This window comes from Schistocerca nitens, chromosome 4 (genome assembly GCF_023898315.1).
Source record: "Schistocerca nitens isolate TAMUIC-IGC-003100 chromosome 4, iqSchNite1.1, whole genome shotgun sequence".
Lineage (NCBI taxonomy): Eukaryota > Metazoa > Arthropoda > Insecta > Orthoptera > Acrididae > Schistocerca > Schistocerca nitens.
Genome location: NC_064617.1, coordinates 19,786,871 through 19,931,049, shown reverse-complemented (window position 1 = coordinate 19,931,049; position 144,179 = coordinate 19,786,871). Strand labels below are relative to the sequence as shown.

General features: G+C 42.8%; 1 protein-coding gene across 2 annotated transcripts; it reads left to right on the top strand.

Moving 5' to 3' along the window:
- Positions 1–41,306: 41,306 nt before the first annotated feature.
- LOC126252913 (RNA-binding protein 34-like) lies at positions 41,307–137,375 on the top strand. Of its 2 annotated transcripts, none has more exons than XM_049953898.1 (6): positions 41,307–41,435; positions 73,527–73,713; positions 98,264–98,772; positions 98,864–98,982; positions 132,272–132,604; positions 137,204–137,375. In XM_049953898.1, exons 2-6 carry the CDS (start codon positions 73,532–73,534, stop codon positions 137,312–137,314), a joined length of 1,254 nt encoding a protein of 417 aa, XP_049809855.1. In that variant the 5' UTR covers positions 41,307–41,435; positions 73,527–73,531; the 3' UTR covers positions 137,315–137,375. The 2 variants fall into 2 exon arrangements, with proteins under 2 accessions (XP_049809855.1, XP_049809856.1); XM_049953899.1 differs by lacking the exon at positions 41,307–41,435 and adding an exon at positions 41,686–41,823.
- The last annotated feature ends 6,804 nt before the right edge of the window (positions 137,376–144,179 follow it).

Here is a 144,179-nt window from a genome sequence, read left to right as displayed (position 1 = left end):
GTATGATTTTATCTGTGATGAATGACAAATAGGAATGAACTGAGTAAATGAAGTAATCAATGTTGACAAGGACATCGTTGGAAATCGCTGAAGTGTCACATACACACACACACACACACACACACACACACATATATATATATATATATATATATATATATATATATATATATAATATGTGTGTGTGTGTGTGTTGTTTACAATAATATTGTTTATTCTTGGGCCTGAGGTGATACCCAGCCATTGACAAAATATATGCACTTCTTTACGTTTCACATTCTCCATACTGAGTTGTGATAAACAACTGTTCGTGTACCATCCTGAGACTGTCGCCGCCCAAACAACCCAATCGGGTGAGAAGCTGTGTCCACGACAATATTAACATATCATTGTAGTCAGTCACATTGCATAAGCTCTGCAGTCATCTGGCTGCCACTACTTTAGGCGAGCGCTGCAGACACACCCTGGCTGAGCATAATGGGCTGCAGTCGACATTGCCTCAACTGACGGAGCCAAACACCAGCTGGCAGATCATCACAAGACCCAGCTGCCAGATTTACAAAGATGGTGAATGGATACAAGAGGTGCAGGGGTCTGGACAACATTTTATCTGCAGCACGACGAGAAAACTTGCGTTTTGAACTTATGAACAAATGCATGGAGATGACAAGCAATAATGTGATGTCATTTCCGAATGATGGTACACCGCAAGCCAAAAGAAGAGGTAGGTACAATAATGGGCAACTATCACGCCAAAGCTAACGTCACCAACAAACAACTGAAGCATAGACTCAACAAGAATACCAGGATTCATTGAGTCGAATCGCTAGTTATTGAACAGGTGGCGCAAAAAACTTCAAATTTGGATAGTCGCTGTTCGGCGGGTTTGTAGATTCGCTGTTCGGCGGGATTGGAGATCTGCTGCACATCAATGAAGACAACAATGAAGAAGGTTGCGAAATATTTTATGAAATAACCTGATGAAAGTCTGTACTTTAGAAGTAATGAAATCTTATTTATGATAGGCAGACTTAATCTGCATTAGCATAGCTATGAAATATTTAAGGAATTCTAAAGTGTAAAGCGAAATATTGAAGGACTTTAAAATATGATGTGTTGTAGCATAAAAAATGACTGAAGTTTGTAAAGATCGATGTACCATTTTCCACACTTCATCCAAATTAACTCTGCACTTCAGTGCATGAAAAACATAAGAGGTAGCCCACCTCACAGCACCCACGAAAAATCCAAAATGAAAAATGTAAGAGGTAGTCCCACCTCACAGTGCCCATTAGAAAAATCCAAAATAAAAAGCCTAAGAGCATTTCCCTTGAAAAATCCAAAAAAGGAAACATCACAGTTCCCTCAGTACAAAACCTAAAGAAAGATAGTCATTGCCCTATAATCCAAGAAGAAAGCTAAAGTCTTTTCAAAAAGAGATAAATTGCTGTTAAGGGGTAGAATGATAACAGGTGTCATAAGAAAGTAACTTGTTATCATTCTGGGAGGCTGTGTAGCCGCTCTTTAGTGAGTGGGTATTCAGAAACGAATATTAGATTAAAGTCTGTAATACGATATGACCCAAGAGCCAAAAACGGTAGTTGTATTTCGAAGTAATAGTTAGTTAAAATTTTACAAATAGTAGATATTTGATATAGAGAAACGCAAAGTAGTACAAAGGGAATCCAAGGAAGACATAACAGAGCTGCATTTTGTTTTGAATATAATATGTAAACCAATGCACAGCATTATTAGATGTCTTGAGTCTTTGTTTTTAATGGTGCATGTTCGCAGTCTTCCATGGTAGTCGGAAGTTAGGGATTATAAGCCTAATTAAATATCATTCTGATAACTGGATTAGACATTGGAGTGGTGGATTTGCGATATTGGGACAGGAAATAATTGGACTTTATCATACTAAAATCTTTGGCGATTGTTGTTAAGGCGATTCTGCTATTAAACGAGACATGAGATACAGTGCCCATGAAAAGACTAAATTTGTGCTGAACAGACACTGAAAGAACTTATGATTAATATTGTGTCGTGAAAATTAAGAAGCTTAGACATTGTAAAGCCAGAGACATATTTATGATTTATCAGATATTAATGGTAAATGACAGTTTCATGGAAAATCATATCTTTGGTGATAGGAATGTGAAGGAATGTGGTATGGACTGACTGTTATTATACTGAAACGATACACACTAGGATCAACTCCTTCTTAATTGATTCCCCAGTGCCATCTCTCATTAATTTAAGAAATGAATTGTGTCAATAAAACAGAATCTATACGAAACTGTCACCATGTTTTCTAAACTGAAAAATCAGCTCGTACATCAACAAGTACATCTGTGAATATTCAAGGGTTATTCAGAAAAGCTGATCAACGTGTTGCAAACAGATAATAGGATTTAACGAAGGAATATAGATTACGAAGGTAACTAAATCAAATTATTTGGGGAACAAAAATTAGAAAAAATAGACTAGAACCCAACTGCTATGTTATTCCCGAGTAATAAATAAAATCACTGCCATTGGATCCATCGTGGTTGAAAGTGTATGAAATATCTCTGGAAATAGAAAACGAGGTCAATTTTCAACTGATAGTTCAGACAATTAGATTCACAACGTGATTCAGAGATGTTTTATGCCCGACCCACATGGCAGGGAATGGTTCTCTACTAGCTGGGACAATATATACACAAACGTTTGAGATCAGCTCCGCTGCCGGTAGGAAACGGTGAAGTGATATCTGTGCAGTTGCAACGACGGTGGGTGTGCAGGCATATAACCCACAACCAAAATCGGACCTTTTACAGTTAAGAAGGAAAAAAAGTACTACATTGACACACTGAAACACAGTTTTAATCGTTTCAAAATCGAGGAGTGAGAATATGTGACTGTGGTATGTTGAATACATGACACTTATTTGTTGTAATTGTAGTTTTCGAAACCACAAGGGATAACTGCACAGTAAAATTTCATTCTTACAGTTCTGTAAAAAAGATAACGTCTTCAAATTCAGTACTGAGAGATGGGATCTTTTTGATCATGGGAAATCGCAAAAAGCGCAATACTGCTTATTATGAAAGAAATGCTGCAGGTGGTTTTATTTCTACTTTTCCTCCACATCTCAGGTAAAATTTTAATTTAACCAGAAGCTCACATGTGAACCAACTGCATACAGTCTCTAACTGACTTTTTCACAGTAAAGAAGCAGCAGTTATTTTTACATCATTATGTGCTTCTCGCATTCTTAGTCAATGTAACTTATTTGTCTCATAACACACAATTATTAATTATCCAATTATACTATATGAACACATAAAACTTTAGTAATATAATTCTCTAACATAAAATAATAGCTAGTGAATGGAGCAGTATTCCAAAGTTAATAATTTCTTTTTCCAGAGACTGAACTGAAATGTTTCTGAATTTTACGGGATGGTCACATTTTGGATCAAGATCAGAGCAATTTACTTTTTTTTGGTAATTTGATCTCGCTGCAATTGTGAAAAAGAACACATTCAACCCCTCTTATTTTTCTGCAGGATGTGCTATGGTGTTATTTCAAAAAAAAAAAATGAAATGTCAATATTAAAAGTTTGACTGAAGTTACTTTTGGTGCAGTTTTTAAAACGTGATTACTCAGCTTGTTTCTGGAAGTTCAATAAACAATGTTGCTTGGTGAGTAATTCCTACATACAACCAAAATTTTTATGTAGGTATCTGAAAACGCATAGTTTATTATTCTTTTCAGACCCGATTTTTTATTTACTTATTAAAACAATATCAGACATCATTTTTACATTCAGGTGAGTTTCCTGACAACATTTTTCTAAGAACAAACATCATACAATCTCTAGTTTTCTAGATATTTAATGTACACAATTGTGTTCATCAGGTCTCGAGTTTCATGCCATACATTACGAAGGTTAACTCTATGGATCAGGTACGCCACTCTTTATTTCACTTTAAAACAGAAGAATTAATAAAAATAATGCCAAATTACAATTCTTATTTAAACAACAATGGTCAAAACATTGATTTTAAGGTTTCGTATGAAACTGCAAAAAAAATTGCTGTCCTTTTGGAGACATAAATGTACTTTACATTTTCTGCACTGAATTCTAGAACGCCCTGTACATTTTGCAAATTTGCAGTGACTTGGAGCTTCTACATCATGCAAAGGCAAATGGTCAATGGAATCAAACTGTATCTCTGTAGTTGGTCATAATTCTCATCTTTTTCTTGGTATGACTCTCGTGTCTGAAGCCAGTCCTTCATCAGACAGATGCTCCCTCTTCTTTTCAGCCACTTTCTTCTAGCACAGCATCAATCCATCTGCTACCCTGATATGAAAAGAAAGAAGGTCCATTTGCTTCTGCTTTGGGACAGACAGGTTGTCCGCATCTCATCTGTATGCCAACCAACTTAGCACCATGGCAAAGTCAACAGCATGAAAAATCATAGGGAAAGGCCATTTTCGAGATCTGATGAAAACCCTGTAGTAGCTTATCAATTGATCAAATTGTTCCACACCATAAATTGCATGATTATATCTTCTCACTATTTCAGGTCGTTCTACTTTCACGTATTTATAGTGTTTTTTGTCCCAACACTCAACTTCATCCACTGAGCCTTTACCAACAAAGTTTGAACACAATACAACTGGCCTATAGTCTAACCATTTACACATGGTAATGTCATCAGCACTAGTGATTTCTCTACAGTAACCTCTGGTTTGTTTCATTATTGTTTTATCATCTGAAAAAGGCAAGTTCTTTCCAAATCTGTTTTGACGGACAGTACCTGCTGCATTGATGCCTTGAGATTTCAGAACTTGAAACAGATGATAAGGTGAAAAGAAGTTGTTTAAGTATAATTTATGACCTTTACCTTTTGAGAGTGGAACAGAAAATTCTAAACCAACAGCAGGACCTAATCAAATTTTTTTACACTATGCGCTATTTAGTTCAGTTGTAGCACCTTGATACAAAAGGAAATCATGCACTATTCCACTCTTTTCACTGAAGACTTTGATTCCCCTCGACATACTACTTTGCAGAAAACTTCCCAGTGAAAGGAATAATTCTTTCACTGACACAAACATTCTCTTCTATAAAAAGTTCACTGCAGCGTTTCGAATGGCTGAGTAAATTGGCCTGACGTAAAATTTACCTTTATTTTCAGGTGGCTTTTCCAGATCGTTCACCAAGTGTAAATTTGTTAGTAATTCTAAAAATCTGTCTCGTGACATGTTTTCCCAAAACACATTTACCTTCAGGCTTGTATTCCAATACATTCATAATCTGGGAAATTTCAAGGTGCCAGTCAACATATGCAAACTAAATAGCTTCTCTAGTGCTTGAGGAGTTGACTGCTTGAATGAGGATTTGCCTCGTTGTAATGCATAAATATGAGTATGTGCTTCCATGTTACTGAACAAATCATCTGGTATACATCTTTTGAAGTGTTGCATTGGAGAACACGAGAGATTCTTCAAAATTTGGAGCTTTGTATGTTTCTGCAATGGTACGTAGAGGCTTGTGCTTCCTTTTTATGGTTTCTTTAGGTGTCACCATTATGTTGTCACACAGGTTATTCAATTCTGAGTTGTTTTCATTGCATAAAAAGTTCATTTCAGCATCCACCGCCTCTCCATCATCTTCATCTTCAGATATGGTGTCTCTACACACGTCACTCACACCCACTTTATTTCCTCCAACACGTTTTACTATTTGTGGAGCTTGCCTTTCAATAAGTGGTACACTGTCATACTCATCTGCACCCAAACTAATGTCAGAAACGCCACCATTTTCAATTATGTCCATAATCAAGTCCCAATCTTTCTCCACAGAAAGATATTCCTTATCCATATTTGTAAGTCAAAAGCCAGAAATATAAAATAAAATCATATGTACAGGTCAGTTATTCTCCTCCTTGCTGCTGGTACTGAAATTAATGGAAAAATTACCACACATAACTACCATAGCCATGCAAATATAGCTGAGACACATTTTAGGTTATTTTTCCTATTTTACACTGTTAAGGACCTGTTGTACACAAATGTGTACATTAATCTTACCTGATACATAACACAAATAAGAACTTAATGAAATTGCTGAAAATTCCACTGAAAGAATGTCTAATGTTTCCAAAAGAAGGAAACCACACAAAACATTCATAAACAAAACCCACAATGTGACTATTATAGCAATAAAGTCAACGAGTAATGGCTTCCCACAGAGAGACAACACCAGAGAGTACATTTTACTAAGTGGTTTGCAGACTGCTCACAAGAGAGCAGCAGCTGCTGGAGCATGGCTAAAAGAAACATACACAAATGTGCACAGTGGGTTTGGATGCACCTGACATTTCTTGTCAGCGAAATATTAGTGAACAAACTTTACGTACACAATTGTGACCACCAGGTCTGAAAGGGTTAACATATCAGTGCAGATTGATGAGTGAGCATTTTCTGCAGTAGAATCTGAGAAATTTACCCTGAAGGTTCGTTTTTTACTAAATCAGTCTCTCAATTTGTGACACTGATGTTGCAGTCAGCAAGCCTTGGAATATTTATCTTTTCTCTTTATTTCACAGAAACTATAACATAAAAGTTATTTCATCTGGCCTGTATCTTTCAGACTTCTACGGCTCCTTTTCAACAATACATTTTTGGTGGAGAATTCAACCAACATTCCTAAACATAAAATGCATAAAGGAAATTTCCTGTTACGCCTTTTCCTGATTTTCTGTGAACAGAAATTAAAATGGCATTAGGTTCACTAGCTCTACATCTACATCTACATACATACTCCGCAATCCACCGTACGGTGCGTGGCGGAGGGTACCTCATACCAGAACTAGCGTCTTCTCTCCCTGTTTCAGTCCCAAACAGAATGAGGGAAAAATGACTGCCTATATGCCTCTGTGTGAGCCCTAATCTCTCTTATCTTATCTTTGTGGTCTTTCCGCGAAATGTAAGTTGGCGGCAGAAAATTGTACTGCAGTCAGCCTCAAATGCTGGGTCTCTAAATTTCCTCAGTAGCGATTCACGAAAAGAACGCCTCCTTTCCTCTAGAGACTCACACCCGAGTTCCTGAAGCATTTCCGTTACACTCGTGTGATGATCAAACCTACCAGTAACAAATCTAGCAGCCCGCCTCTGAATTGCTTCTATGTCCTCCCTCAATCCGACCTGATAGGGATACCAAACGCTCGAGCAGTACTCAAGAATAGGTCATATTAGTCTTTTATAAGCGGTCTCGTTTACAGATGAACCACATCTTCCCAAAATTCTACCAATGAACCGAAGACGACTATCCGCCTTCCCCATAACTGCCATTACATGCTTGTTCCACTTCATATCGCTCTGCAATGTTACACCCAAATCTTTAATCAACGTGACTGTGTCAAGCGCTACACTACTAATGGAGTATTCAAATATTACAGGATTCTTTTTCCTATTCATCTGTATTAATTTACATTTATCTATATTTACAGATAACTGCCATTCTTTACACCAATCACAAATCCTGTCCAAGTCATCTTGTATCCTCCTACAGTCACTCAACGACGACAGCTTCCCGTACACCACAGCATCATCAGCAAACAGCCGCACATTGCTATCGACAATATCCAAAAGATCATTTATGTAGATAGAAAACAACAGCGGACTTATCACACTTCCCTGGGGCACTCCAGATGATACCCTCACCTCCGATGAACACTCACCATCGAGGATAACATACTGGGTTCTATTACTTAGGAAGTCTTCGAGCCACTCACATACTTGGGAACCAATCCCATATGCTCGTACCTTAGTTTGGAGTCTGCAGTGGGGCACCGAGTCAAACGCTTTCCGGAAGTCAAGGAATATGGCATCCATCTGATACCCTTCATCCATGGTTTGCACAGCAAACTTGAAAATTACATTCTTCATTAAAAAGTCAAAATCGTTTCTGACTTCATAATTTATAAAGGAATTAGCAAGTACACAAGAGCCCCCACGTGATTTACTTTTCCTATAATAGTCAGTTGCTACCCTGAAATACTCAGCTATATTTGCTATTTTTAAAGTATTGTTTTTCAACCAAAGTTGATTGAGGCAAATGACTATGCTTTTAGTTCTTCTCATAATCGTTTACTACCACTACTAGGGTAAGCCACAGTCCTGCATCAAATACATTCTTTTTGAGGCTCCATTTTAGTATCTCCCATTTGAGAACTGTCACTAAATATTCATCAAAGAAGTGCTAAATTTTTGCATTCAAATAAAAAAGAGCAGTTTATAAGTTTTATAGCTTCTGTTATCTGAGCAATCAGTATTATATATTATTTACACCCCAGCACAATAAGAACATATGAGTTTATGGTTTATCGTTTATGGTAGAAGGTCCATGAAATATAAGAAATTATGTATTTATACGTTTAATGAACACTAAAAAATTGTAGATGTGAACAGGATGAGAGATGATAACAGTTTCTAAACAATAACGATCTAAACAAAATTCAGAGATATAATTTACAAATTATTTTATGTAGCATATGGCTAATACAGACATATCATCAAATTAAATTACATATACATATGTACATATTGAAACACAAGAAACTTAAGTTTATCTTTACAACTGTTTGGACTCTGCTATTCACTCCAACTGACATCTAGTGGTAGCTTCAAACTGGGCAGCTGAGACTGTCCAGTATAGTCTGCTCCCTGTCGGAAGAATTTGCAACCTACGTGCAAAAGTGGATCTCCCAGGTCCTTTGTGCACGCAGGTAGGATTACCCGTTGTAACGGATGGGCGTGTATGTCTTCCAGCTAAGCCAGGAGCGGCAGTTGGCGCACTGCCTGTGCAAGTTGTAAGGTTTAATGTAATAAACACTTATACCAGACAACTTGTTACATCTAGTTATTGTGAGTGGGAATAAGGGGAGGACAGTAAGTCCTCTCGCACTATACATTCACACTCCAATGTGCCACCATGGGAGGAAGAGCCCTTGCGCACAACAACTGAATATCCAGTCCTTCAATCCAGCTCACTGCATCTGAAGTTGCTAGCAGGAAGTCCTCTTTGGCGCCATGATAGGCTCGAATCCTGCATTCACTGACAATGTGGTGAAGGGGCAGTACATAAGGGCAGTACATCTGCGTAGATAAGTTAACAGTGGAAGCCAATAAACTGGAGTAGATCTGATTGCGCCAGATATTATGTGCATTGTAGTATTCAGCTGTGTACCAACAAGCCTTGTATGATGACTGTTCGTCCAGACAGGTGCACAATACTCAGCACTTGAGTACACCAAGACCAGAGCTGAAGATTGCAGGGTGGTTGCTGAAGATCCCCGGGTAGTTCCACATAGCTTATGGAGGATGTTGTTTCAAGTCCTCAACTTTTGAGCTAAGTTAAGAAGGTGTCGTCTGAAGCATAGTGTACGATCTAGGATGACACCAAGATATTTTCGGTTCCAATTAGGATGAAGAATTCTGCCTCTGAAACTTACTTCCAGTTTTACGTTTGCCAACCGATTATTTAGATGGAAGCAACACAATTCTGTTTTACTCACACTGGGTTGGAGTCTCCAGATTTTGAAGGAATTATCTAATGCAGACAGGTCGTTGGTTAGAATCTCTTCTGTTGTCTTCATTTCCTGGTGTTTTACGCCTAGAGCCAGGTCATCGGCATAGCAGTATTTTCTGGACGAAGTGTCAGTTAGATCAGATAGATATAGGTTGAACAGTAATGGTGAGAGAACTGATCCTTGAGGCAATCTGTTGTTCAGCTTCCTCTCCTTACTTATGTTCCTTACAGTGATTGCCTGGAACTTCTGATCGCTTACCGTGCTGTTAATCAGTCAAGCAATTGTTCTGCATGGTATGATGAACAGAAATTTGTAGATAAAGCTTTCCCTCCACTCAGTGTCAAAGGCGTCAGTTAGATCAACAAGCACCACAGATGTTTTCTGCTTCATTTGGTATCCTGACTTTATGAAGGATGTGAGAGACAATACTTGGTCGCAGCAGCTACGCCCTGGTCTTAAGCCTGCCTGATCAACTGGAACGTTCTCTAGGATATTGCTACTTATTCTGTTATATACTAGCCTTTCAAAAACTTGTAGCAGCAGCTAATTAGGGCAATGGGGCGATAGCTTTCTACCATGTTGCTGGGTTTGCCAGGTTTCAGAATAGATATTATCTTCGCCTTTTTAAACTCCAATGGAAGTTGACCAGTCAGCAGGATGTCAGTGAAGAATTCTGCCAGCCATTTCTTAGCTTTTCCTCCCATATGGATCAGGAATTCTGGATAGTAATTTACAAATATTAACACTCGAGTCCGCCACACACTCCCTTTGCGGTGACAGCGTCCATGTATTTTCGAGAGAAGCTAACTTGTCTACCTGATCTGGTGATCCGTGGTGAAGGTGCACTGGCCTGATTGCTGTCTGTTGTCTTCTGAAGGTTGACAGTCTTTGGAATGTAATGTGATGGAATATCTGAAGTGGTGTATCCTGCTTTGTCTCCCATGTTGTCTGATGAATAGTCCGTCGTAAGGAAGGCCGGTTTGAATCGGTCAGTGCTAATAGTTTGTTTTCCTATTGGCATCTCCACCTTGAAGTGCCTGTCATCGCGAGACAGGACTAGATATGGCCTGTCACATGTTGGCTGAAGTGGTGTTCTGACAGCATCACGTCAAAAGAAGACGAACTTGCTTGTCATCAGCTGTGGGTGAATGAAGATCTTCTTGTGGTTGTGATGTTCTGTTGGAATCGGTCTTAGGCTTCTCATTTGTTCCTTAAATTTGAAGACAAGAGGTTGGGGTGTCAGATACTAATTTCTGTTCATTCAGAAATGCTCCTGGTAAGCTAATTGCTGAACCATAAGTCATTTCCACTGGCGAGGCATTGACTTACGGGATGATGTAGGAGCGAAGTTCTAACAGGACCAGAGGATGCATTTTAACCTAATCATCACACATCTGTGATTTTAAAGCAGATTTTAACTGACGATGCTATCGTTCAATTTTTCCATTGGCTGCAGGATATTATGCTGTAGTTTTAATGCGGACGATGCTTAGTGTGCTTGTGAGACATTTGAAAAGTAGACATTCAACTGCCTTCCGCAATCAGTAGTTATGATATGAGGCACGCCAAAACGAGATATCCATGTTGAGACTACGGCAAATGAAACTGCTTCTGCTGTGTTTTCAGCTGATGGAGCTGCTTCTGGCCATTGGGAAAAACGATCAATAATTGTTAGTAAATAGCGATATCCTTGTGAAGGAGACTGAATCTTGTTGTCGTTTGAGGATAATGTCCCACTGCATTGTTGGTGTGTCTTTAGACTTTACTTTGTTGGCAAGGAATACATGCTGAAGTCGAGGCCTCCACATCTTTTTTTAGTAATGGCCAAATGTGGTTTCTCACCCAATTAATGATTGCTTGAATAACAGGGTGAGCTAGATTGTGTAGCGAGTTGAAAATTGCTTGTCCTAGTTGTTGAGGTACATATTGGCGGATCATATCTCCAGGTATGCCACAAACAAGTTGTTTATCATTTGGCAACGTTATTGTTTGAACTGCAAGGGCCGTTGTATTCTTGATACGTGCATGCCCTTCATCACATCGTTGGCTTGCCGCAATTTGTTCCATGGTAACAGCTGGAGGTATAGTTATTGAAGGAATTCGTGAACAAGTGTCGGCTGCGAAGTTCTCCTTCCCTGTAGTGCAACGTATGTCTGTGGTGAACTGTCTGATGAAACTAATGTGTCGGATCTGACGTGGAGAAGCTTTGTCCGAACGTTGCTTGAACATGAAGGTGAGTGGCCTGTGGTCGGTGTAAATTGGAGAATCACGTACTTCAAGCATGTACTGAAAGTGCTTCACTGCTGAGTGGGCAGCGAGGGATTCTCTGTCGTGGTTTGAGTAATTCCTCTCTGCATTTGTCAGTTTCTCTGAAAAGAATGCTAATGGTTACACATTACTATCTTTGAGTTGCTGTAAGGCGTCAACCATTAAAATTAGAGGAAAATTTGAAGATGGATGAGCCAGAAGTGCTGAACTGGCCAAACTATTTTTTAGGTCATTAAAGGCTTGTCGAAAATTTTCTGCCCAATTAATTTCCCTGTTATCATTTTTCTTAGTCCCATGGAGTAGGTCCAAAAGCTCTGCTTGTTTAGTGGCTGAATTTGGTAGTGATCTTCGGTAAAAATTAATGAGACCAAGAAATCTGCGCAGTTCTTTTATTGTTGTAGGTAGCGGATAGTCAACATTGGTTTGTACTCGATCTGGTAGTGGTCTAATTCCCTCTGCAGTTACCACATATCCCAGGAAAGGTACTTCTATTGAACAGTAAATGCATTTGTTCAGATTGATTCTGATGTTGAATTTACTGAGGCATTCGAAAAGGAATTGAAGATGCTTCTTGTGCTCTTCTTCGTCTTGTGATGCCTCTACAATGTCATCTATATAACAGTACACGAAATCGAGGTCTCTCAGGATATTGTCGATATACTTTTGAAAAGTTTATGCTGCGTTTTGGAGTCCAAACGGAAGTCGCAAAAACTTAAACAAACCAAATGTAGTTATCACTGCGGTCTTAGGTACATCGTCTGGACGTACAGGGATGTGATGATAAGCTCTGACCAGATCTATTTTTGAAAATACACTCCTGGAAATTGAAATAAGAACACCGTGAATTCATTGTCCCAGGAAGGGGAAACTTTATTGACACATTCCTGGGGTCAGATACATCACATGATCACACTGACAGAACCACAGGCACATAGACACAGGCAACAGAGCATGCACAATGTCGGCACTAGTACAGTGTATATCCACCTTTCGCAGCAATGCAGGCTGCTATTCTCCCATGGAGACGATCGTAGAGATGCTGGATGTAGTCCTGTGGAACGGCTTGCCATGCCATTTCCACCTGGCGCCTCAGTTGGACCAGCGTTCGTGCTGGACGTGCAGACCGCGTGAGACGACGCTTCATCCAGTCCCAAACATGCTCAATGGGGGACAGATCTGGAGATCTTGCTGGCCAGGGTAGTTGACTTACACCTTCTAGAGCACGTTGGGTGGCACGGGATACATGCGGACGTGCATTGTCCTGTTGGAACAGCAAGTTCCCTTGCCGGTCTAGGAATGGTATTACGATGGGTTCGATGACGGTTTGGATGTACCGTGCACTATTCAGTGTCCCCTCGACGATCACCAGTGGTGTACGGCCAGTGTAGGAGATCGCTCCCCACACCATGATGCCGGGTGTTGGCCCTGTGTGTCTCGGTCGTATGCAGTCCTGATTGTGGCGCTCACCTGCACGGCGCCAAACACGCATACGACCATCATTGGCACCAAGGCAGAAGCGACTCTCATCGCTGAAGACGACACGTCTCCATTCGTCCCTCCATTCACGCCTGTCGCGACACCACTGGAGGCGGGCTGCACGATGTTGGGGCGTGGGCGGAAGACAGCCTAACGGTGTGCGGGACCGTAGCCCAGCCTCATGGAGACGGTTGCGAATGGTCCTCGCCGATACCCCAGGAGCAACAGTGTCCCTAATTTGCTGGGAAGTGGCGGTGCGGTCCCCTACGGCACTGCGTAGGATCCTACGGTCTTGGCGTGCATCCGTGCGTCGCTGCGGTCCGGTCCCAGGTCGACGGGCACGTGCACCTTCCGCCGACCACTGGCGACAACATCGATGTACTGTGGAGACCTCACGCCCCACGTGTTGAGCAATTCGGCGGTACGTCCACCCGGCCTCCCGCATGCCCACTATACGCACTCGCTCAAAGTCCGTCAACTGCACATACGGTTCACGTCCACGCTGTCGCGGCATGCTACCAGTGTTAAAGACTGCGATGGAGCTCCGTATGCCACGGCAAACTGGCTGACACTGACGGCGTCGGTGCACAAATGCTGCGCAGCTAGCGCCATTCGACGGCCAACACCGCGGTTCCTGGTGTGTCCGCTGTGCCGTGCGTGTGATCATTGCTTGTACAGCCCTCTCGCAGTGTCCGGAGCAAGTATGGTGGGTCTGACACACCGGTGTCAATGTGTTCTTTTTTCCATTTCCAGGAGTGTATTTGTTTTCCGTGCAGTTGGCAGTTAAAATCTTAAAGGTTAGGAATAGGATACTTGCCAGGCTTGGTGATTTTGTTGAGAGCACGGTATTCTCCGCAAGGCCTCCAGAATCCGTCTTTCTTGGGAACTAAGTGGAGGGAGCATACCCAGGCAATCTTTGATGGCTGGCAGATTTTCATATTAATCATCTGTTGGAACTCTGCTTTAGCTACTTTAAGCTTATCTGGCGGTAGTCGTCATGCCTTTGCTGCTACAGGATGTCCTTCTGTGACAATCGTATGAAACACAGTGGTATGTGGGATGTCAAAATGGATGTTATCTTGGAGCGAGTTGGAAAATTTCTTTAGAATGGCAGCATATTTATGATCTCCTATTATTACATGAACTGTTTCTATGCCCGAGACCTTAATCAATGTGCCAGATGTTGCTGCTGACGTTACTGGGTCGATTAGTCGTCTGTTCTTGAGGTCTACTAAAAGATTATAATGGCCGGCTCCGACAATCGTCGACAGCACATCTGCAGTTACGAAATTCCTTGTGAAGTTGCGCCATAAACTCAAACTCAGTAATAACAGACGCTCTCCGTAACTATTAATACCAGTGCAATTTGCAGCATAAAGTTTACGATCTGTTTTCTTTCGGCGATCACTATTCGAAGGCGGAATCACAGAAATGTCAGTTCTGGTGTCAATTAGGTAACGACTTCCGCTACTTTTGCCTGTGAGAAATAGACGGCGTGAAAGATGACTCCAATCGCCTGCTACCGCTAGTGTGGAGCGTTTTAGTTTGACTGTTGCAATCTTGGATGGGAGATGGTCGAAACGAGCACTGGCTCTGACGTTTCTTTGCCATGTGGCGATATTTAAAGTGATACGAACATAATGCTCCATTAGGATGAAAACGCTGGCCTTCCCGTGACCTGTCTCGTGATCTACTTGGTTAGGAGCGAGATGAACGTGAACTGCCTCTTGAACGTGACAATGTTTTCAATTCACTGATTGTCAGCTTTAATTCAGCAATCTGCGTTTCTAGTTTCGAGATTCTATTGTTACTGGTATCATTTACTTTACTGACTGCAACAGTGGATGATGGTTTGAGCACATATATTCGACCGTGTATGTGTAAATTCGACAATTTTGTCAGCCATTGTGGCTATGATGTCAAGATCATCTTTACTTGCAGTTAGTATAGAACGTGCAGTGACAGGAAGCCGCCGCATAAATATGGTTTTCAAAAAATTGTCATTGACTTGCATACCAGCTAAAGTTTCGATATCACGATAAAGCTGAGTTGACTTATTATCACCTAATTCCACTTCTGTTAATAATTTAGTTACTTTTCTATTTTCTGACTCATCAAATTCCTGAATTAGTCTTGTTTTAAGCTCCGTGAATGGAGTGGTAGATAATGGTCGAGTCAAAAAGTCAGAAATCAATTCTACAACATCCGATTCCAGTGATACCCAACGTGGTAAACTGTGCTTCAACTTGAAGGTGCCATACCTTTACGTTTTTCTTCCAGGCGGGCGGAATCTTCGGGATTTGCGGCGTTGCTGTCGCCGATCATTTTTACACTTCACTAACCACAAATGCATTCCGCTTCTAATTAATCATGTCGGCGTCAGCAATATGGTTTATCGTTTATGGTAGAATGTCAAAAACGGCAAGAAATGATCTATTTGTACGTTTAATGAACACTCAAAACATTGTAGATGTTACTTTTTCAAACCAACAGCTCAATTCATGGAATCAATACTAGAAATAAGAATAATCTTCACAAGGATTTAAAGTCACTTAGTCTTGTACAAAAAGGTGTGCATTATTCAGGAACACACATTTTCAATAACTTGCCAGCAGCCATAAAAAGCTTAACAACCAGTGAAATTCAGTTTAAGAGAAGCCTAAAGGATTTATTGGTGGCCAACTCCTTCTACTCCATTGATGAATTTCTTAGTAAAACCAACTGATTTGTATATAAGTACAACATAACTTCTGCACAATTTCAGTGCACTAATGTGTTCATTGAAAATTTGTGTGTGTGTGTGTGTGTGTGTGTGTGTGTGTGTGTGTGTGTGTGTGTGTGTGTAAGTATAATCTAACTTCTGCACCGTTTCAGTGCAGTAATGTGTTCATTGTAAATAAGTATTACAGAAGTTGTATTACATGTTTATTACCTTATAAATAAATAAAAAACTTTTTTATTTTAAATTCAGTGCATTATTATTTGTAAAATGACTCTTAGTGTTCATTAAAAAATGACGATCATTCCACTTGGGACCTGTGGAATGGTACTTTAGCTTACTTGTTTTAGTTGTAAATATTTGTCTTGTATTGTTGTTTTTCTGACGTGTTCCACATCCTGGAGGACCTCCTCACTACGGATCAATTGGAACGAAAGTAAATCTAATCTAATCTAATCTAAAACAAGATCAGAGATGTGTGCCATGATAATAAGAATGTAAACAAAGTTCAGAGATATAATTTACAAATGTTAACTCTCGAGTCGGCCACAAGTTTTTTTTTATAATTTTAAGTACACATTTGCTTGGGAAACATTTTGCGCCTACGTTTTTTGTAGTTTCGCGCAATTTATCATTCTTATTATTGCTTATTGGTTTCCTTTACCTTTATTAGGTCTACAAAGTGTCAGCTAACATATTAATAAACGTCTTGGAACCAAGCCTAGATTCAAGAATCAAGATTTTTAAACTATTGAACATTTTGCAACGAGATTGACTTCATGATTGATACAGTTCACAAAAATGTATGTAAGTACAGTTTAACATCACATAGCAAGCTTAATTCATTCTAGAATCTTACTGGTGGTGCGAAACACTCTTGAAGCGAAACAATTTATCCCCCCCCCCCACACACACACATATGCACATGGACACACACACACACACACACACACACACACACATACATATGCACATGGACACACACACACACACACACACACACAAAACACACACACACACACACACACACACACACACACACACACACATACACACACACACACACACTACCAATGAGTCAGAAAATTCCAGAAGCTTATAAATTGTACCAGCAGACCATTGCTTTCACATTTTCAGAAATAAATGAAAACACACTGATATCGAATGGAGTACAGGAGCAATTACTCCATGATAACTGTGGCAGAATGCTCATGCTTCAAAATACTGCCATCAGGGAGCGGTAGTGTCAGGAAAGTGGCACAACAAACTATAACCAAGTTCAACTTTGTGTGCCATGACAAAAGTTGCATTTTTAAGTTGTGCCACGAAAAGTTGGGAATTCACACATGCAACTGCACTGCAACTACAGTAGGCCACTAGCTGTGGCAAAACTTTGTAGTGCGTGTGAACCCAGTTTTACTCCCAAAAGTTAGTAATGCTTGACTAACAATTTCTAAAATAATTGCTGCTGGGTGTCTACCATTTTGAAAAGCAAACATTCTAACCTAGGCCATATTATTCAAAGTAGTTACATAACTGGCTGTACATTAAACCGAGTTCACACACATAAAAAAAGTGTCTCCACAAATTGTGGGATACTTCAGTTGCAATACAGTCGATTGTGTGAACTACCACTTTTCAGTGGTGAAACGTGAGAGAGGTGAGTGCTGCTGTGCCACAAAAAGTTCATATTTGTTGTACTTGGTTACTCCACTTTCCTTCCACCAATGCTCCACAGTGGCTGTATTTCAAAACATGACATTCTGTCACAATTAGTATTGAGTAATTGCTGATATACTCCATTCGATTGCAGTATGTTTTCATTTTATTACTGAAAAAGTGAAAACACTGGTCGGGAACTACAAGAAAGAACAAGAACCTTTGTTTCATTTTGTATAGCAGTGTGTGTGTGTGTGTGTGTGTGTGTGTGTGTGTGTGTGTGGAGCACAATATTTGCAAACCAAAGATGTAGGACAATTCCACAATCTTCAAACATTTTTGGATGGATAAATAAAAAAATATATGTTTCCAAAAAAGCTTGTCATATAAACTTCTTGATTTTTAAGACCAAGCACCGGATTAATAAGCGGAATTAATCTCTTAAGTGCTATGTGGCAGCTTTTAAACCAAAAATTAGTTGTTTCGAAATGCTTTTATTAATGAATGCAATAAGATTATTAGAAGAGTGGCATGTCTGCAGATGATATTTATGTGCCAGTTATTATTTAATTTCCCATATCAGACAGCATTTTCGTCTTTGGGTGTTATTTCTTTTATAATTTGTTTGTGTCCCCTGATTTATCCCTGCATGAAATCTATTTTTGTGTCCAAAATTTAGGTTTCGCCAACCTTGTATTTAATTCATGTCACAGTTCTAGTTCCACTACAACGTTAATACCCATCCATATGTTTTCAGTTGTTGTCACGTCGAAAACTGTGCAACTAAATAGAATTTGTGGCGCTCTGTGTGAATAGTAGCTCATGGTACCAGTATAAAAAGCCACAGGCTGTTGTGTAACATTAGTTGCTTGTGTGCACCCAGCTTTAACGATTCCAGCATCCTCGAAAGCTATGGCATAATTGAGACGAAATTGTAGCTTTGGGGAGTTGTTTTCACAATTTTTTAAGAACTGGGACAAGTTCTAAGATTTTGAGCTGATGAGGAAAGGCACCAGACTCTAAATCCGGATTCAAGCACACAAATAAAGTGGTTTCACAGTTAGTGGCATACTGCAGTGCCACTGTGGTTGCATGCCTGAACACTCAGTTTTTCAGTGGTGTCGCTCAAGTGAGGAAACTTCAGTCATGGCACAAAAAGGTCAACTTTATTGTAATTTGTGATGTCACTAGTCTTCACCAGCCATTGTAGAGTATCATTTGACTGCTCCTTGGTGGTTGTGTTTAGTAATACTATTATTTAGGTATAGTTATCGTAATAACTGCCGCTGTACTCCATTTGATTTCAGAGTGTTTCCAAAAAAGTAAAAAAAAAATAGTCAGCATACAGTCTTCCACTACTTCTGGAACTACAAGAAGAACAACACGATATTACTGTAAAATTTTCTTTAGTCCTAGGTGTGTGTGTGAGTGTGTGAGTGTTTCTGATAGATTTTTGGATGAATAAATAGATAAACTTAAAATGGACCCATAAAAGGAAGTTGTATAAACGTTTTGGGTTGGAAGATCCAGCCATTGTAGAAACTGTGGATTGTATGTGGTAAATGACTCCTGTCACTGTGAAACTATTAAATTAGAGGAATTTGAAATGCTCGCATTAACAGATTCAATAAAACTCTAAAGAGTAATGTGTCTGCAGACGATACTGACAGCTGCTTGTTGGTTTGCTACAGCAAGCAGCGTTTTCGGCTTCCAGTGTTATTTATTTTATAAATGTGTTAGTGAACGCAGCAATGCTTCATAGATGCTAAATATGCATGGGAATTGGATATACATTATAATCTAGGGTGGTGGTGGTGGGCAATAATTTTGACTTAGGTGCCATTTAGTGGAAGCAGAGATCAGCAGACAGCCGCACCATTTAAAATGACTGCATGCATTAATTAACTCTGCATTTCATGAAAGGTATAAATTGTTACACAACAATGCTGATTGCATTGGCAGGCCACACATAACCATTAGCAAGCCATATGCAGCCCACATGCCACTATTTGTCCGCATTTTGTCTAGGGTAGCTTTAACACTTGTGTCAGGATGTAAATTTCGGCTCCTCCTTGTGACTTCGTCCACGTTGGCGGTTGAGAACTCAAAATGATAGTAAACCATATAGAATATAAGTACTCCTTTGTTTTCATTTTTAGTTTTCATTGTATTGAAGTATTTTAAATTTTTTGTGCACAATGCATTTAACCAGAATATACAACAGTTTTCGAGTTTTGTATACTGTGTGGTAAAAGTATGAACTTACCAGCCCAGCAGTGAGCAAAGAACAACTGACCATTTAAAAATCTGGTAATTGTTTAAGCCATCTGCTACCGTATTTAAAACCGAGTGCAAGGAAGAAAACAAAGCAATACATTTTCACAGCACACCTATACTATTACAGGATGTTTCATAAATTCTTGTATAAACTTTGGAAATAGGTTCCTTATATGAAAACAAGAAAAAAAAGGCTGGTAAATGTGGGCTGCGTTTTTTTTAAAAACGGAGCGCCTTTTTTATTACATATTCGTGTAGTACATAAAGAAATATGAATGTTTTAGTTGGAGCACTTTTTTCGCTTTGTGATAGATTGCGCTGTAATAGTCACAAACATATGGCTCACAATTTTAGATGAACAGTTGGTAACAGGTAAGTTTTTTTAAATTAAAATACAGAAAGAAAGTACGTTTGAACATTTTATTGCAGTTGTTCAAATGTGATACATGTACTTTTGTGAACTTATCATTTCTGAGAACGCATGCAGTTACAGTGTGATTACCTGTAAATACCACCTTAATGCAATAAATGCTCAAAGTGATGTCTGTCAACCTCAATGCATTTGGTAATACGAAATAACGACATTCCTCTCAACAGCAAGTAGTTTACCTTACGTCATGTTCGCTCATGCACTGACAATGCGCTGTTGTCAGGCGTTGTCGGTGGATCACGATAGCAACTTCAACTTTCCCCACAGAAAGAAATTCGGGGACGTCAGATCCGATGAACGTGCCGGCCATGGTATGGTGCTTCGACGACCAATCCACCTGTCATGAAATATGCTATTCAATACTGCTTCAACCACATGCGAGCTATGTGCCGGACATCCATCTTGTTGGAAGTACATCGCCATTCTGTCATGCAGTGAAACATCTTGTAGTAATATCGGTAGAACATTACGTAGGAAATCAGCATACATTGCACCAATAAGATTGTCATCGATAAAATAGGGCCAATTATCCTTCCTTCCATAATGCCGCACCATACATTAACCCGCCAAAGTCACTGATGTTCCACTTGTCCCAGCCATCGTGGATTTTCCGTTGCCCAATAGTGCATATTATGCCAGTTTACGTTACCGCTGTTGGTGAATGACGCTTCGTCGCTAAATTGAACGCGTGCAAAAAATCTGCCATCGTCCCGTAATTTCTCTTGTGCCCAGTGGGAGAACTGTACACGACGTTCAAAGTCGTAGCCATGCAATTCCTGGTGCATAGAAACATGGTACAGGGGCAATCGACGTTGACGCAGCATTCTCAACACCGACGTTTTTGAGATTCCCGATTCTCGCACAATTTTGTCTGCTACTGATGTGCGGATTAGCCGTGACAGCAGCTGAAACAACTACTTGGACATCATCATTTTTGCAGGTCGTGGTTGACGTTTCACATGTGGCTGAACACTTCCTGTTTCCTTAAATAACGTAACTATCCGGCGAACGGTCCGGACACTTGGATGATGTCGTCCAGGATACCGAGCACCATACATAGCACACGCCCGTTGGGCATATTGATCATAATAGCCATACATCAACACGATAACGACCTATTCCGCAATTGGTAAACAGTCCATTTTAACATTGGTAATGTATCACGAAACAAATACCGTCCGCACTGGCGGAATGTTACGTGATACCACGCACTTATACGTTTGTGACTATTACAGCGCCATCCATCACAAAGCGAAGAAAGTGGTCCAGCTAAACCATTCATATTTCTTTACGTACTACACGAAAATGTAATAAAAAATGGGGGTCCCTATTTAAAAAAAACGCACTTGATATCCGTTTGACCTACGGCAGCGCCATCTAGCGGGCCAACCATAGCGCCATCTCGTTTCACTCATCAAGCTAGACGAGTTTCGGTCCTTGTAGTTTTTTCGTTTGATGGTTATTTCGTGAGATATTTGGCCCAGTCACTATCAATGGACCACCCTCTATATATACAGGGTGTCTCTCCTAAGGGCCATCAGATGCACTTTCTCTGGAATTTTGGTAGATATTTCCAATTTTGTTTTTGCAGATGTATAGCTGGATTCATCTCAAACAAAATATTACAGATCATGTTTCCACGCGACGCTCAGTGTCGATGGAAAACGTCGTTTTCTTTCCCATTACAAACAAAACGGTTTTTAAAGCGGATTTTAGATGCCCATTACACAAAGTGATCCGAAATTAGTCTAGCACGATATGTGTTTTACCGATGTGTAGTAATAGGAACAGTAAAACACGAGGAATAACCAGTACTCCAGCACCGCCCTGGACCCCGTTGACTGCTACTGCCCTGGTGAATCGTGCTGTTCTGTCACTACTAGAGTACTATTATTCTCCGTGTTTTACTGTTCCTGCCAATATGTATCGATAAATCAAATGGGTAAATAAAATTCCGATTTAACAATCATCTTGTTTGAAATGTAAACAAACCAAGGCATTCCATAGGCACTAAACGTCTTATGAAAGACTTGATGAGGAGAATTTGTTTGGGATTAAAACAGATACACATTGCAAAAATTAAACTGCAAATATTTGCAAAACACCTGAGAAAATGCATTGCACCTGACGACCCATAGAAGAAAACTATATCAGCAATGCCTTGCAATTTCTACAAATGTGTGGGAACTGGATAAACATCACGATGTCCTACTCCCCCCTCTCTATGTCTCTCCCTTGCTCTCCACTCTCCTTGTTTATCTCCTCCTCTACATGCTCCTCCTCCTCCTTGTCCTCCTCCTTGTCCTCCTCCTTATCTGTGTCTATCACCTCCCCACCCCAGCCTTGATCCATCTCCTCCTGCCCCCTATCTGTCTCCATCTCCTCCCTCCTTTCCCTGCTCATCTTTTCCTTCCCTATAGCTGTGTTCATTTGCCCCCCCCCCCGCCCTCCGCCCCTCTCTGTCGATTTCCTATTTCCCTTTCTCACTGACCTTGAACCTTTGTTTATTGTTGTAGCCAAAGAAGCCTTGATTGGGAACTGATGTTGCTTAAAATTAATGGGGGTACGAGAGAAACCTTTCCAGATGCTGTATCTGTGAGAATAGTGGCTTCAGTGACGTTAGTTCGCACCGTGCTAATCTGAAAATTGGTTGGATTCCAAAATTGTGGATGATTCGGGTTCCACAGTAGTATTCTGGTCACAATTCCATAAGCCATAAATACAGCTTCCCTGTTAAAATTGACTGCCAGGAAAAAAAAAACAGAACGAAGGACGTAGCTGTACATATAATTTTTGTTTGAAATTGCATTCGGGGGAAGGAATATATATGGAAGAAAAAGTCTGTCTAATGATTTAAATGCCTGATACCATAGCTAAAACTGATAGTGAGAAGAAAATGAAACTGCGCGTTTTCGTAGTAGCGCATAGCATTTTCTCCCTCATAGTCGGTTTTAACAGAAAACTTGTACAGTAGTTTAAAAAATATAGCCTATGTCAACAAAATTCTTCTGGGTTTGTGACCATATTGTGAACTATACTATTCCGAGGTTTCGACGACTATTGCGAGGCGTCTCCCTCAGGGTGGAAGGCGTCTTGCAATAGTCGCCGAAACGTCAGAATATTGTGGATCGAGACCCAAACACCACTGAAACCATACCATCTATAATACACAGCAAGGTTAGAACAACTACCACTGAACTGAAAAATGGAAAGTCACCTGGAGAAGACGTTGTGAACCAAGGTGCGAAGTACTCCTTCACACTGACCTGGATGGTGACAACTATCAGCTCGCAGATACAAGACAGTGTGAGTAGCCTTCCTATAAACAGAATGTCCCAACGTACCATCAGTCTTCCTTCTGACCAACACATCAAGGAAGGGAAGACATCCATTCTTTTCCACCTCCATAGTGAACTGAATATTCCGGTGGATTGAACTCAGATGTTCCAAAAACCGGTTTAAATTCTCACTACCATAAGGCCAAGCAACAAAAGTATCATCTACATATCTGAAAAAACATGCAGGTTTCAATGTCGATGACTCCAGTGCCCGTTCCTCAAAGTCCTCCATAAACAAATTGGCCACAATAGGTGACAACAGGCTTCCCATAGCAATTCCATCAGTCTGTTTGTAGTACTGACCATACCAAGATACATTACTATAACATCAATTCGTTTCAGTGGTTCACGTGTCCTAAAGGCGACGAAACCAAGCATTCCGCAAATTGTGCAAACACACACTGCAAGCACATAAAAAAGATTTGTCTAACCATGCAAATTGTAAGAAGTATTTACAGGCGCTCAGATTTTCACAATTCGGTTGCAGCAACTCAAGATTAACAAAATTTTGTGGTGCAAATATACCTAGAGAAAGAAAAGTTCCTGAGCTGGAAGTGGCGGGATTCATTGCAGAACATTGTTTGGTATCAGCAGTTTACCATCTGGCACCTCTATTGCTAGCTTTCTAGCTTTGGACAAGTCATCTACTGTTCGCAGTGGAATGAAGTTGTATCACGCTAAATGTGCAGTGCTGGTTATTAATTTGATTTCACCATGTTTGCTTGAGGATCTCGTTGAAGACATTGGCAAAGTCCTTATTCGCTGATTAGAGATGAGAGGAAGTCCATTGACACCAAGAAAATATTGTGCATCATTGTGCATAATTTTAGTGAAAACACGAAATGTATAATAGTAAGAAAAGTATAATAGTAATATAATGTAAGAGAAGGTGGTGATGCTGACTCTTTAGCTAATGTGTTTAGAAAGCAAGTAACTTAAAAAAGTTAATAACTACAGCTTTGGACAGAGCTATTGCAATGGCGGATGATCATCATTGATTCTCTTCAGTTCGAAAGTAAGCTCTGGCCCAACTTACTACTGTCAAATGTGTGTCACACTCACTGCATCGTTCTGCAGGAAATGTTTCCAAAATGTTGCTTTCACATTTACAATACATTGGTAGAGAAGTTCACAAATGGTTTTCATGCAGTACTAAGTGGCAAAATGTATAATCTCTGATGCATGAAAGACTGGTCAAAAGGAAACTGCCCAAAATAAAGAACTTGTCAGAGACAACTGAGCCATTTCTAAAATTTTAGACCAATGGGATGCTTTAGAGTTTCTCCTTAAATTGGCCAAGGATTAAGAAAAATGCTACACTATTGGTGAATTACATGTTGTACTATTATCAAAATCCAATGAATTATATCCTATAACTTTGAAACACTCACTGAAAGCAGCCACCTATTGTAATTACATGTTTCAGACTGATAATGGTGAACTTCTTAAGCTGTTATCGGAACTACGTACTCTTCTGCTGAACTATCTGTCAGCTTTAGTTCTCCAGAACGATTAAGCAATGTAAAGAGACAAGTTTTGTCTGGCTTCAGTTTCAGAAATTATGTAATGCATGTTGAGTGCATCAATTTAGGATTTACTAACAATGAAGCGACAAGTGGTATTGAACAAAAAGATTTCTTTGTCAATTATGCCAAGACATTATGAGGAGAATTCCAAAAAATGGAAAGCTTCTAGAAAAATTGCCTTTTTTACACCTGATTTGACTACTAAACATGTTCAGCGTGATGTGGGGTATATAATGGCAAATTTTAAGGAATTGCTTGGAGCTGACAAAGTTGACAGTACTTTGGATCAATGACGAGTTATCCCTTTCCAACAATGGATTAGATTAGATTAGATTAGATTAGTTTTTTATTCCATAGATCCGTGTTGAGGAGATCCTCGTGGATGTGGATATTTTTAATTTTTATTATTTTTTATTTTTTCAAAAAAGCTGAAATAACAATACTAATAGTGTGAATATATACAATACATCATTTGTTTCTATTAAAAAATTCGTCAATGGAATAGAAGGAGTTGGCCACTAGTAAGCCTTTCAAGCTCCTTTTAAACTGATCTGTATTTGTACTAAATTTCTTATGTTTGCTGGCAAATTATTGAAGATGAGTCTTCCTGAGTAGTGGACCCCTTTTTGAACTAAAGTAAGTGCTTTTAAGTCCTTGTGCAGTCATTTTTGTTCCTGGTATTGTATGTATGAACTGAGCTGTTTGTTGGAGTAGTTAGTATATCCAGTTCTTTGAAGAGGTTTCTACAAGACGTCCGTGAATTTACTCCACAAATAATGCGTATTACACGCTTTTGGACTCTAAAAACTTTTGTTTGACTTGCAGAGTTACCCCAAAATATTATACCATATAACATTACGGAATGAAAGTAGGCAAAGTATGCAAGCTTTTTCATTTTTATGTAGCCTATGTCTGCTAACACTCGAATTGCAAAAGCAGATTTGTTAAGGTGTTTCTGCAGTTCTGTGGTGTGCTCCTCCCAACTGAATTTATTATCGAGTTATAATCCCAGGAATTTAAGACTGTCAACCTCTTCTATCTGCTCTTCTTCATACTTTATACATATGCTGGGTGGAAACCTCTTACAGGTTCTGAATTGCATGTAGTGAGTCTTTTCGAAGTTCAATGTCAGTGAGTTGGCTTTAAAGCATTTATTAATATCCATGAAAATGTCATTAGCAGATCTCTCTAGAACTACACTCGACATACTACTTGTGTCAACTGCAAACAAAACGAACTCTGCTTCTGGCAGTGTAACTTATGAGAGATCATTAATGTACACAAGAAAAAGCAATGGCCCTAAGATGGATCCTTGTGGGACACCACATGTAATTTCTTCCCATTCTGATGATGACTGATGACTTAACTCACTAGTCCCTTGCACTGACACCCTTTGTTTCCTGTTAGCGAGGTATGACTTGAACCATTTTGCAGCACTTCACGTGGCACCATAGAATTATAATTTATTTAAAAGGATGTTGTGGTTCACACAATCGAATGCCTTTGACAAATCTCAGAAAATATCTGCTGCTTGTAACTTGTTATTTAATGAATTAAGTGCATTTTCACTGTAGGTGTAAATAGCCTTTGCGATATCAGAACCCTTCAGAAATCCAAACTGTGTTCTTGATAATATGTTATTTGTGGTCAAATGGTTGAAAAGCTGCCTGTACATTACTTTTCCTAAAATGTTTGAGAATGCTGGCAAAAGTGAAATGGGTCTGTAGTTTGATGGTATCTCTTTATCCCCTTCCTTGAACAGAGACTTAAGATCTGCATATTTTAACCAGTCAGGAAATGTCCCAGTTATATTTGACTGGTTACACGAGTAATTTAGAATTGTACTAAACTCACAAGAACATGCCTTAATTAACTTTGTTGATATTTCATCGTAACCACTAGAATGCTTTGTTTTTAAAGATATTATTATGGAATTTATTTCTTTTGGTGAAGTGAGTGACATATTCATGTACCTGAAGCTATTTGTAACAGCTAGTTTCAGATATTCAAGGGCATTATTTACTGATCCTGACAATCCCATTCTATCAGTAATGGATATAAAGTACTTGTTAAATAGATTTGCCACTCTATGCCCATCGGTTACTAATGTGTCATCTAGCCTCAGAGCTATTTGCTCCGGTTCCTTTCTGATTCTACCAGTCTCCTCTTTCACCATATCCCACATTACTTTTATTTTATTCCCTGACATTGCTATCTTCTTCTCGTAGTGCATTTGTTTAGATGTCTGAATTACTTTTTTTAATATTTTACAATATTCCTTGTATTTAGCTAAATAATCAGTATTGCAGCTATTCTTAGTTGAAAGATACATTTTCCTTTTTGTCTTACAGGAAATCTTTATTCCTTGTGTGATCCACGGTTTTATTATAGACTTCTGTTTAATTTGAGTAACTTTTAGAGGAAAACAGTTTTCAAACATGGTACTGACATTGTTCATGAATGTGTTATATTTTTCATTCATGTCATGAGCACTATAAACATCTTTCCAGTCATATCTTTGAGCAGTTTTCTAAAACACTCAATTTTTCGTTGATTGACTACTCTCCTGCACTCAGATTTAGCAGTCTTGATAATCTGCTTAGAATTTACATCTAAAACAAGGAGCTGCATGTCATGATCTGATAGTATATTTATTACAGGTTTTATGATATGATTTTGTTCCTTTGATTTGTCTATAAAAATGTTATCAATGGCTGTCCTTGAGGATTTAGTGATCCTAGTTGGAAAGTTTACAGTGTGAGTTAGATTTAAAGACAACATTACTAACTGCAGTAAATGTTTACTGGAAGATTGCATTAGAAAATCTGTACTAAAGTCACCAGCAATCAAAATTTGTTTGTTTCTTTCTGTTAAATAACCCAAACAGCAGAGTCGTTTTGTGATTAAATGTCAGCCTCTGAAGATGCTGCTGAAGAGTGTAAATTCTCGACTATACGCAAATAGGTGATAAGAGTTTTGAAGCTGTCATTCTACACTACTAGTGCGGAGAGACCATTCTCCATAATATATGTGGTAAAAGACAAATAGAGAAACAGAATGCACAGAAGCAAAGCAGATCGCATAATTAGAGTGTGGTACAGTTTGAAGAATGAAGGGTATATTAAATCCGAGCTAAGCACTAAAATTCTTACCAGATTAAAGGCAGAGAATGTACCGGGTGATCAAAAAGTCAGTATATATTTGAAAACTGAATAAATCACAGAATAATGTAGATAAAGAGGTACAAATTGACATACATTCTTGGAATGACATGGGGTGTTATTAGAACCAAAAAAATACAAAAGTTCAAAAAGTGTCCGAGAGATGGCGCTTCATCTGATCAGAATAGCAATAATTAGCATAACAAAGTAAGACAAAGCAAAGATGATGTTCTTTACAGGAAATACTCAATATATCCACCATCATTCCTCAACAATAGCTGTAGTTGAGGAATAATGTTGTGAACAGCACTGTAAAGCATGTCCGGAGTTATGGTGAGGATTTGTGGTCGGACATTGTCTTTCAGCATCCCTAAAGATGTCGGTCGATCACGATACACTTGCGACTTCAGGCAACCCCAAAGCCAATAGTCGCACGGACTGAGGTCTGGGGACCTGGGAGGCCAAGCGTGACGAAAGTGGTGGCTGAGCACATGATCATCACCAAACGATGCGCGGAAGAGATCTTCCACGCATCTAGCAATATGGGGTGGAGCGCCATCCCGCATAAACATCGTACATTCCAGCAGGTGTTTATCAGCCAGGCTGGGGATGATGCGATTCTGTAACGTATCGGCATACCTCTCACCCGTCACGGTAGCAGTTACAAAACCAGAATCACGCATTTCCTCGAAGAAAAAAGACCCGATAACGGTAGATGTGGTAAACCCAACCCATACTGTGGCTTTCTCGTCGTGCAATGGAGTTTACACAACAGTTCTAGGATATTCAGTAGCCCAAATTATGAAGTTGTGGGCGTTGACAGACCCTCAGAGCGTGAAATGAGCTTCGTCGGTCCACAACACGTTACTCAACCAATCGTCATCTTCTGCCACACTGGAAATGCCCTCTGCTTCACTAAATCGCCAAGTAACAGTTCATGATGCCAATGGATTTTGTATGGATAGCATCGGAGGGTATGCCTCAGAGCCAAACAAACAGTAGTGTATGGAATGCCAGTGCGACGTGCGACTGCTCGAGCGCTGACTTCCCCGTGCATAGTCGAACCCGCTACAGTCTCCATTTTTTCCTGAACTGTCTCAGCAGCATTACGCCTTGTGCTCGGTCGGTCACTACGCGGTCTATCGTCTAAACAACCCGTGGCTTCGAACTTCGAAATCATTCTCGCCACAGCTGCATTTGTTAACGGACCTTTACCCATTCGAATCCCCTTCCCATGGCGACAGGATTGTAACGCTGAACTAGCACATTCCCCATTATCATAATACAGCTTCACTAAAAGTGCCTTTTCAGGTAACATCAACATGCTGCGACTGGTGGCGCATCAGATTCTCTCTGTCATTACAGCTCCTTTTATATACAATTGTCATGCACAGTCACTGACGTTTTGCTGTCCAGCGCCATCTGTCGGACATTTTGTTTACTTTGTTTTTCTTTTTGGTTCTAATAAAACCCCGTGTCATTCCAAGCATGTGTGTCAATTTTTACCTCTCTGTCTACATTATTCCATGGTTTATTAAGTTTTTAAATTTATACTGACTTTTTGATCACCCGGTATATAATACTGAATATGATGTTGATGTCATTGCACCTCTGACTTAAAAGGATTGATCTTACTGATTTTATTCTTGTTTTATTCCAATATAAATAATAATAAACAGCATTTGCATTAGTGAAATAATTATAGTAGGTCTTCATATCACATAATTTCATTCTTTGTACCATGTAACTTACCTATATGACAATACATTAATGTTCTATAATTTTTATAGCAGAGAAAATTTATATTATGTATGGGTATATGCTTAAAATTTTAAAAAATTAAATTACACCGCCATAATTGTACTTTTGTCACTCACTAAGCCACAAAATAGCTTTTCTATCTGCTTCTAAAGTTTCTGTAGCATCTAATGGTAAATCAACAGCACAATGAAAAATTTGAAGAAAACAAATTTGGTGCCTATAGACTAAGCTTTATATTTTTATGGTCAAGCTATCTGTTTTTATTTACAAAACAAATATTTTAGTTTGTGGAGTATATTTTTTGATATGTACTATAATTTTACGGTCCTGGACACACAATTCCGGCTCTTCACACTGCCAATATTGATGATAAACATACTTATTCATTTTATTTAACGTGTTTGAGGAGCAATTGCCAAAAAGGTACCATTGTAGGTCGTTTTAGGAGATTTTTTTATCCGCTGTGGGAAAATTTACAAAAAATCTGGAAATGCTGGTGTGTGTGTGTCTGTGTGTGTGTGTGTGTGTGTGTGTGTGTGTGTGTGTGTGTGTGTGTGTGTGCAAGAGAGGAACAACACAAATACAAACAGTACACAGAATTCCCTAGAACGATTCAGGCAAATTGCAGGATGGTTTCTTTGAAAAGGCGCAGCATATTTCTTTCCCCACCATCCCTAATCCGATGGGACCAATGACCTCGCTGTTTGGTCCCCTCCCCCAAATCAACCAACCAACTAACTTTTGTAATTACTTTCTCTTGACAATGAGAATAAATTCACGAAACGCACAGTGATAAACATGAAAAAGATATGTACCAGGTGCCACAGAACGACAAGAAAAGAGAAGTGGAACTCCCAAGTTGATAGATTGAAACATAGACCGATTGCAGCGCCTCTAGTGGCATGGAGATGAACTAAAAAAGGATAAACATTGCAGGTAGTATCCCTCCTAGCTTATGTATGTTGTAGGTATTTTTTTCCTTTTAATTTTCTTATCTCAGTTTTCTGTAATTATTTTGGTTAGCATCATAATAAAATAATTTAAGTACAGCTATAGCACATGTCAATACAGCAGTGACAAACCTATTGTTCAGGAATATTTGCAGTCCAATCTGGCTGCAACAATTTTATTTAGTCGCAGTTATTTAAAGGACAAGCTTGTTTCGAGTGTTGTGTCGAGTTCTGATGATGCACAATACATCCTGGAGCTTTTAGATATTGATAAAAGTGTGTCAGTTTATGAGTCTATTTTTGACATTTTCATCTGACAGTCACTGCTCCTATATGTTTTCGAAACGTCTTACAAGCTGTGGGGTCAATGGAGGGAAAAAACTATTATTAAGACAATAATCGGCAGTTAAAGAGGCTGAATTAAGAAATCTTTATCACAGTGTTAATTCTGAAGAATTCTAAAATTTGTTGCAACTATATTTTAGGACTGTAATTTCTGACTAATTGCCCAGGAAAATTGCTCTACTGACCATTAATTTCTTAAAAAATGTTCCAACATTTTACGTTTGTAAATGCTTCAACACAAAAAGACATCAATATTAAGTACCGAAGACACAAAACGTGCATAAAAAGAGTGAAATAAAAACAAAACTTACTTTTTATTTCTCAAGCACACAATAAAAATTTCACAATTAGAAACTGTTTTACCTGATTCGCTAATGATATTAGCAATTTCACAAGGAACGCCTGCCACATGTTTTGGAAAAACGCCTATGTTTAGCCTATGCCTAGTATTATTCATAAAAACTTTTTCGAAAAAATGATCTTCACATAGAAAAGAAGTGGCACAGTTCACATCAGGTTACAGTTTACAAATATTTTTCCACTTCAGAAGCAATTCTTGAGGTTGTTTTGGAAACCTGTAGAAATGCTTGTTGCTGATTTTCTCTGTTCAACCCACATAACATCCAGATGAACAGCTGCGGAATTTACAGGAGTATTTCAACATCGATTTGTTGTGTTGAACATTCTGAAAAAACATAAAATTCTTCATTAAATTAATTTACTAGTGACATATCAAAGTTATTTAAATAAATAAACAGAAACCACACAGGTTAATTCATGATAGAATAATTTCACTTATAGACTATGAGATTATTTATTGAAAATTAAATGTCTTACTTTAAGGTTAATTGTGAACATCTTTTCAGCTGGAAAGTTCTTCAATTCTATCGTGAACTTTACGAAATTTAAAGTAAAAAAGTCTTTATTATGAAGATCAGTAGTATGTAAATATGAAACAAATACAAAGACAACTGCAACCGTAGATTTCAGTACAGGGCAAGACAGTAGACTATCAACAACCGGCATTGGACAGTTCTCATCGATCAGTTCCAGCTTCGTTTGACCCCTAGCATCTCTAGTGGTCAGGAAGGAACTATGTGGCTTGTTGCCTCTTCTTCCCTACAGCTTTCACCCACGTGCCTGATGCACTGTTTCATTATTTAAGTCAGAAACATTTGAGCAACACGCGGAGAGCAGATATGTCAACTAGCACTACAGGTGGCTAGACAACGAAACACGCGAAGTATGCCTTCGATTAAATGGGTTCTAAGCAGTGCCTCCTAGGAACAAGGCCGCTACACTGTCTTTGGAGTCGCTCATGACGTAAGCACTACGGGTCATAACAAACACAAATCCACATATGCTGTCTTGGTTGTTTCGCCTGTGTAGCCGTTATATGATTGTGAATTGAAATGTTAGTGTAATAGTGTTCATACTACATCAACATATAAATATGACATGTAGATGCTGTATGCCTGCTTGTAGAGGCAATTATACTGCTCAGGAAAGAGTCAGTACATTCCATTTCCCTCGTGATGAAGATGCAAGGAGAGAATGGATAAGAGCAGTTCACCGTGATAATTTTACCCCTTCAGATCTATCTGTGGTATGTAGCAGATTTCGTAAATAAACCTATGAAATGGTTCTGTTTAGTCTGAGCGTTGACTGTAATTTATAAACATAACCTGTATACATAGGCCAAACTTTACTCATACTAATGTAACGTAATCCATTATTTTTAACAGGTTTGTGAGCTGCATTTCCAAGCACACGCTATAGAAAGAACTACATCAGCATATGATGTTAAGACTGGAAGATTAATTACAGCATCTATGTCTAAGGAAAGGTAAGTTGGCTGTCTATGGACTTCGAGTTAGGTTATATAATTATTGGATGAATCTCTTATGCTTTTGGTTTATATGGTAAGGTACTAAGAATTAATATTTTTCATAGGTGCAATACCAGCACTATTGCCAGTATGTCCTGAATATTTATCTACACCATCAGCATTAAGAGAACATCCTGAAGATCAAAGACACTGTTTTTTAAGAAGCAGTGGTATAATAACTATGCCTAGCCCTGCTACTCTGACTAGAATATGTGATGTATTTGATAGTAATCCTGCTCTTGAACAAGTTCCAGCACATTTTCTTGGATACATAACATAGAAAGTGAGATTTTTAACTGAAGAAGACCGGACAGTTCTCCTCTGGATGGATGAAATCCATTTAAAGTCACAGATGGACTACAAAGGGGGAAACATAGTTGGCCAGGCCTATAATAGTCGTGAATGTGCATCTTCAGCCTACGTATTCATGGTGCATAGTTTGGATACACAGTACACTGATGTAGCTCATATTCTGCTGGCCAAAGTCATGCAGGCCTCTGCTCTTTTTACCTTCCTTAAAGATATTGTATTGAAGTTAGAAATCATAGTATTTGAAGTTGTTGGTATTGTATCTAATAATAATGCCATCAATAAGAAAGCTGTATCTTTCTTCAGTGATCCAGCCGAACTTAAAATTAAATACCGACACCCTTCTCCAGGTCCTGGAAATAGGTCTTTTTATTTTCTATTTGATAGTGTGTACCTATTAAAATGCATACGTAACAATTGGCTGAATCAGAAAGAAGAGATTATAGAGTTTCTGGGTTTTAATAATGAGTTGGAAGATGGTTCTGCGTCTTTCAATAGTTTGAAATCTCTTCATTTGCTGGAAAAGGCAAATTTACTGAAATTTGCAAACAAGCTGTGTCTTAAATCACTGTATCCCTCAACCATAGAAAGGCAGAATGTAAAACTTGCTATCCATATTTTTGACCATACAACAGCTATTGATCTCAGGGAATTTGGCTCTAAACACAATATTGAATACTGCAATGATACTGCAACTTTCATTGAGATCATTTGCATGTGGTGGGATGCAGTCAATGTAAAAACAGTGTTAAAAGGTCAAAGGTTATTAAATAGGTTTCAAGAGCCAATAACCAGGAATTCTGAGCACATACAAGAGTTCCTACATCAGTTTGCAAATTTGTTAAGAAAGGAAAATTCTCACGGTTTAATTAGTCTTGGCAGACAAGCACATTTAGCTCTTAGGCATACCACTCTTGCATTGTTGAATCTGGCTAGGTATTGGCTCAATGAGAAAAAGAGGCAATACTTTCTAACAGGCAATGTTCAAACTGATGACCTATAAAGCAGGTTTGGTAAATTTCGTCATATGAGTGGTGGTAACTCCCATGTGCGAATTAGACAGATTTTTGAGACAGAAAGTAAACTGAGGGTACGAAGCTATGTATCAATAATATTTAAGTCCCAAAAAATGGGTGATGTTGTAATTGCCAAGTATGATATGTTTTCTAACGAGACAGACATAAATGACCTTCCAAAAGTGAGATATAATGAAGAGTTAAAAGTAGTTGTGGAAGATATTGATATACAGGAATTAGATGAAGATATGTGGCATGTACTTAACTACATAAGTGGTTACTGCTCATACGCAGTCATTAAGAACTTAAATGTGATTATTGTAAAATTTATCTAACTGGAGATGATGAGAATGTGAAAGATGACAGAAATCGAATGTATGCTTTCCCGGCGTATACAGTTGGTGAAGAGTTCTCGGGCTTCCAGCCGGGTGGCGGTGTCTTCAGACTGCGACGTTTCGATGAGTGACATACTCATCATCTTCTGGCGAAGATCTTCACCAGAAGATGACGAGTATGTCACTCGTCGAAACGTCGCAGTTTGAAGACACCGCCACCCGGCTGGAAGCCTGAGAACTCTTCGCCAGCATGACAGAAATCATTTAACAACTGTGACCAGTAGAAGTGGTCTCTGCTATCCTAGTCAGGATGTTATAACATGTGTAGTTTGTGTATATGTTACTGTACAGAAACTGCTTACAGAAAAAGGAAGAGTTATTTCTTCAGGAAAAGTGTCAAAGAAATTTATTGTTTTGTGTACGTCATAACAACTTACCTGACGACATATTTTTTGGGTTTTGCTTGCACAGCAAATCACTATGTACATGAAACCATTGACAATATACTTGGTGCTGCTGTCAATATTCTTTTGAACAATTATAGAAAAGTGGTTCAATGACATTGTAAATACAAATAATGCTACAACCCTCAAGAGAAAGAGAAAAATGGACTGAAAATTTGGCTCTGTTTATTTTCTTGTGCTTTTAGATAATAAACACATATGGTAACTGTGTAAACATAAATACTAATTCATTGTTTATTGAATTCTCAAACCTTTCCTTGATTTCTGTAAACAGATATCTATAAAGATAAATCATGATTTCACTTAACTTCAAATTATTTAAGTTTAAAGGTGACATTACAAATGAAAAGTCTATCGTAAAAAATAAGGAAACATTATTTAAAGTATTAGAATTTCGTTTTATTTCAGATAAATGAATTATTTGATAAACGTAAAGTCCAATATACACTTGATAAACGTAAAGTCCAATATACACCTGCAGGTACAAGTCTCTCTCGACTCTTACACTGACGTCACACACGCAGTGTAGCGGCCTTATTCCTAGGTGGCACTGTTCTAAGGCTGGTATTGCAATATCATATTTCCTTAACAAAGAAAAACGATCAGATTTGGTCGAATTTCTTTGACGAAGATCATTGGCGTGGTGCTAAAATGGAGTTTTACACTGTCGTCATATTCTTCGTCTAACTTCAAGATGGGTTGGGGTTCATTTTGGGGAAGGAGACCAGACAGGAAGGTCATCGGTCTCATCAGATTAGGGAAGGATGGTGAAGGAAGTCGGCCGTGCCCATTTCAGAGGAACCATCCCGGCATTGGCCTGGAGTGATTTAGGGAAATCACGGAAACCCTTTATCAGGATGGCCGGACGCGGGATTGAACCGTCGTCCTCCCGAATGAGAGTCCAGTGTCTAACCACTGCACTACCTCGCTCGGTTTTCAAGATAACGGAGAACTTATAATTACGTGCTGCTGTTGCTGGTACCACTATTGCATTGTGTATTTGGAAGAAATGCAGCAGAAAAAATGGAAACATACTTGAATGAAGCTCGAGGTATTACGTCGAGAAAGTAAAAGCATTCAGCAAAATTTGTTACGAGAACTGCAAGTGGAGGAAGTCAAGTCTGAATATATAAATTGTGAATGGATGAGAGTGTATTTCCGTATTTGCTCATTAAAGTGGCTTCTCATATTACAAATCAGAATACTCTCTTTAGAAATGCTATATGTGCAGAAGACTGTGACACAGCGATTTCTTGATACCTGAGAGAGCTACTCTAGTTTACAGCATAGCACTCGAATATAACATTGCACATTAACCAAATAATTCCAGCAACGCGTGAAGCGATTTATAAAGCACTGAAGGGGGAGTATGTGAAGGTAAATAAATGTTTGGTACACTATATGGGCAATAAGAACTATTTGTAATTTTGAATTATTTAATTAATGGAATTAATTTTCCAACAACTACAAAATTAATAAAAAGTACGAAACAGATGAAGCGCTTTTTAACTTGTGGCATGCAGAGTCCAAAAATAGTCAAGCAGAATGGAAAACTATGAAAGATTTTTTAAATTTTAGAGTGTGATCACATCATCTATTCAGGCTTACTGAAAAGCTGCCTGGATGTTACCAAATGTAGAGGTCGATGGCTGTAGCTGTGATTTTAGTCGTGACACCGTCTGTAGCATTTTCCACCTGTCCATCAACACACAATCAATAGCATGCACTGTGCCCCTTGCTCACCCCCCCCCCCACTCTCGTCGAAGCAAGTTTATTAAAAAAAAGTCTACGGAACAAACCAACTTTGAAGCTATGTTTACACACCCACTGCAGAGGCCTGAAAAAGCTATACTGAAGCCAGGGGTCGAAGCGGTTCCATTTCACATTGCAGTGAATAGAAGACAAACGACTTTTATAACCAAATCTACGGCGACGACCTAGATTATCATATTTATTTGACGACAGACAAGACTTGACAAAGTTTCCTACTACACCATCAAATTTCTTTGACATATCAACCTTGACAAAGAAATATGATAGTGTACACCTCCCCTTACACAGGCGTCTAAAGCTAGCGAAATGAGGGATGCTCAACTACCGGACCTACCGATAGATGGCTCTACCAGCTGATTACTGTCGTCTGTATTGTCCGCCATATTCGAATTTGCCAAGAAGTTTCTCTAGGTCTGTACGGTGTATAAGGAATTAAGGATTATCGAAATGGTGATTTCTTGTTCCGCTTTCAATTGTACGAAGCGATGGAGTAAGGAAAGTGACTTAACATTTCACAGGTAATAGGACTATCGATACAATACGATAAAAATACGGACTTAGTGCGTTTGCTAATTCGATGTTTTTGAACAGGTTTCCTCTAAAGCACCCAGAGCTGCTAAAGAAGTGGATTACTTCCGTGAAGCAGAAAGGTTTTAATCCTGCAGCTTGCAGTTTTCTTTGCAGACACCATTTCCGACTAGATGATTACGTAGTGAGCCCTGGAACGTGGAAGAAACGTCTCAAACCTGAAGCAGTGCCGTCAGTTTTTTAGTTTCCGACACATTTGATATCACCAAAGAAACAGCCACGACGACATGTTGTTAGGATTTTGAGTGACAACGATGCTTCTCCATTTGAGGTAGGTAATTAATTTCCTTGCTATGTGTGTGCTTTTTACTTTTCTGAATTTATTTAGTATGGACACAAATGGGCTACATAGGTCTAAGCAATGTTGTAATACAGGTCCGTATTTTTGTTTTTAGCGTTCTGTCATGGAATCCGTGCTCGATTTGCCCACTTTAGAAGCTACTGATTGCGTGGAGAATGTTGTCAATGAGAACGCTTATGTGGAAAGTATGTCCCATTTATCCAATGCAGAAGCTGCAAATTGTGTCGAAAACGTTAATATAAGGATGTTTTCACACCCCCAAAGTTTTCTTATAATATTTTTTCATCAAGGCTTGAGTTATTTCAATCATGTATAACGAAATTATTTCTTTATTTCAAAGTGCAGTTAGTTCTTCAGCAAGTTATTGTGGTGTACAGTCGAAAGTAGAAATGGAAGACAATGGAACCGAAACTTGCAATTTTTCCTCAGACATTGTGCACGTAAACTGAAGTGCGTCCATGAAAAACTTTGAAGAAGAGAGAAGAAAGTGTTTTCCATGGTTGACATCATAAGTTCATTGAAGGAGAAGGGGCACCTTCCTGAGAAGTTACATAACTTCCTCAATCATCAGGAAGGAACACATGTGGAATTAGTGTGCAATTTAGTGAACAACTCTCTCTCGTCAAAGGATAATAGAAAACAACAAATGTGAAAATGTTTGCGATGACTGTGTACTTTTATTCACCAGCAGCATATGAATACCTGCAAAAATTAATGCCTCTGCCCCATAAATCATTGATTTCCAAATGGGTGGCAAGTGTAGACTGTGAACCTGGCTTATTAAAAGATGTTTTTAAGTACATTGATTTGAACCCAATTGTAAGGGAGCAGTTCAGCGATTCATGTCTAATTGTAGACAGTATGGCAATTAGGAAGGAAGTAGTTTGGGACCAAGGAACTAAGCAATCCACTACATATAGATATCCTGCAATTCCACAGAGAATAGAAGACAATGGGGAAATACAGATTATGTGTATGCGATCTGTTGGGGACTCAGCAAAAGTATTCAAAGCTGACAAGCAGGATGTATCCCATAAAGTTTAAACAAGTCGTTGCTATTCTCCCGAATCCAAATGTCAAACATGTTAGGGACACCTTATATTATGAGTTTCCCGGCAATTTAGACATTTTCGAAAGTGGGTGAGAGGTCAAGTGTATATTTTTTCGAAGTGGTACATTCTTCAAGTGAAATAATTAAGTACTCAGAACTGTAAACTAATACTATACCAAGATTTATATTATTTATAGGCAACAAAAATGTTCTAAAAAGTTATTAAAACTTAAAGTGCCCTCTAAATATGTTACCTACTGATTCGTAGCCAACTGACATAATAAAATCAGTTTAAATTAAAAAAAAATGATTGTACTTCACATGAATCCCACCCATAACAATTCCTTGTCCCACCCGTGACAGTCTAATTGCAACTAAGTATTACTAATCTAATATTTATTGATATTATGTCACGTAGAGAATTGTTTTATTAATGTGAATTCAATATTTTCATAAGAAAATAAGTGCATAAATCACAGATGTCTTCTAAATTGTTGGTGGTTATTCAATGCTACGTCTGTTTGCCGTCCCACCCATGACAAAGTTTTAAAGATGAATAACAGCTGAATTTGTAAACTTCTGACATTCAGATTTAAAGGGAAGGTAAAACAATTATTTGTATGGCAACCAGTCATTTACTTTATTTCTATTTATACTTTATGTTATATCAGCATGTGACTGTTGAAAAACGTAGTGCAACTGTCCCACCCGTAAAAATGGAATCCCCCCACTATCTCTGTGCTACTGGTATTGGCTAGTGTACTTTTGCATATAAGAAAATCGACTGGACTAGAATGTCCTGTCAGTATAGGACAAATTCAGACAATATGGAACTTTTTACACTAAATTTGCAATATGTCACCCTTGTCTCACACAGATTGTAGCAGCCATTGGGGTGCCTGTGTGGCCAGCTTCTGCAGCTTTCGCTTTCAGGTTTGTTTTTTGCTTGGGCCATATACTGACAACCAGTCATTCCAGTGATTGACACCATGTCCAAAACTGGAACCAAGATTCACAGAAATAAAATTCCATGGTTGTAATTCATAGCGTAATTAATTTTGCTCACTAACATGTTTTGAATTCAATTTTAAAATAAAACCATGCTACCAGTCATTACAGTTTTAAGACACCCCAACCTTAAAATTAACAGCTGTGATCGATGTTATTTTCAACAAGTTCCTTCACTTCCTAAATCATCATGGATCTGTCCAATATAATGTTATTACTAGACTTAATTTCCAAATGATACAAGTCATGCTTTTAAGAGGAGGCTTAACGTTGGCCTTTGTGTTTGTCTCATTTAAATGTATTTCTTCTCGTATCAAAGACTGAAGCACTGTCAAAAACTGGTGCCGGCTACCGTATCACTCAGTTAAAATACACCATGCCATGTACAGGCGTTAATAAAATTTTGGCATTTAAATTTATGATCAAAGAGAGAGCCAAATTCGTAAGTGCATGTTGCAATTACAGTGTCAGCATATATGCAGATCGGTAATGCGTCACTTCAGATAAAGAAAAATAACAATTTGTTCCGTTTATACGTAAGTAATACTTTAATAGTTTAGTTGTAATTTTTGTTGTCAGTAACGATACCCCTAAGCAAACGATGTCAACTTTTTTTCAAGAGGCATCTTCACTGTTTTCCACACTTGATTTTCCGAATTATACCTGTTGTTAAAAGCTTTGGCAAGTAAGGTAATTTGTTGACCTCCACTGAATCTTAAGTAGTGTTTTAAAACGGGCAAATAAGTAAAGTGCTCATAAAATTAATAGTAAACAATTTATAGGTCAGCTTGTGAAACTAGCAAAACACACTCGAATTTAGGAATTTCATAGCAGAACTGTCACTGTTTTTTCTCGCTGGATTAGAAACACATCATTATGTTGATGTGTAGATATCTAGAACATCCAATATAAAAGACTCATTTGGGCGCAGAACGAAAAACATTTTCATCCGTGTTTTGACACTTCGTTTTTAGCCAAATTCAGATATGGCTGACACTCAATGATATGAACTTTGGCCGGCACGCGCTAGAGCCATCTATCGGTAGGTCCGGTAGTTGAGCATCCCTCATTTCGCTAGCTTTAGACGCATGTTCCCCTTACCGTCAAAGTGATTATTTGAGTAGAAAATTTCAGTGTATGACCCTCCAGCCTGTCTCAACTGCGCATGCGCAACTTCGCGATAGTTTCGATCGTTGTTGATGTAAGTTTGAGGTAAATTCTTTTGCTGTGCTACTGAGATGCCTGTTGGTAGAGTGAGAACGAAACTTGAGAAATCAGGAGAAATTGTAGCGTATAGTGAAGCAGCTCGAAGGAATAATGCTGTTATAGTGGAATACTGCAGAACATCTATGGCCGCCTTGTCAGGCGGAACTGCTGGTCTGCTTGGATTCACAGGGTTGTATGGTTTCGCATTTTATGTTTTCGCTTTGTTGGGACTATCAGCGTTAATTCTTCTAAAGGCGGGGTCGCAGTGGAAGAAATACTTCATCAGTAGGACACACATTGTGACAAACGGCTTCTTTGGTGGATTGTGTACCTATGTGCTCTTTTGGACATTTTTGTATGGAATGGTCCACGTCTATTAGATGGTAAGCCTATGAGTTTATTGCTATCTGGTTTGTGTTCTGCTTTTGAAATGTAGAGTCCAGACGAAGAATAGCGTAGTGCACAGTATGTTGTGTGAATCAAAGTTTACTCTCGTTGAGTACACTCATAATTAATGATACTTTTCTTGTCGGTAACGTACTTAATATCATGCCTATACCAACAAGATTTGGTGAATAAGATTTATTATGATACTCCAGTAATTTAAAGATAGGAGTGGTGGGTGGTTAAGCAAAAACTGGTTCAACCTAACCAAAAATGTATATAATGTCTGTATGAACTTTAGGTAAGAAGTCAGTGTTACGTAACATACGTAATTTCAGTATGGTATATTCATCTTATAAATTGTCACTAACTGTGATAACATGTACGTTAATCTGCAGCCTAGATTCATATGGGTCGAAATCGTAGTTTTGTATTATGATTTTTCTTCAAGGTGCCCTATTTTGTCAGAGAGTGTATTTTCAGTCGCTAAAATGGTATAGTAGAGTACTACCCCTCAATAGATCCTTTTCATTATTGCCGTATGAAATGTTAAATCAGTGGTGTCCTCCCTTTAGTGACAAACATAATTATCGAGATGCAGTTATTAGTAAGTGTTCTAATTGAAGTCCAGATCACCAGCTATTCCCAAACAAGAAACTTAAAACATTTAACAATACTGGAATCGTCATTTTTTTTCTTTTCTTGTAAAGTGTATAGCACAATAATGCAATCATACTGCAGAGTGCCCATACAAAACACTAGTGTTCACTTCGTGTCTTCTGTTCCCACTGCTCCTCTCATAAAGTACACAACATTTTCTACACAGCAACACTTAAAAATCTCTTCATCATTCAGGGTTGCAACAGATAACATGCAAAGCTTTGCACAGATTGTCAGCCCATGTGAAATCAACAAATGATGTGGTTATTGACATCTCAGATTAAATTTTTTGGGTCTTTTATTTTTGAGATATTAATTTTTAATACTTCAAAAATGATGTGACTTTCGTTGTGTGAAACCTTAATATCACCATATATGAAAAACTATTTGACTTGTATTGTTTCAAATATTCAGTTCCTCATAAGCTTTAAAGGATTTTTTTAATTTTTGAAATTTGATCTTTTGAAAGAAAAAAAAAAGTACCTATGTTACTCATACATTATTTGTTAATTTGTGTGCCATGTTTCATGATGGTGTTGTAGTGGGAACATATTAAGTGCAGCACCTTTTGCATAGTCTGTAGGGCTTTGGACTTGTTACTAAGATGTAATATTTCAAAAACTAATAAGGCTGTCAGTTACTATTTTTTATTTAGTGAAAAGTTATTACATTATTAGAACTACACAGTTAAATATGAATTCGCATTTGGCTTTCCCGTGTTAACTGTGAAGAAATTTTAATAATACAGCATAATGTGCTCAAAAAAGACTATGAAGAATTTACTTAATCCTACCGTCATTTTAGAGTTACATTAATATTAATCAATACTATTAGTTAAAAATGATGTCGGTGCTATTTAACAATGTGTTATTAGAGTGCCTCTGACCAGACTCTAAAATTATGTATTGCACCATTCTGTTAAGTGATATAACCTAGTCCTCCCAAGCATTAAAGACATAACTGAGGTAACAACACATTCTTTTCCAATATAGCCTGGTAGTCGATACGTTCTTCCAGTGACAGTTGAGTGATTTAACTTTGGAAGGATGAAGTTTTTGTCATTATTACAGTCAATTTATTTGGTCTTGGTGGTTATGAAAAAAGAGAGCTGTTCCATAAAGATGGGTAAATAGGTTTACTTCTCCGTTTTCATCTCTGATAGCACAGAAGCCATCCACTGATGGTTGTCATAAGTGCAAGCAACAAATCCTGGGAAATACGGAAGCGTCTGATCCCGCCCGTCTGCTTTGACCCATGACATCACAAATATGGCGGAAACAAAAACAAACACACACACACACTTTCCACAAGTAGCCTAATGACACTAATGGGACAAGCGCGGGAAATGGGGTGTTTTGGGTGGGGGGGGAAAACTAAATATAAACAAATTTAGACGCCTTGCGTAGCTACAACGTGTAAGTGAAGACAGCCATGCATGAATACCCACCCACCTCCCCAGGGGTCGTAACCCCTGCAACCCATAGAAGATAAAGATGCTTCAGTAGCTGATTAGTGTTTTTTGTCTTTTTAAAAAAAAAAAAAATCTCACGAGATAGAACGAACAGATCAGAAAGATAAATATAATAAACTAAAACAGAAATTGGAGGAAACAGATAATTAAAATAAGTAATAAGTATTTTTAAATAAAAAAAAATCTCACGAGATAGAACGAACAGATCAGAAAAGTAAATAAAATAAGATAAAACAGAACTGGAGACAGCCACACTCCAACCAAACTCCGCACCATCATGACGTCACACACGACAACAGCCTTACGTCACGGGTTAAAGCCGACGCGTGGGATCAGACGCTTCTGTCGACACAAATCCTGTAATCTTTTCAAAAGCATGCAGCATCTGGATCCACTTGAATTTTATGAACGTGAAAATCCTTAAAACTGTTTACTTACTATGGCTTTGCTCATAGGAATAAATGCATGATACTTCTATGTCCATGTGAGCAGTCTTTTTTTTTTTATGCTGCATGCTCATCATTTGTCACATAGCTGTGACTGATGACATACATTGTTTACCCACTCTAACAACTGGAATTATGGTAGTATTAAATCATTTTGTTCTTCCACAACTGAGTAATAATTGTGTTCAGAAAACCATTATAGTTTTACATGCATGATACCTGCTGGTTTAGTTTCATTCTGTATGAACATCTTCGGGTCACAAAGTGGCACAAATATACAAGTGCCATGATTTAAAATGCTCAATTTCCCAATAAAACGTTGAACTGGCAACAGAAAGTTAAACAATGGTAGTTTTCAGGGACAGAATGAGTCGTTAGGCAGGAACAAGAAAGGAAGCAAGCAACAATTACAGGTTATCATGTGTTTAAGATTCTAGTTCAGACTGGTCAGTACTGTTGTGGAGAGTCAGTATGGAGGCAGAAGAGTGTACTAGTGGCGCTTTTGTTCAAACAAGTTGCAGTATTGGTAGAGCACAAGCATCTGAATGTCATAAAACAACATATGGAACAAAATGTGGCATTTGCTTTGTACTGTATGATCTGGATGAATCGGACCAAGATTTGTTGCTATGTAGATCTGGGGTACACCATGTGAGCACAAGAAGTACAGTTCCAGGAAACTTCAGTGTTTATCATCATATGAAAGTGTTTCTGGATAAGTATTCTTTCCTACAGAGAAGTTGTTTTGACCCATTTTGGATTCATAAGAAGACAGTGAAGTGTAACCTCAGAGAAATTGATATAAAATCAGTATTGAAAGTGAATTAGTGCATGGGACTTAACATACCAGGACAAAGGTTATGTTCCAGATGTGTTACACTGCTAAAAATGAAGAATATTCTGATAATTTACATTACAGTGATGAAGAGCATCAGTCTCCTACAACCACAGCCGATGAGCAATTAAATACTTCAGTGACTGGTCTTGGTTTGTCTCCCATGAAGACACACAAAAGTTGGGAAAAGAGACAGGCACAGCTATGGTAGAAGAAAACTACAAGAAGCTCAAATGGAACTAAAACAAAAAATAGCTGACACACTAATGGTGGAAGAGAAAGAACTATCTGCTCCAAAGGAACAGAAATCATGCCAGAAATGCTCTGATTTGGACAAAATTGTGCACGCCACACGCCAGAAAAAAAGTAGCTATTCTTACCCTTGCACCTACCAGCTGGTCTATTGACTACACTGTGAAGGAATTCAATGTTTCTACATATATGGTAAAGCAAGATAGGAAAATAAAAGCAACCCAAGGTGTGCTTCCACAACTTCGGCAGGCTCAGGGTAAGCAATTGAGTTCAGAAATAGAGGTACTAGTGTCGGAGTTTTATGAAAATAATGACTACAGGCAAATAATGCCTGGAGAAAAGACTATGTAATGGTGAGAATGGGAAATGTACATGTACAGATGCAAAAAAGACTGTTGCTATGCAACATATCAGAACTATATGTAGAATTCAAGGAAAAGTATCCCAATACCAAAGTAGGTCTATCATCTTTTTTCAATCTTCGGCCAAAATGGGTTGTGCCTGTAAGTGCAAGGGGCACACAGTGTTTATGTATGTGAGACCCATCAAAATGCTAAGCTGATGTTTGCTGCTATAAAGGATTCTGGTCTGGATTACAAAGATGCAATGAAGCTGCTAGTGTGTGACATCAGTTCCTACCAGTGCATGATACACAGGTGTGAAAAGTGACGATGAACTTGTTTCTTATAAACAGTGGACACACATGGATCGCACAAGTCTTGAAACAAAGCAAAGTACAGTGGAAGATTTTGGTGAAATGTGTTGTCAAAAAATGGACAACCTGACCCCACACAGCAACAGCACGATCGGCTTATCTCCAGTTTTGTAAGGATAATTTGAAACAAGATAAAATTATAGTAATACTAGACTTTTCTGAAAATTATGCATTTATAGTTTGAGATGCCATCCAAGGATATCATTGGGACAACAGTCAAGCAACTCTCAAGCCATTTGCGATATACTATAGAGGTGGATCAAGTGATGTCTGTCATTAACCTGTGCGTTTTTAGTGACTGTTTAATTCATGATGCCATTGCAGTTCATGCCCACATTCGCACTGTCATGGCATATGTGGAAAACAAGCAGCCTCACATACATTTTGCGAAATACTTCAGCGATGGGGCAGCTAGTCAGTACAAAAACTGTAAAAATCTCAAAAATTTATGCATGCATTACCATGATTTTCAGATTCACGCAGAATGGAATTTTTTTGCAACAAGTCATGGTAAAAATGTATGTGATGGTATTGGTGCTACCATTAAGCGCATGGCATCACGAGCTAGTCTGCAGCACCCTACAGAAGGTCACATTCTAACACCTCTTAAATTGCCGGCAATGGAGGGTGAAGCTTTGACAATGCCAGCCACTCGTGCTGGCGAAACGTCAGAAAAATCATTAGATGAACGTCGGCCGAAGAACCCAAGACAGAAGCCAATAGGCAGTTTGTCAACAAGTGGCCACGAAAGCCTTAACAATTTTGTACCTCTTAAATTATTTACCTGGGTACAGAAAAAATCTTTGGCATACAATCATTCTATGTTTCGAAAGATGAGGTGAAATCAGTCGAAGAGTTGCTAAAAAGCAGACTAGAACACATTAAAACTGTTGCAGGCACAAGGAGCCATCATCACTTCTCTCCAGCAGTCTCTGACATTGTGCAGATGAGCAGACTGTACGATTATAACTATAGGTTCATGCACAACATGTCTTCACAGTGTGTCTCACTCAGGATTCAGAAGCAAAAGCAGCAACATACAACCAGGTTGCTATGTTATTGCTGTTTATGATGACAAATGGTACTTAGGATGTGTTGCAGAGTGCTGTGAAGCAGAAGGTGATGTATTTGTGAACTTCATGGCACCAGCAAGATCATTTCATTGGCCACATTTGGCAGACAGGTGTTGGGTTCCTTTTGAACATATTCTTATGACAGTTCCAGTTGCTTCCACAGTGTCAGGAAGACAGTACAATTTGTCACTCAATGTGCAGAATACAGTAGTTAAAGTGTGGGAGAACTTCTGTTTGAAGCACAATAGACTGGTTTTTAGCAGTTAAGGTGCAGTAAACATTAATGGTAGGTTGGGTTGATCTGTCTATATGTTGTTGCTTAGTGATTAAACAGTTGTGGGAGAGGATAAGAAGAGGCAGAACAGTTTATGATATGTTTTTACAAAATTGTGGAACAATGGCCACATTACCAAATACATCTGTCAACTTCCATTGTACACAAATGTCAAGCAATGACATGCTGAAATTTTGAGATATGTATCATTATCGTCTACTTTTGCAGTGTGTGAAATTTGGCTTGGATACCACTTGTCCCTTCTGTGCTACCACACTTTGACAATCCATGTTTTTCAGGTAATTTTTCAAATTTTTGTTTTTTCGTGTGTGTGTAACCCAGTTTTTGTGACTGATATGGGCATGATGAGTTCTGTGTGTGTTTAGGCCACATTAAACATACCACAAAAAAATGTATACCCTATTTGAGTGAATTATATTTGGCACAGAGGGCACCTACAGTATGTACTTTTTAACGTATTACATTTTGTTAATCACATTTTGGAATTTTTTATTTTCCCTCAGAAATATGTTGTTGGTGTTTCGATTCATGGAGTGTGTTCTCTAAATGGATGTTACTGGGTTGTAAAAATTTCACTGGACTGTGTGGAATAATTCCAAAGTTATTAAGACATGAAGTTGGGTCTGAAGATAGATTGCCAGATGCGGGTTGCAATTTCTGGGTCACGCCACCTTCTTTCACAAGTCATAATTCTGGACCTAAGTGGCAGGGGAAACTAATACTTTGTACACGGGCCATTCCGTGCCAAGTGGTCTAATATCAAGAAATGTTCCCACATGACCATCATGGATTTTGTTGAAATTTTGTATGAACATTCACACATGTTCTCAGTGAACACTGGTAAAGCTTCAGTTTCAGAAATTCAATACTTGCAGAGATATAGGCACTTATTTGAAACCATAGCACAGCTTCCAATAGTGCATCCTTGAATTTTCAGCAACTTTGAGATGAGATATCTCTGTAAGTATTTGTATGAAAGAAACAAAACTTGGCCATCTTATACAACTTTTAGAGCTCTTTCAAATAAAATATTAAGAAACGGATTTCAGAAGAATGTTCATGTAGATAATTTGAAGCAAAGTTGGGCGAAAAAATAGCTGTTTAAAAGAAAATGCGAACTTTAGTTTTTTTATATCTCCAAAAGTAATTGTGGATGTACATGAAACTTTGCACACAACAACTCACCAACACTAGGTCTTATAATATAAAATTTCATTTTCCTATTGCTTTCCATTATTTCACAAATCTAGGGTGAAGTTGATGATTTTTCAAAAAGTGCTAAAAATGGGTATTTTTAGTCAAATTTTTCAAAAAAGTGTTTTCTCCAAACTCTTCTAAACTATGGTCATTAGAAAGAGCATACTCTAAACTATCTAAAAAAGTGGATTTGGTTTTGTAATGCAAGCATATAAGGCCCTAAAAAGTAGCATCATCAAAGAGGCACATGGGAAGTTTGAACACATTTTTCTGGCACTCAGATTGTACCTGAAACCTTTGATTATGCCTAATAAATGTTTATTAGGGCCTTGAATAATTGAAATAAAAAGATCTGGTAAATAGGCAATGAGACTGTCAGAAAAAACTTGCAAACTATTAGAAGTAGCCCTTGAGAGAGAGAGAGAGAGAGAGAGAGAGAGAGAGAGAGAGAGAGAGAGAGAGAGAGAGAGAGAGATCATAAAGAATAATAGCTTCATATTTTTTGTACTTCTCAAAATTGTAAATATGTAAAAGTGGAAAATGAAGACCTAATTTTTGGATTCAATTGTATAAAACATTTTTCCAAAAAAGGATCGGTTTGCTTGAATCATGCATCAAGTGATGTAAATTTTCCAATCAATGTTGCAGAGATTTTAATACCTAGGTGTTGTAACCTGTGAATTTTTTTGTCTTAAAGTTATTAGGGAAACGTGTGAAATTGGTTGGTTAAACATCTAAGAGTTTTAATTTTGTTTTTAATCACACTTAAATGTAGCCTACTACCTTGGTAAATACGTAACCACTAGTTTCACAGAGAAAATTCACAAGATTCACTGTTTATAGAAAATATAATGGCAACAATTACTTTACGAATCAGATTGTTTCATTATTGTGAGCCTTGTTTGAACAACCAATATTTCAGTGGTGTGTTTGCAGCATAGTGAGTGGGTTCTCTTGACTGAATGCGGCTTCTTAAGCGATTCGTAAGACCATCAAGGTTTGTAATCTAATTTACAAAACATTGTTTTGATTGTGTCTTTTATAGCATATATCTCTTATTAGATTTTTTTATTGGTCTGAAATTTAAGCAGATTATAATTTGCACTTAGAGGCCAAATACATTACTTAGTTACTGATTAGAGATGGATGCAGAAGGGAACAGCATACCTTTCTGCTCAATCAGGCAAGAAGATAGTGGAACAAAGTGTCATGTCACTTTCTTTGCCAAAAAAGCAGCTTTAAAATGGTTTGCGGATTTTAGTGATGAGGAAAAAGAGTTGTTGGTCCGACGTTGTGAAGCAAAGCTGGACAATACCTCTCAAGTTTGCCTACACCATGAAGCCCTGTTATTGACACAATATGAGAGGTTACAAAAAAAATGTTTCAATCCCTTTGGGAAGGTGAATCATAATGTTCAGGCAGGAATTCTCACTCTTGATACTGAAACCGTTAATAAGACTTCTGATATGTTGAAGAAGCAGCTCGTTAATAACATAAAGCCATGTCAGAAAATTTGTCCGGCTTGCAGGACTACCTTAAATAAACACTTGGACGAAGCTTTATCAGCCTCATCATCACATTCTGATGAGGACCTTACACCAAAAGAAGAATTAAATAGTAGCTTATTGTCTATCGGTATTTCACCCCTGAAGAGAACAGTATGCTACAGAGATAAGCCCCAATATGTGAAGAAGAAAATTCGAAAGGCTCAAAATGTGATTAAAAACAGAATTGTAAATGTAATGGGAGTAAATCGACAAATTGAAGATGCTAGTGAAATTAAGGAATGTGGAAACTGTGCCGACTATGCACATTTGCTGACTGAACTGAAACCCAAGATGCAGAATGCAATTCATAAAGAACAGATGCAAATTTTAACCTTGGCACCTGTACGTTGGACAGTCAGACAAACAGCAGCTCAGTTCGGCGTGTCCGAAAGAATGGTGAAGAATGCTCGGAAGCTTTAGGCAGAGAAGGGCATTCTGGCACTTCGCGAAAATAGGCAAAGCAGGAAATTACCAGCAGAAGTTGCTAGTAGAGTGCGAAATTTTTTTGAAGATGAGTATAGTAGGGTGTGCCCTGGAAAAAAAGTATTTCAGTTAGACTTTTAGATAGAAGGACATATGTACAGAATAGATTGTTACTTTGCAATTTACGGGAAATGTATGTTATCTATAAGAATATAAATGATCCAGAAATAGGGTTCTCAAAAGTTTTGTGAACTTAGACCCAAATGGTGTGTAACAGTAGGAGCAGCTGGAATGCATGCAGTTTGCGTGTGTGCAATTCACCAAAATGTTAAGCTCATGCTTAGCGGAGCTGGTATACGTGAAAATTATAAGGAGATTCTCAGCAAGGCAGTTTGCACTCTAAACAGTGCATGCTACATTGCTGTGAAAGGTGTCCTGGGCCCGAAGCTATAGCATCTGAAATTGCCAGCTGTTTCCTAGATCATGAGCCACAGGAAGTTATTGTGTTTAAGTAATGGATACATACCAATTGGGCCACACTGGACACAAAGCAAATGGTAGTGGATAAATTTATTGAAGATGAAAAAATAAAATATGGAGTCTGTCATGCCATCATTACATTGCCAAACATCAAAGCTTGCATCTTAAAGGCCTTAAATGTCATCTGAAAGACGAAAAGCTTGTTGTCCTAATGGATTTTGCAGAAAATTATTCTTTTATCATTCAGGATGCTGTGCAAGGCTTCCACTGGGACAATAGTCAAGCAACAATTCGTCCATTTGCTATCTACTTTCGTCAAAATGAGAAAGTAGAATCTTTTAAGTTTTTGCGTTATCAGTGATTGTTTGCGGCATGACACTATTACAGTTCACGTTTTTATCAAGGAGCTCATCAAATATATAAAAGCACGGTTTGCACAGATATCCCACATTCATTATTTCAGTGATGGCTCCAGTGCTCAGTATAAAAATTTCAAGAATTTCCTAAATTTGTGCTATCATAAAAGTGATTTTGGAGTGACAGCCGAATGGAATTTTTTTGCTACTAGTCACGGGAAATCACCTTGTGATGGGATTGGAGGTACAACAAAGCGGTTAGCAGCAAGAGCAAGCTTGCAATGGCCACTTAATGGACAAATTCTCACTCCCCTAGATCTGTCTCACTTCTGCTCTGAAAACATTAATGGAATTAAATTTGTTTTCGCCAGTAAAGATGAAATTGAAAAACATATTGTGTCACAAGAAGAGAGGTTTAAACTTGGTCAAACTGTAGCAGGTACTAGAGAAAATCATCACTTTTTACCTATTAATGAAACAACAATTCAGGTCACGGAGTTTCAAATGATTGTTCATCTTTTCTAGCTAAAATGGGTCACAGTAATGAAGGAGGCATATTAATGTCTGCTCTCCAACCAGGACAGTATGTTGCAAGCATCTATGAAAACCTGTGGTGGATTGGAAATATCTGAGAGACCTGCACAGAGAAAAGGGATGCATTAATAAACTTTATGCACCCACATGGTCCAGCAAATTCATTTTATTGGCCACCAAGAAGTGACAAGTGCTGGGTTCCGGAACACCACATTATTGCAGTTATTCCAGCTCCATCAGTAAATTCGTCTGGCCGGAGTACACCATTCCTCTTGATATTCATCAGAAAATTAATGTAGCACATCAAAAATTGAAATAGGTTAGAGGAAACAGTCTAAGGAACCCAAGAGTGCCTTCTAATTTTACACAGGGCACTTAAATAATTTTACTATCAGGCTTGGGAGCCTGTGTAAAGAAACCCTTATCAGGCTTGGGATCCTGTGGTAAAGAAACCCACCCGTGGCTGTTGTTGCTAAGCTATCGGGTGTGGCCTCTATGGCAATGGGAATGCTGGTTTTCACAGGTGAAATGAAACTAGCAGTGGTTAAGCCACCATGGACCATAGCAACTCATTTATACACTTCTTTTCCATCAGTAAGCTGGTGTTGTTCATTAAGTAGGCAACTAATAATTAGATGATTATGCAAATAAAACGATTTACATTCATTCTTAATAATAATTTTGTGTGTGTGTGTGTGTGTGTGTGTGTGTGTGTGTGTGTGTGTGAGGGGGACAATTAAGAAATAACATTGTTTCTACTTTTATTCTTTTGCTATTCGGACTTATGCTAGGTCCTATTCATCAGGACTTCTTATTTCACTTATCCCAGACATTAATAAACATGTATAAGGCAAAATAAAAGATTTCAGGTATAATTTGAGTGCCAGAAAAATGTGTTCAAACTTCCAATGTGCCTCTTTGATGATGCTACTTTTTAGGGCCTTATATGCTTGCATTGCAAAACCAAATCCGCTTTTCTAGATAGTTTAGAATATGCTCTTTCTAATGACCATAGCTTAGAAGAGTTTGGAGAAAACACTTTTTGAAAAATTGTCAACTTCACCCTAGATTTGTGAAATAATGGAAAGCAATAGGAGAATGAAATTTTATATTATAAGACCTTGTGTTGGTGAGTTATGGTGTGCAAAGTTTCATGTACATCCACAATTACTTTTGGAGATATAAACAACTAAAGTTCGCAATTTTTTTAACAGCTTTTTTTTTCGCCCAACTTTGCTTCAAATTATCTATATGAAAATTGCTCAGAAATCCTTTTCTTAATATTTTACTTGAAAAAGCTCTAAAAATTGTATAAGATGGCAAAGTTTTGTTTCTTTCATGCAAATACTTCGAGATATCTCATCTCAAAGTTACTGAAAATTCAAGGACGCACTATAGAAAGCTGTGCTATGGTCTTAAACAAGTGACTGTATCTCCGAAGGTATTGAATTTCTGAAACTGAAACTTTACCAGTGTTCATTGAGAACACGTGTGAATGTTCATACAAAATTTCATCAAAATCCACGAGGGTCATGTGGGAGCCTCTAGACCACTTGGCATGGAATTACCCCAAGCAGAGTAGCCAGCCTTTGTGGTAGTGTCACTATGTGCCCTTTTGGTTGAGCCCTCTGAAAACACAGGGATCACACGTCTGATACCTGACCTATGACCACCTCATGTTAAGCCTAGGTGTGGTTGCTTGCCATCCTGGAGCATCAGAACTCTCGGCAATGGCCGCTGTGCAAGATGGCCCTTGCTGTGGCTGGGTGGTGCCCATGGGGAGAGATCCTGCTCGGAGTGGGTGGTATCAGGGCGGATGCTATGCAAATGAAATGCATACGGGTCCAGAACTCTGGCTTTTCTTCTACGGCCGTCTCTCTGAATGGAAATTATCCTTTTAGTGCTGCTTCTTCTGCCTCTTAAACCTTAAACCGTCCCGTGGCTACCCCTTGGGAAGAGAGTCAGTCTCGTCGGCTAGGGGCGAAACCTTTCCCCCGCTATCTGGTTTGCATCAGGACTGGTGGGGATACTTCCACCAATACCCAACCTTCATTTTTTTTTGGAACACATAGAAGACAAGTTTGGCGAAGTGGAATCTCTGAGCAAGATGCGATCGGGTTCGTTGTTGATCAGAACTGCTTCAGTTGCCCAGTCTGTGGCCCTTCGTGCCTGTGACAGTCTTGTCACAATTTCTGTGTCCATTACACCCCCCCCCCCCCCCCGTCTTTGAATATGGTTCATGGTGTAATTTTTCACAGGGACCTCATCCATCAAACTGATGAGGAACTTGGGGACAAGCTATGACGGCGGGGTGTTCACTCTGTTCGACGTGTTCAGAAGGGCCCGAACGACAAGCACATTGATACTGGTGCCTTTATCCTGGCCTTTGAAGGAGATACCCTCCCTGAGAAGGTCAAGATTATGGTTTATCAATGTGACATGAAGCCATACATCCCATTGTTCGCAAACCACCCTCTGTGGTTGTGGCAGTCCATTCCATGAGAGGAGTTCCTGTGTTCCCCCTCCTGTGTAGGTTAATTGTCATCGCAGTCATTCTCCACATTCACTGTATTGTCCGGCTTATAAGAAGGAAAAGAAGATACAGGAGTATAAGTCCCTTGATGGTCTAACCTACACTGAGGCTCGTAAGAAGTATGCACGTCTTCATCCTGTGTCAGTGATGTGACATCTAGCTATGCTTTAGCTACATCGTCACCCCTTTTTCCCCCTTCTTTACCCCAGTCCTGAACCCCCCTCCTCACCCCCTCCCCAGCTGCAGAAATGTCCCACTTCTTCAGCGTCTGCCGGACAAGGGCTCCCCTCCCAGAACCCCCCTTCCTGGCACCTTCCAGGCCAAAGGTCTGCTGCCACATGACGACCACAAGAATCGCGGTCTGTGGGCTCCCAGGTCGCCTGCTCTCTTTCTGTTCCAGATCTTGCTGCAGCTGGCTCCTTCTTGCAGCACAGCCCTCCTCGATCCTAAGCAGAAAAGAAGAAGAAACGCAAGTCCTGGGACAAGGAGAGACTGGTGTTTCCGGAGGTCCCGTCCTAACCTTCGCAACCTGACTCTGACCTGCTGTTCATGGATGTTGCCCCCTCCTTGTCGGTGACGGGTGGTGACCCGACGGCAGGAGTGGCTTCAGCCTGTTCACCCCCCATTTGAATCATCGTTCTGTGGTTATCCAATGGAATTGCTATGGGTATTACAGTCACCTTCCAGAGTTGAAATCTGTTATTTCGTTTTATTCTGCAGCTTGTGTGGTTCTACAGGAATCTGAGGACCACTCACGGACCCTCTGTGGGTTCGGTGCTTTCTGTTGCAGTTGGGTCACTCCCCTGTGGGACTCTGGTGGCATTTGTACGTTGGTCCGTACGTACATTGCTAGTTCGTGGATTCCTCTTCAAACTGCATTGGAAGCGGTTGCTGTTAGGGTCCACCTGGACCCTGGGGTCACAGTTTGCAATCTTTATCTCCCTCCTGACAGGCCCCTTCCACCTACTGCCTTAACTGCCCTTCTTCAGCAACTTCTTCCTCCTTTCCTCCTTCTCAGGGATTTAATGCTCATCATCCCTTCTGGGGCAGTGCATTCCATCTAGTCGGGTTCTTCTCATAGACAAGTTTCTTGCAGACCACTACTTGTGCCTCCTTAATGATGAATCCACTACCAAGCTCCCCTACCCATTTCAGTGCCGGTCATTGTACATTTTTGGCCATCGATCTTCCTCTTCCTTCTCCCTCCCTCCTCCGTTCATTGCACTGGTCGCTCCACGATGACGTTTGCGATAGTGACTACTTCCCATTGATTCTCTCACTCCCCGATGGACAGGTTACCTGGTTGGTCTTTCCAACACGCCAATTGGCCTCTATATACTGCACAGGTCGTTTTTTCTCTGTCTTCATAAGGTTGTATTGCTTACGTCCTACGTGATGTGTCTGATGCGATTGTTCGCACTGTTGCCTTGCTATCCCACACTCATCTGGACCATTTTGTGCCGTCGTCAAGGCCTGTGGTGGAGTACGGCCATTGCCATTGCTATCCGTCGAGCTTTGCAACTTCTTAAGTGGCACCCATCCACTGTCAACCTTATTACCTTTAAACGCCTTCGCGTCAAAGCTCTGTTACTTAATGTAACGGAGCATACGGATGTGTTGGGAATGCTTTGTTCCTTCCCTCGGTTCTACTGTCCCTATGTCACCGGTATGGGCTACACTTCGCTCTCTCCAAGGTTGCCATCGGCAGTCGACCCTCCCGGGCCTTGCCCTCCCAGATGCCCTTTGCACAGACCCGTTGATTCTTGCGGAACATCTTGTGACCCATTCTGCAACAGCATCGGCATCAACCTCCTATCCGGCTGCTTTCCTTCACTAGAAACAGCGGGCCGAAGCTTCCGCCTTGCATTTTACACCTTGTCAGTCTGAATCTTACAACGAACCTTTTACTGAATGGGAAATTCTTTCTGCATTTTCTTCTTATGAAATTGCCCCTGGCCTAGACTCCATTCATAACCAATTGCTTCAACATCTCAGCGCTCAACAACAACAATATCTTCTCCAGATGCTTAACCGTATTGGGCTTCAGGGTGACTTCCCTTCCAAGCATCGTGGTTCCTGCCCTTAAGCCTGGTAAGAACCCCTTGTTTGTCGAAAGCTATCGGCCAATTAGTCTGGCAAATGTTGGTTGCAAGTTACTTGAACGGATGGTAGCCCGTCGGCTGAGTTGGGCCCTCGAATCTAGGAATCTATTGTCCCCTTACCAGTGCGGCTTCTGAGAGGGACGGTCTCTGATCGATCATTTACTTCGCTTGGAATCCGCAGTTCGGCATGCTTTTTCCCAGAACCGCCATTTGGTTGCGGTATTTTTTGAACTTCTCAAGGCGTATGACATGGCTTGGCGCCATCATATCTTTCTTACACTTCGTGAGTGCAGGGTTTGGGTTGGTACTGTTTTTAGTTCTCCACAGACCCAGGAGAATGGCATCCCACAGGGTTCCGTATTGAGTGTACTTCTTTTCCTCATTGCTATAGATGGACTTGTGGCCTCAGCTGGTCCTTTGGTCACCCCTGATCTGTGTATGTGGATGATTTCTGTATTTGGGTTAGTTCCTCTTTGATGTCCTCTGCAGAGCGGCAGCTCCAGGGTGCTATATGGCGTGCCTCTGCATGGATCCCCCTCAAACTGGTTTCTCTCCTTTAAAATCGCGGGTGATCCACTTCTGTTGCCGTACTGTGGTCCACCCTGATCCAGAGCTCTACTGTTGCTGTACTATGGTCCACCTCAATCCAGAGCTATACCTCAATGCGTAACGATTACCTGTGGTCCCACAGTTTCGTTTTCTGGGTCTTCTTTTCGACAGCAAGCTCACTTGGCGGGCTCATATCAGACTTCTCAAGATAGGATGTTTACGTAAACTCAATGTCCTTTGCTTCCTTGCCCACACCTCTTGGGGTGCGGATTGTTCCACTCTTCTCAGCCTTTATCGGGCTTTAGTGCTGTCACGCTTGGACTATGGTTGTCAAGTTTATAGTTCGGCTGCTCCTTCCACACTGCGCCTCCTGGATCCGGTCCACCATTGTGGTATCCATTTGGCCACCGGTGCCTTCCCTACGAGCGCTGTTGATAGTCTCCTGGTTAAAGCTGGGATCCCCCACTTTCTGTTTGGTGCTCCCAGCTTCTGGTTTCTTATACAATCACTGTCCGTTCCTCTCCCACTCATCCTTCCTATTCTATCCTGTTCCCAGACCAAGGACGTCATCCACCAGATTCCCGCCCTCGGTTGGGTTTACCGGTTGAGCTCAGTCTTGCGTCTCTTCGTCCTATCTCCCACGATCTCTCCCCAATCTCTCCCCAACACCCCATCTTGGTTAGTTCCTCGGCCCTGGATTCGGATGGGTCTTCACCAAGGTCCGAAAGATTCTTTTCCCCCCGATGGTGTTCCAGTTTTTTCCATCGAATTTTATGGGAGTTCTGGGATGCTGTTTTTTACACCAGTGGCTTTAAATCTGCTGATTGTGTGGGATATGACTTAACGTTCTCTGTTGGCGTGGAAAATAGTCTTCTGCCAACTGCATGTGGGGTGTTAACTGTCGAATTTATGGCAATTTCTTAGACCCTTACCTTTATTAAACAGTCTCAACTCACCTGTGTTTTGTTATGTACAGACTCAGTGAGTGGCCTTCAGGCTAGTGATAGGTGTTTTTCCCGCCATCTCTTGGTCTCGGCCATCCATGACCGTCTCGCTGATCTTCTCCATGCTGCTTGTTCCGTTGACCTCCTTTGGGTCCCTGGCCATTTGGGTATCCCAGGTAATGAGCTTGCTGATCGTTTGGCTGGGGGAGCAGTCACTTACCCCACTTCTCTGTAACCTCTCCTGCAGTGGATTTACGGCTTCACATCAAATCCTACTTCGCACAATCATGGGCCAACTCATGGGAGGCTACCTCCCTGTCTAATAAACTTCGTGCAATTAAGGTGACACCAGTCCCATGGCGTTCTTCCTTCCGCCTCTCCCGAAAGGCCTCAACCACCCTGTGTCGTCCGTGCATCGGCCATACCAGGCTGACACATGGTTTCCTTTGCACAATGAGCCACCTCCACTTTGTGGTTGTGGAGCCTTCCGGTCCGTAGCGCACATTTTGGTGGAATGCCCCCTTCTTTTGGCTATGCGTACTAAGTACAGACTTCTCCGCACTTTACCTGTAATGTTGGGTTAAGATTCCCGGATGGTCGAACTGGCTCTGTTTACTCCATGAAAGTGGTTTTTATTTTCAGTTTTAAGGTTTTTAATCTCATTCTGGTGTTGGGGTGTCTCCCACTGTAAGCTGTGTTTGGAGATTCCTGACTCCCCACCCTGGCCAAGGTCCTCTTTTCTCTCCCTTTTACTGTTTTTTATCACTTTTTAGATTTGGGTAGTGTCCTTTTACAGTACGCACATTTACATTCTAGCGGTTGAACGCTTTTGAATAGCAGGTGGTCTTGTGTGTACTGCATCTAAACCAACTTTGTGTTCTGCCTTACAGCAGGTCTCGTCATGGGGGAAGCCTCGTCAGAGGGGTCCACCGCATTGAGTGTCTAGGGAAGTGATTCCAGTGGTGGTTTCCTGTTCCCTTCCACTAATGACGACGAAATAATGAGGACAACACATCACCCAGTCCCCTCCATGTGCCCCGCCTCCCTTCTGTGTCAACCTTGCTCGCCTGACGGCAGGATTCTCCAGAAAGAAAGGAAAATCGTGGAGTACAAGACACTGGACGGGCTGACCTACACCGAGGCTAAGAGAAAATTTGAACGCCTGCATCCTCTGCGTATATCATCATATGCCGCCACTACAACAGTTCTGGCACCATCAGCTCTGCCAACCCAGGTCACCTCTCAGACCCAGAAGACTACACCTGCCCCATTGATGGTGGGGGGGCATTTCCCTCCCTGTTGCCCCTACACCACATACAACAGGAGTAACCCCCCCACCCCAATCCATCGGGGACATCTGTCCCCACTTCTAAGCTGGAGAAGCATGAGTCTTCTTCGGCTTTTCTGCCTAGGAGGGGGTCCCTTGGTTCACTCCCTTCCCAGGTTTCTTCTAGTGGGAAAGACGACACCCGCCAGTGGCTGAAGAGCCCAAAAGCAGCTGGTCATACGGCTTCACGCTCATCCTCAGTCCCGGAGGCTGAGCCAGTGAAGTCCTCGCAGCCAGGGAAACCCAAGGAGCAGCGAGAGAATTCCATGAAGAAAACACCCTAAGAAAAAGGAAGTTGTGGTGGCACCCACACCACTGCTACTTACAAGCTCTGGAGCTGAGGACCTAGTGGAGATTTTGGCATCCGCTGAGGACCTAGATCTCGCCAGAACCTCAGACACAGTGGATATAGATTGCTCAGGCGATAAATCGGTGGCAACAGGTGACTTGGAGGTGTCAACTGCCTCATTGAATGTACCATGCCTTCCCAGTCTCACGATGTCAATTGCGGCGGTTTTTTCCACCACATGGCTGAGCTACGGCAACTGTTAAGCTTTACACCTGCTATGTGCATTGCCCTCCAGGAAACGTGGTTCCAAGCTATGCAGACCCCTGCCCTCCGTGGCAGGAACCGTAGTGACTATAATCGAGTGTCGTGTAGAGTTTGCGTTTATGTCCTAAATTCGGTCTATGGTGAATATGTGCCCCTTCAAACTCCTCTTGGAACTGTGGCTGTCAGAATAAGGATGACACATGAAATAACTGTCTGCAATGTATATCTTCCTCCAGATAGTGCAGTACCCCTGAATGTATTAGCTGCACTGATTGATCAACTCCCTAAACCTTTCCTACTTTTGCGACATTTTAATACCCATAACCCCTTGTGGGATGGTACCATGCTTATTTATTTATTGTCCCGTGGGACCACATTAAGGTCATGGAACGAGTCAATACATGAAATTAGAACAAGATTGTAGAAACAGATAAAATGAAATATAAGAAACTTATTCAGGCGACACGTCGTTAGTTTAAATAAAGAAAATCAAGAATGTAACACTGGAATTTGCTTAATTTTTTAGCTCTTCCAGGAGCTCCTCGACAGACTAGAAGGAGTGAGCCATGAGGAAACTCTTCAGTTTAGACTTAAAAGTGTTTGGGCTACTGCTAAGATTTTTGAGTTCTTGTGGTAGCTTATTGAAAATGGATGCAGCAGAGTACTGCACTCCTTTCTGCACAAGAGTCAAGGAAGTGCATTCCACATGCAGATTTGATTTCTGCCTAGTATTAACTGCTAACTCGTGGGAATAAGCTAATATTGCTAACAGCAAACGACATTAAAGAAAATATATACTGTGAGGGCAATGTCAGAATTCCCAGACTATTGAATAGGTGTTGACAAGAGGTTCTCGAACTTACACCACACATAGCTCGAACAGCCTGTTTTTGAGCCAAAAATACCCTTTTTGAATTAGAAGAATTACCCCCAAAAATAATACCATATGACATAAGCGTATGAAAATATGTGAAGTAGACTACTTTTTGTGTTGAAATGTCACTTATTTCAGATATTGTTGTAATAGTAAATAAAGCGGCATTTAGTTTCTGAACAAGATCCTGAACATGGGCTTTCCACAACAGCTTACTATCTATCCGTACGCCTAGGAACTTGAACTGCTCCGTCTCGCTTATAACATGCCCATTCTGTCTGATTAAAATATCAGTTCTTGTTGAATTGTGAGTTAGAAACTGCAAAAACTGAGTCTTATTTTCCAGAAGTCACGAACTTATTTCATGAACTACGTTATTTGATAATGTTTCAATATTACACACAAGATCCTTCACTACCAAGCTGGTGTCATCAGCAAACAGAAATATTTTTGAATCACCTGTAATACTAGAAGGCATATCATTTATATAAATAAGAAACAGCAGTGGCCCCAGCACCGATCCTTGGGGAACGACCCATTTAACAGTGCCCCATTGGGACTGAACATCATTACCACTCTCAATATTGCAGAGAATTACCTTCTGCTTTCTGTTCTTAAAGTAAGAGGTGAACCAATTGTAAGCTACTCCCCTTACTCCATAATGTTCCAACTTCTGCAGTAATATTTTGTGCTCAACACAGTCAAAAGCCTTCGTTAAATCAAAGAAAACACCTAACATTCGCAACATTTTATTTAATCCGTCCAAAACCTCACAGAGAAAAGAGACTATAGCATTTTCAGTTGTTAAGCCATTTCTAAAACCAAACTGTACATTTGACAGCAAATTATGTGAATTTAAATGCTGCAGTAACCTTGTGTATACAACCCTCTCGATAACTTTAGCAAACACCGATGACATAGAAATAGGTCTATAATTATCAACATTATCCCTGTCTCCCTTTTTATAAAGTGGCTTCACTACCGAGTACTTTAATCGGTCAGGAAACCGACCACTCCCAAAGGAAAAGTTACAGATATGGCTAAGTACTGGGCTAACATACATGGAACAATACTTCAGTATTCTGCTAGATAGCCCGTCATATCCATGAGAGTTCTTGGTCTTTAGTGATTTAATTATTAACTCAACCTCCCTCTTGTCAGTATCATGGAGGAGCATTTCAGCTAACAGTCTCGGAACACTTTTTTCTAAGAGTGCTATCTGATTCCCTGTTGGGACTAGGTTTCTATTTAGTTCACATGCTATATTCAGAAAGTGATTATTAAATAGTGTACATATATGCGACTTATCAGTAACACGGACATTCCCACTACGCACTGATTCTATATCCTCGACATGTCTCTGCAGACCAGCCACTTCCTTTATGACTGACCATATGGTTTTAATTTTATCCTGAGACTTAGCTATTCTATCTGCATACCACATACTTTTTGACTTCCTAATAACATTTTTAAGCACCTTACAATACTGTTTGTAATGGGCTACTGCATTTAGATTGTGACTGTTTCTAACATTTTGATAAATGAAATGAAATGTCGTGTGGCTAGGGCCTCCCGTCGGGTAGACCGTTCGCCTGGTGCAATCTTTTGATTTGATGCCACCTCAGCGACCTGCGCATCGATGGGGATGAAATGATGATGATTAGGACAACACAACACCCAGTCCCTGAGCGGAGAAAATCTCCGACCCAGCCGGGAATCGAACCCGGGCCCTTTGGATTGACAGTCTGTCACGCTGACCACTCAGCTACCGGGGGCGGACAAACGTTTTGATATAATTGCCACTTTGTTCTACAAGATATTCTTATACCTTTAGTCAGCCACCCAGGCTGCCTGTTTGTGCTAGTACCCTGTTTTGAACGTTCTAACGGAAAGCAACTTTCAAAGAGCACGAGAAAAGTCTTGAGGAAAGCATTATATTTATCGTCTACTGTATCAGCACTATAAACATCTTGCCACTCTTGTTCCTTGATAAGGTTTACAAAAGTCTCTACAGCAACTGGATCAGCTTTCCTAAAAAGTTGGTAACTATATTTAACCTGTCTTGCAGCACAAAAATCTTTTAGACTTAAAATTTGTGCATCATGATCCGAAAGGCCATTCACCATTTTGCTAACAGAATGCCCTTCTAGTAATGACGAATGAACAAAAATATTGTCTATGGTTGTTCTACTGTTCCCTTGCACTCTCGTTGGAAAGAATACGGTTTGCATAAGATTATATGAATTAAGGTGGTCTACCAGCATCCTTTTCCTTGCACAATCACGTATACAATTTATATTGAAGTCACCACATATAACTAACTTTTTGTATTTCCTATAAAGTGAACCAAGAATCTCCTCTAGCTTTAGCAAAAATGTTGTGAAATTGGAGTCTGGGAATCTATAAATAACAACAGTTAGAAGTTTAGCTCTGTTAAATTTAACCACACCTGCACAACATTCAAACACCTTTTCAGTGCAGTACTTTGAAACATCAATTAACTCAAATGGGATACCGTTTTTCACATACATGGCTACTCCCCCACACCGCAAAGAGCTCCTAGAAAAGCTGCCCGCTAACCTGTATCCTGGTAAAGGAAGCCTTACTGGCAGAGTGAGAGACGTCGAAACTTTACTGATGCAATTCGACCTCTGCCTCTTAAATACTGGGGCTGCCACACATTTCAGTGTGGCTCATGATAGTTATGACCATTGATTTATCAATTTGCAGCCCAGTATTTCTCCCATCTATCCACTGGAGAGCACATGACATGTGTGGTAGTGACCACTTCCCCATCTTCCTATCACATGTCCGGTGTCATGCCCATGGACGCCTGCCCAGATGGGCTTTGAACAAGGCAGACTGGGGAACTTTCACCTCTGTTGTCACCGCTGAATCTCCACCAAATGGTAACATCGATGTGAAGGTTGAGCAGGTGACTAGTACAATTGTTTCTGCAGCAGAAAATGCGATTCCTTGCTCTTTAGGGTGCCCGAGGTGTAAGGCAGTCCCTTGGTGGTCGCAGGAACTGGCTGAAGCAATTACGGAGCGTTGGCGAGCTCTACAGTGGCATAAGCCGCACCATTCCCTGGAGGACCTCATAGCTTTTAAACGTCTCTGTGCTTGTGTTCGCTACCTTATCAAGCAATGGAAGGAGGAGTGTTGGGAGACATAAGTCTCCACCACTGGGTGCCACAAGTCGCCTTCCCAAGTCTGGGCAAAGATTAAATGTCTTTTCGGGTGCCAAGCCCCAACTGCTGTCCCCGGTGTTACCGTAAATGATGATTTATGTACAGACGCAAACACGAATGCCGAGGACATTGCTGAGCACTTTGCTCGAGCCTCTGTGTTGGAGAATTACCCCCGAGCCATTCGCACTCTCAAACGGCGGCTAGAAGGGAGCGTCCTCACATTCAATACATGCTGCAGTGAATCCTATAATCCCCATTTACTGAGTGGGAGCTCCTCATTGCCTTTGCACGTTGCCCTGACACAGCTCCTGGGCCTGATCGCACCCACAGTCAGATGATTAAACATCTCTCATCTGACTACAAGTGATATCTCCTAGTCGTCTTCAACTGGATCTGGTGCGATGGCATCTTCCCATCACAGTGGTGGGAGCGCACCATCATTCCGGTGCTCAAACCCAGTAAAAACCTGCTTCATGTGCATAACTATTGGCCTATCAGCCTCAACAACATTCTTTGTAAGCTGCTGGAACATAATGGTATGTCGGCAGTTGGGTTGGGCCCTGGAATCAGGTGGCTTGCTGGCTCCATGTCAGGGCATCTTCTGCCAGGGTTGCTCTACCACTGATAATTTTGTGTCCATTGAGTCTGCCATCCGAACAGCCTTTTACAGACAGCAGCACTTGATTGCCGTCTCTTTTGACTAACGTAAAGCATACTACATCACTTGGTGATGTCATATCCTTGCCACGTTGTATGAGTTGGGTCTCTGGGAACTACTCCAGGTTTTTATACAAAACTCCCTGTTGCTCTGTACTATCCGTGTACAAGTTGGTGACTCCCATAGTTCCATCCATATCCAGGAGATTAGAGTCCTGCAGGGCTCTGTATTGAGCGTCTCTCTATTTTTAGTGTCCATTAATGGTCTAGCAGCGGCTGTAGGGCCCTCCGTCTCACCTTCTATGCAGATGACTTCTGCATTTCATACTGCTGCTCCAGTACTGTTGCTGAGCGGCACCTCCAGGGAGCCATTCACAAGGCGCAGTCATGGGCTCTAGCCCACGGCTTCCAGTTTTCAGCCGCAAAGTCATGTGTCATGCACTTCGGTCGGCGTCGTACTGTTCATCCGGAACCCACACTTTATCTTAATGACGATCCACTCACTGTAGTGGAGGTGTATAAATTCGTAGGACTGGTTTTCGACATCCGTTTGACTTGGCTCCCTCATCTTCGCCAGCTTAAGCAGAAGTGCTGGCAGCACCTCAATGCCCTCTGTTGCTTGAGCAACACCAATTGGGGTGCAGATCTCTATACACTGCTGCAGCTCTACAGAGCCTTTGTCCAATCCTGAATTGACTATGGGAGTGCGGTTTATGGTTTGGCAGCGCCTTCAGCATTGCATTTACTCGATCCTGTGCACCACTGTGGGGTTAGACGAGCGACAGGAGCTTTTAAGAAGAGTCCGGTGACCAGCATACTGGTGGAGGCTGGTGTCCCCCTCCACTGCAGATGAGACGTGCGCAACCGCTCGCCAGTTATGCAGCACACATTCATAGTTCCCCTGAGCATCTGAATTACCGTCTCCTTTTCCCCACCCGCGGCAGTCCATCTCCCGCATCGGCGGCCCAGATTGGGGTTAACGATTGTGGTTTGCGTGCAGTCCCTTCTCCCCGAACTGGAGTTCTTCCCTTTACCACCTCTACTTGTGATCTGTTCACGTACGTCTCCATGGTGTACACCTTGGTTGCAGCTTCGTCTGGACCGTTTGCATGGCCCTAAGGACTACATTAACCCCTCCACTCTCCCCTGTTGCTTCCTCTCTATTCTTGACGTGTTTCAGGACTCTAAAGTGGTTTACATCAACGGCTCAATGGCTGATGGTCACGTAGGCTTCGCATACGTTCATGGAGGACATGTTGAGCAGCACTCTTTGCCAGTTTGCTGCAATGTTTTCACTGCAGAGCTGGCGGCCATATCTCATGCTGTTGAGTACATCCGCTCATGCCCTGGCGAGTCATTTCTCCTGTGTACTGACTCATTGACTACCCTACAAGCTATCGACCAGTACTACGCTTGCCACCCTCTGGTAGTGTGCATTCAGGAGTCCATCTATGCCTGACTAGATACTGCCTACAGGAAAATTAAAGAGACCTTTGGAGAAAAGAGAACCACTTGTATGAATATCAAGAGCTCAGATGGAAACCCAGTTCTAAGCAAAGAAGGGTAAGCAGAAAGGTGGAGAGAGTATATAGAGGGCTTATACAAAGGCAATGTACTTGAGGTCAATATTATGGAAATGGAAGAGGATGTAGATGAAGATGAAATGGGGGATATGATACTGCTTGAAGAGTTAGTCAGAGCACTGAAAGACCAGAGTCGAAACAAGGCCCCGAGAGTAGACAACATTCCATTAGAACTACTGACGGCCTTGGGAGAGCCATTCCTGACAAAACTCTACCATCTGGTGAGTAAGATGTATGAGACAGGCGAAATACCCTCAGACTTCAAGAAGAATATAATAATTCCGATCCCAAAGAAAGCAGGTGCTGACAGATGTGAAAATTACTGAACTATCAGTTTCATAAGTCACGGATGCAAAATACTAATGCATATTCTCTACAGACAAATAGAAAAACTGGTAAAAGCTGACCTCGGGGAAGATCAGTTTGGATTCCGTAGAAATATTGGAACACGTGAGTCGTGTCTGGTGATGCTGAGGGAATTAGATTAGTTAATGAGACCCTTAAAGTAGTGAAGGAATTTTGCTATTTGGGGAGCAAAATAACTGATGATGGCCGAAGTAGAGAGGATATAAAATGTAGACTGGCAATGGCAAGGAAAGTGTTTCTAAAGAAGAGAAATTCGTTAACATCGAGTATAGATTTAAGTGTCAGGAAGTCGTTTCTGAAAGTATTTGTATGGAGCGTAGCCATGTATGGAAGTGAAACATGGACAATAAATAGTTTGGACAAGAAGAGAATAGAAGCTTTCGAAATGTGGTGCTACAGAAGAATTCTGAAGATTAGATGGGTTGATCATATAACTAATAGGCATCAAGGGATCACCAATTTAGTATTGGAGGGCAGCGTGGAGGGTAAAAATCGTAGAGAGGGAGACTAAGAGATGAATACGCTAAACAGATTCAGAAGGATGTTGGTTGCAGTAGATACTGGGAGATGAAGAAGCTTGCACAGGATAGAGTAGCATGGAGAGCTGCATCAAACCAGTCTCAGGACTGAAGACCACAACAACAACAACAACAACAACAACAACTATGCCCTGGAACAGTCCCGCCGCTCCGTGGTGTTTGTGTGGATCCCAGGACACGTCGGAATCCCCGGTAACGAACTTGCCGACAGGCTGGCCAAACAGGCAACGCGGAAACCGCTTCTGTAGATAGGCATCTCCGAAGTTGACCTGCGTTCTTTCTTACACTGCCGGGTTTTCTGGCTTTGTGAGACGGAATGGCATAACAGCACGCACAACAAACTGCGTGTCATTAAGGAATCAGTTGTCCTCTGCTGGCTCCGCATTAGCCATACGTGGCTAACGCATTGTTACCTACTATGTCGCGAGGATGCACCTCAGTGTCGCTGTGGCTCCCAAATGACAGTGGTCCACCTCTTCCTGGACTGTCCACTTTTAGCCGCCCTGCGACAGACTTTTAACTTTCCCATCACCCTGCCTTTGGTGTTGGGCGACAATGCCTCCACAGCAGCTTTAGTTTTACATTTTATCTGTGAGAGTGGGTTTTATACTTCTGTGTAGGTTTCAGTGCATGTCTTTTGTCCCTCCGTGTCCTCTACCCTAGTGCTTTTAGGGTGGAGGTTTCAATGTGTTTCAGAGTGGCTGGCTTTCCCTTTTATTCTCGTGGTTGGCCAGCCACTGTAATCTGCTTTCATGCTTTACTCCCTTCTGTTTCTAGTGTCTGTCTCTTGTTTTATTGTCCTCTTTTGTTTCTTTTAGTATTCATTGCCTTACCTTCATTCTTGTGGCTTTTCCTTTCTTTCTGTTTTGTGTTATATTTTTCGTCCATTTTATTCTCACCCTTCTGGCATTGTTTTATTAGGAGCAAGGGACCGATGACCTCGTAGTTTGGTCCCTTCTCTCTCTTTCAACCAACCAACCAACCAACACTCAGTCTATGAGTGGGGAATATCCCCGGCCCAGCTCGGAATCGAACCCGGACCCCTTGGCGAGACAGACCACTGCTCTGACCACTCAGCTGTCAGGGCGGACTGTACTGAATCTAGCATAGCCTTGGGGTTGCCCACTTGCTGACTTCGCCCCCTTTTGTTTTCATCATTGACAACACAACTGCACTTTTGTTTTTTAGCCTTTTAACTTTTATCGTTATGACTCTTCTGAGATGTAAATCCGTCCGAATGGACTGCCTTTGAATCAAGGGACTGACGACCTTGCTGTTTGGTCCCTTAAACCCCAATCAACCAACCAACCCTTTATTGCCCGTCTCCCACTGGACATCTCAGGCTCCCTTTTCGTTAATGATTTTGCCATGTATTGCAGTTTGCCACGGACTTGTCTCCTTGAGTGGCATTTTCAGTGTTGTCTCGATTGTCTTTACTTGTGGAGCGTAGACAGCAGCTTTCGCTCTCCCAATGACAGATAGTCCAGTGAAACTGTCAGAAAAAAGCCTGTACCTTGCAAAAGGTGGGGTAGAAGATTTTATTTTTTTAACTCGTTCATATTGTTGCAAAGGTTAGAAAACAAAGTTTTGCCAACAAAATTTCTCTTGGGAAAGCTTTCTGCAGTCAAAAAACTTTGAAAATTTCGGACTTTTTTCAGTTTTTTCAAAATATCTCAGTTTCATTTGCTCCTATCGCTTTGACGTCTAATTTGGTTTTTAAAGAGCACAAAATTCTCTACAAATTTGATTCTTACCATTTTTTTCTACGCCCAGTATCTAAGGCGCTACAACGCGTCAAAAAATACCAATTTTTCAAATTTTGAGCAAAGAATAGTTGGTGACAATTTTTACGATGTAAAGTTCCGTAGAAAAGATAAAGTTGTGACTCTCCTTTCTGCGTTCAATCCTGTAAGAGCTGGGAGCACTAAGATTACTCTTGTTGATCCTTTAACTCTATTCCAAAGGATTTGTTTAACAAAACAAAGTGAAGAAGAGTTAAAAGCCTTTCTGAAATATGAACTTGCTCCTTACCCAATGTCCCTATTCTCAGAAAAAGGCATGCGAAAAGGAACAAAATCTTCATTCTACAATGCCTTCGTTCCAGTGGAAGTTGTGAAGTCAGGTGGATCGAGTAAATTTTTTGTCATTGATGGAGGGTACCTTATCCACAAAGTGACTTGGACTCGAAATATTTGCTTCAAGTCAATAGCCCAAAGCAATGTTTCTTACCTGAAATGTCATTTTGGATCTCAATTTGCTATTGTATTTGATGGGTATCCATGTGAAGGAGACAAATTTAGCACAAAGAGTGCTGAGAGAATTCGTAGGTCCAAACAACATTCTTCGGTTGGCGTTGTGGTTGAATCAGAGATGGTGAACAAAGTCCCTCAGGACAAGTTCATGTACAAAGAAGGAAACAAAATGCGTTTGATCACACTTCTTAAAATGGAATTTCTGGAGTGTAGCATTGAAGTGCACCAGGCACAAGAAGATACTGACGTTATAATTGTAACATCTGCCATTTCAAGAACCAAAGATTTTGGAAGGGTTATCATTGTAGGAGAAGATGTTGACCTGCTTGTGCTCATGACCGGTTTGGGGCAAGGCATTGAAAACTTTATTTTTCTTAAAGCCAGGAAGAGGAAATGCAGAAGACAAGTGGTTTTCCACTGCATCTTACAAGTTTGACAGTGAATATATTCTTTTCACTCACGCCTTTAGCGGATGTGATACAACATCTGCTTTTTTTGGTCAAGGAAAAATTAAGTGCTGCAATATTGTTGCAAAAAATGAACACCTAACCTCAGTGCTTTGCACGTTCAATAAACCACATGCTACTCGTGAAGAAATAATAACTGCAGGAGAACAGGTTACTATCGCATTGTATAGTGGAGGTGTCAGCAGTTCCCATACTCTAGACCATTTGCGGTACCAGCTATTCGCCAAGTCTGCCACAAAAAGCAAACTGAATCTTGCACGGTTGCCACCTACACAAGATGCTGCACAACATCATTCGTTGCGGACTTACCAACAAGTCCAAAGGTGGATGGGAAACTGGGAACCTCCTGAGAAATGGGGCTGGAATCACAGTGACCACGGTCCAATACCCGTTATAATAAGCCAAGATCCAGCACTTGAAGCACTTCTTCACATTGTTTCATGCTCGTGCAAGCTGAACTGGGGCGGAGCGTGCTCCTGCAGAAAAGTTGGTTTGAAATGTTCTTCAATTTGCAAGAAATGTATTGGGGTCAACTGTGAAAACGTGCCAAAATTTTTATATGAAGACAGTGAAGATGATGTTATGGAGGATGTTGAGGAAACCGCTGACGAAACCAACGAACTTGCTGAGGCTGACTCGCTGTTTAAAGAAGAGGTCAATCTGGGATCAACTCTATGTACAGACCCTGAATCTGTAACTCAAGGTATTTCTGGTGACACTGAGGAACCTGGCCCATCAAAACATTGGAAGTGATGCTCATATCTGTCTCAAGTGCGCTAATGTGCGATATTACAAGTATTACACACCCAGAACTGTCAACATTTTTTAGTAACTGACAATGCATTTTAATTGTAATAAAGCTACTTATTTTTAATGTCAACTGTGTGGCTTTTATACACAAGAATAATTACCTACCTAATTAGGTTGCCTATTGCAGCTAATAATAGTTCAGTTTCCTGAGAAAATTTATTGTGTGTGTGTGGGGGGGGGGGGGGGAAGGGGGGGGGGTTATGTCTCTTAATGATGTATTTTTATATTTATAGTTTTACAAATACCAGGGCTGAGGTGGCCCATAGTGAACTTCAGGTAGTGATGTAAGAATCACAATAGTTGGGTGCCCAGCAATACTCATGTTGCATACAGAGACATTGAATACCTGAAAGTGAGGTGGTAAATTCCAACTTATAACATGATGTATAATGTATTTATACAACACAAACAGAAACTGAAAAAAATAGTGTTCAAAAATAAGGTATCTTGCCACTATGCTCAAAATTTGAAAAATTGGTATTTTTTGAGGCGCTGTAGCGCCTTAGATATTGGGAGTAGAAAAAAATGGCAAGAATCAAATTTGTAGAGAATTTTGTGCTCTTTAAAAAAGAAAATAGATGTTAAAGCGATAGGAGCAAATGAAACTGAGATATTTTGAAAAAACTGAAAAAAGTCCGAAATTTTTGAAGTTTTTTGACTGCAGAAAGTTTTCCCAAGCGAAATTTTGCTGGCAAAACTCGGTTTTCTAATCTTTCCAACCATATGAACGAGTTGAAAAAATAAACTCTTCTATCCCACCTTTTGCAAGGTATATCTACTATTTGACTGGACTAAGAACCGTTTGTATGAATTTGGTTTCTGCCACTGTATTTACATCTTGGGCTTGTGGCTCTTTCGTTCATTGCAACTATGAAATTCCTATGGCTCATGCTCGATAGGAAACTTTCTTTGTCCTCCCACATCTTACATAGCCACCTGTTGTACTCGGTCTCTGTATGCCGTATGTGTCCTCAGCAGCACTTCCTGGGGAGTGGATCGGACCACCTTCCTCCGTTCGACCCTTGTCTGTTGGGAACTATACTGTTGGTGTTTTGGTTACGCATCTACATGTCCATCCATCTTACGCTAAACACAATCGATCATCGTGGAATCCGATTGGCCACTTGTGCATTTTACACCAGCCTGGTTGAGAGTCTCTATGTAGAAGCTGTCAAACTACCGCAGTCATACTGCTGTAATTTTCTCCTCAGCAGATATGCATGCTGTTTATCTGCAATGCATGGCCACTCCTCCTGTGCCTCCTTCGATGACTCCTATGATTGCCAGTATGGGGTGCATCCCTCTTCTGTGTTATCTCCTGGACTTCGCTTTTGGCTGTTGCTCCAGTGGCTTAACTTCACACTACCTGCCACTCTTACCCAATAAGTGTAAACCCTTCACCACCTTGGCTTTGTGCTCCAGCCCCTCTTCATCTTTGACTTCACTAGCTTCCTAAGTACTCTACTCCAGACTCTATCACTGTAAGTTTCTTGACTTTGCATGGAACTTTGTGCTAGTACCTTTGTGTACACTGATGGCTAACCGCGTTGTCGGGTGTGCTTTCATTGTTGGCACACACACTTTTCTGTATCATCTTCTGAAACACTGCTCTGTATTTACAGCGGAGCTCTTCGTCTTGTATTCAGGCCATGCAATACAGTTAGTGACACAGGATTTTCAATTGCATCATCTGCTCAGACTCTCTCAATGCCCGTCAAAACTTCTGTGTGCTGTACACCGCCCATCCTATAGTTCGTCAGGTCCAGGAAAGCTGGCACTTGCTCACTCTTGATGGGAGCCACTGTTATGTTTGTGGATCCCTGGTCACGGTCTGACAAACGAGGTTGCTGACACTGCTGCCAAGGCTGCAGTCCTCATACATCGGTCCGCTAGTTCTTACATTCCCTCCCAATGATCTCTGTGTTGCTGTCTGTCAACAGGTGGTGTCACCATTGGCCTTCCCATCATGGGAACAAGCTCTAGGGAATTAAACCTTTCTCAGCGGCTTGGCTGACCACCTCTCATTTCTCTTGCCCTTGTGAGATCATTTTAGTTAGGTTGTGTATTGGGCACTGTCTTTTTTAACCATCACCATTTGTTAAGTTTTGATCCATCACCACTTTGTGCTTATTGTCCTCAACATTTAACGGTTTGCTGTTTCCTCATGGAATGTCCTTTTTTTAACCACTTACGTTCTAATTTATGTTTGCTGCCTTAGCTATCAGGCATTTTAGCGAATGTCGTGCGGGCTGTTGGCCACGTTTTACTCTTTATCCCTCGTAGCAATGAAGGACATTTAATCTTTAGTTCAGGACCTCCATTGTATCTAAGGTGTATTTTGTGGGCCTTTCTCAGAGTCCATGTTTTTAGCTGTCTTTAGATTGAGCTAATGTGTAACCATTTTTAACTCCTTTTTTGTCTTTGTGTTCTGCAGTTCTGACATACACTTATGATCCTAGCTGTTTTTGTGTCCTAAAACAAAACAAATCAAAATTAGATCTGTAAACTGCTGGTGCAGAGATTTATGCTTGCTATGCCGTGTCGGTATCGATACTGTACGTGTTCGATTTAATTGTAATTTGCATTTTTTGTTCAAATTTAAATTGCCTGTTTTCAGTGCTGTTAGGTAATGAGACCTGATAACAGTTCTATATTTGATTAAATATTACAGGTAACATGGCTTATGAAGTTGGCAGTTTATCAAGTCTAATTTCTGGAATAAAAGAAAATAGAAATGAAAAGATTATTTTTCAAAAGAAAGTTATAAAACAACAGTTTCCATTAACTGAGAAAACATCACAAAACAAAAGGAAAACATCAAACTATGAAAATATTAAAATAAAGTCAAAAGTACACAGGTATGTATGTATGATGTATTTTACCTTACCCTTACCCTTACCCTTACCCTTTTCCAAACACACATTTGAAATCAAGAGTGATATCAAACTTGGGATGAGAGGACTTAAAAATCAATCTAATCTTGTTCTTCTATGTCCTGAGCTGAGGATCAAGGGAGACTTGAGCATGTCTGATTTAACAGAACTCTTTCCACTTTTTCTAGAAAAAAAGATATTCTAATTGTGTGTTTCAGTCTGCTAGCCATAAATTATTTTTGTTATTTCCTAATTAGAAGATTCTGCTAGATTAATGTTGTTCATTGTGTAATATTACTAGGTTTATTTCTGTTTTCAGTGCAATTCAATACCTACCTGTGAAATTTATGACCTAACACACTTTTTTTAAACAAGTAGATTTACTATTGAAAGATTTTTCTTCTTTTAAAGTTGTTAAAGGTACTCCTGGATAAAGTTAACCCCACCCCCCCCCCCCCCCCCCCCCGCCCTCCTCCCCTGGGAGGCTCACAACCCTTTTGTGGGGATGTGCTTGGCTACCATGGGGGTGCCAGCCTGTGCAGTGCTACTTCCCTTCCTGTGCTGCAAGCCTATACTTCAATTTCTTTCCTCCTTTGCCTATCCGTCAGATGATCTTCCTGGTACAGAACCCACATTGATGTGGTACATGATTCAGGACCCTAGTTTTCAATTTCACTTCTGGTGCTCTCTATACCTTTCCATTAATAAGTACATGGCTCCCACTGTTTGGTTTGACCTGCCAACACTTTTCCAAATTGTCAGAAGTGTGGATTGTGCAGGTAAGCTCACTCAATGTGTATTATACCTTTGTGTCTTTTCAGTTTAGTAGCCTTTCTTTATAATAAGGTAATAGTCCAAAACCCAGCACGGTAGCCATAACGTGTGTGTGTGTGGGGGGGGGGGGGGAATTGGTCATAAAGTACCTGCACAGTGGTAGCCCTCTGACCACACAGTGATTGCACTGTTGGTGCCCAAGTTGAACTCTCCACATGTGTGCTGAGGAGTATGTGCCCATCATAACTTGGGCACGGGGACTCCTAGCAATGGGTCACTGGCCAGGTATCTGTTGCTGAGGCTGGGTGGTATCCATGGGAAAAGCCCCCATTCGGAGTAGGTGGCACTATGGCAGGTGACTTGCATATGAAGTGGATGAAGCTTTCCCCCACTGGTCTGTCTCAACAACCTTTTCCCCCACTGGTGGTCATAGAGCCTCAACAGTCGCTTCAGAAGTAAAGAACTTGTTCAGTGCTGAGTGATACATCGCCTAAATGTTTCCTTCCTAGTTATGCTGTGACAAAATGACAAGCAAAGAAATACTGTCCTTAATACCTGATTTGTACATGGGTAGTTAAGGATTCTTTTTTGGCCACCAAGCCTTTATTCTTTGTAGAGAATACGGAGGACAAGTTTGAGAAAGTTTCAGCCTTCTCCAAAATGAAACGTGTTTCCAGTTTTGATTAAAGCTTCGCCTCCTGCCCAGTCATGGATCTTGCTGACTTGTGACATGCTGGGTAACAATCCTGTGACTATCACTCCCCATAATTAGTATGAGTCAAGTCATCATTTCCCACCATGACCACATCTTGCAGTCTGACAGGCTGGAGTGACAGGCTGTACACTTAGTCAGTCAGTACATAGGAGGCCAAAGGACAAGAGGATTACTACTGGGACCTTTATGTTGGCCTCTGATGGTGTCTTGTTCCCTGAAAAGATCAAGGTGATGGTGTACCAATGTGATGTGAAACTGTATGATCCCCTTGTATATGGTGCTTCAAATGTAAGAAATTCAGGCACGTCTTTGCATTGCGACACCAGCCCAGGTTATAAGGATCGTGGAACACAGTTGCACGTGAATGTTCTTCTATTCCGTCCCTCATCTGCGTCAACTGTGGAGAGCACCATTCTCCTTGCTCATCAGACTCCACTGTCTTTCAGAGAGAGAGAGAGAGAGAGAGAGAGAGAGAGAGAGAGAGAGAGAGAGAGAAGTATAAGATTCTGGACAGACTAACATACCAAGGCTAAGAAAAAGTCGTCCAACAGCGGGCCTTCAGGGCTGTTTGACAGTGCCTGCGCACATGATGGTTGGGGCCTCTCCTTCTGCTGCTTCCCCCACATCTACTTTGGGAGCAATGACTCCCCACCCACCAGGGATGTCAGTCCCAATCCCCCAGCTGCAGATGCATCACTCTAGTCTGGCTTCTCACACCAGGAAGGGGTCCTCAGGACAATCCCCTGCAGCATTTCTGCCGGGCTGTAACGAGATTCCAGCCAGTGGCTGAAGGAGCCACAGGCTGCTGATAGTAGGGCTTTGCGATCTTCCTCAGCCTCTAAAACTAAATCTGGGAAGCCCTCCCAGTCATCTGAAACCCCTAAGGAGAAGAAAGATAAAAAAAATTCTACAAAGGCAAAGGAGATGATGGCCAGATCCCATGTGTTCCACTTCCGTGACTGAGGCAACATTCCCCATGGCTCCAGATTGCACCACACAGTGTCTCTCAACCTGTGTGTGTTAACATAAGCTCTCAACCGGTGGCACCAGGTGACATCCTGCGGTGTAACGTGCCTCCTTGATCCCTTCATGCCCTCACCTCTCCATTGGAATTATAGCAGTTTTTCCAGCACGTAGCAGAGCTATGACATCTCTTAAGCTCCTCCCTTGCTTTCTGCATTGTCTGTCAGGAAACTTGGTTTCCAGCATTGTTTACACCTGCCATTCATAGTGACGGGGGATATTTTAAGAATCACATCGGGTGCAGTTTGCACATATCTTATGGACATTTGTACATAGTGAACATGTGCTTTTTTGTGGGGGTCCGCAGCCTAAATGTGTGATCAGCCAGTTTCAAACTTTGGGTCATCTTCAATCTCCTGAAATACATAAAAAAATGGTGACAGTCATGTATCTCCTTTCCGATGTATTGTCTGAAATGATTTCTCAGCTCCTCCTGCCTTTCCTATCCTGGGCAACTTCAGTGCCCATAACCCTTTTTGGGGTGTAACTGACAATGACATCAAAAACTTACGGGCAGACCTTGACCTCTGTTCGTGGAACACTGGTGGCCTCATCACTCTTAATTGTGGCACATGGCACTTGGCCATTGCTTTTGCAGTTTTCAGCCCACGTCTTCCCCATCCATCCACTGGAGGGTCTAAGATGACCTGTGTGGTAGTGATCACTTCCCAATATTTCTGTCCCTCTGTCAGCATCACTACTGAGTGCCCATCCAGATGGGCTCTCAACAGTGCCAACTGGGATGTTTTGTCCTCTACCGTTCTTATCTCCCCGCTACATGGAGGTATTGATACGTCTGTCCAGAATGGAACAGCAGCCATTCTATTGACAGCCGACTTGGCGATCCCATGTTCTTCAGGATCTCCACTTTGGAAGATAGTACCTTGATGGACTTAAGAAATCACTGAAGCCATTAGTGACTTCAAGTGGGCTCTCCCAATGCTATAAAAGACGTCCATCGATGGAGCACCTTATTGTCTTTAAACGGCTTCATGCCAGGGTCCACCACCTAACAAAAAAAAATTGCAAGCAAGAATGCTGGGAATGGTACCGTTGAACCATTGGACTACACATTCGTCCTTCACAGGTTTGGGCGAAGATCAAATGCCTCTTGAGTACCAGTCCACTGTAGGTGTACCCAGTATTTCATTGAATGGTACTGTCTTCACTAACCCAGACACTGTTGGCGAAAATTTTGCTCTCCATTGTGCTCCAGCCTCTGCATCTAGGAACTTACTTTTTCTGTCCTTAAAGAGAATGTGGAGCGAATACACTTACCTTTCACTACACTTCATCTGGAGCCCTACAGTGCACCATTCACTGTGTGGGAATTCTTCAGTGCCCTAGCCCTTTGCACTGATACAGCCCAAGGACCAGACTGCATTTGTAACAAAATGCTCAAACACATTAGTGGATTCTCCTTACCATCTCGAGCTAGAGTGAGTTACTATCTCAGTGGCCAGAAAGCATCATTGTCCCTGTCCTGAAATTGGGTAAGCATCCTTAGAAATGGACAGCTATTGCGCAATTAGTCTCTCAAATGTTGTCTGTAAGTTGCTCAAATGCATGGCGAACCGGCAGCTGCGTTGGCTCCTTGAGTCTTGGGGCTTTCTGGCTCCATCCCAGGGCAGTTTTTGCCAAGACCATTCCATTGCTGATCATTTGGTTTTCCTGGTGTCCAACATCCAGACAGCTTTTAACCAACATCAACACCTTATTGCTGTCTTCTTTGACCTACAAAGGGCTTAAGACATCATATGACAATACCACTTACTCCCTGCCTTACATGAATGGTGTTTCCAGGGCCCACCTTTGAATTTTATGCAGAACTTATTGTGCACTGTACATTCTGGGTTAAAGTTATTGCTTCCCACAGTGCCCCCCCCCCCCCCCCCCCCCCCTGCCCCCCATATCTAAGGGAACCGAGGGAATGGACACTGCAGGGCTTTGTATTGAGTGTCCCTCTCTTTCTAGAAGCCATCAGTGATCTAGGAGCAGCTGTCGGATCTTCAGTATCAACCTCCTTGTTTGCCGATGGTCTTTGTTTTTGCTATTGCTGCAGATTTTGGCGGAACAGACTGCAGAGCACTATTCGGAAGGTGCAGTCATGAGCCCTCACCCACGACTTTCTTTTCAGCCACCAAGAATCATGTCATCCACTTCTGTCGACCTCGACTACCAGCTCCTCAATGTGGTGGAGACTTGTCCCTTTTTGAGTCTGATCTTCGATGCCCATGTGATGTGGCTTTCCCATCTTCGCCAACTTCAGTGAAAGAGCTTTGTACATCTTAATATACTTCACTACCTCGATAACACCAGCGGGGGTGCAGTCTGCACCACCAGTCTGCAGCTTTACAGAACTGTGATCCTGTCCCTTCTTGATTATGGGAGTGTGGTATATGGTTCGGCATCACCCTTGACATTGTGGTCACTGGACCAGATACATCATATCTGCCTCAGTTGGCATGTATCACCTCATATCTGTGTCAGTTTATCCTTTGAACTGAAAGATTCATTTGACTCCATGGTGGTTCACTGCCTGTTCCCGGCTGTCCTCAACACATTTCCAGGATCAGAATTGACATACTGCTGGTGATTCAGCAGTCAATGGACGAACCAGTTTTGAATACACAAGTGCAAGGTGCAAAGAACTACGCTCCTTGCTGAATGGATGCAGTGTGTGCTGAATTGGCCATCAATGAGCCCTTAGCCATGCCCGTTCTTGCTTCAGCAAGATGCTTCTGTTCTGCAGTGACTCCCTGAGCAGCCTTCAGGCTGTAGACAAGTCCTACCATTGTCACCCATTAGTCATGACTATCCAGGCTCTTCCTTCTGACCTCCATCAAGTTAGACGGCCGGTCATCATTGTTTGGACCCCTGGACATGTTGAGATCGCAAGGAATGAACAAGCTGACCACTTGGAAAAGTTGGCTACCAGGATACTGGTTTTTTGGGAAATGAAAGTCCCATAACTGGACCTTCAGCAAACTACACCATCAGTTTTTGGAAGTCTGGATCTTGGAACGGTCTGCCATGGACTCCCCAAACACACACTTCTTGTAGGGAATCCACTGTTCTTTGTTGGCTACGCATTGATCACAGTTGGCTGATTCACGGCCACATTCTCCCACACAAGGACCCACCATACTGGCGATGTAGTCCCTGTCTATGGCCCACATCCTACTAACCTTAACCTTCCAGACACGCTACCTCTGGTGCCAGCGGATGATGCCAAAGCAGCCGACCTGCTTTTACATTTCACCCATGAAGATGGTGTGTACTTCTCCCTGTGAGATGGGGCACGTTGGCCTCATTGATTGCCTGAGCATTTGGAGTGGCAGCCCTCACCTGCTCTGGCCGAGGGGACCTATGGTGGCCCTTGCTCGGTGGTCTGACCTGACTCCTACTCTTCCCACCTTTTTATTCTTGTATAATTGCCATCTTTTAATGTTTTGCCTCTCCTAAGATATTATCATCTTGTTTGTGTTACTAATTTTGTTGGTGTAACATAGGACAAGGTAATGCTGGTTGGATGAAGGAGGTGCATCTCCCACTACATAAACTGCCACTGGGGCCTCAAACTGCATTCTAGACAGAGCAGCTCACCCGTCTTACTCCCTCCCACTACTCTCCTACTTCTCCTTGTTTTTATCTCTGTTATTTCATCTTGTTCACAATTTGGCTTCCTTGGATTTAGCTTTTGTTTCCTTCCTTTGAGGTTTATTCCTACTTCGACACATATAGGATGAAGGCACTGATGACCTTGCAGTTTGGTCACTTAAATTCCAACCAAGCAGCCAGTTAAGTTCAAGAGTGTTAAAGCTTGCTACCCCACCCCACCTCATCCCCTTCATCCCCATTCAATTTATGAGATCAGCATGAATAAAAATCTCTCGGTGTACATGCCGCGTCAATTCTGGATAAAACTCCAAGCTTTCGACCACTACCTCCATGGTCGTCGTCAGGGCTAAAACTGACTGTCGTGAACTAGCGAGGTTCCCACTTTTATATGCCAAGGACGGCTTCTGATTGGCTGGAATACGTCATAGCAACAGCGATATGGCGCGTAATGAAGTGGTGCCCTCTACTTCCATAGATGTAGTTTCTATCCTGCGTTGCCTGCAGCGCCATCCCTTGAATCAGGAGGTAAAGTGCGGGAAGTTTTTCTCTGCGATTTTTCTTTATCCAGTGCACTCTTCCAAGTGTTGCTAAGTGCATAGCCGTTGTCTCTGTTAAAGTTATTATTGCTGAGTCTAATTTCGACTGCTTCCCGGATCACAGAGTCCCAGTAATTCGATGCGTGGGCTATTACTCTGGTTTCTTCAAATAAAATCTTATGCTTGTTAAGCAGGCTATGTTCAGCCACCGCTGATTTTTCCAAATACCTGTATTTTAGGTGGCGCTGGTGCTCGATGCAGCGGTCGGCAACGGTTCTTACAGACTGGCCCACGTAATTCTTGCCGCATTCGCAAGGAATAGTATAAATTCCCGGTACTCTTAAGCCAAGACTATCTTTGACTGATCTCAACATTTCCTTAATTTTCCTAGGTGGTCGGAAAACTGGTTTTATTCCTTGCCTCTTCAGGACTCTGGCTATCTTGCTCGTTGTAGCACCGCAAAAAGGAAGCCGCGCTATGTGTTGGTCCTCGTCTTGTATATGGCTGGCATCGTGTTTAACTTTCTTGGACAATACTGATTTAATTTCACCGGCAGAATAACCATTCCTCTTGAAAACAGTCGTCAAATGGCTAATCTCGGGAACGAAGTGGTCCTTGTCGGAAATAGTCCTGGCTCTGTGTACTAAAGTATTCAGCATAGCTCTCTTCTGAGACGGATGATGGAAGCTATGGCTATGCAAATATAAGCCTGTATGGGTTGGCTTCCTGTACACAGAATGGCCCAGTCGTCCATCCGGCTTTCGCTCTACCAACACATCTAAAAAAGGTAACTTCCCTTCCTTCTCTACCTCCAATGTAAATTTTATGTTTGGATGTACACCATTTAAATGTTCGAACTGCTGCAGCGTGTCGCTGCCGTGTGGCCAGATTAAAAAAGTATCGTCGACGTATCTGTAGAAGCATGATGGGCGGAGGTGAGCACTGTTCAACGCTCGTTCTTCAAAGTCCTCCATGAAAAAATTTGCTATAGCTGGTGACAGCGGCGAACCCATAGCTGTTCCATCCGTCATTTCATAATAATTTCCACTGTAGAAAAAGTAAGTGGTCGTCAAGGTATGCCGGAACAACTTCAAAATTTCTGAGGAAAAATGAGCAGCCAACAGTTGTAGGGTGTCATCCACAGGTACTTTGGTGAACAGAGAAACCACGTCGAGGCTGACCATGATATCACTTGGGCCTATCTTCATCTGTTTTATGATATCAACAAACATTTTTGAATTCTTAATATGATGTGGGCAGTGACCAACTATAGGCGCCAACAATTTAGTTAAGTGTTTTGCAAGCCTGTACGTAGGAGAGCCAATAGCGCTAACAATCGGTCTCAACGGGACGTTCTCCTTATGAACCTTTGGCAAACCGTACAGTCTTGGTGGCCTAGGTGCTCTCGGCCGTAAGTTCTTCACCAGTTCATCGGAGAGGCCAGAGTTTTTTAGTTTGAATGAATGTAGTCTGAGAGTTTGAACACACTCAGCTGTAATCTCCCCCCCCCCTCCCCCCCCCCCCCCCAAAAAAAGGGGCGTTCACCAATGAAAGTTTGTTGCTGTTTCACTCATGGTAAAATCAGATTTGCACACCAACCAAGCAATACTGTACTAAATGATTTTTATTGTCCAGCTCAAAATCTGAAGTTAAACACTCACTAAATTTAATCAAGTCCCACAAACTGCAATAAGTTTATTAAGTTTTGTTGCTGCTGTTCATGAAAAAAATGTAAGTATGATGCTGTGACTTCTCATGAGTGAAATAATAGTCAAAGTCCCTCTGCATAAACTTTCCAAGTTCAAATGACTGATTGTCATGAAAATTTTAAATTTGTGGCAAATAGATTTTCATTGTAGTGTGTCTGCCTCTTGTTTAACCCTATCACTGCTGTGGGCATGTATACATGTCGTGCTGCTTGGATTTTCCTATATTTTTAGGGACGTTTGAATGCATCCTGAGCTGCTGACCTCTCACTGCTATGGACAAGTTACTTCCATAACTCGGTGAATAAAAAAGCTTCACTTATTTATCATACAACATATCTGCCTCATTGTATATTCAGGAAACCGTGTTTTGATATCTTGAATCATTTGAGATACGAAGATTTTTATGACCACACGATTCATGATGCGCAAGGATGCGAATGGGTGTGTCGTGCACTACTGTCCTTTGGATATAAAACCCAATACCTCGAGAACGAAATGAGGTAACCTTTCGCTTTCAGTTTCAAGTAAAATTTTGATACCTTTTCTACATTTCATTCATAGCAATGTATAAGCTAAAATCAACCATGTGCAAAGATCACATTGTGCACCTTTACCTCTGCAAATTCTTAAAAATTTCGTGCAATATTTTTACCTCATTTGATGCACAATAACTATGATTGACAATGAAAAGAAATTCAGTTCTTTATCAAGTCCAGATGTCAGACTGTAAGATACACAAAAATCGAATGTTTTCACGTAACAATTCTCAAAAACTCGGATGAGGATTTCATATTGGCCAGAACACCATTTTTCAACACAGGCACCAGCATTTGGTGAGCAGTACAGCCACAACAAAAGCTGTCTCTGTAGGGAATGCAAAGAGATCATCTGTATGTATTGACAAATTGTGACAAATAGACCTGACCCCTTTGGCGATGTCCACCTCAAAACTTGTATCAGTGACCATGACGTGGTTGTGGCATCAATGATTACCAGTGTACAAAGCACAACTAAAACAGGCAGAAAGATACATGTGTTCAGTAATCAGAGTAGATAAAAATCAGCAGTGTCATATCTCAATGAAGAACTTGAAACTTTTGTCACAGGTCAGGAGCATTTAGAGGAACTATGGCCCAAGTTTAAAAAGAATACACTAGGCTCTCACTAATCCAGCCATTCCTGGCGCACATGGGTGCCACATTAGTGGAAGTGCCGGATTATTGAGTGTCTGAAATTTATTTTATTCATTATTTTGTTTATTTATTTATTTTGAAAACGTAGGGAATATAGTGCACTGCACTTTATTAAACCGAAGGATAAAATTTTAAAACATAGGGGATATACTTTATTAAATCAAAAAATACATTAATTTTCAAAGAAAACTTAGTCCTAGAGTGTATACAGTACGTAATTATACAGCCGTATCACTCACTATGAAACGTGTCCCTAATTTTTAACTGTCGCAATGACGATACGCGACGGTGGCACGCTTTATCACGCAACCGCTTTACGAGCATTACGTCGGTACTGCACGTATCTGGTTGTTGCATAATGTACTCCGGGAAGACCTCGGCAGCTTCAGCACCGGCAGTGTGAGAAATCGTCGTGCTCTCTCCTCCTGTGTCCTCTTCTTAATCACTTTCATTATTACTTTCTTGTTTGCCTTTGATTATTTCTTCACCTGTTAAAGTTTGATCCACATCAGTTTTCCTCATTCAGACACGTAGTAATATCTTCATTATCATTACAGTGTACAAAGTAATTAATAATTCTGAATTGACTGGCTCATTGCTGTCACTCACTACTGAATCCAACTCGACATCAGTGGATGGCCACAATTTTCTCCAGCTCTTCATTACGGTAGCGCTCCCCACTTTATCCCGTGCATTGGCTGCTTGGAAGATCTCATGTATGTTAGTTGCTTTGCACGCCTTCAGCATAGTCCTGATAGTCGTTTTCGCTTTTGTTCAGCAAGGAGACGAGAAGTGAATGTTGATAGTGATGTTAAATTGATTCCAAAATTCGCTGCTGCGTGGGCTGAATTAGGGCTGTCACATTGGGTGGGAGAAAGTGCTTGTATACCATCGGACTTTAGAGAAACATCTGAAGGATGACAGGGAGCATTGTCAAGTATAAGGATAGCTTCCAGTGGAAGCTTTTTTTTCTTTAGCTCTTTTCTCACTGCTGGTACAAATGTTTCGTGGAACCACGGAGAGAATATTTGTCTGTCCATCCACGCTTTCTTCTGAGAGCAATAGTGCAGTGGTAGAATATTTGTCATTGTGTTGAAAACAACGTGGATGTTGGGATTTTAAATCCCATCACCGTAAACAGTAGTTTATGACTCCCACGTCATTAATGTTACACCCTGTTTCTGTTGCTTTTAACCAAGCACTTCCTTCTCATTCTTGGCAGTTAATGTTTTTCAAGGAAGCATCTTGTAAAACAGTCCTGTTTCATCAGCATTATACAAGGCATCAAGAGTTAAATCATCTTCCTCTATTATCTGCCATATCTTGCTTACAAACTCATCAGCATCCTTATTGTTAGCTGAGCGACTTTCCCTATCAGCTGCTGAATGCCATGTTGTTTTTTCCAGTGTGATAGCCAACTTTATCTTGCTGCAAACAAGATACTGCTGCCAAGTTTTGTTAAATGCAGCTGCTTTTTCCTTCATAATTGAGTTACGGATTCTAATTCCTTTACTGTGTTGAACCATCTATAAACAGCTACGACCAGTTCTTCATTCTCACTCTTTCACAAAACCTTCTGTTTTCCCAACTCGCTATTGATTTGTGTTAAGTACTGCAAATAACATCTTCTTTCTTTTTGAGGTCGTAAATAGTTGCTTGTCCAACATTGAACTCAGCCGCAATGGCTTTCTGCGAAGAACCTCGATTTAACTTAACTCAAATTTAGAGTTTTGCTTGAGGTCTAGTGTAACTTGTTTCCTTTTAGAAGACATGATTCCGAACTGTAAAGAAAGCTAAAATTTCAAATACACTATATAAAGCATTGTTTAACTAAGCTTACACACGATAATTCATTGTGCACGTGTTTTTGGATGTGTGCCGAATTACTGAGAGGCTGGACTACTGAGGGCTGGATTAGCAAGAGTCTAGTGTAGTTGACCTCTTGCTGGATAGATACATACCCAGTAGAACAGTTAACAATGGGAGGGAACCTCCATGGTATTCCATCACTGTAAAGTAACTTCTAAAGAAACAGATACTACTGCATAATAGGTGTAAAACAAAACATGGGCCTATAGATAGAGGGATGCTGAATGAAATGAACAAAAAACCATGCCCAATTGTGTGAAAAAGGCACAGGTCATGCCTGTGTACAAGAAGGGTAGAAGTAGTGATCCACAAAACTACCATCCAGCATCCTTGACATCAGTTTGTTTTAGAATCTTAAATTCTATGAACTCTTGAGCAGAATGACCTCATTGCCAACCAACATTGATCGTGTGAAACCCAACTCGCATTTTCCTCACATGACATTTTGAAAGCTTTATACCAAGGCAACTGGGTAGATGCAGTGTTTCTCGATTTCCAAAAAGCATTTGACTCAGTAGCGCCCCTGCTTATTGTAAAAAATACGATCATATGAGGTATCAAGTGACATTTTGACTGGATTGAGGACCTTTTGTTAGGGAGGACACAGCAGGTTATCTTGGATGGAAAGTTCTCGTCGGATATAGAATTAACTTCAGATGTGCCCGAGGGAAGTGTTGGGACCCTTGCTGTTAATGTTGTATATTAATGACCTTGCAGACAATATTAATAATAACCTCAGACTTTTTGCTGTTGATGCCGTTATCTATAATAAAGCACTGTCTGAAAGAAGGTTCATAAATATTCAGTCAGATCTTGATAAGATTTCAAAGTGATGCAAATATTGGCAACTTGCTCTAAATGTTCAGAAATTTAATATTTTGCACTTCACAAAATGTAAAAAAACATTGTATACAATGACTGACTATTATCCACGAGTCACTGTTGGAATCAGCTAACTCGTACAAATACCTGGCATTAACACTTTGCAGGGATATAAAATAGAATAATCCCATAGGTTCGGTTGTGGGTGAAGCAGGTGCTAGACTTCGGTTTATTGATAGAATACTGGTGATGTGCAATGTTTCTACAAGAGAGATTGCTTACAAATCACTCTCGCGACTGATTCTAGAATATTGCTCAAGTGTATGGGACCCGTACCAGATAGGAATTGAATGTATACCCAGAAAAGGGCAGCCAAAATGGTCACAGGTTTGTTTAATCCATGGGAGAGTGTCGAAGAGATACTGAAGGAACTGAACTGGCAGACTCTTACAGAAGTAAACTATCCCAAGAAAGTGTATTAACAGAGTTTCAAGAACCGCCTTTAAATGATTACTCTAGGGATATACAACCCCCCACCCCCACCCCACCCCCTCAGTATGTATCACCCACATACAGATTGTGAAGAGAAGATTAGAATAATTACTGCACACACAGGGGTGTTCAATCAATCAATCAATCAATCAATCAATCTTCCCATGCTCCAAACGTGAATGGAACTGGAAGAAACCCTAATAACTGGTACAATGGGACATACCCTCTGCAATGCACCTCATGGTGGTTTGCAGCATTTGGATGTAGACATAAATGTAGGTGTAGCAGCAAAATGGTTAAGCAGCTTATTCAGCCACGCATGAGAAACACCAACACTTCCCAGCCATTAAGCATGGCTGATCTCTTCAAGCCCTGCCCATGAGTTAAGTTAATAACTTAGACGTATCATTGTAGTTACAGTGACACCACAAAGTGCAAGTGCACCTGTCATTGTGCCAATGTTAAGAATGATATAACAGCTAAACTTTTTTACACAATGTGAAAAGTCCAAACACATTGTTTTGCCACACTTCCAATGCACTTCGAAAATTAATCACTCTATTCTGTGAGAACATAGACTTAATTGTAAGTTTAAAAAAATCATGCTAACATATTCAGGAAATCTAGTAATTTGAATTATGTAATCGAAAAATTTCACTAATTTATGCACATCACAAATGTGGTATATCAGTCTCAACTGTTCTTAGATGCTCTTTAACCTCCTGCCACTCAAAACATTGTACCTCAAAGTCTCTTTGTATCCCCCCCTCCGTGCGGGTCAGTTGATAAGAATAGGCCCAAGGTAATCCTGTCTCATAAGAGGTGACTAAAAGGAGTCTCACATGTTTCGGCCTTTATGTGATGGTCCCATGTAGGGTTTGACCTCCATTCTTCAAAATTTTTCTTAAGAGTGAGCCAATTGGGGAAGAGTGCCTTACAAGGTGCATCATGCCCATGTGCCTTGAGACCTGTAGCCCACTTTCTCATCGTCACATTGCAGTCCCGCTCATTCTCCATCTCTTTGGCGAGGACACCTCTGTGTGCATTTTCCACCAAGCACTATGCAGTGTCTCTTTCTGTGCCGACGATGACCATGGAGCCCCCTGACAACACAGGGATCGCTGTGCTGATGCCTGCGCTGTTAACTCCCTGCGTATGCCAAGGAGTAGATGCCTGTCATCCTGGGGCATCGGGACTCCTGTCAATGGCCATCCTGCCAGGTGGCCTTTGCTGCGGCTGGATGGTGCCTGTGAGGAGGACCCCTGTTCGGAGTGGGTGCCATCAGGGCGGATGACACGCGATGAAGCATACCATGTCATCACTTGCTGGTGATCAAACACTAGCAGTCTGTAAGTGTTCTAAGTACAATGCAAGAAAGTACGACCATAAATCATTCCCCTCACTGGCCAGACCGTGGGAGGAATACCAGGCTAAGGGTGGCAGGAAATGTTATTCACCCCGGTACCTTGTTGTGTACGAGAACGGAAGGGGACCTCCCCAGGGGGCTCACCACTCTTTGACATGTTTATGCTTGGCTACCATGGGGCCCCAGCATTTGCAGCACTTTTTCGCTTCCGTGCTGTCTGTCTATCCTCTTGCTATCCCTTTCCCCTCCCTTGGGGAACATTTCTAGGGTATTATTGGGAATGTTCTGCACTCTCACTGACCTGCGAACAGTCTCAACTTTCTTTTTGGCTCCCTTTTCCTTCATTTGTTTCCCTTCTCCTCTCGTTTTTCCACTTTGGCGTTTGAGGATCCCCTTTTTTACTTCTTCCTCCCCGTGCGCTTCAGAAGGCTGGCCCATGCGTCTTGACACGTAAAAGGTGACTGTGTAACACACAATTCCCAGCCCCGGGTCGACAGGTAGGGTTCACACATATTCCCTGGTACAAGCCAGGCCCAGGGAGTTGTAACCTTCCCAAATTGCCGATTAGTCCCTCTGTCAGGTGTTCGGTAGGTGTGACCTGAGGTGTGAACAATCATCAAAGGCAGGTGTGCCACTGTGTGAAGGGGGCACACAATTGGAAGGAGCGCGCCATTGGAGACGCTGGCAATCATGGGGAATTTCCTCGGGGTGAGTCTCTCATCCTCTCCATCGACATTGACGAAACATAAACATCATGAAGCTACTGATTCAAAGAAGACCCTTCCTGCTGCACTGCGGTTCTTTGTGGTATCATGTACTGAAGATGGTCAGTCCTTCACGGCCATCGTCAATCCCTTTTTTATTCGGAAAGGTGTTGATGCCATTGCTGGCCCTTTGAAATCCTGCTCTCAATTACGGAGAGGCGCTTTTGTAGGTGGCTTGTGATTCTCAAGCACAGCTACTACTTGCTGACTCGCTTCTCGACGGCTACCCTGCCCGTGTTGAGGCACATAGAACTTTGAATTCTTCCTGTGGTGTAATTTACACCAGGCTGCTTGACGGTCTAACTGAGGCTGACATACACTCTTATGCCTCTGATCAGGGTGTCATTACTATCCATCGTTCAATGAAAAAGGTCGATTCCTCCTTGATGCCCACCTGTACTCTTTTCCTTGCCTTTGATAGTGTGGTGCTTCCGTTCAAGATTAAAGCCGGTTATGAAGTCTTCACAGTCCGACTGCACATTCCGAATCAGATATGCTGCTACCAATGTCATCAGTTGAGTCACCTAGAACATCTTGTAGACACCCAGCCAAATGCGTAACCTTGGCAGGGATGCACACGAGGGCGAATGTCCGCCTCCTCCCTGCTGTGTCAACTGCACTGGCAGCCATGCCGCTTCCTGCCGAGATTGTCCCTTGTATCTAGATGAGCGGGCTGTACAAGAGATTTGGGTAAAGGAAAAAGTGCCTTACCCAGTATCTCGCAAATTACTGGCTAGTCGTAAACCCTATGTTCTCCCATCTGGCAACTATAGTTCTGTTCTCGTTACCCCTTGCTCCATGGAGGACGTGGTCACACAGACAAGTGAGCTTAAATTTGGCTCTTGGTTGTGAAATCGCCCAGTGTCAAGGTAGCATTGCCGTCCCGCTGTGCAACAAACCGTCAAACTCTCACCTAAAGGGACGAAGCTACCCGCTCCACAACCGGCAGGCAGGAAAGGACAAGAGTAGTACTCCCAAGGAGACTTCTTCTGTCGCTGCAGCCAAACAACATCCAATTCTTCCTCTAACCAGAAGGGCTTGAAGATGTCCGGTAAAGACAAACGGTCTTCTCCTTCACCAACTCGACGATCCTGCTTGACGGTGTTGCCACGTGGTCACTTAGCCCGCCCGGCCTCTGTTTGCCCGGTGTGCATCACCAACCGTTTTTCAGCGTTAGACTCCACAGACCGACCGCACAAGCACACCAATGCTTCTGTGGTCCCCATGGAGCGGAATCCTCCTGCTTCTGTGCCCTTAAGTAGTGACTCTCCACCTGCTGTCCCTCGGCGACCACTGAGTTGACACCCCTACATCTCTTCCTCCTCTTGACTGTCCTCCAGTGGAACGTTCACAGCCTTTGGTCCCACAAAGAGGATTTACGGCTGCTTCTAGCATTGCAGCATCTGCTTGTACTCTGCCTTCAGGAAATGAAATTGGGACCCTCAAGACCGTGATCGCCTTTAACATTACATACCGATTCGTTTTAACCATCCCCCCTGAGGTCGGCATCTCATTTCATGGGGGTGTCATGCTGTTCACAATGGATGACCTTCATAGTCAATCCATCTCCCTGACTAGCCGTCTTCCAAGTTGTTGCCGCTCGCCTTTACCTTTCGCACCTGACTTTCTGCCTCTGTACCATTTATTTACCTCCTTCGATGTCACCAGGGCAGACTTCCTTCAGCTTATTCGGCAGTTACCTCCCCTGTTTTTGCTACTCAGTGGCTTTAATGCCTGTCATCCCCTTTGGGGTTCTCCTAGGACCTGCCAGAGAGGTTCCCTCTTGGCTGACCTTCTTAACCAACTCAACCTCTTCTGCCTTAAACACTGGAGCACCCACTTTCCTTTCTGACTCGTCGCACACTTATTCTCATTTGGACCTATACTTTTGCTCTGCCCAGCTTGCCGATTGTCTTGAGTGGTCCGTTCTTTCTGATGCCTACTCCAGTGACCATTTCCCGTGTGGTCTCCGTCTACTGACTCCTACCCCATTCACATGCATGCCCAAATGGCAGCTTACTAAGGCTGACTGGCAGCTTTACTCCTCCCTAGCGATCTTTGCAGAGCAACATTTCCTCAGTTGTGATGACTGGGTGGACAATCTCACCAGCATTATCCTTTCTGCTGCAGAACATTCCATTCCTTGCACTACCTCTTTACCACATCATGTCCCAGACCTTTGGTGGACTGATGCATGCCGCAACACAATTTGTGCGTGGAGACTTGTTCCCCGCGTTTTTTAACTGCCACCCTACGCTGGAAAATTGCATTCACTTCAAACAGATGTGTGCAAAGTGTCGTCGTGTTCTTCAGGGTAGTAAAATAGCTAGTTGGATTTCAGTCACTAGTTATTTTCACATTTCCACACATTCCTCTGTCGTGTGGGCCAACCTGTGAAGGCTCTCTGGAACCAAGATCCATTCCCCCATTTCCGGCCTGACATTAGGTGCCAATGTCATCATGGATCCTATTGCTATCTCCAACACCTTGGGCCGCCATTTTTCGGAAGTTTCGAGCTCTTCCCACTATCATCCTGCCTATATCCATAGGAAATGAGTGGAGGCCGCTCGGGCGCTTCCCTCCGAATCGTGAGTGCTACAGTGCTGCCTTCACTATGAGGGAGGGAGATCATGCTCTCAGTTCATACCGGTCCTCCACCCCAGGGCCAGACGCTATCCACGTTCAGAAGTTGTAGCACCTCTCTCTTTTGGATAAGCACTTTCTGCATAACACATACAACTGCATCTGGGCTGAGGGCTCATTTCCTGGATGCTTGCTTGAAGCCACAGTCATACCCATACCTAAGCCCAGTATGGACAAAAACCTTCTTTCCAGCTACTGCCCCATCTCTCTTACCAGCTGTGCTTGCATGGTGATGGAATGTATGATTCATGCCCGCCTGGTGCGGTGGCTTGAGTCTCGCCATTTACTCACGAATGCACAGTGTGGATTTCGAGCGCAGTGTTCTGCAGTTGACCATCTCATTACTTTGTCCACTTATGTCATGAATGGTTTTCTGTGGAAATCCCAGACTGTGTTTCGATTTGGAGAAGGCCTACAACACCTGCTGGAGAACTGGTATCCTCTGTACTCTTTACACGTGGGGCTTCTGTGGGTACCTGTCCTGTTTTTTTTACAAGACTGAATTTTCAAGGTACGTGTGGGTTCTGCCTACCGTATTTACTCGAATCTAAGCCGCACTTTTTTTCCAGTTTTTGTAATCCAAAAAACCGCCTGCGGCTTAGAATCGAGTGCAAGGTAAGCGGAAGTTCTGAAAAATGTTGGTAGGTGCCGCCACAACCAACTTCTGCCATCGAATATATGTAGCGCTACACAGGCATGCTTTGCAGGCACAATGATAAATGCTGGCGCCAAAACCTCTGCGTGGAAGACGAGCTTTTTTCCTCCGCCCCAAGTTTCGACCACTGCATTTTCGTACATTATCCAACAAAGTAAATACAAAGTCAGTATTGTTCAGCTTCGAATGTAGCAGCATTTCAATGTACTACGAAAATCCGACTGGCAAGACTGTTTGGGATGTTTGTCAATATGGCCAACTCTACGTTCTGAATTTTTTCCTGCCTGTGAGAAGAGATGGTTGCTAATAGGAACATTTTGTATTGTGAAGTGAATCACATGCAGTATTCTCTTCACCATAAGAATAATACAAATATAAACATTTTGCCATGTATTCTTTCGTGTTTGCCGCTATCCCATTTAAATCCTGTCTGCCTAATAAACAACGAAACTAGAGTGAGACAACAGCAAATGCGGAAGAATATACATATCATGTCATGTTTATATCAGTATTATTCTTATGCCTAATAGTGATACAGTCAAAAATGAAGCACGGCAGTTGACTAGATTTTTAAATCTAAGATGACCCTAATTTCTGTGCAGAATGTAATGTACCAAAGAGGCGTCTGCAAAGATTTTCAAACGGAGAAAAATTTTCGCTAAACTCTCGTTCAGAACATCTTCTATCATACACAGTCTATTATTTAGCTCTTGTTGATCGTTATCAAAGAAAGCAGCAATGTAAGTAACAACAAATAGCAGTTTCTTGCCATTGTTTCGCTAATGAGATGATTCCTCGCCGTAAACACTCATTATCAGAATGTGACAAACAATGCATGACACAGTGCAATAATGCATTTTCAGCTTAGTGACGTAAACACCTATAACAAAAAGAATGGCAATTATCAGATCAAAGAAAAGAAAGCAATCAATTCAAACCAGACGAAGCACGTGAAAAAGGAAGGGGGTAGCCGTATAAATACGGGCGGAGCGCCTGACGCATAGCAGTGGCTACCTGGTAAAGCTTTAAGCTTACGACTCGAACCAAACTACTGTAGCTGTATCATCATTCATTCGACCTAAATTGTCTCATATTACAATGGACCAACTTTGTTTCGATTTGGAGGTGCGGCCTAAAACTTTTCTTTCCCCTTGAATTTCAAGCCTCAAATTTCAGGTGCGGCTTAGATTCGGAAATTTTTTTTTTCCTTGATTTCGAGTCTCATTTTCCACGTGCGGCTTAGATTCGATTAAATACGGTAGTTGGACACCTTTATTCAGGAAGATGGTATGCCTCGGCGTTCTGTCGTGAGCATCATCCTGTTTGCTATTACCACTAACCCTATCATGGCCTGTCGCCCACCAGGCATCTCCTGCTCCCTTTTTGTTGATGATTTTGCCATCTATGGCAGTTCTCCACAGATCTGTCTCACTGAGCGGCATCTTCAGTGCTGTCTTGATTGTCTTCACTCCTGGAGCATCGCCAATGTCTTTCGCTTTTCCACTGACAAAACTATATGTATGAATTTCTGGCGGTGCAAATGGTTTCTCCCACCATCTCTACATCTTGGGCATATTGCCCTTTCGTTCGTTGCCACTACAAAATTCCTGGGGCTTATGCTAGATAGGAAACTCTTTGTCCTCCCATGTCTCTTACCTGACAGCCCACTGCACGCAGTCCATCAATATCCTACGTGTCATCAATGGTACTTCTTGAGGTGCCAATCGAACCACCCTCCTCCGTTTGTACCAATCCCTTGTTCGTTCGAAACTAGACTATGGGTGCTTTGTTCATGCATCTGCATGCCCATCCCTTTTACGCAGTCTCAAAACTATCCATCATCATGGCATCCGTTCGGCCACCAGCACCTTTTAGACCAGCTCAGTTGAGAGTCTGTATGCTGAAGCTGCTAAAATACCACTGTCCTACCTCTGTGACTTCCTCCTCAGCAGGTATGCATGTGTTAGTCTGCCATTCGTGGCCCTCCCTCCTATGCCTCCTTCTTTGATGATTCCTTAGATCGTCAGTATGGGGCTCGTTCCTCTTCTGTTACCTCCTGGAGTCCACTTTCGCCACTTGATATGGCGGTTTAACTTCTGCTACCTGCAACTTTCCCGTTTAACTTCTGCTACCTGCAACTTTCCCAGTGGGTGTGAACCTTTCACTGTCTTGGCTTAGTGAAGCATCCCATGTTAACCTTGGCCTTCATCCACTTCCTAAGGACACTACTCCAGCCTCGGTCTATCGCCTTCAGTTTAATGATGTAGGCATGGAACTTAAGGATAGTACCTTTGTGTACACTGATGGCCCTCGGACTGACTGTGGGTTCTGGTGTACCTTTGTCATTGGCATCCGTGTCTTTCAATATCGGCTTCCGGCTCACTTCTCTGTATTTACAGCTGAGTTTTTCGCTTTGTATCAGGTCATGGAGTACATCTGGTGACACTGCCTTCCCATTTGTGTCCTCTGCTTAGACTCACTCGGCACCCTCCAAAGTCTCTGCGCTGTACACTGCTCATCCCTTAGTGCAGTGGGTACAGGGAAACTGTCCCTTGCTCGCTCATGGTCGAGCCAATGTTGTGTATCTGTGGGTCCCTGGTCATGTCGGTCTCCCAGGAAACGAGGCTGCTGACGCTGATGCCAAGGCTGCAGTCCTCTTACCTCAGCCTGCGAGTACCTCTATTCCCTCCAATGATCTCTGCATTGCCTTCTGTCAGGAGGTGGTGTCCCTTTGGCATTGCCAATGGCCCTCCCTTCAACGGGATAAGCTTCAGCTTACTAAGCCCCCCCCCCCCCCCCCTGGAGGAGATTATTTTAATTCGGCTGCATACTGGGCCATCATCATTTGCTCAGTGGCGCTGCCCCACCACTTCCTGCTGGAATGCCCTTTTTTACTAATTTACGTTCCAGCTTGGGTTTGCCATCTGATCTATCATCCGTTTTAGCGAATGACGTGTGGGCTGTCAACCGCGCTTTTAATTTTTATCTGCCATAGAGAAGGCCATTTAATTTTTAGTTTTGGACCTCCATTTTTGTATGATGTTTCTTTTAGCCCTTTTACCACGTGCCTTTTTTAGCTGTCACCTATTCTGTCCTTAGAGACTGACATATAGTTGTTCCCCTCATCTCTGTGTTTGTGTTCTATAGTTTTGACTTGGGTGCATATGACCCGAGTTGTTTTTTGTGCCCTAAAAGAAAAGAAAACAAAACATACTGATGGGGACTCCTTTATTTCAATGAAGCAATAGTTTTTTGTTAACCATCTATAGAGGACAAGTTTGGGGGGGGGTGGTGGGCTTGTCCAAAATGCGGTCAGTCAGTCTTGATAAAAACAGCATCCTCTGCCCAAGGGACCTTCTTTTGCAGTCTGACGACGAGCTGCATGCCAACTTAGAGTGACGAGGCATTCATTTCGCCCGGCGCGTCCATCGGGGTCCGAGGGATAATCAGGTTGCTATCGGTGCCTCCATCTTGGCCTTCGAGTGTGACACATTGCTTGAGAAGGTCAAGGTGATAGTCTATTGCTGTAATGTAAAGCCATATATCCCTCCTCCTATGCGGCACTTTTAAGTGCAGGATGTTCGGCCATATGTCTTCCCGCTATACTTCCAGTGTCACATGTAGAGATGTGGGCACCCACCACATCCCAATACTCCACGTGCCCCACCTCCCATCTTTGTTAACTGTGGAGAGCATCGTTCCTCTTGCTCGCCAGACTGTTGGATTTTACATCGCGGAAGGAAAATCATGGAATACGAGACCCTGGACCAACTGACCTATACTGAGGCTAAGAAGAAATTAGAGCATCTTCATCCTGTGGCTGTGACCACCTCTTACGCCGCTGTTACAAGAACAGTTGGAGCCCCATCCGTTCTGCAAATTCTGGTTGGCTCTCTGAGCCGTAAGACTACACCTGCCCCCTTGATACAAACTGCTCAGGAAATAAATCGCTGGCAGCAGGTGACCCTGAGGTGTAAACTGCCTCATTGAATGTTCCGTGCCTTCTCAGCCTTAAAATCATGTCATCCTCCAGTGGAATTGTGATGTTTTTTTCCACCGCCTGACTGAGCTACGGCAACTGTTCAGCTTTACACATGCTTTCTGCATTGCCCTTCAGGAAACCTGGTTCCCAGCAATGTGGACCCCTCCCCTCTGTGGCTATAAGGGATATTATAGGAACCTTAGTGACTATAATTGGGTGTAAGGTGTAGTTTGTGTCTGTGTCCTGAACTCAGTATGCAATGAGCATGTACCCCTTCAAACCCCTCTTGAAGCTGTGGCTATCAGGATGAGGACAACACAGGAAATAACTGTTTGCAATGTATATCTTCCTCCAGATGGTGCGGTACCCCTGAACGTATTTGCTGCACTGATTGATCAGCTCCCTAAACGTTTCCTACTTTCGGGAGATTTTAACGCTCATAACCCCTTGTGGGGTGACACTGTGCTTACTGGCCAAGGTAGGGAGGTCGAAAATTTACGGTCACAAGTCCACCTCTACCTCTTAAATACAGGTGCCCCCACACATTTCAGTGTGACACATGGCACATATTGATCTCCCCGTTTTCAGTCCTGGCCTTCTCCCATCTATCCACTGTAGACCACATGATGACCTGTGTCGTAGTGACCACTTCGCCATCACATCAATTGGAACTTGCCATTGTGTTCAGCGTACCACTCCATCACACTACTGACCTTGTGACATGGTGCGTTATCTTGTTGAGAAATGCCACTGCCATCGGGAAACATATTCGTGAAGTGGTGTACGTGGTCTGCATCAAGTGTATGATACTCCTTGTTTGTCATATTGCCTTGCACGAACTCCACTGGACCCATGAATGCCCTCGGAATTTTCTCCAGAGCACAATGGATCCACCACCAGCTTGTCTTTTTACCACAGTATATGTGCCAAGGAGCTGTCCCCCTGGAAGAGGACAGTCTTGCACCCTCCCATTGGCATTATGAAGAAGGTATTGTGATTCATCAGACTATGGTCACGTGCCCATTTCAGTCGTAGTTGCTGATGTCGTGGTTTTAACATTGGCACATGCACGAGTCATCGTTAGGAGTGTTTGGTGCACTGTGTGTTCACACACACTTGTACTGCGTCCAGCATTAAGATCTGATATTAGTTCCGTCACAGTTCATTACCTGTCCTTTTCTACGAGTCTGCCCAGCCAAAGACATCTGACATCTGTAATGAGGAGTGGCTGCCAAACCCCATGTCATCTGACATGGTTTTACCTTGATTTTGCCACGTGTTGATACCTCAACACTCCCCGAACACCTGACAAGTTTCCAAAATGCTCGTGCCAAGCCCCCAGGCCATCACAATCTGCTCTAGGTCAAACTCAGATCATGCACCTTCCCCATTTTCCACACAGACAGCACACTCCTTAATACTGCATGCAGTGCCCGTGATCTGACTAACAGTCACTCCTCACCAGGTGATGCTGCAATCTCCTGGGCGGGTTTATATTGATAGTAGGCCACTGGTCACAACATCCTGGCTAATGAGTGTGTATAATAGCTTTCTTTTGTTGGCTTAGCAGGCCATCGCACCACTGAATGGCAGGGATGTTAATATTCGTGAGTTGCCTCTCCACACAAACTTGCCCCTGTGAGTTTACGCTGTCTGCTGCACCTACTTTCCTGTTGCTGTTTATCACCATCTTTCAATGTGTCTGTTAGTCTGTTTATTGAGTACTACTACTTCAGGAGCAATGCCACCACAATACTGCACTTAAACTACTTCATGGTGTTTACAAATTACCTCAGAGTAGCCTACTGACTTACAGATTTGATGATGATGGATAAAACGTCAGATTGCATCTTTTCGATTTGTTGTTACAAGCAAATATTTTTACTTATTCATTTGTAAGACTGGAAAAACAAATTTCAATGGTTAATACAAGAAACTTAATTTCTAAAGAGATGGCTTCAAATCTCTACCATCCATTGTCATTTAGATTTTTTGCAGTTTAACTGAATTGCAGAAAGCAGTTACTAGGATTTTTACTTAACAGAATAACACAGTCAGTTTCCTTGCCAAACACTGTCCAACAGACCTCGATTTTGTTTTTGTGGCCTTATTGCACTGGTATCAAGCTTCAGAAAAATGATAGCTGTAAGAGGTGAAAATTTCCTTCTTGAAATGTTTGAGAAAATAAAAAATAAATTCAATAAATCCATTCAATATATTGTTCCTTTATTGGCTTGGGGTTCTAAGAGTAACTCATCTTTAGAGCCTTTTTTTTTTTTCCCTCCCTCTCCTACTTCGATAGTTTTCGTTGTAGACTACTTTGGTGCATAGAATCTTTGGTTCATTTACATTTTCTGGTTTTGTCTTACAGAACAGAAAATAGTTCTGAAGAAACATCAGATGCAGATGCTACAGGTCATGTTAGTTTAACATGTGACCTTAATGATAGCGGAAATGTGAGCAATAATGCCTTTAATGCACTGAAACGTATACGATTAAAGCAGAATAATGGAAAACCTACCCGCGACACAGAGCAAGAAGAAAGAACAATTTTTGTGAAAAACCTTCCACACACTTTAAATAAAAAGAAGATAAAGAAAATCTTTAAAGAATTTGGTGAAATTGAATCAATAAGATTAAGATGTGCTGCTGTGGAGGACATAAAAATCTCAAAGAAATTTGCTGTAATCAAGAACAAATTTCATGCTGAGAGATCAACTATTTCAGCATTTGTTCGCTTTAAACTTAAAGAAGATGCATTATCTGCACTAGCTGCAAATGGAACACTTGTTGAAGACCATCACATTTTTGTGGATGAAGCCTTGAGCTCAAATAAGCATGATCAAAAGAGATCTGTTTTCTTAGGAAATGTTCCATTCTGTAAGTTGAAAGGTTTTATTTTTCACCATATATATTATTTTACTCATATAATATGAAGTGTATTGTACTTTGGCATCTTTTCTAATTAAAGCAACTGAAGAAGAAGAAATTTGGAGAATATTTGAGAAATGTGGTAGGATACTGGACATCAGAATTGTAAGAGACATGAAAACTGGTATTGGGAAAGGATTTGCCTATGTCACCTTTGAGGTATGTATTTCAATTCTGAATCATTGCAATTCAGAAAACTTTCTGGTATTAGCGGGATTGAATTTTATTTGTAGATTGTCACTTATGTACAATGTGAACAATGAAATATTCTATTTAATTTTCCATGTTTGCTTAGTATTGTTAAAAGAGGGATTACTTTTATGCAAACTTGAAACATGCTGCCACCTCTGCTGTACGAAGTTCTAAAGAACTCACTCTTATGACTACTTATTATTGTTGAAAACTTTCTAAAGTATACTATGCTGTAGTAGTTACGAATGACCTGTGTGCTGTTATGGTTTCTGAGCTAGACTACATAAACAGCAATCTATTGATATTTTCTTTAGTCTGTAGTAATGTATATCTCTTAGAGAAATGCCTCTATTCTTGCCTCTCATTGGTTATTTGAAACTATCGTTCCTTTGGTTATGAGAAATAAACCAATTACTACCTCCCAGGGGGTCCACAACTCTTTTGTGGATACGTGCGTAGCGAGCACGGGACCCCGAGCTAATGTGGCCCTCCTTCCTTTCCGGGCTGCATACCTTCCTTTTCCGCATCCTTCCCTCTCCCCCATCTTCACCCCTCCGCCCCTCACCTCTGGCTCTTTCCTTCCCTTTCTCCTCCTCTGGGAGTACGGTTTGTGCCTACGTCCGGAGACGGACGCTCGTAAATGTAACGCATTCTTCGTCTTCTCTGCTTGTCTGTCTTCATCCTTCCTTTGTCCTTCACTTTTCCTTACCTCTTCTCTTTACCCTTTTCTCTGCTGCGGCATTTGAGACCTCCTCTTTCCTTTCCCTTTCTTTGTTTTTGCCTTTCTCTTTCTTCCTCCCTGTGCGTGTCTGAAGGCCGAGCCACGCATTTTTGTGCGTAGCCGGTGACGGGGTAACGTGTAATTCCCCGCCCCGGGTAGACAGGTAGGACACGTACGTACCCCCTGGCAACGGCCAGGCCCAGGGAGGGGTGATTACCCGAGCTGATACCGTCCGAAAGTGCCGATTGGTCCCTCCGTCCGTTTGTCGGGAGGTGTGACCTGAGGTGTGAACAATCACCTAAGGCGGGAGTGCCCTCAGAGAGGGCCCCCACAAGGGAGGAGCGCGCCATCGGAGACGCCGGTAATCATGGGGGATTCTTCCGCAATGGTTTCCTCATCTGCCACTATGTCTGCTCACAAGCGTAAGTTCACTGAGTCTCAGCCACAGACGGTTCTTCCATCGTTGCCACAGTTCCTTGTTGTTTCTCGGTCTGACGAAGGTCACGACTTCTCCACAGTCAACCCTTTCGTTATTCAGAAAGGTGTCCACGCAATTGCAGGTCCTGTAAAGTCTTGTTCCAGATTACAGAATGGCATCTTGTTGTTAGAAACAGTCAGTGCCCTCCAGGCACAAAAATTGCTGTGTACTTCACTGCTCCACACCTTCCCTGTCTGGGTGGAAGCGCACCGCACTTTAAATTCCTCACGTGGAGTCGTTTATACACGCTCCCTCGACGGATTGTCCGAGGAAATTCAACACTATCTGTCTGACCAGGGCGTAACGGCTGCTCATAGAGTTATGAAAAGGGTTGACACGAACATCATTCCAACCCGCACTGTCTTCTTGACATTTGACAAAGTTCTACTCCCATCGAAAATCAAAACAGGCTATGAGATAATTTCCGTTCGCCCTTACTTCCCAAACCCTACGCATTGCTATCGGTGTCAGCGGTTCAATCACACCAGCCAGTCCTGTTCCAATCCGGCCAAATGTGTTACGTGTGGCAAGGATGCCCATGAGGGTGCTTGTCCACCTCCATCCCCTTGCTGCATCAACTGTATGGGTGACCACACTGCTTCCTCTCGAGATTGCTCCATTTTTAAAGACGAAAATTTCATTCAGGAAATCAGAGTGAAGGAAAAGGTGTCTACCTTTGCTGCTCGAAAATTATTCGCCAGTCGACAGCCCACTGTGCCTCAGACAGGAAAATACAGCACTGTCCTTGCTTCTCCTTGGCCAACAAAGGAGGCGGCCACGCAGACTTGCGACCTCACCTTTAGTGCCACGGTCGTCAGATCGGCCAGCGCAAAGATCGCCCGTTGAACCTCACCACTTTTGCCTGCCCACTTTATGGCTCACCCTTCATCGGGTTCTGCTAAATCTCGAGCCCAAAAGTCAGATACCAAGACTTCAAAAAAAAGAGCATACTCGTGAAGATTTTTTACGTACCCTAACCTCACAACCATCGGTTCCTCCTTCATCTAAACATCATATTTCCAAGAAGGCTACAAAGAAACCCAGTTCATCTCCTTCTCCGCCAAGGCGTGTCCCATCTACAGCACCACCTGGCGGAAATTGCCGTCGGCCGTCTTCTGTGTCGCCGAGGCGCACTGCTGGCGGCTGATCAAACGGCCGATCGCTGGAGGCAGGAGCTGCTCCTGAACAACCTATGTATCAGGATCTTCTGCCTTCGGCTGAATGCCATTCCATGCTGTCGGTCGCAAGTTCTGAGCAGTCGTTGAGTTGACAGTAACCTTGGTCACATTCCTCCATTTTCTGTTCACCCTATGTCCATTATCCACTGGAATATCCGCGGCATTCGAGCCAATCGGGATGAATTGTCGATCCTCTTACGATCCTACTCGCCGGTCATCTTCTGTCTTCACGAAACAAAGCTGCGTCCCCATGACCGCTTTGTTCTCCCTCATTTTCAGTCCGTCCGATATGATCTCCCCTCTGTTGAAGGCATTCCAGCCCATGGAGGACTCGTGATTCTTCTCCATGATACTCTCCATTATCACCCAATCCCCTTAGACACTTCCTTCCAAGCTGTCGCCGTCCGTCTTTCCCTTTCGGGATACACGTTCTCTCTTTGTACTGTATACCTTCTATCGTCCACACCAATGGCACGAGCTGATCTCCATCTTCTTGGTCAGCTTCCACCCCCCTATTTGCTGGTTGGGGACTTCAATGCCCACCACCCGCTTTGGGGTTCTCCACATCCTTGTCCCCGTGGCTCACTATTGCTAGACGTCTTCCACCAAGCGGATCTAGTTTGCCTCAACACTGCGGTCCCTACATTTTAGTCTGCCTCCACGACAAATTTATCTCATTTGGACCTTGCGGTCAGTACTGTTCCGCTAGCTCGGCGCTTCGAATGGTTCGCCCTTGATGATACACACTCGAGTGACCACTTTCCATGTGTCCTTAGACTGCAGCCTCAACTGCCATATATGCGCCCGCGACGCTGGAAGATTGCCCAAGCTGATTGGACACTTTTTTCGTCTCTAGCGACATTCGATGACCGTCACTTTCCCAGCGTCGACGATGAGGTCACACATATTACAGACGTTATTCTTACAGCTGCGGAACGTTCAATACCACGCACCTCCGAATTGCCCCGGCGCCCCCCAGTTCCTTGGTGGAACGAGGCATGCCGTGACGCAATATGTGAGCGGCGATGTGCTCTTCGCGTTTTCCGCCACCATCCTACTATGGCCAACTGTATCCACTATAAGCAGTTCCGTGCGCGATGCTGTCGTGTCATCCGCAATAGCAAGAAGGCAAGCTGGAAATTCTTTATTAGCTCATTTAACACCTTCACTCCCTCCTCGGAAGTTTGGAGTCGGCTTCGACGGTTATCAGGCGCGCCTAGTTTCTCCCCGGTCTCTGGGCTCGCTGTCGCGCATGATACATTAGTGGACCCCGTCGCAATTTCTAACTTATTGGGTCAGCACTTTGCTGAGATTTCGAGCTCTTCAAATTACCCGACAGCGTTTCTCCCGAAGAAACGTGCAGCGGAAGTGCGACATCTTGCTTTCTCCTCTCAAAATCGCGAAAGCTACAATACTGTTTTCTCCATGCGGGAACTCCAACATGCACTCTCTTCTTCTCGCTCCTCCGCCCCAGGACCGGATGGTATCCACGTCCAAATGTTGCTGCATTTATCAACCCATAGTCTGCGTTACCTCCTTCGCCTTTATAATCGAATTTTGGACCGACAGTACTTTTCCCAGACGATGGCGGGAAGCTATCGTCGTTCCTGTTCTGGGACCTGGAAAGGGCAAATATCTCCCCTCTAGCTATCGCCCCATTTCTCTCATGAGTAGTGTCTGTAAGGTTTTGGAGCGTATGGTGAATTACCGTTTAGCTTGGTGGCTGGAATCCCGCAGTCTTTTAACACCTGCCCAATGCGGATTCCGAAAGCATCATTCTGCAGTTGACCATCTTGTTGCTCTCTCCACTTATATCATGAACAATTTTCTCCGGAAATGCCAAACAGTAGCCATATTTTTTGATCTGGAGAGAGCTTACGATACCTGTTGGAGGACAGGCATCCTCCGCACACTGTTCTCTTTGGGCTTTCGAGGTCGGCTGCTCCTTTTTCTTCGCGAATTTATGGCAGAGCGCACATTTAGGGTGCAGGTGAACACTTCTCTCTCCCGTACTTTCTCCCAAGAAATGGGGTACCCCAGGGCTCCGTGCTGAGTGTTGTACTGTTTGCCATAGCCATAAATCCAATTATGGATTGTCTCCTTCCTGATGTCTCGGGCTCCCTCTTTGTGGACGATTTTGCGATCTACTACAGCTCTCAACGGACCAGCCTTCTTGAACGACGTCTTCAAGGATGTCTCGATTGTCTCCAATCTTGGAGCATCGAAACCGGCTTCCGTTTTTCTCCCAGTAAGACCGTTTGTGTTAATTTTTGGCGACGTAAGGAGTTTCTTCCACCCTCCTTACATCTAGGACCTGTCAACCTTCCGTTTTCGGACGTCCGTAAATTCTTGGGTCTTATGTTTGACAGAAAACTGTGCTGGTCCTCCCACGTTTCCTATCTTTCGGCTCGCTGTCTGCGATCCCCCAACACCCTCCGTGTCCTGAATGGTACCTCCTGGGGAGCGGACCGAGTGGTCCTTCTCCGCCTCTATTGTGCCTTAGTGCGCTCGAAATTGGACTATGGAAGCATAGTGTACTCCTCTGCTCGGCCGTCTATTCTTCGGCGTCTCGACTCTATCCACCACCGTGGATTATGTTTAGTGTCTGGAGCTTTTTACACCAGCTCTGTGGAAAGCCTTTATGCTGAGACTGCTGAACCTCTGCTGTCCAATCGGCGAGCAGTCCTTCTGAGTCGTTATGCTAGCGATCTGTCTTCCATGCCTGCTAATCCAGCCCATGACATTTTTTTCGACGCCTCCTTGGATTTAGGGTATGCGGGCTGCCCCTCCTCCCTACTACCACCGGGAGTCGGCTTCCGTCGACTGCTCCATTCTCTTTCCTTCCGCTTTCCTAAAACTTTCTTGACAACTTGCGGTACAGCAATGCCTTGGCTCTGTCCCCGGATCTGCCTGCTCCGTGACCTTTGTCGATTTCCCAAGGATGGTACCCCTTCACTTGTTTATCGTTGGGCATTTTCTGCTCTGTGTGCACAAATGACGGAAGCCACATTTATTTACACTGATGGCTCGAAAACATCGTTAGGTGTAGGGAGTTCCTATATTGAGGCAGCCGATATAGCAGCGAAGGCTGCAGTCTCTCTTCTTCGGCCAGCTCTTCAATCGATTCCCTTCACCGATCTATGGAGTGTTTTATGTCGTCGTGTTGGTTTTTTATAGCACGCACATTGGTCGACACTTCCCCATAATAAATTGCGGGACGTGAAAGCTCTTCCTTGTGCTTGGATCTCTTCCTCCCGAACCCGTCGTCGGGAGGAGGTAATTTTAACTAGACTCCGGATAGGGCACTGTCTTTTTAGCCATCGACATCTTTTAAGCGGTGATCCTCCCCCACTCTGTCCCCACTGCTCTCAGCTGTGGACGGTAAGACACCTTTTAATTGAGTGCCCCTATTTTACTCCGTTACGCACCCGTCTACAGCTGTCGCCTGATATATCGTCCATTTTAGCAGATGACATGCGCTCGGCCGATCGCGTTCTTGAGTTTATTAGTGCCAGTGAAATGACGTCAGTCATTTGAAGCTTTTTTTGGGACAACCAACCTCTTTGTGTAGTGGATTTTTAAGCCTTCCTTCTGCTTTTAGTTTCTCCAATTTTATGACTTTCGTTCCCATTGCTGCTGGTTTCCATTTTCGGTTTTTTACTGTTTCCTAAGTCACGGACCGGGTGCTAATGATGATAGCAGTTTTGCGCCCTAAAACCAAAACAAACAAAAACCAATTACTACCCTGCACTTACAGAGGAAAATCAGTGTGGTTGGAACTGCCACTGTTTTAGACTTCATCCCAGGAACGGACTAGCACATATGACTAAAGTTATAGCTGAGGTAAGTGCCTGTTGGAATGCTGCGCTGACATCGCTTGTTCTTTGTGTCAGCCCACCCAGCCAATGAAAGGCTTTAGGTAACCACTGAGTGCTGAGAAAACAGGATATGTGGTTTTGGCACTGGAGCTGAAATATTGTTTAGTGCCTTGGCCCAATTTTTTTCTATTGTGTGTTCAAAATAATTTGTAACTTTTAATAGTTCCATGCAGTGGAGAGCAGTGTTGCAAGTGCTCTCACGTAGGGTGCCTCACTCCTGGTTTTCGCATGTAGTCATTAAACAACTCTCAGTGAAGTATTAATTAATAAGCAAGCAATACCGAACAGGACACCTGTGTTATTTAATAGTTCATAACTAGTAATGATTGTGGTGTAAGGAGTGACACTCACACAGGAAGAATCATTACTGTCTTTCGACACAGAAGTTGTCTTGAAATTGTTAAGGATTGCTGGAATATAGGTTGTATAGACAGTTGGTCCTCTTGGCTTCATGTATCTGCAACGGCATGGGTATTTACTACATTACTTTACATCTATGCCTATATAAGTTTTATAGGACTTAACTGAGCATGATATGGAGGAAGCTTGATTGTGCTTTTGACTTTTCACCGTACCAGTTTAACTTGATAGCATAGGGTTTGTCTTTCGCGGCTTTATAAATGTTCATATTGGCCTTATGTCAGGTTCAGTCTGTACTAAAAACAAAATATCTGCTTTTCTCTACTGCATTGTTATTCATTTCTTCATAGCACATGCCAATTACTGCTACTGTTGAATACGGGGAAACATTTTGGAGCAGAAAATTAGAATACCATTCCGTGAAAACTGGCAATATTTTATTACCTTGTGGTAATCTTTTTTGGAACAAAAGAGCAAAAAAAGTGTGAAATGAAGTCATGACTTGAGTCAGCATGAAAGACAGTTATCTCGTAATCCTTTCATATTGAATCCTTTTTTGTTCATTTGGCCATAAAGTCTGTTCATCCTTCTGTCAATATAAAATTTGCATAAACCTATGTACCATCAAGCAGTGTGATGCCTTCAAATGTAGTTCTCTGTTTTGTTTGCTAAAAAACCCTTTATTTTACTCCAAGAATGATCACAGCTTTTTTATTGAAAATGCAAAAGCTGAAACTGCTCGTGAGGTAGCAGCAATTGGAGTCGTTAGTAATCAGTTCGGTACACAGTTGCAGAGTAGCTCGCCAAACATGAAGAAACTAAAGTTTGTTTTTCATGTGCATCCTAAGCCCAACCCTGCCACAAAAAGGACACATTGCCTTATGTATTGGAAGATAATTGCTCGTATGAAGTCAACATGCTTAACTGGTGATAGCGTGCTTGCCTCCGATGCAGTGGGCCCAATTTCTATTCCTGGTCGGGTTAGAGACTTTCTCCATTCGTGGACTGGGTGTTGTGTTGTCTTCATCATTTCATCCTCATCGCCAGCATGCAATTCGCCCAATGTGTTGTCGACTGAAATAAGATTGCACTTGGCGGCCGAACTTCCCCGGATGGGGCCTCCTGGCCAACAATGCCATATGTTGATTTCCATATTTTTTTTTGCTCGTATGAAAAGCCTCACCTTATGACATGGGTTGTGCTTTCCTCTGCCTCTCGGTGCCATATGTAACATTGTCATTGAAGTGTAACATAAACACTATAGCACAGAATTGGTCATGACTCAACGATGTACTTACAGATCCTGACGCTAAAACATGAGTCTGTTGACTGAGTTTGGACAATCTGAGGGTGCACATACGCAAAATAATATTGAGACACTAGTAAATTTCAAGTAACTTCACCACATAGCCTTTATGCCATACAGTTTTTTTTAGACTGCCTTTACGTTTCATTTTGCAACAATGTTGTCAGCATACCGATTTGTTTCACATTTGATGTATCGAGTCGTGCAGTTTTCAACAAAATAATTAAAATAATGAAACTCCTCAGTGGCATCTGAAAAGATTGAGGCTTCACTGACTTCTTCCTGAAAACTGGCAGTTGTGGCTGATTGTCTAGTTCCCATCATCTTGCTCTCTTTCACACAGGACCAGGTACCAGAGATGGTGACTAATGGTCTTTACCACTATCTGCATAGAAAAATGTGTAAATCAGTATGTGGAAGTCTCAATGATACCAAACTAGTGCACAGTGTTCACAGTGCAAACCACTTGAGACAACAAACAGACCTATATGAACCATCTCTCTTTCTTTCTCATCTGGAGATACGAATTCTCTCTGTTGGTATTTTTAATTTCTGACCCTGTATCCTAATATAAAATATCTTAAGATATAGGACTCCTTCAGATTGCTACTCTCCATTTTGATCCACAAGAGTGCCTGCAAATGAACTACAGATAACTCAGTCCTTGGACTTCTCTCATAGCCAATAAGCACTGGCCTCTGGCTATGGAACAATGAAGTATCTCCACATTACTTGGTCAAACGGCTTTGGAATCGTGCTAAACGTGCTTAAGGACGGAGGTCAAGCTGATGGGATATGCGTTCCTTTGGCATCCCCAGGGCAAGTGCATCTATATGGTATATGGGCACTGTGCCATAAGTGTTAATTTAGCTGTGGATTCCTGGGTCCCCTCTTTGTCTTTTGTCAGATGACTATTCAAATATTGCTGAAACCATTTGAATCTTTTTCACTCTCCCCCCTGCGGGTTCGGGGGTTAGAATAGGCCCGCGGTATTCCTGCCTGTCGTAAGAGGCGACTAAAAGGAGTCTCAAATGTTTTGGCCTTATGTGATGGTCCCCTCTCGGGTTTGACCTCCATCTTTCTAAATTCTTCCGAAGAGCGAGCCAATTGGGGAAGGGCGCCTTACATGGTGCACTGTATCCGTCGTGCATTAAGACCTTTAGCCGGCTTTTTCGTTGTTGCAATGGTGTCCCGCTCGTTTTCCATCTCTTGGGCGATTACCACCCTGCACTCTGTGGTGTTGTTTTTAACTGCGACAACGACCTTGGACAGTTTTGCACCTAAGATCCAGCACGGTAGCCAGCCCGTTGTGGTGGGGCCGCCATGTACCCTCTTGGTTGTAGCCCCCTGACAACACAGGGATCGCTCTACTGATGCCTGCGCCGTTAACTCCCCACGTATGCCAAGGAGTAGATGCCCATCTCCTTGGGGCATCAGGACTCCCGGCAATGGTCGTCCTGCCAGGTGGCTATTGCTGCGGCTGGGTGGCGCCCGTGGGGAGGGCCCTTGGTCGGAGTGGGTGGCATCAGGGCGGATGACCCGCAATGAAGCGTGGTACATCATCTCTCGCTGGCGGCCAGCCGCCAGCAGTCTCTAAGCGTTCTCGGGCTCAATTTCATGCTGAAAAGTACAATCCGAAAACGTTCCCCTCTCTGGCCACGCCGTGGGAGGAACGTAAATCTCAGGATGGCAGTAGCAAATATTCGCCCCGATTCTTAGTTTGTACGAGAGCTGATGGGGAGTCTTTTCTCTCCACAAAGCCTCAGTTCTTCGTCGAGCATTTAGAGGACAAGTTTGGGGAGGTGGAGGGTTTGTCAAAAATCGGTCCTGATACAAACGGCATCCTCTGCCCAGTCACGGCGGTTACTTGCTTGTGACAAGTTGGGGGATGTTGCTGTTACGATCACACCGCATAAGAGTTTAAATATGGTCCAGGGTGTTATTTTCCATAGGGACCTCCTTTTGCAGTCTGATGACGAGCTGCGCGCCAACTTAGAACGTAGAGGTGTACATTTCGTCCGGCGCGTTCATCGGGGTCCGAGGGACAATCAGGTTGCTACCGGTGCCTTCATCTTGGCCTTCGAGGGTGATACGTTACCGGAAAAGGTCAAGGTGATGGTCTACCGATGTGACGTCAAGCCCTATATCCCTCCCCCGATGCGGTGCTTCAAGTGCTGGAAGTTCGGCCATATGTCTTCCTGCTGCACTTCCGGCCTCACATGTCGAGATTGCGGACGCCCATCTCATCCCGATACTCCATGTGCCCCGCCTCCTATCTGTGTTAACTGCAGAGAACACCATCCCCCCTGCTCGCCGGACTGTCGGATCTTCCAGAAGGAAAGGAAGATAATGGAATATAAGACCCTGGACCGCCTGACCTACACCGAGGCAAGGCGGAAGTTTGAGCGGCTACATCCTGTGCCCATGCCGTCCACCTATGCTGCTGCTGCAACACCTGTTCGAACCTCTTCAGTGTCGCCCCCAACAGTTCGGACTCAGCTCTGTCAGCCTTCACCGGCCCCCTTGGTTGTGGGGGGCACTTCACTCCCTGTTGCTCCTGCTCCATCTACTTCAGGTGCAACACCACCCCAACCACCGGGGACATCTGTTCCCCCTTCACAGCCGGAGAAGCGTGGGCCTTCTTCGGCTCCTCTTGCCCGGAAGGGGTCCCTTGGGGCCCTCCCATCCCAGGCTTTGCCCAGTGCCAAAGCGGACACCCGCAAGTTTGCCAAACAACCACCGGTCGCTGGTCGTAGGGCGTCGCGGTCATCTTCAGTCCCTGAGACTGACCCAGTGGCGCCCTCCCAGCCAGAACCACCAAAGGCACAGCGAGCAAAGCAGTCAAAGAAAAAGGTTCCCAAGAATCCTGAAATTGCGGTGGCACCTGTCCCACCGCAACCTTCTCCCTCTGCGTCCGAAGATGAGGTGGAGATTCTGGCATCCGCTGAGGACCTGGATCTCGCCAGTCCCTCGGACGCAATGGATGGCCGTAGTGCAGGTGGTGATTCAGTAGCAGCAGGGGCCCGGAGGCATAATCTGCCTCCCCAGTCCCTTCACGCCTTTCCCATCCATGGCCAATACCATCCTCCAGTGGAACTGCAGCGGTTTCTTCCACCATCTAGCTGAGCTCCGCCAACTTATCAGCCTTCCTTCTGCATTGCTCTCCAGGAAACTTGGTTTCCAGCAATGCGAACCCCCGCCCTCCGTGGCTATCGGGGTTATTATAAGAACCGAGCAGCTTATGAAAGGGTGTCTGGTGGCGTCTGCATATATGTCCTTCACACTCTGCACAGCGAGTCTGTCCCTCTCCCGACGCCTTTAGAGGCTGTCGCTGTACGGGTGTGGACGCCACAGGCTGTTACCGTCTGCAGTCTTTACCTTCCACCGGATGGTGATGTCTCGCAGCATGTCCTGGCTGCACTGGTCGCCCAATTGCCGCCACCTTTCTTGCTATTGGGTGACTTCAACGCCCATAACCCTCTGTGGGGTGGGTCAGTGGCAACAGGTCGAGGCGCCATTGTTGAGAATTTATTGTCGCAGCTCGATCTCTCGCTGTTAAATGATGGTGCCTTCACACACTTAAGTGTGGCGCATGGCACCTACTCCGCCATTGACCTTTCAATCTGTAGCCATAGCCTCTTACCGTCTGTCCAATGGAGTGTGCATGACGACCTGTGTGGTAGTGACCACTCTCCGCTCCTTTTGTCACTACCACAGCGTCACTCTTCTGGGCGCCCTAGCAGATGGGCTATGAATAAGGCTGACTGGGACTTGTTCTCCTCCACTGCCGCTTTTGAGCCTCTCTCTACTGATGACATTGATGCGGTGGTTCAATCGGTCACCACCGGCATCGTTACTGCCGCCGAATCTGCCATTCCCCGTTCTTCTGGGTCCCCTCGGCGGAAGGCTGTGCCTTGGTGGTCGCCTGAGATCGCTGAAGCGATTAAAGATCGCCGGCGGGCGCTCCAGCGTCACAAGCGACATCCCTCCATTGACCACCTTATCGCCTTCAAACGGCTGCGTGCGCGGGCCCGCCTCCTTATCCGCCAAGGCAAGAAGGAGTGCTGGGAGCGGTATGTGTCCACCATTGGCCTCCATGTCACTCCATCGCAGGTCTGGGCCAAGATTCGACGCGTCTACGGCTATCGGCCACCTGTCAGCGTCCCTGCGCTCTCACTGAATGGAGCAGTTTGTACTGACTCCGACGTCATTGCAAATCGCTTAGCAGAGCATTTTGCTATGAGTTCCGCTTCTGCGAATTACCCCCAGGCCTTCCGCTCCATTAAAGAGCGGATGGAACGTCGGAGCCTTTCGTTTCGCACCAGCCACCTAGAATCTTACAATGCTCCATTTAGTGAGTGGGAATTTCGCAGTGCCCTAGCTGCTTGCCCTGATACCGCTCCTGGGCCAGATGGCATCCACTATCAGATGCTGAAACAATGCTGAAACACCTTTCAGTGGACTGCCAGCGGCGCCTTCTCGATCTTTACAACCGTCTTTGGGTCGAGGGGGAGTTTCCGTCGCAATGGCGGGAAGGCATTGTCCTCCCCATTTTGAAACCTGGAAAGAACCCTCTCGAGGTGGACAGCTACCGTCCCATTAGCCTCACCAACGTTCTTTGCAAGTTGCTTGAACGGATGGTGAGCCGGCGCTTGCATTGGGTACTGGAGTCTCGGGGCCTTCTGGCTCCGTCTCAGGGTGGTTTCCGTAAAGGCCGCTCCGCCACCGACAATCTGGTGAGCCTGGAGTCGGCCATCCGTACTGCCTTTGCCCGCCGTCGCTGTCTTTTTCGACATGCGGAAGGCGTACGATACGACATGGCGTCATCACATCCTTTCTACGCTTCATGGATGGGGTCTTCGGGGTCCTCTGCCGATTTTTATCCGCAATTTTCTGTCGTGTCGTACCTTCCGCGTGCAAGTCGCGGCCTCGTATAGTTCCTCCCACGTCCAGGAGAACGGTGTGCCACAGGGTTCTGTTTTAAGTGTCTGTCTGTTTTTAATAGCCATTAACGGGCTTGCTGCGGCCGTGGGAAATTCTGTCTCCGCTTCCCTGTATGCTGACGACTTTTGCCTTTACTACAGCTCTACTGGCATTGCAACTGTTGAACGTCAGCTACAGGGCGCTATCTGTAAGGCGCAGTCTTGGGCTGTAGCGCATGGGTTTCAGTTTTCGGCAGCCAAGACCCGCGTTATGCATTTCTGCCGGCGCCGAACAGTCCATCCTGAGCCGCGGCTTTATCTTGCCGATGAACTGCTTGCTGTGGTGGAGACCCACAGGTTTTTGGGGGTGGTTTTCGATGCCCGGTTGACTTGGCTGCCTCATATCCGGCAGCTCAAACAGGCGTGTTGGCGGCATCTCAATGCTCTGCGATGTTTGAGCCACACCCGCTGGGGCGCCGACCGCTCTACCCTGTTACGGCTCTACCAGGCGTTAATCCAGTCCCGCCTGGATTATGGGAGCCTGGCTTATGGCTCAGCATCCCCATCTGTGTTACGGGTGCTGGACCCAATTCTCCACAGCGGGATACGCCTTGCCACTGGTGCTTTCCGCACCAGCCCTGTGGACAGCGTACTAGTGGAGGCAGGTGTACCTCCACTGCAGTTCCGACACCAACGTTTGCTGGCCGCTTATGCTGCCCATGTTCTAAGCTCGCCCGGGCATCCTAACTATCGTCTCCTGTTCCCGCGATCGGTCGTCCGTCTGCCAGAACGTCGGCCCCGCTCTGGTTGTACAATAGCGGTCCGCGTCAAAGAGCTTCTCTCTGGGCTTCAGGTTTTCACTGTTCCACCTCCTTTCTGGGCTACTTTGCATACACCCCCATGGTGTGTTCGTCGCCCTTGCCTTCGGCTCGACTTGGCACAGTGCCCGAAGGACTCAGTCCCTCCAGAGGCCTTCCGCCGCCGCTTTTATTCCATCCTTGCCACGTATCAGAGCTCTGGCATTGTTTACACCGACGGCTCGATGGTTGCTGGTCGAGTCGGTTATGCGCTCACTCTAGGGGACCACTCCGAACAACGTTCCTTGCCGGCTGGCTGCAGCGTTTACACTGCGGAGCTGGTCACCATCTTTCGAGCCCTAGAGTATATCCGCTCCTGCTCAGGTGAGTCCTTCGTTATCTGTAGCGATTCCCTGAGCAGTTTACGAGCTCTCGACCAGTGTTTTCCTCGTTCCCGTCTGGTGATGGCTATCCATGAGTCCCTGCATACTCTTGCGCGTTGCGGCCGCTCTGCGGTCTTCGTGTGGACCCCAGGCCATGTTGGGATCCCCGGCAACGAGAATGTTGACCGGCTGGCGAAAGAGGCAACTAGTGCACCATCTCTGGACGTTGGCCTCCCAGAGACAGATTTGCGAGCATTCCTACGCCGCAAAATTCTGGACCTTTGGGACACTGAATGGCACGCCCTGCCTTCACACAACAAACTTCGGGCCATCAAGGGGGCTACCGGTGTGTGGCGCTCCTCCTTGTGGGTCTCTCGCAAGGAGTCTGTTGTCCTCTGCCGGCTGCGCATTGGGCACACTCGGCTGACACACGGCCACTTATTGCGCCGTGAGGACCTGCCTCTGTGTCGCTGCGGCTCCGTTTTATCTGTGGTGCACATTTTATTGGAGTGTCCGCTTTTAGCTGTGCTCAGGCAGACGTTCGCACTGCCTGACACGCTCCCTGCCCTTTTACTAGATGACTCTGCCATGGTGGACTTAGTTTTGCGTTTTATTCGGGCAGGGGGTTTTTATAGTTTAATCTGAGTGTTTGTTTTTTTTAGCGTTGATTCTGGCTTCTAGCCTCTGATTTTAAACTGAGTTTTTAATGTGTTCTTGGTGGTTGGCTTTTCCTCTTTTTTTCTCTATGGTCGGCCAACCACCGTCACACTCTGTGTGTTTTACTTTGTTTTGTCTGATCTCTGTCGGAGTCTTTCTCGTCCTGTGTCGTCTGACGTCTTTCCTGCTGTTCGTTTTTTATTCTCTTTGGGCGGTTTTAATTTTTTGGAAAAAGGGACCGATGACCATCGCAGTCTGGTCCCTTTAAATCCCACAAACCAACCTTTTTCACTCTCATCAGATGGCCTGCCCATTGAAATCATAAATCTACTATGCTCATTATTGCTGCTTGGTGTGTAAACATGTTGATTTGTGTTTTGTGTCTTCTCTTCAAGCATTGTGATCTTTCGTCATAGTGTGGACTTTTCCTTGTTGGCAGTTTAAACCCTAGAAAGCCCCTGAGGGGACTCATCGCCCTTTGGCAGGTTCGTGCTTGGCTACCACGGGTCCCCAGCTGTTGCAGTATCTTCTCCTTTCCGTGCCGCATGTGTAACCTCTTGTACTTTGTCCCCTCCCTTGGGAAACACGTCTCGGATGTTTTCGGGAATGTGCTCTGCATTTTCGGTAGGCAAAATCAGAACAGTCTCTCCAATGTTTTTCCTTCCATTTTTCTTTCATCATTCCCCTTCTCCTATCCTTCCTCAGCTTCGGTGTTTGAGGTCCCTCTTTCTCTTCTTCCTCCCTGTGTGCTCCTGAAAGCCGATCTGTGTATCTGACGTGAAACAGGTGACTGGGTAACATGTAATTCCCAGCTCAGGGTCGACAGGGCCCGTAACAGGCTAGAGCGATTGCCTGAGCTGCTACCTCCAAAATTGCTGAATGGTCCCTCTGTCAGGTGTTCATGAGGTGTGGACGGTCACCTAAGGCAGATGTGTCCCCCTCTGAGGGGGTATCCATGAGTTGAAAGGAGCATGCCATTGGAGACGCTGGCAATCTTGGGGAATTTCCACCCATTGAGCCAATTGTCGTCTTCACATTCAATGGCCACTAAACGTAAATGGAATGGAACTCAACAACTCAAAGACCCTCTCAGCTGCACCACAGTTATACGTGGTTTCACACACTGAAAAGTCAGTCCTTTGCATTGGTAAATCCACTGATTATTCAGAAAGGTGTTGATAAAATTGCCGGCCCTGTGGAAAGTTGCTCTCATTTATGCAATGGCACTTTGCTTTTGGAAACTACTTCTGGTTCTCAAGCACAGCTGCTTGCAGCTTCACTCCTCTACAGCTATCCTGCCCATGTCAAGGCTCATCAATCGCTAAATTCTGCCCATAGTGTTATTTACACTGGGGTACTTCATGGTCTGACAGATGTAGAAATCCAAGTGTACCTCTCTGTTCAGGATGTCATTGCAGTCTTTCAGGTCACAAGCACTCTTTTTGTCCCTTTTGATACAGTGGTGCTTCTATCAAAGGTCAAAGCAGGCTATGAAGTTACGGGAGATCCTGGTGAAGGAAAAAGTGCCTTACCCTGTCACTCACAAGTTGTTGGCTAGTCGGAAACCTTGCGTTCTGCCATCCTGCACTTGCAGTACTGTTCTTGCTCCACGAAGGACATGGCCATGCAGACATGCTACCTCAAATTCAGAACCATGATTGTACAATCACTCAGTGTCACGGTAGCCTCCCTGTCTCCTCCTCCAGCTGTGCAACAAACTACTAAATTTTTGCCGCTTGGGGAGAAATCATCTGCTACACAACTGGCAGCCTGGAAAGGACAGCAGGAATACTCGCGTACAGACCTTTTACGTACCTCCACCCAACGGTCTTTTCCTTTGCTGACTCAGAGATCCTATTGAACAGTGTCGCTACATGATACCCTCACCCGGCTGAACTCAGTGTCGCTGGTGCGCACCGCCAACCATTTTTGCTGCCCTTTACTCTGAGGACTGACAGAGGGAGAATGCCATTGCCTCTACAGATCTTTTGGTGCACAGGATCCTCCAGCCTCTCCGCCCTGTAGCAGTGTCTTTGTAGGCTGACACTCGGCTTGTCACTGAGGTGACACCCCTTAATTTTTTTTCGTCCTCCCCGTACATCTTCATGACTCCCCTCTAATTGAACATTCACAGCCTAGGTCCAACAAAGAGGAATTGCAGAGCCTCTTGGAATTGCGGCGTCTGCTTGTTCTCTGCCTCCAGGAAACAAAATTGCGTCCTCACAACTGCTTCGAGCTCTCGCATTTCCTTCCAGTCCCCATTAACCTTCCCACTGTCGATGGCATTCCAACTTGTGAGGGAGTCATGCTGCTCATCTGGTATGACATTCATAGTCAAACCATCTCCCTGAATGACTGATGGCCGTAGCAGTCTGGTCCCTTCAATCCCATAAACCAACCCATCTCCCTGAATACCTGGCTTCAAGCTGTTGCAGTCTGCCTTTTCCTCCCTTACTTCACATTTTCTCTTTGTACCATTTACATCCCTCCGTCATTTAGTTTCACCAGGGCACACTTCCCCCAGGTTGTTGGGCAACTCCCTTGCCCCTTCCTGCTGATGACAGAGTTTAATGCTCACCATCCGCTTTGGGGTTCTCCCAGAACTTGTCAGAGGGGTGCCCTCTTGGCTGACATTCTCAATCAATATAACTGCATTTCTTTTATTGCAGGAGCACCCACGTCCTTTTCAGACTCCACGGACACCTATTCCCATTTGGACCATTCCTTCTGCACTGCCCAGCTTGCCCATCGTCTCCAGTGATCCATTCTCTTTTACACATACTTGTGTGATCATTTCCCGTGTGCTGTCGGTTTCCTAATCGGGCCTTTATATATCCTTGGAATAATAGACACTGCCACTATACATTGTCCGATATAAATTAAAACTGAATACATTGAAAATTTCCTCCTTTTAAACAGTTATTTGTACCACAAAGGTTAGGCCGAATTATTTGTTTAAATAATGAAATTAACAGATATAGTGATACAAACAATACTCTTTACAAACCTGGTAATTATTTTGAAATTAATTAATGGCTGAGTTTGCTAATATGTTTCTGAATAGAAACAAATAAATACTTAAATAATTCTTGTAGTTCTTCTTCCAAATGTTTATAATTACTACAGAACTTAATATTTGTTTATAAGTCAACAGCAGAATCTAAGTCACAAAACAATTACTGATTTCACCCTATAACAAGTGATATTAACTGGGAATAGTCAAAATAAGTTAAGAAAAGGATTACATACACAAAACTAAGCAAAAATTAGATCTGGTGTTGCATGTCTTAAGACTGAGGGCCAACCTTTCTCTCTTATGAAAATGAAGATTATATTCTTCTTTGTTAGTGGTAATTAGTCAAAAAATGAATTAAGGAGGCAGATGCCAAAACAAGAGATGAAGTAAAGAGATCCGTGCTTGCGTCGCCACATCAACACTGTCAACCCATGTCATGAATGGTTTTTTGCAGAAATACCAGACTGTGGAATTGTTTTTCGATTTGGAGAAAGCCTACGACACCTGCTGGAGGACTTGGTATCCTCTGTACTCTCTACACGTGAGGTTTCAGAGTCCGGCTTCCCGATTTCCTTCAGGAATTTGTAAAAGTCACAGTTTTCAATGTATCTGTGGATTTGGCCTTGTTGAACACATTTATCCAGGAAAATGGTGTGCCTCAAGGTTCCATCCTGAATGTTGTCCTCTTTGCTATCACCATTACCCCTGTTGTAGCCTGTCTCCCACTGGGCATCTCCGGCTCCCTTTTCGTTGACGATTTTGTCACCGTGGCAGTTCTGCATGGACTTGTCTCCTTGAGCGACATCACCAGCATTGCCTGGATTGTCTTTACTCTTGGAGCCATGACAATGGCTTTTTGCTTTTCCACTGACAAAACAGTTTGTATTAATTCCTGGCAGCACAATTGGTTTCTTCCACCATATTTGCAACTTGGGCCTGCTGCTCTTTCATTCATTGAAACTATGAAATTCTTGGGGCTCATACTTGATAGGGATCTACCTTGGTCCTCCCACATATCTTACCTTGCTGCCAGCTGTACACGGTCTGTCATTGCCCTATTTGTCCTCGGCAGTACTTCCTGCCAAGCAGATCGGACAACCCTCCTCCATTTGTACGGGTCCCTTGTCCGTTCAAAACTAGACTACGGGCATTTCATTTATGCAGCTGCTTGCCTGTCCGTCTTTACGCTGTCTTAATACTAACCCCCATTGTGGGATCAGTTTGGCCACTGGTACCCTTTCCATTATCCCAGTTGAGAGTCTGTATGCCGAAGCTGCTGAACTACTGCTATAATACCAACGTGATGTTTCCTCAGTGGATGCACGTGCCATTTGTCTGTCATGCCCGGCCACCTATCCTGTGTCTCCTCCTTGGATGACTCATTTGACTGCCAATATTGGGGCATGCCCCTTTTTGCTGCTGACTCATGGAGTTCACTTTTGGCTATTGTTCTGGTGGCTTAACTTCATGCTGTCTGCCACTGTCCCAATGGGTGTGAACTCTTCACCACCTTGGCTCTGTGTGGCAGCCTGTTTTTACCTTGGACTTCATCCGCTTACAGTACTCCAGCCTCACTCTATTGCCGTAAGTTTCTTGACCTTCGCATGGAACTTTGTGATAGTACCTTTGTGTACGCTGATTGCTCTTGGACTAATTGCAGTGTCAAGTGTGCCTTTGTCAATGGCACCGACAAATTTTGGTATCAGCTTCCAGCACACTGCTCAGTATTTACAGTGGAGCTCTTCACCCATTCGGCCATGCAGTACATCCAGCAACACAGGCTTTCCAATTGTCATCTGCTCTGACACTCTGTGCCCTTCAGAGCCTCTGTGAGCTGTACACTGTCCACTCCTTAGTCCAACGGGTTTGGGAAAGCTGTCATTTGCTCACTGTTGATGGAGTCACTGATGTTTGTGTGGGTCCGTGGTCACATTGGTCTGATGGGAAACGAGGCGGCGGCTGCTGCTGCTGCTGCTGCTGCCAGGGCTGCAGTCCTTGTATCTCAGCTCGAGGGGATGATACCTCTTGGGCTACATGTTTCATTTGAGGCATATGTGGTCATACTTGTAATCCTGACATTTTCTGTAACTGGGTTATTCACTCTGCGTACAAACCCCAGACTGGACAACTGTGCAGTGTGTATGAGAGAAGTTAAACGCCCTCAGATTTCACGAATAATATGGCAATGCCAATCCAAAGATGGCAGGTGCTGAGAAGTGTGTGTAAAGCTGAACAGTCAGTTTAATTAATTATGGTTGCCAAATATTGACATCAATTATTTTCAGAAAAATGGAAAAACTGCTAGAGACAGCCATTGGGAATGGTCAGTTTAGATTGTGGAGGAATGTAGGAACACGCAAGGTAGTACTGACCCTACCACTTATTTAGAAGACACATTGGAGAAAGGCAAACCTATGTTTATGTTTGTATACTTATGAAGAGCATGTATAAATGGTGACTGGATTACTGTTAGAAATTCTGAAGGTACCAGGGGGTGGGGGAGAAATAGTAATCAACAACTTGCACAGAAACCAGGTTGCAGAGTCGAAGGGCATGAAAGAGAAGCGGTAGTTTTTCAACAACTTTTCAGAGAGCAAGACAGGATGGTAGCTCACCCCAGTATTGTTCAAACGGTACATTGAGCGAACAGCAAAGGAAACCAAGGTTTTCTAATGACAATGTAATTCTGTCAGACAGCAAAGGGCTTTGAAGAACAGTCGAACAGAGTGGATAGTGTCTTGAAAAGAGATTATAAGATGAACATTAACAGAAGCAAATTGAGGCAAATAGTGTATTCTGATCAAATTAGCCAGTTCTGATAAAATTAAATTAGAAAACTAGACAGTAAAAGTAGCAGATGAGAATTGCTATATGGGCAGCAAAATAACTGATGATGGCATAAGTAGAGAGAATATAAAATGCAAACTAGTAATAACAGTCAAGAAATACTTTTAATGTGCTGCTACAGGGAAGTGTGGAAGATCTGATGGATAGATCGGATAACTAATGAATAACTACTGAATCAAATTGGGAAGAAAAGAAATTCATGGCACCAAATTCACTAAAAGAAGGAATCAGTTCATAGGATACGTCCTGATACATCAATGAATCGTCCATTTTTTTCATGGAAGTAAGTGTGTAGGGTAAAAGTTGTTGAGGCATACCAGGGCTTCATTACACTAAGCAACTCCCAGAGGATATAGTTAGTCATACCTATGCAGAGATGTAGAGGCTTGTGCAGGATATAAACTAGTGTTGAGAGCTGCATCAGTCCAATCTTTGTCATTGTTGCTAACTGTAATATAATTGAATTGTTTTAGGCAAGAATTAAGACTGAAGAAAGGAAGAGGACAGATGCTGAAGCTAAACAGAGCTGTACCTTCTGCGTGGAACTGGAAAATGAGAAAGACTGGTATATATGAGCAGCAGCAAATTTTCAAAACTACAAAATTATGCCTTTTGGGAGGATGAAATGGTGGTTACAATAAATTTGTGTCTCAAGGACAGAAAAATCTGAAAGGCAATGAAATGCAGAATGTGGAACAGACTCAACATATCTTAGCCACATTATAAAGGCAGGACCTTAATGAGCAACTGGAGAGTAGCCATGGAACCTTTTGAAGTACCTGCAGAAAACTTTTGGAAATGTGCATACACCTGATATTGATATTGTGGCTAACAGTAATGAAGGCCAGCTGACCATGACCTAAATGGAGGGTCACATATTCTACCTTCTTTGCAGTTCCACACTGCGATTACAGCTCGGTTTAACTAGAGTGCTGGTCCTCTTCCTTTGTCGAAGTACCTTGGCTAAAAAATCACTCATTCCTGAAATTAAAAACTGTAACGCATGTCTCAAACGGCGGTCAATGTCTGGTTTTCTTGGTGATGTTAAGACCACAGACTGACTCCAGACGTGAATATACCATTCTGCACTCTACCCAGTTGCAGTGTATGGTGCAGAATGTTAGCCTGCAATAAAGGAAGTGGAGCATTGACTTACTATAATGGAAACCAAAACATACGGGTGGAGGACTGGCCTGATACTTAAGTGGGACATAGTAGCTTCTACTGTAGAGAAAGTAATGGAAGGTAGTCTACGATAGTATAGAAATGTACTTCGAGCAGATTGAGAGACAATACCAAAACACAAATTTTCGATGAAAGTCAATGGCAAACAATCTGTTGGCTGACAGGCAATGTTGGCTAGTTACCCACCATGTAGATCTTGAAGATAGTGGGATTCCACTCTGATGACTGACCACAAGATAACATCAGTTGGAGACAGATAGTGTAAAGAGGAGACCCCACTACCTTGTGGCACACACACTCCGAGGAGGAAGAAGAAAAAGCTATTCATTTTCATAATTAACATATTGCCACTTGAGCAGGAACAGCTTCTTTCATAGAGAAAGTTGCCCACCCCACCCGTCCCTCAAATGTTTTTCTTTGTTGCTAGTGTAGGTTTAAACTTCTTTGCAATTATCTTATACTTAAGATGTTTAAATGTTTGTTGATAACATAAAATTTGTTGTTCTACTCAAGATAAAAGTGTAAAAATTAGCACCACAGAATATTTCAATGAGAAGCAGCAACCAACAATGCCTTTCAAATATGATGTTGGTCCAAGAAGTACCCGAAGTGACGTATAGATAGCGGTTGTTGTTTCAAACAAATGACTATGCTTAAAATACCAGCCATATAAAGCTTAAGTTTGAAGTTTGGTTATGTTAATTTGTTCACTGTTTATTTGCCAGTCATCAATAGTGACCACATTCAGGAACTTTGTAAACTTGGATCTGACTTGTGATAGTTACGTTTGAAAGGTCTCAATCCAACTAGATTCTGATCTGGGGAGTGTCTGCTCCTTTGTTCACAGAAGTAAATTGTTGGGTGGCATAGTTTAAGCGAGGTCTTACAAACTGCCAAGACGAACTTAGCAATGGTTAGTCGGATGAGATAATCACGCCAGAAATTTCCTTGGGGTGGAAAAGCTTCTGTCCACAAATCAGCACAGTTTTATAAACTCGGCTTGCCCTTTTCCTGCATGATACCGTGTGAAATGGATGAAAGGCAACAAGCAGATTCCGCATTCCTAGACTTCCAAAAGCGCATTGCACACTGTGCCCCACTGTTGACTGTTACCAGAGGTACATGCATATGGAATAGGTTCCCAGATAAGTGAGTGGCTTGAAGACATAACCCAATGTGTTGTCGTCAGCAGCGAGGGTTTATCAGAGATGAGCGTATCGTCATGAGTGCGCCAGGGAAATGTTGAAAGACCACTATTACTTTCTATGTACATAAATGAGCTGGCAGACAGAATGAGCACAAACCTGTGGTTGGTTGCTGATGATGCTGTGATATATGGGGAGGTGTTGAAGGTTAGTGGCTGTAAGAGGATACAAAATGACTTAGACAAAATTTCTAGTTGGTGTGATGAATGGCACCTAGCTCTAAATGTATAAACTCGTAAATTAATGCAGATGTGTTGGAAAATGAAACCTGTAAGTTTGAAACAGCATTAATAGTGTGCTGCTTGACACAGTCGGGTTAGTTAAATATGTAGGTAATGTAGCAGAGCAGTAGAAATGGAACGAATATGTGAGGATTGTAGTAGTGAAAGTAAGCGGTTGACTTCTGTTTATTGGGAGAATTTTGTAATGTGTGGTTCATTTGTAAAGGAAACTGCATGTTTATAGTAGAGCAACCCATTCTTGTGTACTGCGGGTGTGTTCATGATCCACATCAGGTCAGATTAAAGGAAGATATCGAAGCAGTTCAGAGGCGGGCTGCCTGATTTGTTACCAATAGGTTTTAATATCACACAAGTATTATGAAGATGCTTCAGGAACTCAAATGGGAACTCTTGAAGAGAAGGCAATGCTCCTTTTGAGGAACAGCATAGATAAAACTTGGAGAAAGGCATTTGAAGCTGACTGCAGAACATTTCATGCAAGGACCTTGAAGATAATAGAAATCAGGGCTCCTACAGAGGCATACAGCCCCCCAGGGGGCCACAACTCTTTTGTGGATACGTGCGTAGCGAGCACGGGACCTGAGCTAATGTGGCCCTCCTTCCTTTCCGGGCTGCATACCTTCCTTTTCCGCATCCTTCCCTATCCCCCATCTTCCCCCCCACCCCCACCTCCGGCTCTTTGCTTCCTTTTCTTCCCCTCTGGGAGTTTGTTTTGGGCCTATGTCCGGAGACGGATGCTCGAAAATGTAACACATTCTTCGCTTTCTCTGATTGCACGTCTTCATCCTTCCTTTGTCCTTCTCTTTTCCTTACCTCTTCTCTTTACCCTTTTCTCCGCTGCGATGTTTAAGACCTCTTTTCTTTCCTTTCCCTTTCTTTGTTTTTCCCTTTCTCTTTTTTCCCTCCTGTGCGTGTCTGAAGGCCGGCCCACGCATCTTCGTGCGAAGCCAGTGACGGGGTAACGCGTAATTCCCGCCCCGGGTAGACAGGTAGGACACGTACGTACCCCCTGGTAATGGCCAGGCCCAGGGAGGGGTGATTACCCAAGCTGATAACGTCCGAAAGTGCCGATTGGTCCCTCCGTCCGTTTGTCGGGAGGTGTGACCTGACGTGTGAACAATCACCTAAGGTGGGAGTGCCCTCAGAGAGGGCCCCCACAAGGGAGGAGCGCGCCATCGGAGACGCCGGTAATCATGGGGGATTCTTCCGCACTGGTTTCCTCATCTGCCACTACGTCTGCTCACAAGCATAAGTTCACTGAGTCTCAGCCACAGACGGTTCTTCCATCGTTGCCACAGTTCCTTGTTGTTTCTCGGTCTGACGAAGGTCGCTACTTCTCCACAGTCAACCCTTTCGTTATTCAGAAAGGTGTCCACGCAATTGCAGGTCCTGTAAAGTCTTGTTCCAGACTACAGAATGGCACCTTGTTGTTAGAAACAGTCAGTGCCCTCCAGGCACAAAAATTGCTGTGTACTTCACTGCTCCACACCTTCCCTGTCTGGGTGGAAGCGCACCGCACTTTAAATTCCTCACGTGGAGTTGTTTATACACGCTCCCTCGACGGATTGTCCGAGGAAATTCAACACTGTCTGTCTGACCAGGGCGTAACGGCTGTTCATAGTCATGAAAGGGTTGACACGAACATAGTTCCAACCCGTACTGTCTTCTTGACATTTGATAGAGTTCAACTCCCATTGAACATAAAAGCGGGCTATGAGATAATTTCCGTTCACCCCTACGTCCCAAACCCTACGCGTTGCTATCGGTGTCAGCAGTTCAGTCATACTAGCCAGTCCTGTTCCAACCCGGCCAAATGTGTTACGTGTGGCAAGGATGCCCATGAGGGTGCTTGTCCACCTCCATCCCCTCGTTGGATCAACTGTATGGGTGACCTCACTGCTTCCTCTCGAGATTGCCCCATTTTTAAAGACAAACCGCTCATTCAGGAAATCAGAGTGAAGGAAAAGGTGTCTACCTTTGCTGCTCGAAAATTATTCGCCAGTCGAAAGCCCACTGTGCCTCAAACAGGAAAATACAGCACTGTCCTTGCCTCTCCTCAGCCAACAAAGGAGGTGGCCACGCAGACTTGTGATCTCACCTTTAGTGCCACGGTCGTCAGATCGGCCAGCGCAAAGATCGCCCGTTCAACCTCCCCACTTTCGCCTGCTCACTCTATGGTTCACCCTTCATCGGGTTCTGCTAAATCTCAATCCCAAAAGTCAGACACCCGGATTTCGAAAAAAGAGCATACTCTTGAAGAGTTTTTACGTAGCCCAACTTCACAACCATCGGTTTCTCCTTCATCTAAACATCATGTTTCCAAGAAGGCTAATAAGAAACCCAGTTCCTCTCCTTCTCTGCCATGGCGTGTCTCATCTACGGCACCACCTGGCGGTAACCGCCCTCGACCGTCTTCTGTGTCGCCGAGGCACACTGCTGGCGGCCGATCGCTGGTGGCAGGAGCTGCCCCTGAACAACCTATGGATCAGGATCTTCTGCCTTCGGCTGAGTGCCGTTCCACGCTGTCCATCGCAAGCTCTGAGCAGTCGTTGAGTTGACGGCAACCTTGGTCACATTCTTCCATTTTCTGTCCACCCTATGTCCATTATCCACCAGAATATCCGCGGCATTCGAGCCAATCGGGATGAATTGATGATCCTCATATGATCCTACTCGCCGGTCATCTTCTGTCTTCATGAAACAAAGCTGCGTCCCCACGACTGCTTTGTTTTCCCCCATTTTCAGTCAGTCTGATTTGATATCCCCTCTGTTGAAGGCACTCCAGCACATGGAAGACTCATGATTCTTCTCCATGATACTCTCCATTATCACCCAGTCCCCTTAAACACTTCCTTCCAAGCAGTCGCTATCCGTCTTACCCTTTCTGGATACACCTTCTCTCATTGTACTGTATACATTCCATCGTCCACACCAATGGCACGAGCTGATCTCCTTCATCTTCTTGGTCAGCTTCCACCCCCCTATTTGCTGGTTGGGGACTTCAATGCCAACCACGCGCTTTGGGCATCTCCACATCCTTGTCCGCGTGGCTCACTATTGCTAGACGTCTTCCACCAAGCGGATCTAGTTTGCCTCAACACTGGGGACCCTACATTTTAGTCTGCCTCCACGACAAATTTCTCTCATTTGGACCTTTTGGTCGGTACTGTTCTGCTAGCTCGGCGCTTCGAATGGTTCGCCCTTGACGATACACACTCGAGTGACCACTTTCCATGTGTCCTTCGATTGCAACCACAACTGCCATATATGCGCCAGAGACGCTGTAAGTTTGCCCAAGCCGATTGGACACTTTTTCGTCTCTAGCGACATTCGATGACCGTCACTTTCCTAGTGTTGACGATGAGGTCATTCATATTACAGGTGTTATTCTTACAGCTGCGGAACGTTCAATATCTCGCACCTCCGAATTGCCCCGGCACCCCCCAGTTCCTTGGTGGAACGAGGCATGCCGTGACGCAATACGTGAGCGCCGACATGCTCTTCGCGTTTTCAGCCACCATCCTACTTTGGCCAACTGTATCCGCTATAAGCAGTTCCGTGTGCGGTGCAGTCGCGTCATCTGCGATAGCAAGAAGGGACTTCTTTACTAGCTCATTTAACACCTTCACTCCCTCCTCGGAAGTTTGGAGTCGGATTCGACGGTTATCGGGTGCACCTAGTTTCTCCCCGGTCTCTGGGCTCACTGTTGCGCATGATACGTTAGTGGACCCTGTCGCAATTTCTAACTCATTGGGTCAACACTTTGCTGAGATTTCGAGCTCTTCAAATTACCCGCCAGCGTTTCTCCCGAAGAAACGTGCAGTGGAAGTGCGACCTCTTGCTTTCTCCTCTCAAAATCACGAAAGCTACAATACTGTTTTCTCCATGCGGGAACTCCAATATGCACTCTATTCTTCTCGCTCCTCCGCCCCAGGACCAGATGGTATCCATGTCCAAATGTTGCTGCATTTACCAACCCATAGTCTGTGTTACCTCCTTCGCCTTTATAATCGAATTTGGTCTGACAGTACTTTTCCCAGACGATGGCGGGAAGCTATCATCGTTCCTGTTCCGAAACCTGGAAAGGACAAACATCTCCCCTCTAGCTATCGCCCTATTTCTCTCATGAGTAGTGTATGTAAGGTTTTGGAGCGTATGGTGAATTGCCGTTTAGCGTGGTGGCTGGAATCCCGCAGTGTTTTAACACCTGCCCAATGCGGATTCCGAAAGCATCGTTCTGCAGTTGACCATCTTGTTGCTCTCTCCACTTGTATCATGAACAATTTTCTCCGGAAACGCCAAACAGTAGCAATATTTTTTGATCTGGGGAGAGCATACGATACTTGTTGGAGGACAGGCATCCTCCGCACACTGTTCTCTTTGGGCTTTCGAGGTCGGCTGCCCCTTTTTCTTCACGAATTTATGGCAGAGCGCACATTTAGAGTGCAGGTGAACACTACTCTGTCCTGTACTTTCTCCCAAGAAAACGGGGTACCCCAGGGCTCCGTGCTGAGTGTTGTACTGTTTGCCATAGCCATAAATCCAATTATGGATTGTCTCCTTCCTGATGTCTCGGGCTCCCTCTTTGTGGACGATTTTGCAATCTACTACAGCTCTCAATGGACCAGCCTCCTTGAACGACGTCTTCAAGGCTGTCTCGATTGTCTCCAGTCTTGGAGCATCGAAACAGGCTTCCGCTTTTCTCCCAGTAAGACCGTTTGTGTTAATTTTTGGCGTCGTACGGAGTTTCTTCCACCTTCCTTACTTGTAGGACCTGTCAACCTTCCGTTTTCGGACGTCCCTAAATTCTTGGGTCTTATGTTTGACAGAAAATTGTGCTGTTCCTCCCACGTTTCCTATCTTTCGGCTCGCTGTCTGCTATCACTCAACACCCTACGTGTCCTGAATGGTACCTCCTGGGGAGCAGACCGAGTGGTCCTTCTCCACCTCTATCACGTCTTAGTGCGCACGAAATTCGACTATGGAAGCATAGTGTACTCCTCTGCTCGGCTGTCTATTCTTCGGCGTCTCGACTCTATCCAGCACCATGGATTACGTTTAGTGTCTGGAGCTTTTTACACCAGCTCTGTGGAAAGCCTTTATGCTGAGACTGCTGAACCTCCGCTGTCCAATAGGCGAGCTGCCCTTCTGAGTCGTTATGCTAGCCATTTGTGTTCCATGCGTGCTAATCCGGCCCATGACATTTTTTTCGACGCCTCCTTGTATTTAGGGTATGCAGGCTGCCCTTCCTCCCTACTACCACCGGTAGTCCGCTTCTGTCAACTGCTCCATTCTCTTTCCTTCCGCTTTCCTAAAACTTTCTTGACAACTTGGAGTACAGCACCGCCTTGGCTCCGTCCCCGGACCTGCCTGCTCTGTGACCTTTGTCAGTTTCCCAAGGATGGTACCCCTTCACTTGTTTATCGTTGGGCATTTTCTGCTCTATGTGCACAAATGACGGAAGCCACATTTATTTACACTGATGGCTCAAAAACATCGTTTGGTGTAGGGAGTGCCTATATTGTTGGCGACACCCCAAATCGATTTCGGCTTCCCGACCAGTGTTCGGTTTATACTGCGGAGCTTTACGCTGTTCTCCAGGCTGTCCAATACATCCGCCGCCATCAGCGGATACAGTATGTTATCTGTTCAGATTCTCTTAGCTCTATCCTCAGTCTCAAAGCTCTCTACCCTGTCCACCCTCTGGTCCATCGGATTTAGGACTGCCTACGCTTGCAGCACTTGGAGGGCATCTCGGTGGTGTTCCTCTGGCTCCCGGGACACGTTTGTATCTGTGGCAATGAGGCGACGATATAGCGGCCAAGGCTGCAGTCTCTCTTCTTCGGCCAGCTATTCGCACGATTCCCTTCGCCGATCTATCTGTTTTATGTTGTCGTGTTGGTTTTTTATGGCACGCACATTGGTCGACACTTCCCCATAATAAATTGTGGGACGTGAAAGCTCTTCCCTGAGCTTGGACCTCTTCCTCCCGAACCCGTCATCGGGAGGAGGGAATTTTAACTCGACTCCGGATAGGGCACTGTCTTTTTAGCCGTCGACATCTTTTAAGCGGCGATCCTCCCCCACTCTGTCCCCACTGCTCTCAGCTGTGGACGGTAAGACACCTTTTAATTGAGTGCCCCCATTTTACTCCGTTACGTGCCCGTCTACAGCTGTCGCCTGATATATCGTCAATTTTAGCAGATGGCACGCGCTCGGCCGATCGCGTTCTCGAGTTTATTAGTGTCAGTGAGATGACGTCAGTCATTTGAAGCTTTTTTTGGGACAACCAACCCCTTTCTGTAGTGGTTTTTTAAGCTTTCCTTCTGCTTTTAGTTTCTCCAATTTTTTGAGTTTCGTTCCCATTGCTGCTGGTTTCCATTTTCGTTTTTTTCCTTTTTCCTAAGTCACAGACTGGGCACTAATGACCATAGCAGTTTTGCACCCTAAAAAGAGAGAGGGAGGCATACAGATAGTCATTCTGTATGCGGTTGGAACAGGAAAGAAAATGACTAATAGTGAGTGGTACAGGATACTACCCGCCATACCTGCCATACATTGTACATTGGCTTGCGGATCGTGTATGTAGATGTAGATATTGTGGAGAAAATTCACAAAATTGTATTGAATGACCATCAACTGAAGATATGCAAGCTAGCCTATGTTGTATGTATTTCAAGAATTGCTATTCCATTGCATACTGATGGAAAATTTTAATCTGAGAAAGCATGGGTGCTTCATTTACTCGCAGTGGAACAAAAACAGCATTGTGAGGATGTTTCAGTCTTGTGTTCGATGTTCCACAGCAGTGAAGCCCAGTTTTTGCATCAGTTCATAACACTGAATGAAACATGGCAGAGGAGCAGTTGAAACAATCAGCTGGAAGGGGAGGCTGAGCTCTAAAGAAGGCAAAGACATTCCATCTGCAGACAAGGTCAGCGCATCAGGTTTTGTGTGTGTGTGTGTGTGTGTGTGTGTGTGTGTGTGTGTGTGTGTGTGTTTGGTGTTATTTTCATTGATTATCTTCAAAAAGGAGGAGGAGTCAATGGCGAGTATTATGCGAACTTATTGCAGTTTTTGAGTTATGAAATCGAGCAAAAATTGCTTCATTTAGCGAAAAAGAAAGGTACGTTTGATCGTGATCCTGCATCAGTTTACACATCCATTTTTGCCATGACCAAAATCAAAGAGTTAAAAATTCGAATTGCTTCTTCATGCACTCTCTTTGCCAGATGTAGCCTCCTTTGGATATTTTTTGTTTCCAAACTTCAAGAAATGGCTTCCTCGTAAAGGGTGGGCCAAAAATTAAGTGGTGGTGTCTGCAGTTGAAGGCTGTTTTGTGGAGCTCGATGATTCTCACTATAGCACACTATCAGAGCTATTGAACATTGCTATATCGATCTGAAAGGAGACCCTGTAGAGAACTAAAGATGTTGTCTCTCAAAATTTGCATTTTGTTAGGTTGGGTATGGTGGCTGCTCTTTTCCTTTAAAAAAATGTTTCTTTGTCTTAACATTCTCTAGGTAAAAGATGAAATCTTTACGAATGATCTAGATGTAGTCGTATGGAACTTGACTGTTTCGAAAGTCCCTTACCTCCATGTAATAATTTTCAGAAACGAAAAAACAACTGTCACTCAGTTGTTATATATGTTTTATTGTTTTATGTATTTATTACAATTTTCTTTTATATTTTGGACTTATATTTACACTTCCCATAAATCACACCACAATATTTTTGTTTAAAATGAATATTGTCTTTAAATGTAACAGGTTTCGGAACTATTATCTGGGCGTAAGTTTCTGCAAATGTTTTGGCATTAAAATGATGGGTACACATGAAAAATAAGAAAAGAAAGAATAACAGTGCATACCTACTAATTAATATTTTTTGAACAATTGTTAACTTTGTATTAAAATAGCATATCATTATGAATCACTACTTTTTAAATCAAATACTTATCTGTTCTTAGCCTCATCAGGTAAATCTGACATCAGATTCTTCATCCAGTTCAGCTCCAGACTGCTGTTTGAAGACATCCTTGTAGAATGAAAGTTCATCAATGTCCATCCAACCTGGTCCATAGTGGTTCAGTAAAAGGACTGTTGCACATTAACTTTTTTTTTGTCATGAAACTTTCATTTATATTTGCTGATTTTTACTTCCTTTCTGCAGATACTATTACCACATCTGATATCAGTGTTATAGCTTTGTTCCCATTGAGTAGTAATAGTGCTCTGATCTTTCTTCAAATAATGTACTTTTTGAAAGCTTAAACTGAAAGTGCCATGCAGAGGGAGGTTTCATGGCATCTTTAAGAGATGTCTTCCAGTCAACAACATGTACATCTGATCAAAGTTTGTAGAGTATCCGTAAGTTTCTGACAATGCCATAGTAGTTACTGGGGTTCAAGATAGAGCTCTTTGAAAGTAATTCCTTTTCAGTCGGACCAAATATGTGATCAGCAGTGATATATGAATGGCTGACAACTGAAAAAATAAGGTTGACAGGTTTAATGTTTTGTGGACAGTTCTGCATATGTCAATTATAACTTGAATTTTATTTTGCGCTCCATAACCATAGGCTAGTAGTTTTAGTGTATGTGTATTTTTTAGATTTTTATTGCACAGTCTATGAAAAATTGAGGCTGCATTTTGACATGAACCTTGTTAGAATTCATTTTCTAACCATGTATAGCAAACTCAACGTCCTGCTCTGGGACCAAGAGAGCTTCATCTGTCGCAGGAGATCCAAATCTAATATTGTAATAATTGTCAAATGCATTTTGTATAATTTGGAAATTGAAAGGTCTCTATGTGAATATTGTCTGTGAATATTTTTCCTCTGACAGTAATGTTTCTCAGTAGGTTTTAATGATTTCAGTAACATCTTTCACAGACCACTTCCTATCACCATAAGTGTGAGATTTTGTCACCACCTCTTCTGTCCTTAGGAGTTACTCCAGTCTCCGGAAACTGTTTACACAGATTCTGAACACGATATTGTGTTTAGTGAATACTTTTTTACAGACACTGTGTCACTGAAGCCTCCCATTATGTAGCTTTGGTATGTTGTATTTAGTCTTTCTAATGACCTTCTCCACTTTACTGATTGTGTACTTAAGAAAGAAATCATTCAGGGCCTGTCAGGTGTTGCATGAACTTCTATATCTTGCATGGAAAGTTGCTCACATGCTTCCATGAGGGCGTTGTTGGAAATCCCTTGCTGGAATGTATGGTGATGTAAATGCAATGGGCATTAGATACTACACATTTACTTGGCTATAAGAATGTTATTTGAAAAAGCAAGCAGAAGTATATTATAAATGAAAATAATAAATAGCTTACCTCATTTTCTTTTCAACATTTTTGCCCAATGTTTCTTCATCGAAAATAATAAATAGCTTACCTCATTTTCTTTTCAACATTTTTGCCCAACGTTTCTTCATCTGCCGCTTTTGCACAATTCCACTACAGGAGCTTGTGCAATAAAATGGCTGGAAAATACTAAGACTTACTTATCCATGATTTATGTAGTGTACTTCTTAAAATGAGGCCTACAATGTGTTACGTTCAGCTAAGTGACCAGCTGTTACTCAATAATGAGTATTTATGCCAAGATCCAACTTAACAGATATACCAATATGAAAAATATAAAATACAGAAAAATAAACGAAATAGTTGCATTAATCACACAAGAGAAGTTAGTGTAATGTTTAAAATGTATTCTAAAAACAATTTGACAAGTGCACTGAAGTAACGGGTTTTAGAAATACATCTTTTTTCAGATCATTAAATGTGAACTCATTATAACGCTTTTTAGATCCTGTTTTGTTGTCTGGATTTATCGTCTACTGGAACTGTGACCATCATGGATATAACAGTGTCTGTAACTTCAGACAACTTTGCAGTTACTTTTATAACAGAAATAGCAGATTCTGGAACTAGTATTATGTTCTAAACTGTGCAGCTCAAAACATGCTCTTTTGACATATAAAACAGTTATTATTGGGGGGCGGCAAATTAACAGGTTTTGAAAATCAGTGACTCATTTGAAAAATATATATCTTTCTTTTCTACAGAGTGCAGATGCAGTGGAACTGGCATTAAATCTTCATGGAACATCACTCAAAGACAGGCCACTACGTGTATCAAGAGTCATTCGAAAGAAGAAATTTGGAGTTAATAACCACAGTAACAAAATGAACAGTCATTCTGCCAGAAAATCTGGACAAAATCCTCATTTCAAAGATATTGTCAGAATGAAAGCTGCAAAGAGGAAGGAGCATAGCAGTAAAGAAAGTAACATTCCAGACAGAAAATTTTCTGAACATACATCAGATAAAACAGTGAAACCAAAACAGAAAAGGTTGCCTTTCCAAGGGCAAAAGAGTCTTGATAGGAAGCAGAAGAAAGTAAGTTTACCTGTTTTTGTGTGGTTGTAAAACGTACAGCTGCTATACTAAAATTCAGATCTTCACATCAATTTTTTATGTTAGATTTATTGCTGATGTGGTGGTACTTAAAGAAGCAGGTAAATGTAATCTGTAATACTTATTGTCTTACATTTTCTACTTTACCTTTCTCCTGTGTCTGATACCAAAGTCAAATAGGTATTATATATAATTACATAGGTTCCAGTTACATTCATACATGTTGTTTTTCTTAAAGTTATTCATATTAAACATCATTGTCACAGATGAATACCCTTTAGAAAATTCAATTCTCTTTGTGCCCCATTGAATTTACTTAGTTGCCCCATCAGTAAACAAATTTACAGTACAGTGGGAATATGGGTAAAACTACCATTAATTAGTATTTCAGTATTAGGAAAAAGAATAATTGCTACTCAACATATAGCAGCTGAGTCGCAGATAGGCACAATAAAAAGACTGTCAAACAGAACGCTTTTGGCCAAAAAGTCCTTCATCAAAATTGGACACCACACACATGCACTCTCACCTGCAGTTGCAGTTCACACACACGACTACAGTCTCTGGGTGCCGAGGCCAGAGACATTAGTCATGTGCGTGCGTGCATGCGTGCGTTGTCATATTCCAATGAATGCCTTTTCAGGCGAAAGCTTATGTTTGACAGTCTTTTGTTGTGCCTATCTGCAACTCAGCACCTCTGCTATATGGTGAGTTGCAGTCTATCCTTTCCATAATATTGTCATTGTTCTATCCTGGATGTTAGATTGTGTAATTAGTATTTCAAATTTGTTTAGGTTGTAGATCTCATTATGCAGTACACAAATAACTATGAAATGCAGCAAGTACCAGTACATAATGGACTAAAAAATTCTTAAATTGTTAATATTAATTCTTCCATGCTGATAAAAATGGGAAGGTGGGATATTTAGTGAAATGTACGTAAAGACCAACTGAGGTGGCGTAGTGGTTAAGAATTTATGTTTAGAAGGAATGGGCTGCAAATTCCCGCCGTTGGAGGCTCAGCATTTATTTGCTAGGTACTGGCTTGGCGACTCCAGGGCTCCTGGTAAGCACCACCAGTCCTCTGTCATTGTAAGCTCTGGGTATGTTTCAACAAGCACCATTCAGTGCAAAGGGGGGCTCAGTATGAGTGGATCATTGTACTCCAGGCTGCTGTTGGAACCAAGATGGAATCCTCGGAATTTTCTCCCCCTCATCCCAGTGGAATGGGTGGATCACTCGTAACTATTAACACCAAATCTAACAAGAGGACTCCTGAAAGACACATCTTAATACATTCAGAAAGGCTTAAGAAGCTACATAGGTACATTAAAATCTGTCAAGTGATTGCACAATGGGACGTGATTGGCCAAAACCTCTAGTTTCTAACAGGCAATGAACCTGCAGAAAGTGAAAAGCCTTGGAGAATATACCACTGAAACTGAGCTGCACACAAACTTGACCACACCAAAGGAATCTGGTGAATATTCCCAAAGAAGAACTGAAAGCTGAATGGACCCAAGAAGGCAGTGTTGATCTGCAAGATATCATGAAAATGGTGAATGGCGTTCTTGTCAAATTGCTCTTCCCCCCCCCCCCCCCCCCCCAATAGCATGAAACTTCCAGAGCACGTCAAGGCAGGTTACCTTCGCCTCAATGTGTGGCCTTATGCCTCCCAACCCAATGTGCTGTTTTAAATGCCAGCACTTAGAGCACACTACTCTCAGGTATCATGGAGAAGCCACTTGTGGCAAATATGATAAGGAAGCCTACAAAGGAGTCATTTATCTCCTATAAATGTGTAAACTTCTCTGGGGCTCACTGTATTTGGATTAGGGATTGCAGTGTCTGCTTTCAGGGAAGGAAGATACACGAGATGAAAACAACAAAGCACATCCCATACGGTGAGCCCAAAAAATCTATAAGGTCACGCAACCGTCTGCCCCCCTCCCCCCTGTCACAGGCTACCTCCTCTGCTAAAGTTCTTCAACAGTGAGTTCAGAAGACCGATAGCACTCAAATGGAGGTTGCTAGTTCCAGCAGTAATACATGTGTTTGTCAAAGCACTTGGGCCACTGCAGTTATTTTGAAACCTATAACACTTTCATCACTGTGACAGAAAAATCAGGAAAAGCCATAGTTGCCGATGTGGCAGAGCCCCTGCCCCTCGAAAGGTTCAGTCTGGCCCACTATCCATCATGCCCACTACCACAACCACAGTTGTGGATCTGGAGCCTGCCCAGGCTAAAAAATTAAACACAGTGTCGACCACTATGTCGGGAAGTAAACTGCTGGATATCATCATCATCATTATCCTCCTCCTCCTCCTCCTCCTCCTCCTCTCTGATGTCTCTCTTGATTCTTCTTCTTCAGAGGAAATGGTCTTGGTTTTGGCCTGGGACACTCTGCACAAGACTGAGCCTCCACCTATCAGGGGCTCCCTTCCCCCATGGAAACAAAGGTTGAAAGAGCTATCCCCATGATAAATGGCCCCCATACTACAGTGGAACATTAATAGTTTCAGGACATGTATGAACTAAAACTCCTGTGCTTGTGTTTTTGAGGAAATGCATTTTAAAATGTCTGACGCCCCTTTACTATTGGGCTATATACTCCACTGTGAGGATGACATGACTGGGAAAAGCATGAAGGGAGGTGTCACTGTGTTATTTAGTAATGTAAACCAAGTCCTGCCCCCCCCTGCCTACTGACCTGCAAGTGGTTGCAGTTGAAATTAATGTGTGTTAGACAATCACTGTTTGCTAGCTGCATTTATTTCAGCAAATGCGATAGACTCTTGAGGCTGTAACAGATCTTATAGAATGCCCCCCCCCCCCCCCACACCTCCCCCATTATTTCTCCTACTGGGAGACTTCAGTGCCTTTCGTATATTGTGGGGCTCAACCCCTGGGGCTAGGTTCTGGAGAGCCACATGCTGTTTCATGAACTGTGCCTCCTCAACAAAGGCTTTACCACTCATTTCAGTGCTGGTGCTGGTGCTGGTTAGTCCACAGCTGTTGAACTCTCTTCTCTCCCACCCTCGTGGACTTCGTTCAGTGGCAAGTCACTGATGACCTTCATTCCAGTGACCAGCTCTCCCTGAAAAGACACAGCCAAGATGGATGATCATCAGAGCTGTCTAGACACTGTTCAGCCAGCTGACTGTGTTTGAGCACAACAACAGTGTCCAGAGTGGGTGAGCCACAGTGGACGAGTGATCCATTATGCCACTGATGTCTCCATCCAGAAGTCCTCCAGTCATTTTTGGAGGCAACCTGTCTCTAGGTGGATGGATGTGTATTGGTCAGTAGTTCGGGTTGGGCATGTAGTTCTGTGATGGTTCAAGTGCCGCCCAACAGCAGAAAACCTCAGTCTTCCAAGTTGATAGGGCCAGGGCTTGACGCCTCATCCAGGAGAACAAGGAAAGATCATGGCAAGTGTCCCTGGATTCTGTTCCTCTTGTTCTACGTAAACATAGAATCCATCAGGATGCTTTCCCATAAACACAGCTGTTTGCCAATAGCAGCAGTCCTGAAAGAAGGTGTCTCCACGCAATGCTTTGAGATATTGCCCAGGCGATGGCAGAGCATTATGCAGCGACAGGCCGTAAACACGCACTATCAGAATGCGACAAACAGTGCATGACACAGTACAGTAATGCATTTTCAGCTTTGAGTGACGTAAACACCTATAACAAAGAAAACTGCGCTTATCAGATCAAAGAAAAATAAGCAATCAATTCAAACCAGACGAAGCACGTGAAAAAGGAAGCGTACCTGTATAAATATGGACGGAGCGCCTGACGCATAGCAATGGCTACCTGGTAAAGCTCAACTGCTAAGCTTACGACTAGAACCAAACTACTGTAGGTGTATCGTCATTCATTCGACCTAAATTGTCTCTCATATTACAATGGACCAACTTTGTTTCGATTTGGAGATGCGGCCTAACACTTTTCTCTCCCCTTGAATTTCTAGTCTCAAATTTCAGGTGCGGCTTAGATTTGGGAAATTTTTTTTCCCTTGATTTTGAGTCTCATTTTTCAGGTGCGGCTTAGATTCGAGTGCGGCTTAGATTCGAGTAAATACGGTACTTAATAAAGGTCAGAATCATACCATGCAGACAAAAAACTGTTGGTGCCTTATAGACCTAGTTAGAAGACATTGTGGAACGTCTTTCTAAATTTTGCAAGGTATTTCTACTATGAAACATACTACTATGCTATAACTGTATACTTAAAATTTTAAAAATATATGGTGAAAGAAAGGAGCCATGTGATATTCCAGTACAGCAGTTGAGGGCAGCTGCTTCAGTAACTCCCCCCCCCCCCCCCTCCACACACACACACACACACACACACACACACACACACACACACACACACACACACACACACACACACACACACACACACCATGAGAATCTGAATTTATCTGTTGCTGGTGGCAGTCACTTTTACTGTGCCAGAGCTAGTGTATAAATTTTGGAATTTCAGTCTTAAATTTTTATAGTGTAGTGCTTTGTTATAAATAGTGCTATTTGTCATCAATAACTTTACTATATCTTTTTTCTTTTTTACAGAAACAGAAAATAAATAAAACTGAACAGAAGAAAAAGATTATAGCCCTGAAATTGAAGCATAAGGCCAAATCTGCAAATGAGAAGACCAAGAAAATAAAACATTCTGTTTAGTAGTGTAGTTTTGTGTATGTAATGTATAATACTGAATAAAGTTATGCTACTGTCCGAAAAAGTTTTATGTGTGACCTTTGTAGTTTACAATTGAAAATATAACATGGAAGCCTCTGCACCTTCATTGACTAAGCAAAATATCATAGAGCAACTTTATTTAGATCGTGAGTTTTGGCATTTCTGATCCTGTCTTTCCCGACAGGGGGCGGGCTCTTTGGCTTCCACGGGCCACCAGCATGTGCAATGTTTCTCTTACATGCTGCATGTATATCCTCTTGCTATTGTTTTTCCCTCCCTGGGCAACATGTCTGGGATGTTTTCGGAATTGTGTTCTGTCTATTCAGAAGCTGGTATCAGAACAGTCTCTCCAGTGTTTTTCTTTCTTCATTCAACATCTATCCTTCCTAGGCTTCGGCATTTGAGGGTGCGCTTTTCTTTCTTTCTCCATGTGCATTCCAAAGGCCAGCACACACGTCTAACGTGTAACAGGTGACAGGGTAACGCATAGTTCCCAGCCCCAGATTGACATGAATGGTTTTCGTGTACCCCCTGGTACAGGCCAGGGTGCTGATGACCGTGATGTCGCGTATCCCCCTCAACCCAACTCATCATGGTACAGGCCAGGTCCATGAAGGGAGTGATAGCCTGAGCTGTTACCTTCCGAAATCACCTAAGGTGGGTGCGTGCCCTTCTGAATGAACCCCCCCCCCCTCCCCAGCTGGAAGGAGGGCGCTATTGGAGACGCTGGCAATCTGGGGGATTTCCAAGCAATGAGATAATCATCTTCAGTCAGTGACTACTGAACATAAACAGAATGAGGCTAACAATTCAAAGACATTCCCAGCTGCACCACAGTTCCTCGTGGTTTCACGTACTGAAGGAGGTCAGTCCTTTGCTACTGCAAGTCCGTTTATTATTCAGGAAGGTGTTGATGCAATTGCTGGCCCTGTGAAATCTTGCTCTCGTTTATGCAATGACACTTTGCATTTGGAGACTAATTCTGATTATCAAGCACAAAATCTGTTTGCAGCTTTGCCCCTCCATGGCTATCCTGTTTGTGTTGAGGTCCATCGAATGCTGAATTCTTCCCATGGTGTTATCTGCACTAGGCTGCTCGATGGTCTGACATGCAGAAATCCAAACGTATGTCTCTGATCAGGGTGTCATTGCAGTCCATTGGCTGATGAAGAATGTAGATGCCTCCTTAGTGCCCCCACACACACTCTTTTTCTCACTCTTGATGGAGTGCTGCTTCTGTAAAAGATCAAAGCAGGTTATGACGTTACCGCAGTGTGGCCATATATTTCAACCTGATGTGCTGCTACCAGTGTCATCGTTACAACCGCACTCGAATGGCCATGTGTGGACACCTGGCCAAATGTGTAATCTGTGGTAGGGATGCACTCGAGGGCAATTGTCCGTCTCCTTCTCCCCCCTGTATCAACTGCAATGGAGACCATGCCGCTGCCTCTTGAGATTGTCCTGTGTATCTTGATGAGGGTTCTGCCCAGGAGATCTGGGTGAAGGAAAAAGTGCTTTACCCAGTTGGTGGCTAGTCAGAAACCCTGCATTCTACTATCCAGTACTTACAATACTGTTCTTGTTGTTTCTCACTTCACAAAGGGCATAGTCACGTAGACACGACCTCAAATTCAGCACTGCGGTGTCATGGTAGCATCCCAGTCTCCTCCTCCAGCTGTGAAACTTTTCATCTCAAAGGATGAAGCCACCTGCTACATGACTAGCAGGCCAGAAAGAACATAATGAATACTTATGTGAAGACTTTCTGCGTCCCTCCAGCCAGCAAAAGTCACAGTCTTCCATCTGCCAGCTGCAAAGGCTCCAAGAAATCGAACAAAGGTAATCTCTTTCACCAACTTAGAGATCCTCTTCAATAATTGTGTCACCACGTGATACCCATGCCCAGCTGACCTCTGTGGTGTCTGTGTGTACTGACAAGCATTTTTCTGACCTGAGCTCTGCAGAAGGTGAATGCTGATGGCTCTGCAGATTTCATGGCAGTATCCTCCAGCCTCAGTGCCCTGTAGCAGTTAGAAGGCAGGCACTCAGCAGGTGCCAAGGTGTGACACTCCTTCATCCCCCCTCCTCCCCTCTTTGTAATGACTACCAATGGAAGGTTTGTGTCCTTCAATTCAACATAAAGGACTTAGGGCTGCTCTTAGAATTTCAATGTCTGCTTGTCCACTGCCTCCAGGAAACAAAATTGTGTTGTCACAACCGCTTTGAGCTGCTGCATTTCATACCGATCTGCATTCACCTCACTCAGGATGGCATTCCATCTGGTGGGGGAATTGTGCTGCTCATCAGGAATGACATTCATAGTCAACCCATCTCCCTGGGTACTCAGCCTCTAGCTGTTACAGTCCACGTTTTCCTTCCACACCTGGCTTTTTCCCTTTGTGCTATTTACATCCATCTATCATCCGATGTCACCAGAGCAAACTTCTTCCCGCTTATTGGGCAACTCCCTCACCTCCTTTTGCTGCATGGTGACTTTAATGTGCACCATCCCCTTCGGAGTTCTCCCAGAATGTGTCAGAGAGGTGCCCTCTTGGCTCACCTTCTCTGTGCACAGGAACAACCATATTGCTTTCAGGCTCCATGCACACCTGTTATCATTTGAATGTTTTGTTCTGCACTGCCCAGCTTGCCCATCATCTCAAGTGGTCCACTCTCTCTGACATGTACTCAAGCAACTATTTCCCATGAGCTATCCATCTACTGATTTCCATCTACCGATTCCTACCCCACCTGCACGCACACGCAAACGGAAGCTTTCTAAGGCCAGCTGGAGGCTTTACTCCTCCCCTGCGACCTTCAACGAACCCCATTTCCCAAGTTGTGGTGACAAGACTTACAAATGTTACTCTTACTGCTGCAGAATGTTCCATTCCTCGCTGTTCTTCTGTGCTGCACTGTGCTCTTGGTGGGCTGAGGCGTGCTGCAATGCAATTTTGCGTTCAGAGACATGCTCTCCGCATTTTTGATAGTAATCCTACAAATGACAAACTGCATTAGTTACAAACAGTTGGATGCTCAGTGTTGTCGCATTCTTCATGATAGCAAAAAAGCTAGTTCTTTTAACAGTTCCACTCCCTCTTTCGTCATGTGGGTCAACCTTCGATCAGGATCTATTCCCCAATTTCCGGCCTGAGAGTAACAGGTGATGTCATGGTGGACCCTATTGCCATCTCCAACATCTTAGGCCACTATTTTGATGAGATTTCGAGCTCCTCCCAGTATCATCCTCCCTTCCTTCATCGGAAATGAGTGGAGGATACCCTTCTCTTCTTAGAATATTGAGTGCTACAATGTTGTCTTTACTCTGAGGGAGCTAGCTTGTGCTCTTGCTTCATCCCGATTCTCTGCCCCAGGGCTGGATGATGTTCACGTACAGATGTTACAGAACCTTTGTCCTGCGGGCAACCATTTCTTCTTTCATATAGACAACCACATCTGGGTGGAAGGCACATTCCCATGTGTTGGTGTGAACCCACTGTCATACCCATACCAAGGCCTGGTAAGGACAAACACCTTCCTTTTAGTTATTACCCCATTTCTCCCACCAGCTATGTTTGCAAGGTGATGAAACATATGATTCATGCCCAGCTGGCAGTCTCGCAGTTTACTAAGAACTGCACAGTGTGGATTTAGAGTGCACTGTTCTGCAATTGACCATCTCGTCACTTCGTCAACTCATGTCATAAATGGTTTTCTGTGAAAATACCAGGCTGTGGCCACTTTTTTCAATTTGGAGAAAGCCTACGATATCTGCTGGAGGACTGATATCCTCTCTATCCTCTTCACTTGGAGCTTCCATGGTGGCATGCCTGATTTCCTTCAGGAATTTGTAAAAGACAATTTTCAAGGTACATGTGGATTCTGCTTGTCAAACACCTTCATGTTGGAAAACGGTGTGCCTCGGGGTTCTGTCCTGAGTGTCGTCCTCTTTGTTATTGCCATTAACCCTGTTACGGCATGTCTCCTGCTGGGCATCTCCAGCTCCCTTTTCGTTGACGATTTTGCCATCTATAGCACTTCTCCATGGACTTGTCTCCTTGAGTGGCGTCCTCAGTGATGTCTCTATCGTCTTCTAGTCATGGAGCATAGTCAATGGCTTTCACTTTTCCACTGACAAAGTTTGTTTGAATTTATGGCATCACAGTTGGTTTCTTCCATCGTCTTTGCATCTTGGACCTATTGCTCTTTCGTTCGTTGGAACTATGATAGGAATCTTCCCGGGTCCTCTAAGAGTTTTACCCGATCGACTATATGCAGTTCATCAGTGCCCTGTGTGTCCTCAGCAATACTCCCTGGGAGTGAATCGGACCACCCTCCTTTGTACCGGTCCCTTGTCCGTTCTAAACTAGACTATGGGTGTTTCCCATATGCAGGCAGCTACATTGTCTGTCCATCTTACATGTGGTCTCAATACGATCCATCATTGTGACATCCGTTTGGCCACTGGTGCCTTTTACAATAGCCTGGTTGAGAAGTCTATGCAGAAGCTGCTGAACTACCGCTGTCGTACTGCTGTGACTTCCTCCTCAGCAGGTACGCATGCAATTTGTATGCCGTGCGTGGCCACCTTCCTATGCTTCCTCCTTTCAGTGAATCTTTCGATCACCAGTAGGGGGCGTGTCCTTTTCCTCTGTTACCTCATGGAGTTCGCTTTTGGTTCTTGCTTCAGCAGCTTAACATCAAGCTACCTATCACTTTCCCAATGGGTGTGAACCTTCACCATCCTGGCTTCACACAGCGGCCCATGTTCATCTTGGACTTATTGGCTTCCTAAGGAAACTGCTCCATATTTGATCTATCACTGTAAGTTTCTCGACCTTTGCACGGAAAGTAGTGATAGTACCTTTGTGTACACTAATGGCTCTTGGACTGACCACACTGTTTGGCATGCCTTTGTCATTGGCACCGACGATTTTCAGTAAAGCTGGTGAGTACAGCAGAGCTCTTAGCCTTGTATCAGGCCATGCATTACGTCAGCAACACAAGTTTTTCAATTGTGTTATTTCAGGGTGATCCGGGAAAAACCCGGGAATTTTTTAGAATTCCGGGAATTTTTCGTTGTTTTAGTTTTCAGTTAAATTTTTGTAATTTTGACTGGTAAGAACCGATACTCTAACAAAGGATATTACTGTATCCCGCTACTGCAGAATAATACTACAGCATTAAAACATGAACGAGAGAAAAAAACGAAAATAAAACTTAATTTGCAAAGGAAAGACGCCATATAAAAGAAGACAGTGCACGTACAAGCGTCTGCCAACAGCAAAATGTGTCATAGGCTTTAGGAAGACTATGCAATGTTTCATAACAACAATTTCCTCTGATGAGCGTGAAGTCACAACTGTTTACATTAGATTCTTCTCCCGCTGCTGGCTACAGAAATGTGGCTGTTGGCTGTGTAAGCGGCAGTAGCAGCAACCAGCCACATGGGGTACCCGGAAAAATATTACTGGCGCGTCCAAGCTGCTAGATTCACGCGTGCGCTGCAGGCCCGGATCTGGGAGGGGCAAACCGGGGTATCTGAACCGGTTGGAAATTTCAGAGGCAAGTGGCAAATTCATATTCTTGAGGGGAAAAAACCTTGTTTCATAAAGCACCTAGCATCCAGTGCACATCGGTCTATCGATTATTCATCTAATTTTGAAACGCACCCCTGCTGGTTTTTGGACATTTTTGAACGCCTGCTAAGTTGATTTCTGAATGAATTAAAAGTTGATTTTGGAATGCGTGCCTAGTGTACGTGATGTCTGCCAGGGGAGTCTTCGTCGAATCTAGAGATGAACTTTCCTGCAGACAAAACGGGACGGGACGATACGAGCTGAGCGGAATAAAGCCGAACCGGTGAATGCCAGCTGCTGCTTGTTTATGTGGTTGATTCGGTTTGCAAATGTTTAGCGTTGTTATAATTACTATCGAAATCCATACATTCAGACTACCAGAGTGGAAATAAACGACTAACAGGTAAGAAAGATTATGTATTGTCTTCTTGGAGTATCCAAGAAAGTGAAATTCTGACACAAAATATTTGGCCAGATCGCTACATTAGGGCCAGTTGTAGTCTCCAGCTAGCAGCTGCTTAAGTTCCATTCTGGGAGTTGCGCGGAAAACGCGTTGTACGATCACGCCTGACCAGAGAATAATCGCTGGATAATTAAACCGGTGATTGTGGCAGGGTTAGTAAAGTTAACCGGAGAAAGAATTTTGACAGTGATAGGAATAGTTTCAGAATTAGTGATAAGATTGTTTATTAGAACGAGGAAGGAGAAGAAACGGGGACATCACACAAATTATGGAAGAATATGATGATTCCAAATTTATACTACTTTTCGGCCTAGTGCATAACATACTATTTCCTAACATGAAGCTTTTTGACTGTAGTAGACCAAATAGTATTTCGTATTGGTACTTCGTGAATTACATTGTCGTACTATAAAAATTATCATTATTGCCAGAACAGTCGAGCTTATTTGGTGTGTGTTACAATTGCTGTAATATTAGAAAGGCCTATTTTGTTTTATCCAGCATACAGTGACAAAATAGACGTAATCAGATCGAGAAACCACACCAGTGGGTACTATTTGTATTAACAGCTTTTTCAGTATTAGACGACGACATTTCGATTTTTCGTGTAGCAAAACGTTTGACGAACTTTGATAAGGTAATAGTTCTTTCTTTAGAGAGAAAAATCGCTAGGACCTAAGGATTGAAGAAATGTGTACTGTCTTGCCTGTCTCTTGGCTTTACTGGTTTTATGTATCCTATATTTAATTTTATGTCACACAGAAAAGCAAGTATTAGCTAATGGGCAATAGAGAGTCCAGAT

What these genes read in the sequence shown, in the direction of transcription:
- LOC126252913 (XM_049953898.1), top strand. Translation starts at nt 73,532, where the DNA reads ATGGCTTATGAAGTTGGCAGTTTATCAAGTCTAATTTCTGGAATAAAA. An exon ending in ATAAAGTCAAAAGTACACAG is followed by an intron (nt 73,714 to 98,263) that starts GTATGTATGTAT and finishes TTTGTCTTACAG; the next exon opens with AACAGAAAATAGTTCTGAAG. An exon ending in CTTAGGAAATGTTCCATTCT is followed by an intron (nt 98,773 to 98,863) that starts GTAAGTTGAAAG and finishes TTCTAATTAAAG; the next exon opens with CAACTGAAGAAGAAGAAATT.